Here is a 143,832-nt window from a genome sequence, read left to right as displayed (position 1 = left end):
CAAAGACGAACAAGTGTAAGTATTCATACCTGAATCAAATTTGCAATCTTTACGTACAAAACCAAATTACATCTTTCAACAAAAAAGAATCAGCCTTCAATTATTAGCCTAAATATTGATTTGCAAACACAATGCAGCAAGAGTTGTTCAATAGCTCATTTTGGATTATAGGAAGTCCATTCAAAGAACTGAAAAAGCATAAATGAAAATATTCAAGAACCAACCTTTTTCTGGAAACCATTGGTTCTAGTCTTGTGATCTTTGATTCATTTAGCGAGGACCAAATTAATCTGAAATAAAAAGAAACCTGTTTGTTAAATCAACTCAGAATTCAAAACTAATAGAGATTGACAATGAAAAAAGGTATTCGCACACACATAATGCAATACACACGTGTAATATACAATTGAGTAAGATACTTTGGTGTCATGTGGATCATTAAATGTTCCCTTGGGCCACAATTACTCCTTTAGGGGAGTTGAGTAACTCAGAAGAGTGTAGAAACTACTCCTTTTATCGTCGAATCAGGAAGGAAGAAGTGGTTGTAGCTTTGAAGAAGATGAAGCATAGAAAAGCAGTGGGCCCAGACGATATACCGATTGAAGTGTGGAAAGCCTTGGGAGAGACAGGTATAACATGGCTCACTGACCTTTTCAATAGGATTTTGAAAACGAAGAAGATGCCAAACGAGTGGCGAAAGAGCACCTTGGTGCCTATTTACAAGAATAAGGGCGACGTACAAAATTGCATGAACTATAGGGGTATTAAGCTAATGAGTCATACAATGAAGCTCTGGGAGAGAGTCATTGAGCATAGATTGAGGCAAGAGACACGGGTTTCGGACAACCAATTCGGGTTCATGCCAGGGCGCTCAACCATGGAGGCAATCTATCTCTTACGAAGATTGATGGAAAGATATAGAGATGGGGAAAATGATTTACACATGGTCTTTATAGATTTGGAAAAAGCGTATGATAGGGTCCCAAGAGACATTCTTTGGAGGATTTTAGAGAAGAAAGGAGTACGAGTAGCATATATCCAAGCTATAAAGGATATGTATGAAGGAGCAAAGACTGCCGTAAGAACTCATGAAGGACAAACCGAAAGCTTCCCCATAACTGTAGGATTACATCAAGGCTCATCCTTAAGTCCTTACCTTTTTGCGTTGGTAATGGATGAGTTAACAGGACATATTCAAGATGATATTCCTTGGTGTATGCTTTTCGCAGACGATATAATGTTGATAGATGAAACTAAAGAAGGGGTAAATGCGAAGCTTAACCTTTGGAGAGAAGTGTTGGAATCTAAAGGTCTTCGCCTAAGCCGATCAAAGACAGAATATATGGAGTGCAAGTTCAGTGCAAATGGAGGCCAAAATGAGTTAGGGGTGAGGATCGGAGATCAGGAAATACCAAAGAGTGACCGTTTTTGCTACCTAGGATCTATCTTACAAAAGAACGGAGAATTAGATGGAGATCTCAACCATAGAATACAAGCTGGATGGATGAAGTGGAAGAGTGCATCTGGCGTGTTGTGTGATCGTCGTATGCCACTGAAGCTTAAGGGAAAATTTTATAGGACGGCAATAAGGCCGGCGATGCTGTATGGTACAGAATGTTGGGCGGTGAAGCACCAACACGTACACAAAATGGGTGTAGCGGAGATGAGGATGCTTCGTTGGATGTGTGGGCACACGAGAAAGGATAAGATTAGGAATGAGGATATCCGAGGTAAAGTAGGAGTAGTCGAAATTGAAGGAAAACTGAGAGAAAATCGGTTACAGTGGTTTGGACATGTACAAAGAAAGCCTACTGACGCTCCGGTTAGAAGATGCGACTACGGGACAGAGGTTCAGGGCCGAAGGGGTAGAGGAAGACCTAGGAAAACTTTGGAAGAGACTCTAAGAAAAGATTTAGAGTACTTGGATCTAACGGAGGACATGACACAGGATCGAGCACAATGGCGTTCTAAGATTCATATAGCCGACCCGACTCAGTGACTTGGATTTTTCAAGTCTCCGATCGAGAAGTTTTCCCCACTCGGGAAATTAAGGGAACACTACCTCAACCTACATGCTCCACTCATAAAGCTTCAACATACAAGCTTCAACAAAAGAAAAATTCAAAGAACTTAGTGAAGAAGGCTTTGGTGTATTTAACACAATACGTTGAAATGAAAAAAAGCTTATTTATTGATATCTCTAAGAAGTTACAAATATGTACATATACACGAGTCAAAATAAACAAACAAGAGGGAGCCTTCACAAAGGTTGCTTAGGAGAAGTCTCAGCAGTCGGCAGAGCCCCAGAAAGAGAAGGCACCGGAGGGGGATCATTCGGAGCCTCAGTACTGGACAGCACCCTAGAAGGAGGAGGCATCGGAGGTTGATCATTTGGAGCTTCATTACGCGGTACAGCCCCAGAAGACGAAGGCAATAAATACATTTGGAACAAACCCACAAACCTCTGATGATCATGTAAAATCTGACCATCAGATTCCTTCATCTGGTCAAGCTTCCTCTTCATGTTTGTAGCATAGTCATGAGCGAGCCGGTGCAACTGTTTATTCTCATGCTTGAGCCCTCTAATCTCCTGTTTGAGACTCATCACTTCAGCCGCCAATGATTCAACTTGGTGAGTTTGAGCAAATAGGCGTTGGGCCATATTAGACACAGAACCTGCACACTGAACAATGAGAGCCAGAGAATCCTTAACAGCCAACTCATCAGACCGTTTGGAAAGTAGTCTGTTATCTTTGGGAGTGAGAAGGTTCCTGGCCACCACCGCAGCGGTCATATCATTCTTCATCACGGAATCCCCAACGGTAAGAGGACCAGTAGGGGATAAGAAGGATGGGCGCCATATGTTGTCTGGAGAAGGCATGGCTGCCTCTTTAACAAGGTTCAAGTCAAAACGACGGTCGGAGGGGCCAGACATTTTCAAAGGTGTTGAAGAGAAAAGAGGTCGGACAAATCAAGATCTTAGAAATGCAAGAAGGGAGCTTCTACTGGTGGAGATTCAAGTGTGCTTTGGAACTTAATACTAGCCTCTATAAAAAGCCGCACTCGATGGAGCTTCAGAAATCGAAGAGGCGCCTGCTCAGAAATCGAAAAGGCGTTTGCTTTCTCAAAAGCTTGGCTGCTCAGAGACCACGAAGGCCGATCTCAGGAATCGAATAGGCGTTTGCTTTCTCAAAAGCTGGGCTGCTCAAAGACCACGATGGTCGATCGTAGAAATCGAAGAGGCGCTTGCTTTCTCAAAAGCTGGGCTGCTCAGAGACCACGAGGGCCGATCTTAGAAATCGAAGAGGCACCTACTTTTTCAGCCTTGTCAGCACCTGTCACATGCACACTCAACTTTACGGAAATTACGGGTATTTTGTCGAAGATTTCTAGTGAAGTAGAAAGCACGTGAATGTTACTGTTCAATCATTCACTTTCCATACGCAACATCAGCTCACAGGTACCACATATAACTTTGCCAAAAATCTCTGACAAAGTTTAGACACGTGAAGCTTGCAGCTCCCATTACATCGCTATGACCAAGAAGGGTAAAAGAATAGCAAAGAAACAGCACTAACAAAGTTTAGACACATAAATTTTAAAGGTCTAGCTACCATATTATTACCCACAAGGGTAAAGAAACAGGACCATTGCTGGATAATTGGAAAGTCCATGTGGGTCAACCTCTGTGCTCCGTGGCAAGGTAGACTAGCAAACAGGCCTAACCTTTACTCACATCCGAGAAAATATTCCCAACAAGATTGCTTACTTCAAGATCGAAGAGGCACCGTCATCCGAATCTCGAGAGCCAGACTCCCAACATGATTACTTTCTCAAAAAGCGACGAGACACTGCTATCCGAATCTCGAGAGCCAGACTCCTAGCAGGATTGTTTTCTCAAAATCGAAGAGGCACCGTTCTCCGAATCTCGAGAGACAGATCCCCGACAGAATTGCTTGTTCGAAAACCGAAGAGGCACCGCTTTCTCAACTTCGAGAGCCCCTTAGATAAAGCTTGTCTGTAATCCTCACACCGCTTTCTCAACTTCGAGAGCCAGATCTCCTTGGATAAAGCTTGTCTGTAATCTTCACACGTAACATCAGCTTTCCAAATACCACAGACCACTTTTTCAAAGTGCTCTGACAGAGTTAAAACACGTGAAGCTGGCAGCTCCCACTACCGTGCTATGACCAAGCAGGGTAAAAGAATAGTATTACTCCTTGGTAGGGAGACTTCTATATATGTCGACCTCCATCCTCAACGGACAGGCAGACCTGCAAAAATGCTCAACCCTTCCTCATATCTGAGAGGGCACTCCCAACGAAGCCTTTCGAAATACTCAGCTTTCTTTCCCCCCGAGAATACCTCTGCAAACAAGCTACACTAGAGCAAGAATATCTCATATCATCAGGGTTAAAAGCAAGAGTATCCCATATCATGCTTTTTCCCTGTCTTTTCCTTTGGCCTTGTTCTTATCTGCAAGACAAGGAGAACGAGAGCAATCAGTCAGCACTTGGAATCAAGCTTCCAGTCCGGAACTGACTGCCTGGAACCCCATTGCTCTCGAGTACTCATCTTTAACATCTTATGCTTCCTGAGAAGATACCACATCTGCCTGAGGAACAAATAGGGCAAGTGAGAAGGATACAAGGAAGCATGTGGAGACAAGCGCAACAGAACACGTGCCGATACATTCACTACTTTGTCAACAGCAAAAGTATCCCATATCAGCAGGGTCGAACGTACTCTAGATTTGATGGACTTGTTTTGACCCTCAAATTCTTCAGTCGGCCTTATACTCTGGCGGAAACAAGAAAACCCTCCAGCCCGGTTCAAGAATAAGCTTGTGGAAAGTTACTTCTTCAAAAGCAAAAGTATCTCATATCACCTTTTCTCCTTTTCTTCTCTTTATCCTTCATGCTACCTGCAAGATAAGGAAAAGGATAACAATCAGCCGGAACTCGAAATCAAACTTCTGATCTGGGACTGATTGCTTGGAGCTCTGATTGCTTACCTTGTCTGTCACCTCTTTCAGCAGATCCCCTAACTCGGCGACTTGGGGGACTCCTACTACATGGTTTGTATCGTGCTTGACCAAGCCTGAAACTACAAGTAAGCGTCAAGTGAAATTGATACATTACCTTGTGCATTCCACCAGTTAAAGATACCACCCCTGGAGGGAGGAAGAATACTTCCAAAGAAGATGCCACATCTACCTATGAGACAGATAAGGCAAGTGAAGACGATACCACACTTCAGTACTTAAAAGTTTCGTGATTACGAGATCATTCTTCCACAATATTTCCTAATGTCATTTGTACTAAATCATTCACTTGTACTCACTAAAGGAGAGCTTGAACCTATATACTGTGTAAACCCTTCACAATTAATGAGAACTCCTTTACTCCGTGGACGTAGCCAATCTGGGTGAACCACGTACATCTTGTGTTTGCTTTCTGTCTCTATCCATTTACATACTTATCCACACTAATGACCGGACCAATCTAGCGAAGATCACAAACTTAATATTTAAGATGATATTCTTTGGTGTATGCTTTTCGCAAACGATATAGTGTTGATAGATGAAACGCAGGAAGGGGTAAACGCGAAGCTTAACCTTTGGAGAGAAGTGTTGGAATCTAAAGGTCCTCACCTAAGCCGATCAAAGACAGAATATATGGAGTGCAAGTTCAGTGCAAATGGAGGCCAAAATGAGTTAGGGGTGAGGATCGGAGATCAGGAAATACCAAAGAGCGACTGTTTTCGCTACCTAGGATCTATCTTGCAAAAGAACGGAGAATTTGATGGAGATCTCACCCATAGAATACAACCTGGATGGATGAAGTGGAAAAGTGCATCCGGCGTGTTGTGTGACTGTCGTAGGCCACTGAAGCTCAAGGGAAAATTTTATAGGACGGCAATAAGGCCGACAATGCTGTATGACATAGAATGTTGGGCGGTGAAGCATCAACACGTAGGTGTAGTGGAGATGAGGATGCTTCGTTGGATGAGTGGGCACACGAGAAAGGATAAGATTAGGAATGAGGATATCCGAGGTAAAGTAGGAGTAGCCGAAATTGTAGGAAAGAGGAGAGAAAATCGGTTACGGTGGTTTGGACATGTGCAAAGAAGGCCTACTGATGCTCCGGTTCGAAGATGTGATCACGGGACAGAGGTCCAGGGCCGAAGGGGTAGAGGAAGACCTAGGAAAACTTTGGAAGAGACCCTAAGAAAAGACTTAGAGTACTTGGATCTAACAGATGACATGACACAAAACCGAGCGCAATGGCATTCTAGGATTCATATAGCCGACCCCACTTAGTGGGAAAAGGTTTTGTTGTTGTTGTTGTTGTTGTTGTTGTTGTTGTAATATAAACTGGATAAACACAATCCATCTCTTTATATCCACGTCTCAAATAAAAAAAAATCCTACACAAAAATGTGACACACAAAGTTAGCGATCACATTGCTTCCCTATATCAACACAAATGTATGAAAAATAACGACAAATGAAAAGAAAAAAGGTGGACACATATCATATTTTCATTGTATATGCCATAAGTAAGACAAAGATCAATTCCAATTAAAGTTAAATACTCACTGGTTAAAATTGTCTACACTACACATATGCAAATAAATTCCTGGTAAATTAAGAGAACAAATAAAGGTAAGTGATATATTAATTTATGGTAGGAAGCATTTTGACAATCGGTAAAAGATCATCTCTTACAAAACTGAAAATAGAACGATTTGTACTCGAATATAGAAGAATGAACATAATATTGTCTTATTAGCTAAAATTATAAATTGAGTACACCTCAAAATACCCTATGGACTTGAAACACGTATTGGAATTTCTAGTAGCAGACAGATAAAATGATGCAAAAAATGAATTACTAATAAAGATCCAGATAGCTAAAATATTATTACATTTGGAGAAAACAAGTGTTTGGCCACTAAGTTGTAGCAACACCTTCGAACAAAAAATAATTAATGTTTAAGATGTGTGAGATGGATGGTGAGGATGGCAAAGAGGATACCTTGGTGGCTCTCATGAATTACACAAATTTCTTAAACAACATATGACCATAGAGATTGAGTGGAGAAGAGAATGAGAGAATCCCAAATAAAATTCTAGAGAGAGAGAGAGAGAGAGAGAGAGAGCACTCACCATGAAATTAAAGCTGCTCGACGAATTTTCTTTGAATCTGGACGGCATTCACGTTTTTTATTTCTTGCAAAAAGACCAAACAAAACTCTAAAATCTTGAAATCACTCGCCTTAAATAGATAGGGATCTGAAGGCTGCAAACAAAAGCCCCAAATCCAAAGAACCATGATTTCCTAAAGCCAAAAATAAAACAATTAAACACCATGATGGGAAATCCAAAGCTACAAACAAAATCCCCCAAATCACAATAACAAAATTTAAACAAAAAACCCCATTCATAAATTAAAATTTACACTACTAAATACATCATATTCAGAGCAGAGAATTACCCACCCCCAAATCGGCACTAAGAAACACTACCTTTTACTGCCTTCAAATTTTCTTCTAATTAACACCAAATATATTAACTGTTTTTTCATCGACAGAAGCTCATCATTTCAAATTTTCCAGAAAAAAGATGTGTTTTTAGCAAGAAAGTGAGAGAGAACTCAAGATCGTTACTGCTATGAAAACTCGTTGACTCGCTTATGCGAACCACTGAATTTTTGTGTGTCCTGAATCTCAAATTCCCTATAACTTGGGGTCTCTCTGTTCCTAATCAGGCTTTTATCTAGGCAATACTTGAAATCGAGATAGAGAGAGAAAATTAACAACAACGAAAAGAGAGAAAATGGATATGCTGAGCTTGGACTTCAGTCCTTCGTTCATCCCGAAAACAATCACCACTTTCTCGCCCAGCTCATCGCCATTAAAGATGGCTCTCAAAGGTCTTCAAAGCTCGATGGGTACGTGAAAAGATTGGAAGATGAACTCAGAAAGATTGAAGTTTTCAAGTGTGAGCTTCCTCTCTGCATGCTTTCTCTTGAAAGTGTAGAAAGTGTTAAAAAAGATGTTTTCATTGATTAACTTTAATTGTCATTACACAAGAATATATATAGCCATAAACAAAATTGACCTTGATGAGATTCGCCAAAACTAACTCGTGAATATAATGATAGTCGATCTCCACATGTTTAGTTCGGGCATGGAATACCGGATTAGAAGCAAGGGAGATAGTTGAAATATTGTCACACCAGAGGGTAGGAACCTGAGAGAGAGGGAAACCAATGTCACGGAAGATTTTGCATATCCAAGTCAGTTCAGCGGGTGTGTAAGAGAACGGTATTTTGCTTCCGTTGATGATCGTGCCACAGTAGCTTGTTTCTTGGCACTCCAACTGATAAGGTTGGGTCCTAAAAATACAGTATAACCACTAGTGGAACGCCTATCAAAAGGACAACCAGCCTAGTCTGCATCTGAGAAGGCTGTGAGAGTAGTGGCACCTTTTTTGAACCATAGTCCTTCAGACACAGTACCTTTGAGATAATGAAGAACTCGTTTTGCAGCTTGCATATGTTGGTCTCGAAGAGCATGCATGAATTGACAGATTTGATTCACAGCAAAAGAAATATCAGGACGCGTCCATGTCAAATACTGTAAACCACCTACAATAGATCGATACCAGTGAGATTGGACAAAAGAGGACCATTGTGATCCAATTTATTTGATCCAAGTGGAGTGCAGCAAGACTTTGCACCAGCCATATTGGTTTTACTGAGAAGATCCAGTAAATACTTGGATTGATGAAGGAAAAGACATGTGGATGATCGTTGAACCTCTAATCCTAGAAAATAGTGCAATGGACCCAAGTCATTGATTGGAAAAATAGCACTGAGTTTTTGAATGAATAGATTGCAGAGTGAAGAGTCAGGTCCAGTGACTAATATGTCATCGACATACACAAGTACCAGGACAGGAGTTGTACTGTGAAGAACAAATAAGGAAGCATCTGAGGAAGATTGCTTAAAACCAAGCTGAAGAAGAGCTTGAAACAGTTTGTCAAACCAAGCTCGAGGTGTTTGTTTGAGACCATAAAGAGATTTCTGTAATTTGCAGACATGATGTGGCATATTGAGATCAGTAAAACCTGGGGGCTGCTGCATGTATACATCATCCTTTAAATCACCATGAAGAAAGGCATTACTTATGTCTAATTGATTTAAAAACCAATTGAACTGCACAGCCAGTGATAAAATGACTCGAATTGTGACTGGTTTAGCGACAGGACTGAAGGTTTATTGAAAATCAATTCCTTCTTGCTGATGATACCCCTTTGCAACCAGACGAGCTTTAAATCTCTCGACAGTACCATCAGGTTTCTTCTTTATTCGGAAAACCCACTTGCAGCCAACAACATTGTAGGAGGAAGATGAAGGAATAAGTGTCCAAGTTCCTGTTGATTGTAAGGCATTGAACTCATCTTGCATGGCAGATCTCCAGTGAGCATGTTTAGATGCTTGTAAATATGTATTTGGGACAAAGTCAATATCAGATGGAAGAGGATATTTTGTAGCTGCATATACTTTGGGTTTGAAGATACCAGCTTTAGAGCGAGTGATCATAGGATGATTGTTGGTAGGGGCAGGGAAATAATAGGGGCAGCATGCGGAGATTCGGGATGTGGAGGTGCTGTAGGTGATGCAGTATTTGCAGGAATGAGACATTGAGAAGAACCAAAGTGTGAACTTGAAGAAGAACAATTAGAGTGGGATCTCAAATCTGGAACTGAAGATTCAGAAGAAACACCAATGCTGTTAGGAACAGTGAACTGCAGATCCATATGAGCTGAAACAGAGTTTGAAGAAGTAACTAAACTGGTGGGAGGAGACTGAAAAAGATATGTTGCTTCATCAAACTGTACATGTCGAGAAATGTAGATACGACTAGTGATCAAGGCATCGATAACCCTTGTGTTGTAAACTGTAACCCAGAAAAACACAGCTTTTACTTTTAGCGTCCAACTTGGAATGAGTATAAGGTTTGAGCCACGGGAAACATCTACAGCTAAAAAATTTAAGGCAAGAGTAATCTGGTGGCCTGAAAAATAGTAATTCCCAAGGAGATTTAGAAGGACCAGAGATTGGTAATTTGTTAATAAGGTACACAGCTGTGGAGAAAGCTTCCACCCAATAGAGATGGGGAGTATTAGAGGCAACAAGTAATGTTCTGGCAGTTTCCACAATGTGTCTGTGCTTTCTTTCAGCACATCCATTTTGTTCAGGGGTGTGAGGACATGTTAATTGATGAACAATACCATGAGTATGAAGAAAAGACAGAAACATAGCACTAATGCGAAAATTATCTTAACACACAAATTAAACCATCTTGTTGTCAATTGTAGTAAAGAATGTAAGTAGGGATCGTTCTAGGCCGGGGATTAGGAGGGATTGCTAAAACACTTGAAACTGACTTTAAAAAGTAAAATTAAGTTTAAAACACCAAACTAGACTCAAAAGATGCAATACAAACTAAAAAGACTCAAAACTAGTTTAAAAGACTCAAAACTGCTTAAAACAATGAATTAGACTCTAAACTGACTCTAGGGATGGTTTTGGACGAAATTAGATTCTAACTTGACTCAAGACACTTAAAAACACAAATCAAAACAGATTTTGACTAATAAAACACTTTAAAGTAAAGGGGGAATTGATTTTGACGAATTTGAAAACAAAACAAACAGATTGTAAACTAAAACAGATTTTGGACAAATTTGGGTAAATTATGGATGATGGGCTAGTTAGAGGGTTCTTCTCCACACATGACATACTTGCACATAAACCAATTTTCAGTTGTTCTTTCGATCAATCATGAAACTCAACACCCCAGATTAATTAAGTCCGCTTAAATTAACCTTCAAGTTCTCCTTAAGTTATTGAATTGGATGGGAAAACGCATACAACAATTCAAGCATTCTTCAAAAGTCCTTTACGTGAACAGCACAATAAAGATACAATCAAAGATCATTAAGCATTATGAAAACTATAAGTATTGACGAGGCATTCGTTACTATGATGAGCATGAAACTCCTGCCAAGAATTCATTTAACGCGATCGTTTATAAGCGACCTCCACTACTTGTGAATATAAGTTTGTAACTATTAGGTGAAACTCCCTTATACTCTAGCATCATATTCATGCATGCAAACTAAGTGTGCACTCTTAATAAACATACACGAATAAGTTATCAATCAAGCAGTTAAACAAATTGAATTCACAACTTATGAAATCACAACTGAAGGTAATCAAATCATATTGCAAGCATGAACATGGTTTCGAATTCCCCCTAGCTAAGGGGGGTTTAGTTCCTCATACTCACAAAGCAAAGATAAACAAATTTAGACATTGAAAACAAAAGAATGAAAACACCTAAAAACGCTCCAACAATCCAACTTGAATGGCAAACATGTCCAAAGGTCCTCCTTCTTCTCTTTGTTGCGGCACAAGGTGTGGTTTGATGGATGAGTGGTAAATTATGGTGGTGGATGGATATAGGTGAGTTATGGTGAAGGGTGGATGGGTGGATTGTGTTCTCCTCTAGTTTTCTTCTCCCTTGTTATGGTGAAGGGTGGATGTATTTATAGGCTAGGGAGAAGACCACCATCTAATTAAGGTGGTAGTGATAAGTGATGTGGTAATGAGTGGATGTAATGGGTGTAGTGGATGAATGTTTGGTAATGAGTGGATGTAATGGATGTAATGGGTGTGGTGGATGAATGTTTGGTAATGAGTGGATGTAATGGGTGTAGTGGGTGATTGTTTGATAATAAGTGGATGTAATGGGTGTAGTGGATGGATGTTTGGTAATGAGTGGATGTAATGGGTGTAGTGGATGAGTGTTTGGTAATGAGTGGATGTAATGGGTGTAGTGGATGAGTGTTTGTTAATGAGTGTTTGTTAATGAGTGGATGTAATGGGTGTAGTGGGTGAATGTTGTGGTAATGAGTGGATGTAATGGGTGTAGTAGGTGAGTGTTTGGTAATGAGTGGATGTAATGGGTGTAGTGGATGAATGTTTGGTAATGAGTGGATGTAATGGGTGTAGTGGGTGAGTGTTTGGTAATGAGTGGATGTAATGGGTGTAGTGGATGGATGTTTGGTAGGTGAATGGATGTGTTGGGGGAAATGAGTGGATGTAATGGGTGTAGTGGATGGATGTTTGGTAATTAGTGGATGTAATGGGTGTAGTGGGTGAGTGTTTGGTAATGAGTGGATGTAATGGGTGTAGTAGGTGAGTGTTTGGTAATGAGTGGATGTAATGGGTGTTGTGGATGGATGTTTGGTAATTGTAGGTCAACACACTTGCACACAAACATGTTGATTTCAAGCCTTCAATCTTCAAAAACGTCCATCCTCATGTCTCCATGCTTGCGCTATCCAATTTTGGCCCAAAAATGCTCCAAATAGTACTTTGTTGCTAACTTTGTTATTTGAACCTACAAACACACGAAAATAGCTTCAAGTACTAAAATAACTAGAATTAAACTAAGTAAATGCCAAGAAACAAGCTAACTAAGTTACATAAATATGCTCCTATCAAGCACCAATGAATTCACCACCAGAATCTGAATGCACAACTTTGATTTTATTTCCAAGTAGATTTTCCACATATTGTTTGAATACAACGAAAGTGGAATAACCATCAGATTTAGCCTTTAATGGAAATAACCAACTATATCTACTGTAATCATCTACTAGCAACAAGTAGTACTTAAAACCACTAGGTGAAGTGATGGAGGTAGGACCCCAAAGATCACAGTGTAACAATTGGAGACTTTGAGTAGTTGTAAAACTAGCAGATCCAAAAGGAAGCTTGTGACTTTTAGCTAAAGCACAATCTGAACAGAAAAGATCACCAGTAGTCCTACCTTGCACCACAAGTTTATTGCCTGAAAGAACCTTGCGAAAGATAGAAGAAGATAGATGACCAAATCTTTGATGCCAAATTTGTACATGAGCTTTGACATTGATGAAAGCCGAGGGTGATGAAGAAGTGAGATGACCAGAGCCTTGAAGAGAATAGAAACCATCTTTAACTTGTCCCCGCAAAAGCGTCTTCCCCGAAACACGATCCTTTATAGTGGATCCATCAGGGTCAAGAATCAAGGCACAATTATTATCTTTTAGAAATTGGTAGGCAGATAATAAGTTGTGTTTCATAGCAGGTACATGTAATACATTACTCAACTTAAAGGAAGTATGAGATGTATTTAAAGAAGAGGTACCAATATTGTGAATAGACAGACCTTTACCATATCTTATATAGACTTTGTCTTCACCAATGTAAGGAGAGGCAACTAAGAGATTGGCAATGTCATTTGTAATATGGGATGTGGCACCAGAGTCTAACAGCCAGGACGGGGATGGTTTTAACGAGTAGTGAGCACAAAGAGCTGCAAATTTGGCTGGTGGCACCCATCTAAAGATCTCAGGATTCATCCTGTCAAAACAATCAATAGCTTCATGACTGGTGGAGCCACATATTTGACATGTGTTCTTATGAGTAGATGAAGAGCCTTGATTGGTAGACCGGGAGCCTGAATAAGAGGCACAAGATTGACCTTCACGATAAGAACCAGTGTAATGTCCACGATTAGGACAAAAATTACGATTGCCTCTGGAAACATTACGATTGTTTCTGCCTCGATTAGAATTGTAACGGAAAGAAGATTGAAGAGGCTGACTATATGCAGCAAAGGCCTGTGGAGAAGGCGTTGGCAGCAAAGGTGCCTGAGATTGGACAGAGAACGCCTGAAAGGGCTCAGTAGCAGCAGTGGACAAAGGTTGCTTGCGACGAGCCATGGAAATCTCTTTTGTCAACAACTGACCATGTAATTCATCAAGATAAGTAGAGGACAAACGCAGCATGATAGAGTCAATAAAGGACTCGAATTCATCAGGAAGATTGTGAAGTGTTGCAGCAATTAGATCACGATCAGATATAGTGGCGTCGGCAACATTGAGAGAATCTGAAATTTCCTTGATTTGTTGTAGATATTCCAAGATCGATTGAGATCCTTTTTGAATTGATTAAAGACGAGAGCGAAGCTGGTAGACATGAGCTTCAGAGACTCCACCAAAACGTTGTTCAAGCTTCTGCCAGAGCTCTCGAGACGTGGAAACACATATTGTGAAAGGAATGAGATCTTCAGATAGGGTCGAGTTGAGCCAGATCAAGAGATGTTGATCTTTTTCAAACCACTGCTCAAACTCTGGATTCAAGGATCGATCAGGAAGAAGTGGAGCCGGACATGGCTCAGTACCATCGATGAGACAAAGAAGTTTGTACCGGCGCAAAATCAGAGCAAATAATGCACACCATGGGAGATAATTGGTGCGTTTGAGTTTGATTGGCACCATGCTACCAATATTTTGAATCGTAAGAGACATATACGAGTTCTGAGGTTGAGAATTTGCAGAAAAATTAGGGTTTGGTAATGGTGGTGAGGGAATTGGAGACGAAGAGTGAGAGGGGGAAGCCATGATATACAGAAGCAAGATTCGAGAAAAAAGAGAAATCAATCAAGAAATTGAGCGATAAATAAATCAAAGATAGAGAGCACAAAATCGATCAAGAAATCGAGCAAGAAATCGATCGAGAAATGAGATTGGTGAGAAGAAGAAAATCCAGATATCACCGATGCAAAGACGCCATTACCGATCAAGAACAGTGATCAGAATACCATATCAACGAAGAACTCCGATCAAACTCAACAGAAATCAGAGAAATTGAGTGGAAGAAATGGAGGATCGAGGAATGTCGGGAGGCGGTTGGCGATGAAACCATGTAGAAAGTGTTAAAAAAGATGTTTTCATTGATTAACTTTAATTGTCATTACACAAGAATATATATAGCCATAAAGGCTCATTACATCAGTCCCCTTATCTTCTACACCTAATTACACAAATACCACAATTAACTATTTACTGTTGTAACTAACATGTGATTGGTTTAGCTCTCTGAATAGAAAGATGGTGGGTTTTTGCTCTCTCTCTCTCTAACTTTCTCTCTCTAGGATTTGGTTTTTGTAATATTTGAGTTGGAGTTTTGATTAGGTTTGATGGGCATGTAGCGATTGTTTTTAGTAAGAAAGTGAGAGAGAACTCAAGATCGGAGATCCAGAAAATGCGCGGTTTCAGAGCTAAAAAAGCTAAAGGTGAGGTTTCAAAGCAAGAAAAGCTTTTGTGAAGAAATTGACGGACGCGTGGCTCGTGAACAGTGCTAGAGCAATAAAGGACAAAATAATGAAACCAGAAGTTGGAGCAATAAGGGAAGCATGGGTAATCAGGGCATAAAGGTCATTTTACTGTGGCCAAATATGAAAAAATGGCACACAAAAAGCATTTAAAGGGCATTTTAGTTTGTTCACTGTTAATGAACAATGTGTTTTGTGTTGGGTTTTAGTATATGTATAATTTGAATGGAAATGGAGCAAAAGACAAAGCAACATGAAACCATACTTGCCTAATTATTTTTTGCAGTGCTGGTGTCCGATTTTGCATGAGTCGGGGGTGATTTTTTTTTTTTTTTGAATAACTTGATGGAACCTCATCCAATTCTTTTGGATCAACTTCTGAAATTTCTTCTGGTTCACTGCTTTGAATGATTATACAACATTAATATATTTGTATACAAAAAGAAGAAAATATGATTCCTAGTTATAATTCATAGTATTCTTACGTAGTTTTAAGAAAGTTGAGATGAATACATGTAAATTTTTTAAGACAGGGAGGCAAAATAAAAACATCATATTTGAGAATAGTATCGAATTAGATCTCAAACCTTTGTTCACCAACAATGAAAAGGGCTCTCCTCACAGATTCTCTTTTTTGTTTATAAGATTGACCACTTCTTTCAGGCGTTGAGGTGGAAGAGGATACAGTGGTAGAGGACACTGTCATTTCTTTTGGTAATGTTTGTGGAGTCGTTGGTTCCATACTTGTATCTTCGGATACATTGTAAATCAGCACGTCGTTTAAGTTAAAATTATTCCTCCTATTTCCAAACTGCAAGTGAAAGATTTTCTTTTGACCAATCAACCTTAAAAATTCGTTTGGCAGTTGTTGTTGATCAGCAACCTTTGATTCAAAACCAAATCTTTGCACACCATCCCAAAAAGCTGTTCACCAGATTTGCCGATTATTAAAGTACTGATTTCATTACAAGAACTAAATTGACTTTATACCTGCAGATGAAAGTCAAGTTACTTGAGTTTTTTATGAGCTATAACTCATTGTTAACACATTAAATGAAAAACTTGGACCAAGACAGATTACAAATTTGAAGTAATTTTTTATGATTATATTAATACCATGTAGAACTAATTCTGATGAAAGACTTAAAACAATAAAAATAGATATTTATATCTTAACGTTACCAAGGTGTTGGAATCTGGTTTGAGTGTTTTTGGCAAGTGAGTTGTTCAGTTGTTGGATCCTTGTGCATTTGCTTCACACAATTGGGGCAAGCACTATACCACCAATTGTAATGTGTGTCAAAACGTTTAACATAAGCTTTGCATAAAAATGTATCATCCTATAAAATATTTATTAGACATTTGTGTGAGGAAGAGTAATGATACATTGAATCTTTGTTAAATACGAAGAAATGTAGTTACATGCTTTAAGAAAAGATGAAAACACATAATTCATTTCTATACCTTGTGCAGATCAGGGTCCAGAAAAGCTAGCTCATCGATTGTTACTCTCCTCGCGGTGCGCAGAACCTCAGCCTCATTGAGTTGCCTTGAAGAGGGGGGCAATATTTTTACAGGGTCCTTAGAGTTTGAAAACCTGTAAGTTTGAGAACAGAATACGGGAAAAGACAAAGCTTCCACCAATAAAGAACAAAAAGCTTCTGCAACATTTGTCCACAATGTGAGACATAACTCTTATCTCCTGCGTATAAAACAAATGAGAAATAAATGTTACATTTTTTCATAACCCCTACAAAAGAATTAGTTGAATTATCCAAAACCACTGTGATATCGTTGAACCGCAGTTATATGACGAATGACATCTTACAATTTAAAATGTCAAGACAAAGAGTTAGCCAAAATTTCTTTTAGAAAAAAAGAAAAGAAAAGAAAAAACAATACAAATATTTCCAATCGATGTATAAATGGACACATAAATAGATAGGTATAGATATACATGCGCTAACATTACCCATGAGAATATCAACTCTGTTCAAATGGGGATACTGAGTATTATAATTAGAGATGGGTAACGGTTATGGCGGGCAAGTAATCGCGGTTATTTATCCATAACCGTTTATTTTCATACCAACATAACCGTTTACCCGTTGGGTAATTATCTAAACGGTGTTTATAAACGGTTAACCATACCCATAACTGTGTACCCATTTAATCGTAACTGTTTAGTACCCGTTTACCCATTTATCATTTTTAAACCCGTTTATCCTTTCTTTTTTACTATTTACTCCTTTTTCACCCGTATATGTGTTTTTTTAACAACTTGAAAATTAAAAAAGAAAAATTTGTCATAATTGTTTTTCTAACAATTAAACACCGTTATAAATGTTAGCAATGAAGGTAATATAAAATTTGCTAAGTATTCTTGGGTTACGAAAACTGTTAAAAGACAGTATTCTTGGGTTATTTGACTCGGAATGTAAAATATTAACATAATATATATAATGGACTATGAAATTTAAAGTGGTTAAGGAAAACTATATTACATTAGCTATAGAAATCATGCACTATAGTCAATAGCATTGATCTAAGTTTTGTTCGATAGGGAACATGGTTTGTGTTAATTTTACATATATAAAATAAATGGGTAAATGGTTACCTGTTTATAACCGCGGTTAATACCCATAACCGCCAATTTAAATTTCGTGGGTAAACGGTTATACCCATAACCGTTTATTTATCTAAACGGTTACCCATAACTGTAACCGTGAAATTTAAATGGGCGGGTAACCACGGTTACCCATAACTGATGGGTATTTACCCATACCTAATTATAATCCTGGAGAAAGAAGCGGTGTTGAAGTATGGGTGGAAACACGCTAGACTGTTTTCTAAAGACCGTCGTGGCAATGAGCACGATCTGAGTTTCGTGCAAAACGACCTTGTATTGCCCCCCTGATTCTAACTGTTCTAAAATTCATAATCTCATAGCAACAACTGGCCACAATTTTTGAAGCCACAGCTTCATAGTCAATGTCCAGTGTAGAGACTTCAACCGCATGGTTCTTCGCAGTTGATTAAAGCCAAAAAAAAAGGAAAAAAAAAAAAAAAGGAGTTAAAAAGGCAACGAACAAACAAATGATAAGAAATATTATATTTTGATATAAATAGATTTAATTGTGCCCACAGACATACTGACTGAAAAAAGTTAAAATATCTGAACCAATGTTTAAAAACCATTTGATCCTTGTAAAAAAAAAACAGAACACAAAAAATATAACAATTTAAACACAAATGAAGAAAGTAATAAATGGGAAAAAAAAATGATACACTTAAAAATAATAACACAATAACCACTCACCACCTTGTCAACCAAGATACAATGTACGGTGACATATTTTTTAATAGTTCCGGGAATGCTTGATTTCCATATCCTGCACACATGGACCTTTATTTTGTCTGTTTTCGTATATGGACGCAGTCGGACAATGGAGGTCACTTCTACAGCTTCCATTTAACCTACCAAAAGCGAAGACAAATTTTATAAAGTTATGAATTAACACAATAGAAATTGAAAACCAAATATTAAAGTGAGGACTGGTTTATTTAACGCCTAATTTACCAAATTATTAAATGATGTGAAACCACAGTGTTACAAAATGGAAAACCACAGTGCAAACTGGCAAATTCCAAAAGATGCAGCATTCCGAAAACAAATAAGGCAGTTAAAACCAACTAAAGAACTAAATTTCACAAAAAAGCATGTGCCTATAACTCCAGCAATAGCACCGAAGATGAAATATATAGTCCATGTATTCTTGTGGTTAGCGGAGAACAGCCATCGTGTCATAAAATTGAGATTTTTATTATTGTCCAACCACCAGAAACTTTTGCTATTAAATTGCCACCGCATCCGATCATTCTCTGTTTGCAATTCTGTTTCCAACACTGTGATGTGAGAACAGTCTGCATCACGTTGCTATTGGTACTGGCACATAGACCTGGCATTTTTCATCCGACCCGTTAACCCGACCCGACCCGACCCGTTAAAATTAGTATTCGGGTGGGTGATAAACGGGTTGGGTGGTTAACGGGTCAACCCATTAATCACCCGTTAAATAACGGGTCATTTTGGGTGAACCCGCAAAACCCGTTAACCACCCGTTAAGACCCATTATTGAGGACTTTTATGTAATTTCGTTTTCCTGGGAATTAGGGTTTTCTCTCTGAATCGGCGTTTGTTTCTCGGGAAAATTGTGTGGTTTTGCAGGAGGTAAAATGTCGACGGCCGATTTGATACTGAGACCTGAGTGTGGTGGATGTAAAACGACCAAGGATTTATACGGAAGCAATTGCAAGCACTTGACTCTGTGCGACGACTGTGGCAAACAAATGGCACTGTGCGGCGCCGTCGTCACTCGCTTAATTCAAGTTCTCTCTCTCTCTCTCTCTCTCTCTCTCTCTCTCTATATATATATATATGTATATATATGTAAACATTAATTGATGTATTTGTTCCGAAATAGGAATATAATATATATACATATATGTATATATATGTATTTGATATGTATTTATATGTAAACATTATTTGCCGTTTCGCGAGTATCTTTTGGAGATTGTGTTGCTATAGCTAATAACCACTATAAACTTGTGAGTTGTTTTGTGCCCGATTGTATCAGCATATGCACACAAACCGAATGAAGGAAGGAGGTGGCTAGCACAAGCACTATAATGCTAAGAACGGGTGTAATTGATTGGAATGAAATGTGTATAAAATAAAAATAAAATAAATAAAAAAAAGGTTAACAGGTGAAACGGGTTGAAACGGGTGACCCGTTAGCTTAACGGGTTGGGTTCGGGTGACCCGTTAAGCTTAACGGGTTGGGTTCGGATGACCCATTAGCTTAACGGGTCGGGTTGAACCCGACCCAAACCCAATAAACCCGACCCGTTTACAGGTCTACTGGCACACCGACCGTCTTAGCACAAATGAGAAAACAGAATATAAATGTTGTCTGAACAACAGATAAAAACAACAGAAATAAACCGTACAGTATTGCCTCATCTAAAAAAAAAGTTTCAAAATTTTAAATCATATACAAATCAAGTTTCCATTTGGTCATTCTTAGAAAAAATTCTTCCATTCTTCACTTTACACTATGTAAGACAACAAAGTAACAAATGTTGAACAAATGAGTAGTATACGGAGTTGAAAAGCTGGAAAAATTGTAATACTCAATTGATAACAATACCATCAAATCAAAAAAATAAAAAAAACTCCCTTTATCAATAAAAGGATTTACTACTTATACATAGTTTGTTACAACAGGCACATGGACAAATTCAAACAAAGAAATGCACATACGGTACTCTTCTAATCAAACTACTTGTTTTTGTTTAAGCTCAGCCAAATATAAGAGGACTTCATTTATTCATATGTCAAGGCTGGTTTGGTATTGTTGTGCTAAGAAAAGCGGCTGTACTGTGAGAATAAGCGGCTGTGAAATAAATCAGTAAAGTGTTTGGTAAACTTTTTTGTAAAAGTTCTTTTGGAAAAAAAAGCAGTATGATAGTGGGTCTTTTCATTAAAGGAGCACCATAGCTCCGTGTGCTTTGAAAAAAAAAGCTTCAGCTTTTTCCTTTGATTTTGGCTTATTCTCACAGCAGCTTCCAAAACAAGCCTTTTTTTTTCAGTTTACCAAACACCTAAAACCCTCATAGCTTTTTTTCATGGATGCTTTTTTTTAAGCACCTCACTTCCAAACCACCCCTAAAACGAATTCACTCCCCAATTTTCTTATTTTCTACATGTTCATTTTTGGATAATCAAAATTTGACTTCATTTTCTTGGCTGTCAATTGGTCTTTACATTTTTCAATCACTTAGTTTTTTTTTTGTTACATAACTTGGAAATAACACAAATTTCCTTCAAATTAATTGAAAGAAAACATGAAAATATTAAACACAAACAAAATACAACATAACACACAATTCTTACAACACAGAAAAACCAAAACTCACCTCTCCAAAACCCCCAAAGGGAGAAAAGGAAAACACTCACCTTTAACAGACACGGTTTCCAAACCTGCACACAAAAACACCAAATAACTGAAAATCAGCTTCCGACGAAACCAAAAACAAAATTATAGAAAAAATCCACACACAACCAAAATGAAGGACCATACCCAAAAACCCAAGACAGCAGCAAAACCCCCAAATTTCCAAAACACACCTCTAAACAGGAAACCCATCCACAAAATTGAAAAACACAGAGAACAAAATGAAAGACCTACAATGAGAAAGGCAGACAACTAACCAATAGAATCCAGCCTTTGCAGATTGAAAATCCGTTGAACTTAACCAAAAAACCCAAACAGCACAGACCGGTGGAAAAGTTTTTTCCCAACAAACTAACACCACACTGCTAAACACAAAGAAGAAGCAACGACTTAAAAAAAACCAGCAAGGATTCAAAAACAAAAGAAAGCGACTCGCAAGAGCGGGAGAAATAGAGAAAGACAACGAACAAAAATGAAAACGAAAAGGAGAAAAGAATAAGAAAAGTAGAGAAAACACCTAAGCCTGATGACCAACACGTGTCCAGTATAGGCAAAATGGGCATTTTAACGTGTGAAAAACCAAAGAGAACAAGTGGAGAAAGAGTCGAGGGGCAAAATGGTCAGACCACTGGTCATCAATAGTGCCCCCTCCTCACCCCCCCCCCCCCCCCCCGGCGGGAGAATTGGGTTTTAGTATATAGGATATATATATAGCATAACAAACATGAGTATTTCCTCAAACTTTTGCCATCTCAATTTTTTCACTTTGTGTGTTACGATCAGTATTTTAAAATACTCACCTCGGGGCACACCTAGGCGGTCTTAGAGGCAGGGTAGCTGGCTTTTTGCCTCTGTTTTGCAGGAGTCGGCGTAAGGCGTTGTTGGGGCGCACCTCTGGGCAGTTGGGTTTTTTTTTTTTTTTTTTTTTTTTTTTTTTTTTTTTTTTTTTTTAAAGAAAAAAAAACCCCAAACCAATACAACATCGCTTTGGGTAGGGTTTTAACTCTTTCATAGCGTTTCTTCCTTCCACATTGTGCTTTCTGGTTTCTCATTCTCACTCAGCGTTCCTTTTTGCGAGACACTAGCCTTCAACAACACCGCCGCCAGCTTTCGAGCAGCACCATCGCCACTGTAATAATCTGTCCCTAATTTTACGATTTTATTAATTTTAAAAGAGTGAATTTACGAAATGCCCCTAGTGGCGAGATTGCTGACTTTTATTGATTGTTATTTCGTGATGAGTATGAGTATTATTTACCGTATTCTCGAAGTACTCAATGGTATAAATGTGTAGGCACGAGTGGAATCAAAATCGGATCTACGGTTAAAATTTTACAAAACTACAATTGTGAAGGGCGTTTTAGTAATTTCACATTTAAGGGAGATATTTTGATGTTTTGTCTTTTGTGGCTTTGTTTTGTGAGCCAGTAGGGCCACACCACCCCCTGACTCCTGTGTCTCTCTCTTTTCTGGAGCACTCTCTCTCTCATTTCAATAGTTTCCCAACTTTCTCTTATCTTATCTCTTATCTTATCTTTCTCTCTCTACAATTTTCCCTTTGGGAAAATAAACAAACAACAACACCACCACTACTCACCTTTTCCGGCAAACTACAGACCACCATGGGCTGCCAGACTCTCTTTCCCTCTTTCTTTACCTACATCTCTCGTCTTTCCGTATCTCTACAAGTCCAAAGAAAACACATCATCATCACCGCCATTTTTCATGGCAAAACTCCACCGTGCACAACCAAGGTAAGCCTTGAAATCCCTAAGTTTCACCTTTTAAACATGATCTAGTACTATGTATAACCTCTATATTTGATTTGGAGGAGGTTGATGTAGAAGGGACAAAGGGGGAGACTTCCCCAGATTTTTGGAAAAAATAAACCATGACCATTAGGTCACTTTCAGGCCATTTTTTGGCCACCACCATCCATGACTCCACCTTATTTTGGCATGGATTTGTTCCCCTAGTTACAAGCTTCATTTTGGTTTTTTAAAACGTTGAAAAATGGTTGAGTATTGAGCTTGTTGATGCACAAAATCAGTGGGGACTTTGGTACAATAGAAAGTGTTAAGTTTGTGACTTTCGCTAGATTGCTCCGGTCACTAGTGTGGATAAGTATGTAAATGGATAGAGACAGGGAAGCAAACACAAGATGTACATGGTTCACCCAAATTGGCTACGTCCACGGAGTAGAGGAGTTCTTATTAATTGTGAAGGGTTTACACAAGTACATAGGTTCAAGCTCTCCTTTAGTGAGTACTAGTGAATGATTTAGTACAAATGACATTAGGAAATATTGTGAGAGAATGACTTGTATTAATAGAAGAAAGTTTCTAGTTTCATTCTGACATTGACACGTGTCGTGTTGTGATTGGCTTCTGATGTTAACACGTGTCGCGCTATGATTGGCTTCTGATGTCGACACGTGTTGCGCTGTGATTGGCCTCCTGGTTGGAGGGAAACTCTTCTGGGTCCTTGACGGTATAACATTGACCGGTGCTCAGTAGTTTCGGGATTGGTCAAGTATGGTATAAACAGTGCTACCATAAGTTCCCGAGTGAGGGAAGCTCCTCGGTTGGGGACTTGCAAGATCCAAGCCATTGAGTAATCACGAAACTTCTAAGTACTGAAGTGTGGTATCATTTTCACTTGCCTTATCTGTCTCATATGTAGATGTGGCATTTTTCTGGAAGTACTTTTCCTCCATCCAGGGGTGATATATTTAACCGATGAAGATGCACAAGGTAATGTATCAATTTCACTTGAAACTTACTTGTAGTTTCAGGCTTGGTTAAGTGCGATACAAACCCTATAGTAGGAGTCCCCCAAGTCACCGAGTTAGGAGATTTGCCGAAGCAGGTAACAGACAAGGTTAGCAATCAGACTTCCAAGGAAGCAACCTGGATCGGAGGTTCATCTTCGGCTTCCAGTTGATTGTTCTCATTCTCCTTGTGTCGTAAACAGCAACAAGGATAAAGAGAAGCAAATGGAGAAGAGATGATATGAGATACTTTTGCTTTTAAAGAAGTAACTTTCCACAGGCTTATTCTTGAACTGGGCTGGAGGATTTTCTGGTTTCCTCCAGAGTATAAGGCCGACTCAAGAATTTGAAGGTCAAAACAAGTCCATCAAATCTAGAGTACGTTCGACCCTGATGATATGGGATACTTTTGTTGTTGACAAAAAGTAGTGGATGTATCGGCACGTGTTCTATTACGCTTGTCTCCACATGTTTCCTTGTATCCTCCTTACTTGCCCTATCTGTTCCTTAGACAGATGTGGTATCTTCTCTGGAAGCATAAGATGAGTACTTGAGACCAGTGCCAGGTAAGTAATCAGGCAAGGGGTTCCAGGTAGTCAGTTCCTGACTGGAAGCTTGATTCTAAGTACTGACTGATTGTTCTCTTTTTCCTTGTCTTGCAGGTAAGAACAAGGCCAAAGGAAAACACAGGGAAAAAGCATGATATGGGATACTCATGCTTTTAATCCTGATGATATGAGATACTCTTACTCTGGTGTGGCTTGTTTGCAGAGGCATTATTGGAAAGAAAAGAAGCTGAGTATTTCGAGAGACTTTGTTGAGAGTGCCCTCTCGGATGTGAAGAAAATTTAAGCATTTTTTTTAATTTGCAGGTTTGCCTGGCTGTGGAGGATGGAGGTCGACATATATAAGAGTCTCCCTAATAACAAGTAGTAGTGTTATTCATTTACCCTTCTTAGTCATAGCAATGTAGTGGGAGCTACAAGCTTCACGTGTTTTAACTTTGTCAGAGCACTTTGAAAAAGTGGTTTGTGGTATCTGGAAAGCGGATGTTGCGTGTGAAGATTGCAGACAAGCTTTATCCAAGGAAATCTGGCTCTCGAAGTTCGGAGAGTGGTGCCTTTTCGATTTTCGAACAAGAAATCTTGTCGGGGATCTAGCTCTCGAGATTCAGAGAACGGTGCTTCTTCGATTTTTGAGAAAGCATTCATGTTGGTAGTCTGACTCTTAAGATTCAGAGAGCAGTGTCTCTTCAATTTTTGAGAAAGTAATCCTGTTGAGAGTCTGGCTCTCGAGATTCAGAGGGCAGTGCCTCTTCGATTTTTGAGAAAACAATCATGTTGGGAGTCTGACTCTTAAGATTCGGCGAGTAGTGTCTCCTCGATTTTTTAGAAAGTAATTGTGTTGGGAGTCTGGCTCTTGAGATTCGGAGGGCGGTGCCTCTTCGATTTTTGAGCAAACAATCTTGTTGGGAGTGTTTTCTCGAATGTGAGTAAAGGTTAGGCATTTTTGCTAGTCTGCCTTGCCATGGAGCACAGAGGTTGACACACATTGGGACTTTCTAGTTATCAAGCAGTGGTACTGTTCCTTTACCCTTGTGGGTAACAGTAGGGTAGCTGGACCTTCAAAATTTATGTGTCTAAACTTTATCAGAGATCTTTGGCAAAGTTATATGTGGTACCCGAGGAGCTGATGTTGGGTGTGGAAAGTGGTGCCTCTTCGAAATTCGGAGAGTGGTGCCTTCTCGATTTTTGAACCAACGACCATGTTGCCATTTCTTTTATAAGGGCACCAATTGTGTGCAAGAAGTACATTCAGAGAGTTATTGCTTGTAGGAATTTTCCCCTTACTTCAGAGATTTATTGCACCTCATTTCTCCTTCATCATTTCTGAGAATGTTTGGCCCATCCGACCGTCGTTTTGACTTGAACTTTGGTGAAGAGGCAGCCATGCCTTCTCAAGACAACATATGGCGCCCATCCTTCTTATCCCCTACTGGTCCTCTTACTTTTGGGGATTCTGTGATGAAGAATGATATGACCGCTGCGGTGGTGGCCAGGAACCTTCTCACTCCCAAAGATAATAGACTACTTTCCAAACGGTCTAATGAGTTGGCTGTTAAGGATTATCTGGCTCTTAGTGTTCAGTGTGCAGGTTCTGTGTCTAATATGGCCCAACGTCTATTTGCTCGAACCCACCAAGTTGAATCATTGGCGGCTAAAGTGATAAGTCTCAAACAGGAGATCAAAGGGCTCAAGCATGAGAATAAACAGTTGCACAGGCTCGCACATGACTATGCTACAAACATGAAGAGGAAGCTCGACCAGCTGCAGGAATCTGATTGTCATATTTTACTTGATCATAAGAGGTTTGTGGGTTTGTTCCAAAGGCATTTATTGCCTTCGTCTTCTGGGGTTGTACCTCGTAATGAAGATCCAAATGATCAACCTTCAGTGCCTCCTCCTTCTGGGGTTCTGCATAGTACTGAGGCTCCAAATAATCACCCTCTGGTGCCTTCTCTTTTTGGGGCTCTGCCAACTGCTGAGACTTCTCCTGAGCAACCTTTGTGAAGGCTCCCTCTTGTTTGTTTATTTTGATTCATGTATAAGTACATATTTGTAACTTATCGGAGATATCAATAAACAAGCTTTGCTTCATTTCAACGTATTATGTTAAATACCCCAAGGCCTTCTTTACTAAGTTTTTTGAATTTTTCCTTTTGCTAAAGTTTGTATGTTGAAGCTTTGTGAGTGAAGCATGTAGGTTGAGGTAGTGCTCCCTTAATTTTCCGAGTGAGGAAAACTTCTCATTTGGAGACTTGAAAAATCCAAGTCACTGAGTGGTCGTGAGACTTCTGAGTATCAAGGTACAGTAGCATATGGTAGGAGTCCCCCAAGTCTCCGGTCGAGGGAGTTGACGAATGAGGCATTTCCTTTCTAAGTGGTAGCCCAAAACTCATTCTTCATATATATATTTGTTATGAAAGTTGTTAGGCCCAAAGAAAATGAGGCTTAAGCAATTTTTTTTTTTTGAAATTTTTTTTTGAAATTTTTTTTCTTTTTTTTTTTCGAATTTTTGAATTTTTAAATTTTCGAATTTCTGAAAATATATATATATATATATATACATATTTTAAAGCTTTGTAGGTGAAGCTTTGGTGTTGAAGCTTTGTAGGTGAAGCTTTGAGGTTGAAGCTTTGTTGGGTACTATGAATTGATTTTGCTTCACACTATCTTGATCAAGATAGTGTGAAGCTTTTGTAGGCGAAGCTTTTGTGTTGAAGCTTTGTAGGTGAAGCTTTTGTGGGTGAAGCTTTTGTGGTGGGTGAAGCTTTTGTTGGTGAAGCTTTTATGGGTGAAGCTTTTGTGGTAGGGGAAGCTTTTGTGGTGGGTGAAGCTTTTGTTGGTGAAGCTTTTATGGGTGAAGCTTTTGTTGGTGAAGCTTTTATGGGTGAAGCTTTTGTAGGTGAAGTTTTTGTGGTGGGTGAAGCTTTTGTAGTGGATGAAGCTTTTGTTGGTGAAGCTTTTGTTGGTGAAGCTTTTACGGGTGAAGCTTTTGTGGTGGGTGAAGCTTTTGTAGGTGAAGCTTTTGTTGGTGAAGCTTTTATGGGTGAATCTTTTGTGGGTGAAGCTTTTGTTGGTGAAGCTTTTATGGGTGAAGCTTTTGTAGGTGAAGCTTTTGTTGGTGAAGCTTTTGTAGGTGAAGCTTTTGTGGTGGGTGAAGCTTTTGTGGGTGAAGCTTTTGTTGGTGAAGCTTTTATGGGTGAAGCTTTTGTGGGTGAAGCTTTTGTAGGTGAAGCTTTGGAGTTGAAGCTTTGTAGGTGAAGCTTTGGAGTTGAAGCTTTTGTTGGGTACCATGAATTGATTTTGCTTCACACTATCTTGATCAAGATAGTGTGAAGCTTTTGAGAATTTGTAGTTGTCCTCCATTGATGAAGCTTTTGATGGTGTAGCTTTTGTGGTGAAGCTTTGTTGGGTACCACGAATTGATTTTGCTTCACACTATCTTGATCAAGATAGTGTGAAGCTTTTGAGAATTTGTAGTTGTCCTCCATTGATGAAGTTTTGCTGAATTTCCTTTTTTTTTTTTTTTTGGGAAACTAAAAATTTGAAAATATGGGAGAAACAACATATACAAATTTTGCTTCCACAATGTTGAGCAAGAGATTGTGATGCAAGCCACACCTTGTAGTAGTTGAAGGTTTGGATGAACCATATAAATTGAATTTGCTTCGAACAAGCTTGAATTTGCTTCGAAGGTTTGAGAATTGTAGTTGCCCTCTATTGATGAAGCTTTTGTTGGCACCATAAATTGGTTTTGCTTCACACTGTCTTGATCAAGAGTGTGTGAAGCTTTTGAGAATTATGGTTGAACTCATTTGATGAAGCTCTTGTTGGCACCATAAATTGGTTTTGCTTCACACTGTCTTGATCAAGAGTGTGTGAAACTTTTGAGAATTGTGATTGAACTCCTTTGATGAAGCTTTTGTTGGCACCATAAATTGGTTTTGCTTCACACTGCCTTGATCAAGAGTGTGTGAAGCTTTTGAGAATTGTGGTTACCCTCCATTGATGAAGTTCTTGTTGGCACCATAAATTGGTTTTGCTTCACACTGTCTTGATCAAGAGTGAGTGAAGCTTTCTACGAGTTGTAGTGTTTGCATTGTTACAGAGGGGAAATGTTTGATGCAGATGCAAGAGGGCTAAATAGCTTTATCTTTGTATGCCATGCACTGAAGTTGTTGTTTGCTTGCAATAAGACTTTGTTGGTGACTATAACTCTTGTTGAGCATAAGTGCTCCCCTAGTTAAGTTGTCAAGCTTGATGGTTTTTGATTACTTGTGGTTGCTAGGAGTTCACATGTACAAGTTGTACCACTCGTCTTCTGGTAGGTAGAATGAATGGTGAGTTGCTTTCATCACTTGGTTAGTGGTATGAAGGTGAGTTCCTTCATCACATTTCTTCACATTTCATCACCTGGTTGGTGGCACGAGGATGAGTTCCTTCTTCCCCTGGTTAGTGGCATGAATGGAAAGTTGCCAAATGATATTAGAGTACGGGTTGTACATTTCATCACCTGGTTGGTGGCATGAAGATGAGTTCTTTCTTCACCTGGTTGGTGGCATGAGTGGCAAGTTGCCAAATGATATTAGAGTACGGGTTATACATTTCATCACCTGGTTGGTGGCATGAAGACGAGTTCTTTCTTCACCTGGTTAGTGGCATGAGTGGCAAGTTGTCAAATGATATTAGAGTATGAGTTGTACATCGCCTGGTTGGTGGCATGAATGAGAGTACGGGTTGTACATTTCATCACCTGGTTGGTGTCATGAAGATGAGTTCCTTCTTCACATTTCATCACCTAGTTGGTGAGAATAAGGGCAAGGTGTCTAGGCACATTGTAGCAAGTGTGGAATGACACAAAGTATGTTGAACCCTTTCAAAGCACAATTGGCTTATGTATGAATGTGTTGGAATGTATGATTGAACGAAGAGCATACTCCATCGCCACTTTGTCAAGGGTCGTAAGGACTAATCTTGCCCCACAACCCTGTTGGTTGGATGAGCCATCAACATATAGACTCCATATTGGGGTTGTTAGTTCTATTTTCTGAGCTTCAGAGGGTAATGAAACCACTTCTTTAGGCGTATAAACAATGTCAACAGGATATGTGAAGTCGGCAATGAAATATGCTACTGCTTGGCCTTTCTCAGCTGGCTTTGGTTGGTAGGAGATGTCAAACTCACCCAATGCTATCGCCTATTTGATCATTCGCCCGGAAGTGTCAGGACTTTGGAGTATCTGTCGAAGATGATGATTGGTAAGCACGATGATGGAGTGTGCTTGGAAGTAAGGGCGAAGTTTTCGAGCAGACATGACTAATGCTAGAGCCAATTTCTCAATGTTGGAGTATCGTGTCTCCGCATCTTGTAAGGCTCTGCTAGCGTAGTAGATAGGCCGTTCGACATTACCATCCTTTCGAATGAGAACGGAACTTACTGCTGAAGCCAATACCGACAGATAGATAATGAGAGTGTCACCAACCTCAGGTTTAGAGAGCGGAAGGGCTTTACTCATGTAGTCTTTGAGGTTCTTGAATACCTCAGCACATTCATCAGTCCATGTAATGTACTTCTTACTTCCCTTAAGTGCTTTGAAGAAAGGAGCACATCTGTCTATGGCCTTAGAGATGAACCTAGTTAAGGCTGCCACCTTGCCAGTAAGGCTTTGGATGTCTTTTGAAGTTACCGGTTCCTTCATGTCGAGGATTGCTTTGATCTTCTCGTGATTAACCCCAATGCCTCATTGGCTTATTATGAAGCCTAAAAATTTGCCAGAGCATACGCCGAAAACACATTTGTTGGGGTTCAACCTCATTCGATACCTCTTCAGAATGGTGAAAGTTTCAGATAGGTTGGTGATGTGTTGGTCAGCATGTTTGCTCTTGACTAGCATATCATCAACGTAAACTTCCACGCTCTTCCTAATCTGTTCGGCCAACATTGAATTGACCAGTCTCTGATAAGTTGCTCTTGCATTCTTTGGGCCGAAGGGCATGACTTTATAGCAATATATAGGGGTGGGTTCGGTTCAAATCGGTTCGGTTTTTTTTCGGTTCAGTTTCGGTTTTTTTTTTTCAAAAAATGAAAAACATTGAAATTTAAAATTTTAACATCTCCAACACAATCATAATATAAACATTCTAACTAGAATCAAAGACAATGAAAATAAACATTTAAAGTTGAACTAAAATCATCAATCAAGTCTTCCAAAGTCCAAACTAACAACCTCACAACTCAAAAATCGTACAAATGACTTAGAAAAGTTAAATTGTATGATGTTGTTCAAAGATCAGGGTTGTTTACTTGTAACTGCATGTTGACAACTTGATTAGTAAAAGTAATGCTTGGGAGGATTTATTTAGTGTGTGTTGGATTCTTTTCCATCACAAATTACGCAAGTAATCTACCCGAAATAAATGTTTATGGATTCTGTTACATGTTATATGAGAGTAGATTTGGAAAAGAAAGCTAGGGCAGAAGTAGACAGTGCTATAGAGATGGATGTAGGTACTTCAGGAGGAGGTTTGGTTCTGGAACCTTATATGGGGGAGAAATAATAGGTTAGGGTTTAGAGTTTTTATAGGCATTTTTTTAATATTTTGAGCTTAAAGTTTGGCAACACATTGGGTTTAGCATATTTTAACTTAAAAATTGGGTTTAGAAAATAATACCCAAAACAAATAATTAAATAAAAAATTAATTTAATTAATTCGGTTCGGTTCGGTTCTGTTTGGTTCAGTTTCTAGATCACTAAAACCAAACCGAACCAAAAGAATTCGGTTCGGTTTGGTTTTTTCAATTCGGTTCAGTTTTTTCGTTTGGTTCAGTTTGGTTTTCGTTTTTTTTCGGTTTTCGGTTTTTTGAACCCACCCCTAGCAATATAGTCCCCTATCAGTAGTCAAGGTTGTGTGTTCTTGGTCCGAAAGGTTCATGAGGATTTTGTTGTATCTTGAGTAAGCATCCATGAAGCTCAAAAGTTCACACCCTGCCGTAGAGTCTATAAGTCTGTCTATGAGAGGAAGAGGAAAGCTATCCTTCGGGCATCCTTTGTTTAGGTCGGTGTAATCGACACACATTCTCCACAAGACCTTTTGGAGCAGGAGACTTTCCTTGGTCGGATTCTTCTTAACAAGGACAACATTTGCTACCCACGTTGGATAATTAACTTCGCGGACAAAGCCTATGCCTTTGAGTTTTTCAACTTCTACCTTCATTGCCTCGTACCGTTCAGCGTCATAAGATCTTCACTTCTGTCTCATTGGCTTGGTCTTGGGTCAATACTTAAGTGATCACATATGATATCGGGAGAGATGCCTAGCATGTCCTCGTATGACCAGGCGAAGACCTCAGTGTTCTCTTGCAAAAAAAAAAAAGATCAATGCCAACCGAATGGGTGGTGACAAGGTGGTGCCAATCTTCACTATGCGATCCGGATAATCTTTTGAGATAGAGACCTTCTCCAACTCTTCAGCGGGTTGTGCTTGCTGGGTGAAAGAGTCATCTCGATGATCGTTGGGTTGACTGTTGCCACCGTGAAGATCCAAGTTGGCTTTGTCTGGGCTAGTCTTTATGACATGGTCATGTATATAAAGGGTTTCCTTGGGCACATGCAGGTGCTGTTGCTTGACCGAAGTGTTGTAACATGATCGTGCACTAAGTTGATCTCCTCTGATGTAACCATTGCCATAGGGGGTTGGAAATTTCATCAACAACATATGTGTGGATACCATGGCCTTGAGATCATTGATGCTTGTGCATCCGAATATGACATTGTATGCCGTTGGGCAATCAACCACCAGGAAGTTAGTGGTAATGGTAGCTGAGTAAGGGCCTGTACCAAAGGTGAAAGGTAAGTGTATGCTCCCCAAAGGTTGCACGATATCACCAGAGAAGCTTATCAGAGGGGAAATCGAGCGATCGAGCAAGTGTTCAGCTACATTAAGTGTCCTGAAAGCTTCAACAAACATGATATTGACCGAAGCCCTTGTGTCTACCAGGATTCTTCGTACTTCAAAGTTGGCTATGTGAGCTTTCACAATCAGTGGGTCGTTATGAAGGTAGATGATACCTCTTTCTTCCTCAGGGTAGAAACATATTGGATCCCAGTTCAAAGGTGTGTATGCTTCATACCTCGGGGTAAGGGTTGTACTGACAAGTGCTTGACCCACTGTGTTGACTGCCTGGGGTCAGGGATTATTATGGCGATACCCTTGGTTATCGCGGTAGTGTCCCTTACTCATTTTACTAAAATGAGACTGTGAGGATGGAAATCCCTTTTGCCTTGAGATTGATATGTTTGTTGACTTGGCAAAGTATTAAGTAAGGCAGGGGGAGGCACTGCTGCCGTTTGGAAAGTCGAGGTCTTCTCATTAGGTTGGATCTGGCTTCTACTCCCTACTTGCTGATAAGGGGTGGTTGTGGGGGGGGGTTTCCCTTGATATGCCCTTGCCTCGGCGGAGGCATGGTTGTAAGCATGTGCCATCACCTCAGAGTAAGTCTTCCAAGTGTTGGCATTGATCATGTACTTGAAGAAACAATCACGTAGGCCTGCCGTGAAGGCCTTGAGGGCGGTCTTATCATCTGCCTCAGCACAGCCAGAATACTCATGGCTGAAACGACCGGCATACTCTCGTAGTGACTCGTCCGGCTTCTGGCGAATAGTGTACAAGTTATCTACAGAATGCAATTGATCGGTCTGGAAGATGTGTTGAGAGATAAATAGTTTCCTCAGTTCCTCAAATGAGTCTTCTATCTTAGGTGGAAGACGGCAATATCAGTTTAAAGCTCCGCCAGAGAGGGTGGAGGGGAAGAGAAGACATCGCTCTTTGTTAGTGTGCATCTGATATGCTATAGTGGACTCAAAGAGGTTAAGGTGTTCAATTGGGTCCTCCCTTTTAGTATAGAGTTGTAAACCAAGCTTTTATTTTGTCTTCGCTTGAAGGGGGTGTCGATGATCTTCTTTGTAAGAGGGCCAGGCCTAGGTTAGTTCCAATCAGGTATCTCAACTTGTCATTCGGCCTTCAACTTGTTTACTTCCTTAAGAAGCTGTAGGACAAGAGGGTCTTAAGTGGAGTCATGTACCACAGGAGCTTTCTTTCGTAAATCTCCATATCCTCTGGGAAGTATGAAAGTTTGATCAAGAGCATGTGATTTTTCCCTGGACTCACCGTACTAACTTCCAAGGTATGTCTGTCGGAACATCTCTGAGTCCCCTATACCTTCGTGTTTCTCTAGGACTTGTTGCCCCTTCCCCAAATTGGTAGTCTGCCTGTGACATGGGAGGGGATCGAGTCTTTCAGAGACCCTTGGGTCATTGATCTTCAAGCTTACATGGATGGGATTGTCTCAACGTTGCTTTAAGAAATCTCGACAGTCGCGAAATACGACTTTTGATCCTTCCATTCCTTCTGTAAGGAGGTGTCTTCCTTCACTTCTCCTACTTCGGGTCGAAGCAGCTAGGTTGAGAGAAGTCTCATGTTGATCAATGTTTTTATTATTAGCTCGCTCTTCATCAGGGATACCTATGTCGAAGGAAGGTGACCCTCCGTGTTGGGGAGGGTACCCAGATGATGGTTGATGTTCATAAGGGTAACGAGCTCGCGTGTTTGAGTATGCCTAGTTTCGTGGAACGTCTCAAAGATCTTCTCATACTGCTCCTAGAGGACCTCATTCTTTATTGCTATCTTGTTGTTCTGAGCTTCTAGCTCATCAACTTTAGCTTGAAGAGCAACCCTATTTCCTTCATTCTTTCGTTGTCTCGCACCAAGTACAAGAGGGGTGTCATTCTGTGTGTTGTGGCTTCCTTCGCTCCCCATGTTGGAGATGGATGCCTGGTCAAAAGAAAGTGTACGAATGGTGGAAACCAACTTAACAAAGCTGAAGAGAGTGGGAATAAGTGTCGTTCCCACAGACGGCGCTAAATGTTTATGCACAAAATCAGTGGGGACTTTGGTACAACAGAAAGTGTTAAGTTTGTGACCTTCGCTAGATTGCTCCGGTCACTAGTGTGGATAAGTATGTAAATGGATAAAGACAGGGAAGCAAACACAAGATGTACGTGGTTCACCCAGATTGGCTATGTCCACGGAGTAGAGGAGTTCTCATTAATTGTGAAGGGTTTACACAAGTACATAGGTTCAAGCTCTCCTTTAGTGAGTACTAATGAATGATTTAGTACAAATAACATTAGAAAATATTGTGAGAGAATGCTCTCTATTTATAGAAGAGAGTTTCTAGTTTCATTATGACATTGACACGTGTCGTGTTGTGATTAGCTTCTTATGTTGACACATGTCGCGCTATGATTTGGCTTCTGATGTCAACACGTGTCGCGCTGTGATTGGCCTCCTGGTTAGAGGGAAACTCTTCTGGGTCCTTGATGGTATAACGTTGACCGGTGCTCAGTAGTTTAAGGATTGGTCAAGTGTGGTACAAATAGATCTCGAAATAAGCTCTGCAAGTCGGACCAAAAACCTACCAAACTAAGGCCTTCGTGTGGAAAGCGAGTACACTAATACTCACACGCGCATGAAGGTGCATGTGGGCTTTTTATCCCCAATGCATACAGCACGTGGTTGCCAATGTAGCCACCTTGTGGCAGCGCATGTGGCGGCGTGTAGGGAAAACCGAGGTCCAGCCTTAGGTTTCTTGATGTGTCGAACCCGAATTCGCCGTTTGTTTTTCGAAATTTGATCATTTTAAAATACTTCCTTTATTAGCTGTACTTTGTACGGATACGCAAATTTACATTAGTACGTTGTTTATTTATGTAAATGGTTTCATTCCTAGTGATACATATTGCAAGGATCTTCGATGCCCGTGAATGGCCACATTAGTGGGTCTTCGCTTTTAAATGTTATATATTTATTTAGTTTCCATTTATATCTTTGATAAAGAATTTTCTACGTTACACCTAGATTAGATTAATGTTTATAAGAAGTAGCGTATTGACGGAATTTATGAAATCTTCATAAATTCTACGGGATGCACAATTATGCATATTTCGATGTGATGCCATAAAATTATTTACGGTTATGGATATTATTATTTTTTTGTTGTGTATTAGAAATTTTTGTAATATGATCATATTTATATTACTGCTCATCATGCATGCTACATTGGTGTTTGTACTCGCCCAGGCCAGGGCCAGGCTTCACGTATATGTTCACATCGCACTGTACGCTCACTTTGGATCCATTGTAGGTGCCAGTTCTATCCTAGATTGCTATAGGCAATTAGCACTCGTATGTGATGTGCATAACGCCAGTCTTCACGTGATTGTAGCACTAGAGTGTAAACCATTATTACACCCAATCCTGTTCATGTCAAAATATCTCTGTGTGAACTCATAGGTCAGCATATGTCGATGAGCACCCAATCTTTTATGTCCATTTATGCTAGTTGTCGTGATTACCAGTTGTTACATGTTTTATAGTCAAACATTGTGATTTACCGTATTTATGAAATATTACTAATTATGGTAAGTGTTTTCATACTATATGTAGTATGTATATTTGGAAACTATACTTGTTTTACGGTGAGGGTTATACGTTTTTGAAAAGGTTTTACAAAATTTTATTTTCAGGCCCACTCACCCTTATTTTTTTGCCCCTCCAGGTTTAGTAGCAGAGCTTTCGTGTTGACAAGGACTTTCTAGCTAAACGTTGTTATGGGAATACTCATTTATGTTCTGACATCACGTGTGAAATGGGTTCATTTCCGCTCATTAGCGCACTCTTATATTTACTCACATTTTCCACTTCACTACACTTTCCAAGTGGACATTCCGTGTCGGGGTGTGTCAGCCACCCCCAGCGACACCGCAACACCCATCGACTAGCACCGTCCCCGTCACGCCCACAAAACCCTAATTTTAAGGTTAGACTTTATGTTTTTAAATTTTTTTTATATATAATGTATTGTGCAATATATACGTGTGCGTTTGTTGATAATGGAACCAGATCCCCTCCGGATCCAATAAAACTAAACCTGCTGAGTAGGAGATCCGAACCGTTGAAATTTGATCCAACGGCTACAAATAGGGGGGGTCCTCTAAAGTTATAATAATTGTAGCTATTTGATCAAATTTCAACGGTCCGGATTGCCTGCTCAGTAGGTTCAGTATTATTGGATCCGGAGGGAATCCGGTTCCGTGGATAATGAATATATATGTGTGTGCATGTCAGCGTGTATCACTATACATTTGTGCGTGTGTGAATATAATTATATGAAATTTGATAAATTGTAATGCATGATCGATTATATGTTGTGGTTGATGAAGTATATATATAATTGTAATGCTTGGTCAATTTGATTGATTGTTTAGGCAAACGATATTGAAGTCGAAGAATGACTTCTACTAAAATAGATTTTGCTTGGCAATAGACAAAAAATATTGACCCGATTACCAAACATTTCGATTGAGTATTTTGTAATCACAACTGCACGGGCTCAATTTCTAGATTCAATTATCACTTGGGTGGTGTAAGTTCAGGAGTTATGTTTAGTTGTAAAAAAAGTCTTGCCAATGTGAAGGTACAATGGGTTGCTAGTGTCCAAGAAACTAAAGAAAATAGGAAAGCTAGACATGAGTTGTCTCGTGGTGTTGAAGATGAAAGTGAGAATGGACATGGAAGGAATTAGCACTCAAGAGAGTGATAGTGGGAGTACAAGTGTTACACTTCGACAACAATACGGTTCTTCTCGACCACCTTGCAAAGTCGACTTTTGAAGTAATTTTTTAACGTATCAATTCAATTTGGTCAAGTTCTTTGCATGTTTGATAGCATATTTTATGGGTAATGTGATTTGATTTGATTTGATTAAATGAGAGAATGTGTATATCTACTTTTTTGCATGGATTGATGAAAGTTTGTTTTATTGAAATTTTGACTTTAGCCTCTAGAATTCAATTCACTCCTAAAAAACTCAACATTTTTTTAACAAATGATATTATCTACACTATAGAGGATTGATGTGGTATAAACTAACACACAAATTAAACCCTCTTTTAGATAATTGTAGTACGCGTAAGTAGGGATCGTTCTAGGCCGGGATTAGGAGGGATGCTAATCTACACTAACTTGACTCAAAAACTGAAAACTAGACTCAAATAACACAAAACTAAGCTAGACTGACTCAAATAACACAAAATAAGCACTAAGGGGTGTTTTGGACGAAAATTGAAGTAAATTGACACAAAATACCAATGGGGGTTTGTTTGGACGAATTTTAAACTAAAACAACTAAATTGCAGAAACAAAGTGAATTTGGACGAAAATTGGGTGAATTAAGGGGGGTGAAAGGCTAGCTAGAGGATCCTTCTCCACACATGACACATATGCATACAAATTGATTTCTAGTTCTTCTTCCTATAAACCATGAATGAAAATGCCCCAAGTTAATTGTGAATTGCACAAATTAACCATCAGATTTTCCTAAATTCATTGAATTAGACTCAGCAACGCAACCAAATTATTCTTATCAAGTTTCCTACATGAACTGCATAATAGAGATACATATCAAAGATCATTAAGTTCTATGAAAATCATAAGCATTGACAAAGCATTCGTAACTATGAACTCCATGATACTCCTGCCAAGAATTCACTTAACGCGATCGTGACTAGCAACCTCCACTACTTGTAAATATAAGTTCATAACTATTAGGTGAAATTCCCTTATATTTTAGCATCAAATCCCTGCATACAAACTAAGTATGCATCCTTAATCAACACACAAGAACAAGTTATCAATCAAACAAATAAGTAAATTGCATTCACGATTTATGAAATCATAACTGGATGTAATCAATTCATATCACACATATGTTCATGGCTTTGAATTCACCTCTAGCTAAGACGAAATTAGTTCCACATGTTCGCAATTAAACAAAACCAATCTAATTTAAACATTGAACTAAAACTAAGGATAGAATACACCAAGAAACGCTCAAGCACTCCAATGGCCTTCAATGGTAGGCATGGCTCCAAGCTTTTCTTCTCTTTCCTTCCTTGCAAAGATGCGGCACAAATATGTTTTTTTTCTGATTTTTAGGCTCTTATGTGTGTTCTCCTCTGAATGGTGCGGCAAAGGTGTGTATATATAGGGCTAGGGCCCGGCACCAATGTTGTAGAGGAAAAGGATTAACACGGCAGATTCCTAGGGGAAAAGGATAGGGTAGTTCGACACAAATCTTCTAGAACCAGATAACAAGTGGTTTAATATGAAAAGGAATCCCCCTTGCAGCAGGAAATAAGGTAGGATAAGATTAGGATAGGATAGGATAAGATAAGGTTTGTTTGTATAATGTTGGATAAGATAAGGTTTGGATAATGTTCCTTCATTTTAGCTGATTCCTTATCTTCCAAGTCTTGAATTAATTTCTCCATCTCTTTAGCACATTCCTAGCCTCTTTTGATCTTAAAAAACGTCCATCCATTATGCTCCATACGCATGATATCCATCCCAAGTCCAAAACTGCTCTAAAATGCTCCAAATTGCCTTTTCTTGCCACTTTTACCATTTGGACCTACAAACACACGAAAATAGCTTAAATTACTACAATAAACAGAAACTAACTCACTAAATGCAAAGAAACAAGCTAACAAAGTTGCATAAATATGCTCTTATCAAGGATGGAACCCAACATGTTTTATTACTAAAAAAAAACAATGACTAAGATCCAAATAAGCGAACTCATGAATTACATTCTACTTTGCACATTTTACATTTTTTGAATGCCGAAAATACCCCTATTGCATGTTTGATTTATAAAATTAATTACATGAAAATTGCAAGGGGAGAATTAATAAATTTGAGAAATTAAAAAAAAAATAAAACAAACGACATTAATGTACGAAAATATGGAGATAAATGCACAAAAGAGCAAAATTAATGCACATATAAATATAGCTGAATCAATGAAGCATTTTAAACTAATTACATATTAATATGAAATATGCGAATTAATATCCTGAAAAACTATACGAAGTAGAATTGTTTTATATATGGGTTGGAGTCGTGAGTTGATGCTACGGAGCTTACTCATTGATGCGGAGAAGACGGAGTGGAATGAGTCATCCGTAACATTTTCTTTGAAGAGGAAGTAGCTTAATTTTGAGTATTCCGGTTAAGTTTATTTCACCCACGTGATGCTTTGATTTGGATTGCAGAAAATAATGAAATGCTCACAACCAAGAGTGCCTATCATGTAACGCGATCATGCAACGATGTATGTAGGGATACACCTAGTGGCTCTAACTTGAGTGCTAGCGTCAACTTCCTGTGGAAAGCATTGTGGCGAGCCCAAGTGCCTGGAAAAATCAAGATTGGCATATGGCGTTGTTGTTGGAATACCATTCCAAAACGAGTGAATTTGGTGAAGTGCAAGGCCTTGTCGGAGGCGCCTTATTTATTCTGTAAAGAACAGGAAACGGTGGAGCATGCTTGGCTACAATAGGATGAGCATCGTGAGTTGGGTGGCAACAAAGTGGTGGTAAGGGGACTCGATGGGGGAGTTCGTGGTTGTAAGAGTGCAGCGGTTTTAGGGTACTACTTCACCACTGCTAACTGAGAGTATGGCTACTCGTGGAGCAGCTGAGTTTGTATAGAAATGGGGGGCTGCACAAGTGGAAATGGAAAGGGATGCTTTAATGGTGGTTGCGAGTACCTAAAAGGACGCTAGTGCTAATTTTAGTCAGTTTGGACATATCATTGATGATACCCAAGCGTTTATGGATGATTATTTCTTAGACTATCTCCAAACTTGGGCTAAAAGCCAAATTACACCCCCCCCCCAAACACTCTCCAACCCATGTTAAAATTTTAGGTTAAATGCCAAATGTTATTTCTGGGCCAAATACCCCCAGCTTTCCGCCCGAGCTAAATGCCAAATGTTTATCGGAATTTAAATTTTTTTAGATTAAAATGTTCATAAAATTAATTTACAATAATCTACATATTTTTTTTTTAAATTGATTTAAGAAAAATATTAACCTAAGTTCATTCTTTAATAATTCCGGGCTAAAATTTTAAGGCATAAGAGTTGGAGCAAAAAAGATGTTTCTGGGCTAAAAGCCAAATTTTCCGGGCTAAAAAATTTGGCTTTTAGCCCAACAGTTGGAGATGGTCTTAGGGGAGGTCGGTTTCTACAAACGGGAGGCTAACAAATTGGCTCACCGCCTAGCAAGAGTTAGCCTCTCTTCTGTTCTTAATGCTACATGGTTTGAACAACCTCCAGATATCATTTGAGATATTCTTGTAGAAGATAAAAATTAAACTATGATTATGTTGGTGCGGAATGCTCCTTTTCCTATAGACCGAGTTGAAACCCCCGACAAGGTGTTTATCAAGGCCATGTTATGCACCCTTCTTTCAGCTTTGTACGTTTTCTTTGCTATCAATCAATATCGTACTTCAATTCAAAAGTTAAAAATAAAAAATAAATGATTATAATAAATCTTGAATATTGATGGATATATTTCTCAATTTAAATAGTAAAGATAAAGAATCAGGTATATACACATTATTGAATGCCTTGTCCATGTTTTTAAATTTGCATAAAATTAGGCATTTTATTTCAAATTTTTATCTTCTTACCAAATTTGAAATATGAAAAGGCACTAATTTTGGTTTTTTCGCTTTTAGTGCATTTGTTTCTATAAAAAGTTTATCAGCATTGTCTCACATTGGGTTGTTTCCCCATTGTTTTCATTCATACCTGAGTCCAGTACGTTTTTTCAATGGTTGTGTTATGAAAAAATACACATCAGACAGAAAAAAGAAACAAGGTAATTGTACCATTTTGTTTTTTTATATATGTTCATTTTGTTGTTTCTATGTATTGTTTGTTAATTAACCTACCATGATTCCTTAAACATCTGTTTCCACCAATTTCGCCAACTCATCATAATTCCTTTACGTATTCTTTGTCACTAACTAAAATATATTTCACTATTGGTTTTACTATTAGGTGTCAAATGGAGAGTGCAATCACTGGAAGATGCGTTTTTTAAAACAAATCAGCGACAATTCCAATTTATGCCGACATTTCTTTCATGGAATTGTGCTTTGAAGTGTGTTCGAGGTTCGATGAACTCATAGGGATTTCTAGTTGACATATGTTGTGCCTGACCATCCTCTATGCTTGTTAAAATTTGATTTGGACGTGCGTGTTTTACATTTGTCATTGGTCAATGATAAGCCAAATTTTGTGACTATTAATGTTAACAAATGTCAATCACCATGTGAAGGTGATAGTGGTGGTGTTAATGGGAATAGGTCTTGTGGTAGCGATTGGAATGTTGCTACACCTAGTAACACCTATTTACACGATTGGGATGATGTTAATGGAAAGTATACTGCACCACTGCCACAAACTTATCTATCTTCTCACCCGTGGAAAACCTATATTAATTGGGTTGGTCAAAGGTTTATCGGGGGACGGGGTCTCTGAATTTAGAGACAAACTCCGTAAGTCTTCCATTGAGAAAGGGTTTATCATTGCTTTTCATTTAAATGAAAAGGAAAGAGTGACAGTTGAGTGTTCTAAAAGGATGCAACAAGTAAATAAAAGGACAAACTGGAATGACACACCCCGACCTAGAATGTCCACTTGGATTCCGAATCAAGTTGTGCTGAGATCGTCACCCTTCAGGTGTCAACTAGCACAACTCGATTCGGAATTCAAGTGGACATTCCGGGTAGGGATGTGTCATGGAAAGGCTATAGGATGGTTAGCTATATCATAAGTTAACATTAAGAAAAATAGCTGCCATCTCTATTTTCATTTCCCGTGAAAAGGACAAAAAAAAAAAGGAAACATTGATTGTCCGCCATACATAACCTCCTAATATCTGAAAATACTGGATCCGACCAATGTGTATATTAATTTGCCTATCTTATATGTATTACATATAAGGCAAGTAAATTAGGCAAATAATTTTCTCAAACTTATTGGTAAATTATTCTAAATTTCATTCGCAACAATTTACCAACAAGACATATAACTTTGATTCAAGACTTCCTCAAACACGTTATGAGCGCACAATATAGAATTACACCAAAATACAATGTAAACAAAACAATTGAGTCATTCCAAAAAAATATGGTATACTTACGACGAATTCTGGTCAAATTTGATCTAACAATTTGAATAGATTACTTCCACCAATTTTTTATCATTGTTCAATGGTATATAATGTACCTACAAAGACGACGAGATTAAATACTATAGAATACATACATATTTTCATAAATAAATATGAAAAAAAAAACGTATTGTAATCACCAATTTAAATGCCTAGATTATGATCAGATTCATTAAAGGCGCAATATACGGCATGTTTTTTCAAATGATCTCTGTTGCAATTGAATGATGTGATTCAAAACAAAAGGACAGTTGGATTTTATTTTTTTTACTCACTCCCCAGAAGCATGGATAACTATATCAATGATGGAATCTGGAATCAATATCGTAATGTATGGATTAAAACGTTTGAAAAGATGTCCGAGGCTAGGGATTGTTTTCTGGAAATGGCTGATAATTTTGAATTAAAACGTCTGGGGTTAAGGATGATCTTCTGAAAACGACTAATAAGCATGAGTGGTATAGGCATAATACTATTTATTGTATTAGTAGATCAATTGTTTTCCAATGTGGCTACACATTTTAAATTTGGGCTTTTATTGGATGTTTATAGATACATGAGTTTTTGTCTAAGGATTGTGAATTGTAAGTGCTAAAATCTAATGGTTTTTATGTTTCTAATTTTATTGACATGCTTTATTGCTTTGAAATAATTATGAATAATTGTTTTGTTTTTAGTTTTTGTAGGTTCGTATATGTTCCATCTCCGTATGAAGTTGATTCATTAAGTATTGTTTTGTTTGATTGCTTGTTCAATTAGAACATTGGTAGTAAGAGATTTACCTTGACTGTTGATTATCATACAACCAATGATGCGATGATAGATATGATAAAACACATGTGGTGTGTACACATTTTAAATTTGATAGTGAAAGATGGTTTATATTTCATTAAGAGTAGTATTAAGTTAATTAGATCTAGTGTTTCATATTGCATGCGCACACCAAAAAGAGAGGAAAAGTTTGTGGAGATAAGTCGTTAATTGAAAGTTGATGCACTAAGAATATAATATTAGATTGTGAAACAAGATGGAACTCAACATATACATTGCTCAAAACTGCTTTGATATATAAAGATGTTTTCGCAAGGTTGAAAAACCATGACTACAAGGATATGCCTAGGAAAGAGGATTGGATTATAACAAAGTTGTTAGCTGAAAAATTACAACTTTTATAAGAGGCCACCTAGTTGTTTTTTGGGACCAAGTAACCCTCGTCCAATATTTTCTTTCTTAATATTTATGATATTATCTCGGCCATTCGTGAGTGGTTTGAAACAAATGGCTACTTTAATACTCACACAAACCCTTGGAGTAAGTCTTAAAATTTGACTTTTTTCCCCTTCCCCTACCCAAAACACTTCAACCTTTGGGCCAAAATGAGGTTATGAGTTAAAACTAAAATATGGTGCAAAATCTGGCCAAGGTTTGAGTTTGGGTTAGTGGGCAGTTGTGCAAGTGGATAAGCGGCAGTTGAGTCACAAGCGTGCAAAATTATGATGCGCGCCACTCACCCAATGCGCTGGAGGCTGCAGATTGGTGACAACACCCATGTGGGCGTGTCGGCCACTTATCGGCCAGAAAAAAATAGGCCCAACTGCTCTTTTGTTTGACCAACTATTGACATTTAAATAGGCCATTGGTTATCAAACGATCCACATTTAAATTAGTTAATGTTTATTTTATATTTATAAATTTATTGAATTTAATGGTTGAGATCGAATATGTTCAAATCTAATGGTAAAAAAAAAGATCTAATAGCCCAAATTTAAATCTAACGACTAAAATAATTAAAAAATATATTTAACTCAAAATTCACCCTAAAACTCTATAAATACACATCCACACAAAACTCACTTTTCTCCTACAATTCTTCCAATTTTTCTTTCTACTATCTTCCAAAACCTTTTCTTCCCATTTCCATTTTTTTCAAGATGGCAAAAGATCATATTAGAGGTCATAATTGGTCATATGAGGAAGATGTTGTTTTGTGCTTGGCATAAGTTTGTATTAGTGAAGATGTTGTCATTGGCATGAATAAAAAAAAAAAAGGTTTTGTGGGCTAAAATCATTGATAAGTTCAATGAAAACTCCAACGTCAACCGAAGGGAAGTTGGTAGTGTTTACGATCGGTGGAAGGTTATCAACAAAACGTGCACTTTATGGAAGGGAAGCTTGGAGAAAGCGGTGGTTGACATGGCTAGTGGAATGAGCATCATAGAAGTGGTGAGTGTCATTGTTGATATTTTATTTGTCATGTACATAATTTTATTTGCAACTAATAGTATTTCTGTATTCCTTACATAAGGTGATAAATGAAAATTTACAAGACAAGAACTACGCCAAAAAATCAAGCTTTTAAGTTGCATCATGCTTGGGATGTCCTCAAGGATTGTCCAACGTGGGGAACCAATGTGGACCAACAATGGGGAAAATTATTTGGTAGTGAAGTAACAAGCACAAATGTTAGAATGTGTCGATTCAGTGACCCCAACTTCTTTTGCAAGGCCCTCGAAAGAGATAAACAAAGGGAAGTAAAGAGAAAAGGAAAGATGCAAGATCCGCTTAGTGCAACGATTTCTTCCGGATTTGCAAAATTGACCTAAAGCCATAGCTCTAGGGAGGAAAAAGTGATTTGAATGTGATTGGCCTTTGAGAAGCAAGCAAAAATGGACCAAGAAAGCTTCGATTGTGAAATAATGATGGAGGACCTCAACAAATACACTCCACGTAGGAAGTTCTTCTGTGATAAGCAAACTGAAATTATGCGAAAGAATGCCACAAGAAGTATCTTTCAAGATGATGATTCATCTCAAGCCTATATCCCAAGTACACCACAAAATCCACTTCAAGTCTAGGTGGTCAATATTATTATGATTCACTAAATTGTTGTATTAATTTTTATGTGGTTTAATAATTATCATTTGTATTAATTTTATGTAGTGTATTAGTTATTGTTTGTATTAGTTTTATGTAATTTATTAATGATCGTTTTTATTAATTATGACTTATTAATTATTGTTTCTATTAATTATGGTTTATTCTTTTAAGATCCGATTTGTGCTAATTGATGTTGTATTAATTGTTATTTTATTTAGTATTGTTTCTATTAATTGTGCTAATTGCTAATGATGCATTTTTGTTTGGTTCTTGGCAGAAGACTTGAATCTTTCAAGATCTGACTTGATGCCTTCAATAATAATAATGATGCATTTTTGTATGATTTTTGGCAGAAGACTTGATGCCACATTGTTGTACACATGTACTCACTTAAAATTATTACCAACATACTAGCACACTTAAATTTAATTCAAACATACTAGCACATTTAAAATTATCACTGTTCTCCTTCTTGGTGCCATATATGCTCAACTAAATCCATTTGGAGTGTTATGTCCTTGAAGAGTTTGAATTCTATTAAGACATCTCATGTACTCACCAAGTGTGATAATATCCTGTCGGGTCTAGTATGTGGTCATAGTGAGATATTCAATGCTGCTTGCCATAGCTCTCGCATATGTTGGTAGGTCGTTATTCACTTCTTCATCCGAATCTTTATCAATTTCTACACTCATTCTTCAACAATCATGTTGTGCAAAATTATGCACGTTATCATAATTGAATGGAGGCCCTTGCAAAGTAGTGGTCATAGTGGACAACTACGTTTAAAATGCTTTCAAAAAGCTCTTTCCTCGTTCAATACCGCCTCCAAAAACCATGAAGAGGATATCTTAGACATTCAATGAAATAGTTTTTCATCATCCGGTCATGACTCTTCTCTATCATGCTGCACAAATGAACGGCCTGTGACAGAACCACTATAGCTAGACTCAGTATGGTGTCCATATTGTATAAGTGAGTTTGCAAATTTGACTTCTTTGTTGTTGATTTCTTCTTCCTTAGCTGCAACGTTTGCTAGGTATTGTGTCATTTGCATCGCTAAGATACGCCTTCTTCTATCACCTATTAATGAGATTTTGATGATTTTGAGAAAACAAAAACAATATGAAAGAATGATTTTGAGGGAACAGAAACACTATGAAAGATGGATGATTGGTGAATATGTTGTGTGATGGTTAGATATTCAACTTATGTTTATATAGAAGATGATTGAAGGTTTGTGTTTCATGTGTTCAGTATGTATTTAGTATGTGTTTTGAGTGTTTTTGTTTGGACTCAAATTTACACCATCGGTCCGTGCAATCAAGACTTTTAATTGAGCAAAACTCTCAATCGTTGGATGGAAGAGTGAATATAATTTTGTTATTATTAAAGGATAATATAATGGTTTTTATCATAATAATTATCTTTTAATGGGATTCATCTTGATATTTTCTTACACAACAAGATAAATGGGATGCAAACGATATCTCCAACTTCGAGACTCCTGCGGCAAGGTATTTAATCAGATGGTTTTGAAGTAGCAAGGATGATGAAAAGTGTCGTCCGAAAGGGATATTCGTTAACCTTTCTATCTAGTTAAACAATAATTTTCATCAAAATTAAATGTTTGTCAGATAAGAAGACAAGGGGATATGGATGAGATTGACTAGATGTTTGACTAATGCCGTGCAAGAGTTGGATTATAGTGACATATTGCAATTCACATTGCATGCGTGGTTGCACCTGAACAGATGTCATGGAAAAAGAAAGCTTTATAGTTGCATTGGGAGTCTTAATGGGGATAAAGCAAGGCATTAATATGAGTTTTGATTATGATGTGATAAGCCTAGAAGCCTAGATAGGTTTTTGCTTTGTTTGAAAAGCCACGGATAGCAATCTGAAGGATAGGCATCTGACACGGATCAATTTTTGCTCTACGAGTTTGAGTTGCAGCTGGTCTTTATAGATTTGGAAAAAGGATTTACACATGGTCTTTATAGATTTGGAAAAAGCGTATGATAGGGTCCCAAGAGACATTCTTTGGAGGATTTTAGAGAAGAAAGGAGTACGAGTAGCATATATCCAAGCTATACAGGATATGTATGAAGGAGCAAAGACTGCCGTAAGAACTCATGAAGGACAAACCGAAAGCTTTCCCATAACTGTAGGATTACATCAAGGTTCATCCTTAAGTCCTTACCTTTTTGCGTTGGTAATGGATGAGTTAACAGGACATATTCAAGATGATATTCCTTGGTGTATGCTTTTCGCAGACGATATAGTGTTGATAGATGAAACTCAGGAAGGGGTAAATGCAAAGCTTAACCTTTGGAGAGAAGTGTTGGAATCTAAAGGTCTTCGCCTAAGCCGATCAAAGACAGAATATATGGAGTGCAAGTTCAGTGCAAATGGAGGCCAAAACGAGTTAGGGGTGAGGATCGGAGATCAAGAAATAACAAAGAGTGACCGTTTTCGTTACCTAGGATCTATCTTGCAAAAGAACGGAGAATTAGATGGAGATCTCAACCATAGAATACAAGCTGGATGGATGAAGTGGAAGAGTGCATCAGGCGTGTTGTGTGACCGCCGTATGCCACTAAAGCTCAAGGGAAAATTTTATAGGACGGCAATAAGGCCGGCGATGCTGTATGGCACAGAATGTTGGGCGGTGAAGCATCAACACGTACACAAAATGGGTGTAGCGGAGATGAGGATGCTTCGTTGGATGTGTGGGCACACGAGAAAGGATAAGATTAGGAATGAGGATATCCGGGGTAAAGTAGGAGTAGCCGAAATTGAAGGAAAGATGAGAGAAAATCGGTTACGGTGGTTTGGACATGTGCAAAGAAGGCCTACTGAAGCTCCGATTAGAAGATGCGACTATAGGACAGAGGTTCAGGGCCGAAGGGGTAGAGGAAGACCTAGGAAAACTTTGGAAGAGACCCTAAGAAAAGACTTAGAGTACTTGGATCTAACGGAGGACATGACACAGGACAGAACACAATGGCGTTCTAATATTCATATAGCCGATCCCACTCAGTGACTTGGATTTTCCAAGTCTCCAACCGAGAAGTTTTCCTCACTCGGGAAATTAAGGGAACACTACCTCAACCTACATACTCCACTCACAAAGCTTCAACATACAAGCTTCAACAAAAGAAAATTCAAAGAACTTAGCGAAGAAGGCTTTGGGGTATTTAACACAATACGTTGAAATGAAGGAAAGCTTATTTATTGATATCCTCGATAAGTTACAAATATGTACATATACTTGAGTCAAAATAAACAAACAAGAGGGAGCCTTCACAAAGGTTGCTTAGGAGAAGTCTCAGCAGTCGGTAGAGCCCCAGAAAGAGAAGGCACCGGAGGGGGATCATTCGGAGCCTCAGTACTGGACAGAACCCTAGAAGGAGGAGGCATCAGAGGTTGATCATTTGGAGCTTCATTAAGCGGTACAGCCCCAGAAGACGAAGGCAATAAATGCCTTTGGAACAAACCCACAAATCTCTGATGATCAAGTAAAACCTGACCATCAGATTCCTTCATCTGGTCAAGCTTCCTCTTCATGTTTGTAGCATAGTCATGTGCGAGCCGGTGCAACTGTTTATTCTCATGCTTGAGCCCTCTAATCTCCTGTTTGAGACTCATCACTTCAGCCGCCAATGATTCAACTTGGCGGGTTCGAGCAAATAGGCGTTGGGCCATATTAGACACAGAACCTGCACACTGAACACTGAGAGCCAGAGAATCCTTAACAGCCAACTCATCAGACCGTTTGGAAAGTAGTCTGTTATCTTTGGGAGTGAGAAGGTTCCTGGCCACTACCGCAGCGGTCATATCATTCTTCATCACGGAATCCCCAACGGTAAGAGGACCAGTAGGGGAGACGAAGGATGGGCGCCATATGTTGTCTGGAGAAGGCGAGGCTGCCTCTTCAACAAGGTTCAAGTCAAAACGACGGTCGGAGGGGCCAGACATTTTCAAAGGTGTTGAAGAGAGAAGAGGTCGGACAAATCAAGATCTTAGAAGTGCAAGAATGGAGCTTCTACTGGTGGATATTCAAGTGTGCTTTGGAACTTAATGTCAGCCCCTATAAAAATCTGCACTCGACGAAGCTTCAGAAATCGAAGAGGCGCCTGCTCAGAAATCGAAGAGGCGTTTGCTTTCTCAAAAGCTGGGCTGCTCAGAGACCACGAGGGTCAATCTCAGAAATCAAAGAGGCGTTTGCTTTCTCAAAAGCTGGGCTGCTCAAAGACCACGAAGGCCAATCTCAGAAATCGAAGAGGCTTGCTTTCTCAAAAGCTGGGCTGCTCAGAGACCACGAGGGCCAATCTCAGAAATCGAAGAGGCACCTACTTTTCCAGCCTTGTCAGCACCTGTCACACGCACACTCAGCTTTGCGGAAATTATGGGCATTCTGTCGAAGATTTCTGGCGAAGTAGAAAGCACATGAATCGTACTGTTCAATCACCCACTTCCCACACGCAACAGTAGCTCATGGGTACCACAGATAACTTTGCCAAATTCTCTAACAAAGTTGAGACACGTGAAGCTTGCATCTCCCACTACATCACTCTGACCAAGAAGGGTAAAAGAATAGCAAAGAAACAACACTAACAAAGTTTAGACACATAAATTTTGAAGGTCTAGCTACCATATTATTACCCACAAGGGTAAAGGAACAGTACCACTGCTGGATAATTGGAAAGTCCCGGTGTGTCAACCTCTGTGCTTCGTGGCAAGGTAGACTAGCAAACATGCCCAACCTTTACTCACATTCGAGAAAACACTCCCAACAAGATTGCATGCTCCAAAATCGAAAAGGCACCGCCCTTCGAATCTCGAGAGCCAGACTCCCAACATGATTACTTTCTAAAAAAAAATCGAAGAGAGGGTAAAGGAACAGTACCACTGCTGGATAATTGGAAAGTCCCTGTGTGTCAACCTCTGTGCTTCGTGGCAAGGTAGACTAGCAAACATGCCCAACCTTTACTCACATTCGAGAAAACACTCCCAACAAGATTGCTTGCTCCAAAATCGAAGAGGCACCGCCCTCCGAATCTTGAGAGCCAGACTCCCAACATGATTACTTTCTCAAAAATCGAAGAGAAACCGCTCTCCGAATCTCGAGAGCCAGACCCCCAGCAAGATTGCTTTCTCAAAAATCGAAGAGGCATCGTTCTCCGAATCTCGAGAGCCAGATCCCCGACAGGATTGCTTGTTCAAAAACCGAAGAGGCACCACTTTCCCAACTTTAAGAGCTGGATCTCCTTGGATAAAGCTTGTCTGTAATCTTCACACGCAACATCAGCTTTCCAGATACCACAGACCACTTTTTCAAAGTGCTCTGACAGAGTTAAAACATGTGAAGCTGGCAGCTCCCACTACCGTGCTATGACCAAGCAGGGTAAAGGAATAGCATTATTACTTGATGTTAGGGAGACTCCTATATATGTCGACATCCATCCCCAACGAACAGGCAGACCTGCAAACATGCTCAACCCTTCCTCTTATCTGAGAGGGCACTCCCAACGAAGCCTTTCGAAATATTCAGCTTTCTTTCCCCCCGATAACACCTCTGTAAACAAGCTATACTAGAGCAAGAATATCTCATATCATCAGGGTTAAAAGCAAGAGTATCCCATATCATGCTTTTTCCCTGTCTTTTCCTTTGGCCTTGTTCTTACCTGCAAGACAAGGAGAATGAGAGCAATCAGTCAGCACTTGGAATCAAGCTTCCAGCCAGGAACTGACTGCCTGGAACTCCTTACCGGATTACTTACCTGGCATTGCTCTCGAGTCCTCATCTTCAACATCTTATGCTTCCAGGGAAGATACCGCATCTGCCTGAGGAACAGATAGGGCAAGTGAGAAGGATACAAGGAAGCATGTGGAGACAAGCGTAACAGCACACGTGCCGATACATCCACTACTCTGTCAAAAGCAAAAGTATCCCATATCAGCAGGGTCGAACGTACTCTAGATTTGATGGACTTGTTTTGACCCTCAAATTCTTCAGTCGGCCTTATACTCTGGAGGAAACAGAAAACCCTCCAGCCTAGTTCAAGAATAAGCTTGTGGAAAGTTACTTCTTCAAAAGCAAAAGTATCCCATATCATATCTTCTCATTTTTCTTCTCTTTATCCTTCATGCTGCCTGCAAGATAGGGAGAATGTGAACAATCAGTCGGAGCTCTGATTGCTTACCTTGTCTGTCACCTCTTCCAGCAGATCCCCTAGCTCGGCGACTTGGGGGACTCCTACTACATGGTTTGTATCGCGCTTGACCAAGCCTGAAACTACAAGTAAGCTTCAAGTGAAATTGATACATTACCTTGTGCATCTCCACCAGTTACAGATACCACCCCTGGATGGAGGAAGAGTACTTCTAGAGAAGATGCCACATCTACCTATGAGACAGATAAGGCAAGTCAAGACGATACCACACTCCGGTACTTAGAAGTTTCGTGGTTACGAGATCATTCTCCCATAATATTTCCTAATGTCATTTGTACTAAATCATTCACTTGTACTCACTAAAGGAGAGCTTGAACCTATGTACTTGTGTAAACCCTTCACAATTAATGAGAACTCATCTATTCCGTGGACGTAGCCAATCTGGGTGAACCACGTACATCTTGTGTTTGCTTTCCTATCTCTATCCATTTATATACTTATCCACACTAATGACCGGAGCAATCTAGCGAAGATCACAAAAAGTGACCGTTTTCGCTACCTAGGATCTATCTTGCAAGAGAACGGAGACTTAGATGGAGATCTCAACCATAGAATACAAGCTGGATGGATGAAGTGTAAGAGTGCATCCGGCGTGTTTGTGTGACCGTCGTAGGCCACTGAAGCTTAAGGGAAAATCTTATAGGACGGCATTAAGGCCGCGATGTTGTATGGCACAGAAGGTTGGGCGGTGAAGCATCAACACGTACACAAAATGGGTGTAGCGGAGATGAGGATGCTTCGTGGGAGGTATGGGCACACGAGAAAGGATAAGATTGAGAATGAGGATACCCGAGGTAAAGTAGGAGTAGCCAAAATTGAAGGAAATATGAGAGAAAATCGGTTCCGGTGGTGTGGACATGTGCAAAGAAGGCCTACTGACGCTCCGGTTCGAAAATGTGACTACGGGACAGAGGTTCAGGGCCGAAGGGGTAGAGGAAGACCTAGGAAAACTTTGGAATAGTCCCTAGGAAAAGACTTGAGTACTTGGATCTACCGGAGGACATGACACAAAACCGAGCGCAATGGCGTTCTAGGATTCATATAGCCGACCCCACTTAGTGGGAAAATGCTTTGTTGTTGTTGTTGTTGTTGTTGTTGAGTTTGAGTTGCAGCTGGACTCTACAATATTATCGTACCTTGCCAAGCAGAAAATATGGATACTATAAATACAAGGTGTGCTATAACAGAAAAGCTCTTCCAATTCAACACACAAGACTGCCCTGCGCAAACTCTCGCTCTACACGAAACCTCTTAACAACCTGGAGATTTTTATTTTCCTTTTTCCGCCAACACATCTTCAGTTTGGATAAACATCACTGTGAAGGCAACCGGTGACACCTTCAATTTGGATAAACAACACTGTTGTCGTAGAATTAGCCAATTGTGGAGCATCTTCAGTTTGGATAAACAACACTGCATCTCGGCCGGCTGATTACTTATCCAAGTCTTGATCGACAAAGGTTTTCGAATCTTTGTTGGTAGAGGTCATCTCATGAGCCTTCTCGACGAAGTGGGGTGTTACAGATTATTGGGCTCGGCACATTGAACGCCGAGTTCTTTTATGATTGGATACTCATAAGTGGGATTTAAAGTTCGGCATTCTAACGGCCGAACTACGTTTACAGTTAAGACGTACATTTGCTTTGAGTAGTTGTGCCCATATAGTTTGGTGTCGATTCGGCGTGCTTATACTTTTACGAATATAATCACTGTGACCAAATCAGGCGCCAGCGACTTGTGAACTTCGTAGGACTAGCAACCTTGTCTTTAGGCTCTAGAACCCGAAGGCCAAGATGTGTTCCTTCCTTAGCCGTAGTCACAAGATTAAGAAGTCAGCAGCGCACCCAATGCCACGCAACACATTCTACTCCCCGGCCGAGCTCGGTTGACGAGTTGGCACGCCCTGCACACAACCGAATGACGTAGTTAGCTTATTAATCACTCGGCCTGCGTGCCACGTAGGTTTGGTAGTTTTTAAGGTCAACAATTTCATATGCGTTTCATGTGTTTTATATATGTTTCATGTGTTTCGTGTTTATACATTTCAATCATGTGTTTCATATTCTTCCATAGCGTTTGATGAGTTTCATGGTGTCGGTTTAGTGATTTTTCAATATTTATCGAAATCTAAATATTTTTAGGTTAAAATGTTTATAAAATTAAATTAGGATAGTCTACATAATATTTTTTTTTTTAAGTTACTTTAAAAAAAATTAGCCTAAATTCATTCTTTAATATTTTGGAGCTAAAAATTTAACTCATAAGGGTTAGAGCAGAAAAACTGTTTTTGGGTTAAAAAATTTATGTTGTAACCCAAAGGTTGGATATGGTATAATGTCGATAAAGTTTGACAAATATTGTGACACAATACGAACGTTGTGTAAAATTACTTGACGAATCATGTCTTTACAGTTGCTTCAGAGGCAGCTTTCAGTACCTGCAGAAGAATTGTGGCTCCACAACATTGCCGTTTCCAATCAAATACTATAGAAACTTTGATGTGTGCACGAGATAGCATTTGGAGTATGTTACGAGATATTAAGAGAAATCATTGATTATATTTTCTTATTAGGTTTATTAACTTTTTTTTTTTAATGTTGTCAGATTTGACTTCCAAAAAGAATTCGTCTTGCACATTTGATGACAATGTCGATGTCAATGTTGAGGATAAATTTGGTCACATGTTTGCACTTTAACTTTCTTTCGTTGAATGTTTTTTACGTTGCGAGGAGTCAAGCACTGGATTTCAAACGTGAGTAGCAGACTAAAGATGATGAAGAAACGAATGGAAATGACTTGAAAACTTTAAGTTTTAATCAAAATGATAAAAAAAATGTTGTAAGTGAATAGTACCAGAAGTGACTTTTAAGAGTAAAAATGTCATTTTTGCTAAAAGTGAACAGTACCAGAAGTGTTTCGTTAAAATTCTCATGAAATTATTGTTTATTTTATTTTGGAGAGACAATGAAGAGTTTGATTGCGATTTTTTAGTAATTTAATTTCATGAATTAAGTTTTGAGTTTCAATTTGATGATAAGAATTTAATTGCAACTAAGAAGATAAATTCATCTCAAAATTTTGAGAATGAATTATTCTTCAACAAAAGAAGAAAAAAATGAACTTCAATTAAAGAAACAAAAAGTATCTATGAATTTCAAATTGGCTTTTGACTCAACATTAACAATTGCCTTAACATGGATACCCATGACCCATCAGGCTAAAACCCATATTCATGTCCAATTTGTGAGTATGGATCAAGTTTCTTGACACAAAGTTAGTCCTTCGTAGTAATCAATAGGGGTGGGCACCGAAAACCGAAATTGAAACACATACCAAATTGATTTTTGTTCTACTTACTATAAAATGTTCTTCTCTCCTATTTGAGGACTAAAACAAATTGAAAGAAACAATAAAATAAAATAAAACATTTAGTTGAGAACCCCAAAACCAAATAAGCATGCCAGGTAAGCCAATTTTTTAACGCGTCCGGAACTAAATTAAAACCGTTGAACCAAACCAAAACCGAATTGTTTGGTTTCATTTCAGTGCACACTATCAAACCAAAATAGCTTTCAGTTCGATTTCAATTTTACCCCAAAACCGTACCGCACTGGACCATGCTCACCCCTAGTAAAAGTTTACATTACTAACTAGATGCAGTCAATTTAATACTATGGAAAATGTATTAATAATAGCATGAGCAGGTAAAATAAAAATACAAAAATCACTAGTCTATTGGTCAAGGTCCAACTCCAAGGGCTTGAAGTATTTCCCATCAATGAGGTAAGTGCCAATTGAAAGCCGTACTGCCCACACATCCTTTGGCTTTCTTGACACAATTCTGCACCAAGAAATATCACACACACACACACGTTCACACATTGATAATTTGATATTGCTAAAACAAGTTAAACATTTAATTAATTGCTTAATTACCTTCCGACGTCACCCGGTTTGACTAAGCCGGAGTTAACCCGGAGGCATGGAACGGATGCTGCAGTTTTTATCATTCTGGGAGCTTCAGTTACAATTATTGGAGAGCCTACGGCAAGGTTGGATTTCCTTGCCGGCAACCCAGACTCTGGTGGTGGCTCCGCCATGGCACAGACGGCATTCGAGCTTTGTTTATGGGAGTTCATGGTGTTGAATTGAAGGGCTGGATTGTGATGGAGCTTTGAGCATGTAACTGCAGTTGTGGAAGAGAAGAAGGATAATGCCATAACTGGATTCGGAGTAGTACGTACAACTCTCTCGTCTAAATAGTAAACATATGGGATAATATTTATGCGGCTCTTGGGCGTCGGTATGTTATGTAGCCGTATACTAGTCGACCGTATGTACAACTTGTCAACTTGACTAATACATAACACAAAGTTAGGAAGAAATAAGAGCGACCGATTAAAAATGGTTTGGTTTGGTTCGATTTCAAAATGTTTTGGTTTGGTCAAACCAAACCAAATCAAAGCATTAAATACTAGCTAGTTGGGTAATATTTTAATGTCAAACTAAACAGCGCTCATACCTAGATCTGACCAACAAAAAAGCTTAACTCCAAGAGTGACTTGTTGATGAGCCGGACATCCATAAGACGAGTATTTTACGAAAAATAAAAATAACAATTGTTTGGTTGTTAATAAACACATGAATGTGTGTGGGTAAGAATCACGGTCATTTTTTTTAAAATCCTTGGTAATGAAATTCATTCCACCTAAGGCAATTACAACTCCATCAAACTGAGGGTGGTTTCTATGAACAAAACGTAAATCACTGCCTTTTCTTTCATTTCAGTCCTACATTATATAGATAGAATTCAACTTTCTAACTACATTTTATAGTTTGTCCAAAAAGACAAAAGTACATTATACAGAGATCAAAGTTGCATTGCATCATAGAGGACAACAAAAAATTTATCCCCGCCATTCGTACAAGATTACCAAAGCGAAGCTTCAGAATCCTTTCATGTAAACCTACTCTTTACACTATTTTTCTTCCCAAAACGAGAGTGCCAACGCATGATAAAAAATAAAAAAAAGAATAACTCAGAAGCATACCTAGGCTGCTGAATAACCAAATCTACAGCCTTCACCCGTAGGGAAGTACACCACAGCAACAATGAGTAACAAACCTTTACAAGCTGTACAAAATTCCTTGTGGGTATTGCAGGAAAACAAACAAAATCCTGCGGCGCCCAGCTCTCGGGTCTTCTTAGCTGTAAAGATTTACTTCTTTGAGTATGTGAGAAATGGATCTTGAGCAATCCCTATAACATCTGGCCTCTCTGCTTGATTATATGTTAGACAACGGCGAATAAATTCCTGCAAACAGAAATATGCAAAATGGTATCACCAAGTTGCTCAGAATTCACCTAAACATGTCCATCAATAAATGTGGAGAGTTAAGGGGATGAACCCTACAGTATCTTGTTTATTGGCAACTAAATCATATCAGCCTCAACCCGTTCGAGGTAGGACGCCACTAGGTGGGTGCTGTGCTGACTATGGTTATGGTCTTCTAATATGGCAGTATTTTTGTAATCAAATAACTATAGGAGAAAACAAGTTTGAGGAACTGCTAAAAATGTTGCTATAGATGACCATGTTAAGGTACCAAGCCTTCAAGAAACCAAGTCCTTCAATAATATTTTTCATTCATCAAAATTTCTCTGCTTTAAAATACCCGTAGTCTCATAGATATACAATAGGCTCCTAAAGATAAAAACACCTACCAATACTATAAAACTCTAAAAAAAAAAACCGTCTTTCTAAAGCCCATATACATAAACAAAAACCTCTTGGATTGACTTTGACTTGTATATTATTTTTTTCTCAACTGGTCGACTCTAGATTCCAGGACGATGTTTGGTCCAGTGAGCAGCCCATGCATAATTTATTTCCCAGGTTATATCATTTATCTTGAAGAACAAGATAGATTTTTCTAAAAACCAACTACTTCCATCAAAGAAAAACTAAGCATGATGTACCAACTACGAGCACAACTCACCTTTGCTTCATTTGAGATGGCAGGTCTGGATGGAAATTCAACTTTTCGAGCTTTAATAATTGTGTCCTCCCGTAGTATTCTTTCCTGGGTCTGATCATGCCCAAAAGGGCGTCTTCCAAATAGCATTTGGTATAACAGAATACCTGCTGACCAGACGTCAACCTGCTTTCCAAGAGAGACTGTTAAAAAAACCTTGGGACCCAAGTTGAGGAGAATAAAGGTCAGAGGAGAAACAGTTTGGCTTTCTGATAAGTTCTTTTCCAAATAAGAAGATTCTGGGGACACCAATTCTATCTGTAGTCTAGTACGCAATGAAATTTACATGTCTAAACTAGGCTATAGCAAAATTGATATAAAACAGAAAATTTATCTATGAGATACAAATTTATTAAAGTCATGAACCTTCGATGATATAAGAGGTGTCTTGCTGAGCTCGAAGCATTCAGGAGGTAAATACCTGCAATAAGGAATTATTAAATATTCTGCTACTTAAACCAAATGTACAAAAATGTCAAGGAGAAGAAGACAGAGGAGAGCCACTGGAAGACACAGTAGCAGCCAAAAACTCAACAGGACTACATAAATATATTAAGGTGAAGAATCTAATTTTCAAGTTCAAACGTCGTTACAAATTCCCAAGGGAAGCTGAACTTCTTTTCTTTAAGAAAATGTAATCCTGCATGTGTACATAAGCTGACTTGCGTCACTTACCAATAAGTCCCAGCACCCTGGGATGTTAGTTCCATACCCTGGGATCCGACATCATCCTCCACTATCTTGCTAAGACCAAAGTCAGTCACTTTTGCAACCCCGAGTTCGTCAAATAGAACATTTCCAGGCTTCAAATCATAATGTATAATCTTCTGTGTTCTTTTGTTCAAGTATATAAGACCTTGAAATATCTGAAAGATAATGATCCTAGCTTCCCTCTCGGGTAACACAGGTGTTGCTTTAAGGACAGCATCAAGATCTTTCCCTGAGGGTACACAAGGAAATATCAATAAAACCAAAAAGAAGATGAAGAAAGAATGAGACAAGAATTTTTTAAGATTATTCAAAGGACAGAATGTTGATGGTATAAATACCACTGCAATACTCTAAGACAGTGCAGAATGTATTTTGATCAATCTCAAAAATGTCCCAAAGTCGAACAATGTGATGATGCACCAAAGTCTTGTGTATATTGTACTCCCGGATTGCATGTCGTATGTAACTTTGCTTCTTCTCTTCACTCCACTGAGCATTTAAACCATGAAGTTTACATGCAACATATCTATGCCCTACCAAGTCAAATGCCTGCTGGAAATTTCTCACTTCAAATCACTGCAAAAAGGTATTTCTTTACAATTGCCAACATTGGCAAATGAATTATCTAGACTTTTCTTCCAAAATATAACATTTACTATAACTTAGTGGAAATAATTTTAGATATTAAAATTCACGAAGTTCCGACCTTGTAAACTTCACTGAATCCCCCCTTGCCAAGGAGATTTAAGAGGGCATATCTGTGGTTGAGAATCTGAAAATTGTTAAAACGGGAACCATCCTCATCTCGTATGCGTTTCATTTCACGTATAAGCCTTCCCTTCTCCAGTTCATATCGGTCTCTTTCACGCAGGATAACTTCCTCCTCCTACAGAAGTCCATAGTTGAATGACAAACAAATGAGAAAGCAAGGACTTCCTAATGAAAATAAATAGAGAACGGAAAAATCCAAAACATAAATTAAAGAAACTAGTAAGCTTACTCGTTTGATGCTGGCTAGACGGGATTTATAGATCTCATCCTGGACTAGAAGTTCTTCTTGCATTCCAGTTTCAGCATCAACTCCATCACCCTTATCTTCAGAAATTGAAAATCCGTAAATCCAAAGGATAGATAGATAGTGAGAGAGACAGAGAGAAAGTGAAATGGAGCTTAAATCCAACAGACACCATATAATTAAATTGCATTGACCCCAAAAAATGATCAAATTCCTGGAACATGGTTTAAACCAAAGTAACCAAAATGAGAAAGGTAATAAGAACAGTCATGCATAAGAACTTTACCACTTTGCTTTTTCTTCAATGACTTTCGCTGCCGCTCAACAGCCTCCTTAGTTTCTAATAATTGTCTCTAGAAAATTAACATAACAATGTTAATAAATGCCATATCTAAAAGAAAAGGTACAACGATCAATAATTTATTAAACGACAGCATTTGTAGAGAGAAAAGAAAATGTGATCCTCTCCCTTAAGTAGTCTGGAATCCTAATGTGACCTTGCTGGGGAAACAATAAATACTGTCATTGTTTTTCTCAACTGACCCTTTTCTTTTCTAGCCCTTTCTGGTTCAAGCATTATGAAATGCAATTCTATTTGCAAAAGGGTTCATATTATTTGATAAGTGGACAAAAAGAAGGCCATCAAAGTAGAAAAGTTCCCTGTGGCTAAACATAAACATAAACATAAACATAAACATAGTTGCATGAAAAAGAAAAATGTCAGATAAGAACATACAAGATGAGCATTGAGATCTTTCAAAGCTTGCCCATCTTCCCATGTCTCAGATATGACAGTTCCAGCTCTGGAATGGAAAAAGAAAATTATTTGCGAATATATAAAGAAAAATGGAATCACTAGGCTGAGAGGAGCCCATAAAAATTTTGAAACCAAAAGATAAAGAAATCCCTCAAGCATGAAGAACCCTTTCAAAGTACCAAATATAGAAGCTAAAATAAAATGATGCATTACCTGATGACACCCACATTGCCAAGCCTCAAAGAGTCCTGTCGTACTTTTAACCTTGCTTCCTGCCTTTCTGCTTTCGAAACAGATATCAGCAGATCAGAGATCACTTTTGTTCTCTGCATAAGTGGAAACCAGAACTTGTATCTGTCACAACTATGTTCCAACATACCAATGATAAACATAAAATTCACGCAGAATGAAATCATTCTGACCCACTGCTTGTAGAAAAATGAATCTAACAGCTCATAATCTGTCAAGGCTTCCAGCAATTACAACATTGTATCATGATTCATGTGTAAATGAATCTAAAAGATGAACTATCTTGCACGGAACTAATGCACAAGTATCCTATTAAAATGACATTTGTGTATGCGAGTATGCACACACTAGTCTGTTAATTTAAACTAAAGGCTGTTTGAGAACTGGATGACCACTCCAATGCTGCCCTGTAATAAAGGGAAAGAACTAGAACCAGCCCACAAATTTTAAACTGACATGAATGGTATAATAAAAATTACTTCGAGCAAATGGACATAGTGTATCTTTATTTCTGCAAACATGGTCAACAAACTAGTTTACTGAAATTATTAGTAATGAGATTATAACAGAAAAGCGCAACTTAGTATAAAAGTTTACTATCTGTACTTTGTTTTCCCATGAAAGTTGACAGTGAATGATAAAGAACAAAATGCAACAATGTCGCAGAAAAAATTTAAAAATAACAATAATTCTATATAATGATTAATTGGAAATACTGATGAATATAAATTGTCCAGAGAGCACACCTTTGGCTTCATTTTCTGTTCAAGCTCTTTTACATCATTCAATTCCTACACATCACAGATTCACAGATAACAATGAAAGGCTATGAAAAATAGAAAGCCGAGATGAACAGATTTTCATTCTAGACAAGAGCCTAAGAAGAAAGTGACACTACATTAGCATATACATTGTTTTCATGACAACAGTGGCAGTTACTTAATTACCTTCTCTGATTGACGGCAAAGATTCTGATAATCAGAGGCCTCTTGACGTGATTTTCGCAAGTCCTCCTCTAGAGCAGCAACTGTTGCACGTAAAGATGCAATCTCCTCCTAGTTTGACAAAGAATAGCAAAACTATGAATTATGTGCCTCTAGGGTAACCATTTTGAGTATAATGCTTGAACTGTAAAAAGATCGTCAGGGAAGAGACAATAGGCAGTTCTCTTACTCCACCCCCACCCCCACCCAATAAGTATCTTCTAAAGAGTAACAAATAATTGCAAAACGACTTAAGAAATCCGCAAATCATACATCTAATGAAGAGCGGTTGTCATTCCGAAACTGCTCTTTAGGCCTGCTATCCCTATCCTGCAAGTATGAATGTGTAAGACAGCAGTGTGTGCTCATGAATATTTCTGTTCTACATACAGCAACAAGAATAAACCCCAACGAGAAACGAAGTACTAGTCAGGACAGACAAGTTTTCCATCAATCATAAATGATGTACAGACCAGAAAATTTGAAGAAAAACTTGCAATCAGCTCATTACTCCCAACTAAATTAAGCTGATTTGAATTATCCCAGTGTTTTTGTGACACCCCTATAGATGCTAAAAATCATAGTCTCTCCCATAGATACTCTAAATCTGACTGTAGTCTACTTGAAAGAGGGACCAGATTAAACATGCATGGAATAGGATGCGGGTATGGTTCAAAATGGCAAATCATAAATTTTATCAAAAGATTTTATGTGGTTTTTAAAGTTTCAGCTGAGCATTTTTTTCACGCCAATGGAAACATGATTTGCCATCACACCATAATAATCACCATATATTGCCTTTCGATATGATTTGCAGATCCTTTCAGTCACTTCTTTACTAGACTACTAGTACAATTTTAATCACCTAGTTTAGTAAAATGGAAGACATGTAAGGTGTACATGACACAATGGGCAAATTCACAAACATTCTCTACCTCCCAGGTTTGTGAAATATATAAAAGACTTCATTTTTTTAACGTCATAAAATATTTAGAACAAATTAGCTAAAACTTCAATCAAAAGCATACACAGGGCCATGTGTGTAAACCAAGCAATAAGCAGTTCCAGTCAATGTCACCTCATTACCAGGTGACATTTATACGTTGGCACTTCCTAGTCAATAATTCAATCAGAAAAATAAACAGATGGCAAGAAGAAGATGCAGGTCCTGATAAAACTCCATTCGCGGCTAACAGACCCTCAATCAATTATCTAACAAATATGATCTTAAAAAAAATAAATTAAACAATGGCAAAGAAAAGAAATAGTGAGAATTTTTTTACAGAGAACAATAGATATCGGTGCCCCAGTCCATTAAAAGGAAAAAACATGTTCTGGTAACAGAATACAGTAGATAACTTTTAGAAATAACAAATAACATATGAGCATAAGCGATAACAGCCTGATGATGGCATTGATGCAGAATAATGATGCACAGAAGATAACTGCTATCTTAAAAGAATAAGGATTAAACTGAAACAGCTCAAGTGTATGAGCATACCTTATTGTATGGGTTCTCAGACTGACCATTGAGAGGTGAAACTGTCGAAGGAGTTACTAATAATCTTGTCTGATCACTGACTCTTGAACCACGAACCCTACCTGAAATTGAATTCCCCCTACCACGACCATGCTTTTTTTGATTTACATCAGAAGTTGCTTTGGTATCAACAGTTTCTACAACCATCTGCCTCCCATCAACCACTGCCTGCTTGTGATTTTTATTTCAGATTTTTTATTTTATTTATATAAATTCATTTTATATGGGGAAGAAACAACAACTACAAAGCCTTTTCCCATTAAGTGGGGTTATATGGGGAAGAAAGTTAGAAAGAAAACGATTTTTCAATGTAAAAATAAATAAAATAAAAAAAGTAATTGAACACCATGATCCCAACTTTTCGTCTAAATCGTATTTTGATGAGTTTTCTAAAACCGTGCTGCCTCAAACATATTAGAACAGATTAGATATATCATTTGAAGCCAAGATACTATAGTTTGTATTATCAACTAAAATCAGTGGCTACAATATTATCCTAAAGTTTCTAACCTACAATATTATCCTAAAGTTTCTAACCAAATTTAACTTGAACAAGAGCCTACCTCAACATGTTCAAGAACAGTTGAATTACCATCTTCTTGAAGTTTCTGGCGCTTCTGAGTGTTGGCTTGTATCAGAAACTCCCCTCCATTCTGTCATAAGAATATGAACTAGAACATAAATCATAGAAAATCGAAAAGATCCAAGACCTGACAGTCAGTCAGTTTAATGGGAATTATGTACTTAAAACCGTTAAAAATATTTAAATTCTAAATTAAAATATAATGCTACGTAACGGATTGTTTTCAAAGGATAAGATAGCTTCCTTTGGTATTTTCTTGTTTTGTACATGGACTTTTCGTTCACTGGTGAATAATACTATTATCTCAACTTTATTAACAACTTCGTTTCTTATAAACCAAAAATTCTTAGGAAAAAAATTCCAAAACTGGTGACAGGGGGATGCAATCCCAACCCGGTTAGGAAACCATAATAGTGAATGCAAATTTCACAAACGTAATGGTTATATAAATGGTATGAAGAAAATAAAATTTCCCATACTAGTTGCATAATTTAGTCCATCAGTTCAGTATTTACTAGTCCAAATATTGTTTTGATTCGTCCGACATATCCAGTCTCATTGTTTTGGCATTTAATCATCAAGCATGTAAAGACCTGAGCAATTTCGATCACCTAGAAGGCTGTATCGTTTGATTTTAGTGAATCACTAAAGTAAGATAGATAAAGACCGTTTTAATAAGCAATAATACATTCTTAGAACAACAGTTCAACCTAATAACAAAGAATCCCTTTCTGATTAATGAGACAATTTGAATCCTAAGATCGCAGGCATCAAAGTGCATTCCACTCCACTTATAATTAGCTTATACCGGCAACAACGAAACTTCATTGATTGAAATAGTATTGAGTAGACATAAGAAATGTAAATAAACTTATCCCCATTTGATCAATTCGCTAAACTGCTTACGAATTGCCATTAGAATCAATCCCAACTGGTAAATTAAAATTGAAAGCACAAACTCACTGAATTACACGCATTGGGTACAGAATTGAGAGAGAAAGGGCTTACATCATCGTCGGAATCACTCGAAGTTGAAGGCTCGGCCAAGTCAGCCGTGGTGAATCTCGGCTGCTGCTGCTGTTGCTGCTGGAGAGCAGGAAGGGCGGAGGAGGCCTTGCCGACCATTCGGGCTTCGAGCTTGGCAATCTTGGTGGGCAGAGAGTGGTCCGACTGGTTGGAGGAGTTGGAGGAGAAATGGATGAGCATGTCATCCGACATTGCTACTATTAAGCCAATCACGAGAGTCAACAATGTTGGGTAAAAAATAAAAAATAAAAAAAATTCAGATCATTTGACGAAAAGGGGTTTTGACTTTAAGCCATGGGAGAGGAGAGGACAGGAGAGAGTGTTGCGCCTTCTGCTTTTCTTTACTATTTTCTTCTACTTTGGCTCTCAATGTTGGGGAGAGGGAGAGGGAGAGAGAGAGAGAGAGAGAATTAGGGTTTTGAATTTGGGAGAATGGGAGGAGGGTAGGGGGAAATTGAGGAGGGAGAGATTGATGGTGTCTTGGTTCAAAACTATTTGGGCAGAAGAAGGAAAGGGAAGGGAAGGGACTCACTTGGACTCTGGATTGTAGAAGAAGCTTTTGTCTGGTGGGCAAAGCAAAAGTAGCAAATTGGTGGAAAAAGAACGAATGACCGACTGAATGACTCGATTGGGACTTTTTCGCATTCGGTTTTGGGGTGGGGGACGTGAAATTTTGGGTTATTTCTAGCTATGCCTGGAACTTAATTTTGAGGTTTAATTTTAGGGAGTTTTAACGAAAAGTCCACGGTACTGTTCACTTTAACGAAAAATCACATTTTTACACTAAAAAGTCAAACATGGTACTATTCACTTTACCCTTTATTTTGTCCTTATTATTAAAACTCAAAGTTTTCAAGCCCTTTTCATTAGTTTTCCTTTAATTTTAGTTACGATCCTAAAGTTTTTGGTTTTCAATATTTGATACATAAAGTTTTTTTATTTCAGAGCTGTACCTGAAGTTATAATTTAGGACACTTTTATACATCTGTTAGTGTTGTTAAATCAACCGTTAACTGGTGATGTGATGTCGACATAGACAATGATTGGACGTCACGTTTGGCCCACGTGAATATTAAAAAATTAAACATTAAAAAAATAAAAAAAACTATAAAAAGTTTTTTTCTTTTTTTGTCTTCCACCTCCCCGACCCTCCGTCCCTCCCTCCCTCCCTCCCTCCCTTTAGGGGTGGAAAAAATTCCTAAAAATCCCAAACCAAACCAAAAAAATACCGATCCCAAACCGATTTTCCTAAAATTTTCGGTATGCTATCCCGAAAAAATACCGAAATTTCAGTATGGAAATCGGGATTGTCTTTCCAATAGTTTGGTATTCCCATACCGAACCAAAATATATATTTTTAATTATTATATATATATATATAGACACACACACACAGATAATAATATATATAAATCATGTTGGCACAATAATGAAAAAATCATGTTACTTTATTTTTCATCCCTGCAACATAAAGATATGAAGGTTTATGATATGTGTTATGTGTCATTCTATTTCATTGATAGGAGTCACCTTTACTAGAAGTAACACAAACACCAGTGTCAAAGTTGATGAAGAAAGTAAAGAACATAAACATCGGAAGTGTAATGAGTATTCCACATAATCACAAAAAGGTATATTATCTATTCTAAAATTGAGGAATGAATTGACTGTAGCTTAGCTACAGTCAATTGGTTGCCACTCGATTTCACTCTATTTACCACAATACCAACCAAATGGCGCTGGTTGGGAGGGTAATTATCAAAAGTTGGGAGGGTAATTTTGACTCTAAACAGATTTGCATTATTTACGTTTCTACCATTGTGTGTGGCTGTGCTTCAGACAGAACTCACGGATTTGTGGAGGGATTTCAGGGAGAGGCGTGGGATGGCAGGGAGGGGAAGGGGGAGAGGAGTGAGGCTGCCAAAAAGTGGGGTTAGTGTTGATTTTTTCTCCTCAAATCAAGGGTGTCGCTGATTGAGAGATTGAGAGGGATGGGGGAAAGAGACAGAAACACAGCCATTTGGCCTTCATTTTCCCCTTTCTCAAACCCTAGCAGCCAGAACCCCAAAACTGAGCTCACTTCTACAATAACATCGGCTCTTGCTTCCCAAAACCACACAAACCTTCCCTTCATTTCTGTTACAGGTAGCTGAAAGATATTCTTAGGGATGGAGAAGACGATGGTGGCACGACGGTTGGGTCGTTTGTGCATGTCACTGTTTTGGAGATTTACCATGAGGAGATTTATGATTTGTTGTCGAGCAATGGCGGCTGAGGATTCGGGTTTGGATGGCCAAAGAGCAATGGCTCCAATTCTAAGGTGATAATATTATCTGGGTCTCTCTTTTCTTTATTGAATTCTTGCCGATCTATGGTTTTTCTAAGTGCTGGACAAATTTATAGCATGTTTTTAAAAGCAGAAAGGTTGTGTCTCACCCACCTTTTCATCTCAATTTCTGATTATCCTAATTAGGGGTTTCTTAATTAATTATGCTTAAATATTGATCAGTGCTCAATTCCTATATTTCCAACCCCACCTCTCTTTCATCAACAAAGCTTTGAAAATTTGTTTTATTTTATTTTTTCTGGAAAAAATTCTGATTTTGATTTTATTCAATTTTTTGTTTGTTTTGTTTTTGTTAATTGCAGCTGCCAGTAGCAATTTTCCCAGTACACATGCCCTCGATGTAGCTTACGCTATTGTTCCCTGCACCGCTACAAGGTATGCATGCTGATTTGTACATATTCTTATTTATTTTATTTTGTAATATTTAGCAAAATCAAACATTTGATCACCTTCTTTTGATTTTGGGTTTGGTGGGTTTGATGCGTACTGATATAAATTTATTTGGTTTTGGTTGATCTGATATTGGTGATTGCATAACACGTTGGAATGTGAATTTTCATGCGTTTTGTAATTCTGAGTCTGTGTTTGGATGCTTTAATATGTTGGATTACCTTAGATACTGGCCTTCCGTGACTCTCTTGATTTATGCATGATGGAACTAATTTACTTTAGCATAGATGATTTTTCTGGTCTTCTTACTTTTGTTGGAATGTTGTTAATGTAATCTGTTAATTTTGGATATTTGTTTGTCATGGGTTTTGTAGAAATAGACCGCAGTTGTGTCCTTTCTGTTTTTCTGATTTTTTTTCTCAATTAGGATGATTTCTTACCAATTTCCTTTGAGATTTGTGCATGTGTGTTTGTTAATGCTCTGTTTCTTCGTTTTTACAGGAAGAATTGTTTAAAAAGCTCATCATCTATATGATCGGGCAAAAGTGCACTTGGTGGTAAGGTGATGGCAGCTTTGGGCGTTGATGAAGTATCGATCCAAGGTTCACTTTGTTTGAAACATTCTAAAAGCTGAAATAATTCCAAGAATTAATGATGAACAAAATTATTTCCATTCCATGCATAAACTGGTTAAGTAGTTCTAGATGGTCTGTGCATGTTGAAGTTTCAAAATAATGACGAAGTAATCATGCTTTAGGTAAATGCCAACTTGAGGGTTTCTTGAGACCCAATATAGATTACCATCAAAATCTCCACCACCCATTTCATCAGCCACTAAACGCGAACCTTTGCGAGAGAGATTATCTTAAAATCTATTTTGTGGATGAATCTAATTTGTTAAATTTGTCGGGTTTAAGTTATGTAAGAAATTGAGTCGCAAAGTTGAATCTTTTTTCTGAGTTATGTTAATAATTCTACCTAAATTTTTTGTAAATTCGTGGTTGGGTTCAAGTTATATTAGAAAACATGGATCATTCAAGTCTTAGTACAACTGGATGTTGTTTGCTTGCACAAAATCTTTGTGCATAGAAGTTGAGTCTTTTTTCTGAGTTATGTTAATAATTCTACCTAAAATTTTTGTAGGTTTTTTTTTGGCTTTTTTTTTCCCTGATTTTGGGGTTCTTTTTTTCAGGCTCGAACGCCGTCGTCTTCCGAAGTCCTCAGTAATAAAGGTACGCAATTTGAAATTTTGGGGTTATTGAAATCATAGCTTCAATTTTGCAGTTTTGTTTAGATTTGTTATATTGAAGTTGAATTTGGTATTATGGTATGTTCTCTTTGGATGCTCGGAAAGATAGGTGAGAATTTGAATTGTGTGTAAAATTGACAATTTAAAGTTGTTTTTTCTGTTGCTAATGTGTTTTAGTTCAATTGAGTTACAAGGATTGGGGTCTTCACAATTAGGAAGGGTTGGTGCTTTTGTAATGGCACTTTGCATTTGTTTTGAGCGTCCAAAAATTGCTATATCTTGCGCAATGCAGGAAACAAAATAGGTGTCCAAGCAGTGAGAAATGAAGTTGATCATATAAATTGTAAGCCTTCATTTTAAAAATTATCCCTTTAGTCTAAAAGGAGTGAGAAATGAAGTTGATCATATAGTATGTGTCGTAGTGTCATAAAAATATGTCGCAATAGTGATACTGAGTATATTATATTTATGAAAATATGCTGGATTTGTTGGATTTCTTTTCTTTTTTGTTTACTGTGGATTCTCTTAGTCTTTTCTCATGTAATTATTGGTGCTTTCACAAACCATGTGTGAACTGCATGCCGCTGATGTTTCTTATGCAAACAAACAATATTTGTTTAGATTACAACTTTTGTGAATAGAAATTTTTAAGTTCATCCATTTGATTGTACAGTGGCTCTTGATGTCAGCTGAATTGAATGTAAGTGAAAATCAAACTGCTTTGCTTGGTTCACCCATCTCTTGGTTGTTTAAATTCTTTAGTGATGCCTATATTGATTTGAGTTTGTTAGATTTACTCTGGTGAAATGTGTGTTATCTACATTGGTGCATTTTAGGTGGTGATTCCGTTTGTACCGCATTTGTAGTGCATCTTTTTGTGCAAATTATTTACCATTCTGCTAATGGCTCTCTCTGCCCCTGCTGCACGTTATTTACAAAATTGCCACCTCCTCTTAATTCTTCGTTCGGTGAGGGTTTCGGGGATGGGAGGTCATGCCGCATCTGAGATAAAGATAGAGATAGATAGAGAGAGAGAGAGAGAGAGAGAGGGAGGGAAAAGGAGAGGGAGGAGTAGGGATCGCTCAGTGAGGGTTTCAGGGATGGCAGGTCATGCCGATAGAGATAGAGATAGAGTTAAAGGGAGAGGGAGACAGAGACAGAGTGATAGAGAGGGAGGGAGAGGGAGGAGTGGGGATCTCATTGCCATTGCTGCAGATCCTCGATTTCATGAGTGTGAGAGGGGGGACAGTCAGAGAAAAGCATGGGGGCTGTCGGAATTTGAGGGAGAGGGGTAGGGATTGTGGCTGGGGGTTTGTGTTTGTCCTTTTGATTATTCTCTGGGGTTGGTTTTGTTCATGAATAAAGTATTGTGTTTTCTCTATATTTTGGTTTTGAGAAGTTGATGGTTTTGGGTTATGTTCTTTTTCCCTTTTTTTCTCAATTCTCAGTGAGTGGCACTTTTTCTCAATGGAAGATGATAGTTCAAATGTGTCAATGGTTCTGGAAATGTGATTACAAGTTTCCGTATATTCAATCTACCAACAGCATTTCTATGCACACAACTCAGACACATGGATATGTTCCAATCTCTGCGACAAGCACTACTGTGAGGCCACTACCATATGCGAATATCTTCATACATGTCAGTTCCCTTTCTCACCCTCTTCATGTTTTATCCAATATTATGTTTTTTATCTGATTTCATGTGTTTTCTTGACGCTTTTGGTTGTCCAAGATTTCTAAGTTTTTGTATAAGAATATAAGAACAAAACTGCACATCGAGGAGTTTATGATGAACTTTTTGGAGTGTCGGTAACACTTCTCTTTGGGAATATGTAAATCTACTAATCATTGTTTGATAATTCCTTACATGTATGTGTAACTTTACCATAAATTAATTTAATTTCTATTTCAGGAAATCTGGTCATTTTCTGTGTAAGTTTCCCCTCATGGTTCAGTTCTGCCATTCCCCTCAAAACATCCTTCGTGTCATTTCCTCTTTTTCTGTGTTCAGGTTACATACCTTACATATATATTAGAGACTACAACGATAAAAGATGTCAGTTGAATGTATATAAAAGCAAAACTGCTTATCTTATAGTCCTCATTCACTCATGTATCCCTTTGTTCATAATTGTGTTGAATTTATTCAACTTAAATGTGTTTTATTCATCCAATTACATCTGAAACAACTGGTTCTCGCGGCAACGCTTGGGCATATTTTCTAGTAACTTCTATAATAGGTTTTCCTTCTAGTGTATTCTTAAATGGTAAAACAACTATGTTCTATAGGTTATAAACTTATAAATGCATCTCAGTACTAAAAAAGAAGATATCATATAAAACTTATCCACGGTTGCACTGGTGGTTATTTAAGAGTTTAATGTTGCCTACTGATATCGTTTGATCAATTCATGCATTATTCCTTCTACCTCCTCAGCTTGATGCCAGGTAACTCATCGGAAGTATGAAGTTGAAACTAGTAATAGAAGAACAATCACAAAACGAAGGAAAACAAGAAGCACAGTAATGTTTGAAGTATGTACCTGATTATTTCAGTGAAAATATAACAGCTATGGGAATTGGAAATACAAAATCACTAAAAGCCCAAAAATATTTCGAGATTCTTGATTGTCCCGAAATACCGAAACTATTTCAGGATTCTTGAAAATTGGGATTCTCGAAATTTTGGTTTATGATCGGTCTTGAAATTGGGAATACCGAAAATTTCGGTTTGGGAATTGGGACTAAAGTTTTGGTTCGGTATCCCATACCTAACCACCCCTATCTCCCTTACCCCTCCTTTAGGGTTTTACCAAGGTTTTTTTGAGAAATATTCTCAAGATATTAAATATGAAATAATATTTTGATATCCCTAATTGATTTAAATAGGGATTACTTACTTGAATGGAGTCGATCTTCAATTATGGATGAATTAAATATAGGAGTTGGGTAATTAATCATCATTTTTAATGCTTTGACTTTTCTTTGCCAAGGTCAGGTGAGCTGTGGACAGTTGTATTCAACTGCAGGGACCTTCAGAGGTGTGAGCTGCACGTGAGAGTATTTGAGGAGTCTGCCCCTTTAATGAGGGCAATCTTGTCTTTCTTGAACAAAAGTTTACGTGTCACTTCTAGAATTTTTGGGATTATTCTAGGCTCCACACCCTTCGCCGCTGATCTTCTTGATCCTCGAAGCTTTTTCGATTGCGACTGGTTCTGATGTGGCCTCTAATTCAGACCATGACGCCAATGCTTCATCAACGATCTCTTCGACTGCCACAACTCAGAGCAACAGCCCAAGACAGACTGCATCATCGACTGGATCTGGTAGGAAGGTTTGGTGGGTTCGTGCATTGGAGATAACGGAGGGAGAATGGAGGGATGGAAATACAGAGGAGGTAGAAGAAGACCAAAAAAATGATTTTTTTTTTTAATTTTTGAAATTTTATTTGTTAATATCCACATGGGCCCATTTTGACACGTGGCACCTAGTCATTGTGCACTTGGCGGCCATGTCACCAGTTAATGGCTGATTGAACAACAACCTTAACGGAAGTATGAAAGTATCTCAAATCTATGACTTCAGTTACCACTCTGAGATGAACAAAAACTTCAAGTACCAAATGTTGAAAATCAAGAAAATTTAGGATAGTAAATTGAAAATAATCCTAGTTTTAATCTCACTTTGCTCCCTATAACTCAAACATCACCACTTTACTCTCTAAAAATCAAAGTCCGCTCTACTTTGCCCCATGGAACTCAATTTTAGATCCTAGTTTATACCCCATAAAACTTAAAAGTCTTATCTGTAAAACTCAAATTTCGTTCCATATTGCCTTAGATATGTTAATTTCTTATGTGGATTAAATTTGGGTACGACAAACTAATCAATTTCCTTTTTTATCTTTTTCATCTCTTCAATTTCTTTTAAACTTAATATTATATGATTGTTGAATATTAACGCATAATGGAGGTTTAGAATCAAATTTGTTGTACATGTGGCATGGTCTTATTGGATGTTGAGCCTCTATGTTCAAGAGACGACATATAAGTTTCAGGGAGAAGAGAAAGTTCACAAGTCAAGTGGTACGAATTTTGAGTTTCAGAAAGTAAAGTGGTGATTTTGGAGTTAGAGATGGTAAAGTGAGATCAAAATGGAGTTCCAGGGAGCATAAATAAAAATAAGCCTGAATTTTTTTTGTGGGAGTCATGTATGTATGTCGGTGCCCTTATTTAAATGTCTTCTTTTATTGTCCAACTTTTTGGAAATTGGAATCCAATGTTTTAACTTTAGGATATTCACAACAACATCCCATCAAACGCAAGGCTTCACTTAACTCCTCAAAATTCAAGTTTTGTCACTTAATCTTCTGAAACTCAAATTGCGTCTCACTTTGCTTCATACCAACAAAAGCTATTAACAAATCCCTTCAAATTGTATATGGCACTGAATATGACCCCTTGTAGCTCTAACACGAGTTGAGTTTCAAAGAGTTAAGTGATAAAATTTTAATTTCAAAGATTAGTAAGACTCAAGTTAAGTTTCATAAGGTGTATATAATAAAGTCTTCAACTGTAAACACCAAGTGCAAGTGGTGAATTACTAATACTATAGTAATTATGTCCTAATTTTTCGACTTGCTAGGTCATGAGTTCATATCTCCCCTTCCATTAGTCTAATTTAGAGTAGTTATATAGCTGGTAATAAATTAAACACCAAGAAATTTATTGTGGTTATAAGTAGAGAAATTGCATTTGGAATCCAAAATTTGTAAGAGAAAAAAAGTTGAATTTTCGGATATATAATTGAAATTAATTTAATATTAGCACAATGGAAAAATAAATAATAAATATGATATGTAAACTCAATTACACGTCCAGTTGTTTGTAAATCAGTTATGCAACAAAGAACGAAGGTTAAGTGAATTACTTACAAGATTCCTTAGCCACATACCCACCATGACACACTCTGACCCCAATGTTTAGTGAACACCAAAACCGATGCGTGCAGGTCATCACCTAGATGGGTGACGAAGCCTTGATATGCATGAAATCATAACTAAAATTATCAACTAATAAAATCTACTGAAAGTTCGGCATAACTTCCTCTAAAATATGGATAAACCCAAATCAAAATACCTACAGGTAATCAAATTTATTTCAACACATCCTCAAAGGGCCACACTTAATGGGTTTATGACCCTCTAGTACATGGATGATAACAGGTTCAGAGAATAGATGTCTAAATACATTACAAATACATTACGAATAAAGCCGATTAGGTAACCTACTCGATAAGGATATGTTGGAGCCTGAGAAAATGCCTCGACGTCGAATATGCTCACATCAACTGCTACCGATTTCTGAGGGGGTGCAAAACATAAAAATGTGAGTGGACGCAAAATAAGGTTTCGTAAAACATTATTATTTTTTTTTAACATACTAACCCTCTGTTTTGAAAACAATATAATACTACATATAATTTTTGAAAACATAAGCATGCCCTTAAAACTAAAATTTGATATATACATGTGCACTTTGAGAACTTTACACCTTTGGAACCATGGGTAGAAGAAATCCAATCACTTTCCTCAAGCAGGGTTGTGAAAAGGGCATTGTTGTTGAACCAGAACCTGAAAAAAAACTCAAAGGTTAATTTTTCTTTTATATTACTTGACTTTAACAATATATTAACTGGTTCTGTGTACATTTGTAACCTTTATTGCTGACCTTTAACTTGGATATCAATTTACAGCAAAACTTGAGAAAGAGCACCAACCGCAAATCACAAGTTTAGCCAAAGTGTCTGGGGAATTCTCTAAGATAATTCTTCCTAAGACAGAGCCTTCAAACAAACTTCCTATCGGTGCACTAAGAAACAGGTCGCAAACAAAAAATAAAAAATAAAAAAAATCAAAGAAAGGTTACAAAGCATTGTTTAGCTCGTTACCTAAATAGTATATGTGTCTCCACCCGTTATTGAGATATGCTCTCCTATTTCCATTTCAGTGCCAGAGATGTTCATTCTCAGAAGAAGTGAGCACTTAAGGATTTAATGATGACTTCGTGCAGGTAACAAGATAAGTGTATATTTTTTGGGCATCCCACTTCCAAACTTAAGTGTTGTAGATAGTCTAAAAAAGCTTTTTTTAAATCTTTTTGCAATCGTTACAGCAATATCATAGCTTGCAGGACATGTATTTCGTTATGTTGTATGCACATACAAAATATTTGTAAACTGCATGCTACTTGCTTTCATTATGTAAACCTATATCTTTTATGGTTGCATCTTTTGTTGCCTCAAACTTCAACCATTTTGATTTTGCATGGGGTTTTGATGTAAAGTAAATTCAATTTAAATGCAAGTTAAAATACTTATTCTGCCATATCGGTTAACCTTGGTCTTCGACTTTCAAATTATGTTAAATTATCTGTGTTTGCCTCTGTGTGTGTGTGTGTGTTTTTTTTTTTTTTAAATTGGTTGAACTAAGATGTATATTTTCTAAATTAATCTAATTGAAAATGCATAACAGAATAAGAACTTGTAGAAGTGCGCGGGCCAATTTTCTAATGTTAACAATACCGAATCAAATTTAGATTCAAATAAAATATGATCTATTCAGAGACTGATTTATAAATGGAATAGTATTTACTATTTGCTAACAATTGAAAAACTAATTCCGAGCTCAATATTGTTTTAAAACAAAATTAATTATATACAGATAGATTTCTTTTGTATTGGTGCAAAGATATATTTGTATTAAGACTTGATGGAATATAATTTGCTATCGAACTACTTATTCACGAGATTTAAACTTAAGATATATCACTTACAAATTGAGAACAAATATAATTAAACCATAATTTAATTTAAAAAAAAACCACCTATTCTCCTTTAAATTTGAAAGACTATGAATTGAAAAGAAACACTCTAACTACTAACTAATGAGCAAAGATATGCAAAATAAATATTTTTTTAGCATTTTTTTAAAAAGAAAATGGGGACAATGGGTGCAAGCCATGACTATTCATCCATTTTGGAGGCCGAAAAGATTCACATAGGCATTTTAGCCTCCCCTGGTCACAGTTAAATGGACTCACGAACTTGGAGTCTCGAACTCGGGACCTCCCAGTTTTTTGTATTTTGAAAGCCGAAATCCGTGCCCTTCCTGTAAAAACCCGTCCCAATAATTATGGAACAAAAAAAGGTATTTTTATATTTTCTTAAGTTTGGGGATATTTTTCCTTTTAAAAATGGTTTTTGGGTTTTAAATGGTGAGCCCAAAGGGCCCACCCCCTGATTTGTTTCCCTGGTCCCCTTTCATCGGCTGCCACGTGGCAATCTGCCTGAGCTATCTCTCTTTCCTTCTCTCTTTTCCCCGAGTTCTCTCATTCATCTCTCTTTCGAACAACATACACACGCACGCATACCACCCACCTTTCGCAGCCTCCATGAATCCATCACCCTCGAGACTCCCTCGTCAGGATCTCCAACCCGTCGAAGTCTCTCTATTCTCTCTAAATTTTCTCTTTCTCTCATTTAACTCTCTCCCATATTTTCTCCCTCTCGAGCTCATCTATCTATCTCAGACCTCTTTCACGATTGACACCTACACACACACCTAGTCACCCCCACACCTAAGGAGACTCCGATAACGACATCACCACACCACCGTGCCACATAATCTCTCTCCCTTCGTCTTTGTGGAGCACAAGAACTCCGGCGAGATTCTTCATATTTTCGACGAGTGGTAAGCCTCAGAACCTTTGAAATCCCTTCGTCTTTGTCCTTGTGGTCAAATTCTAACATAGGTTATGTTGTTGGGACGACGAATCTGCACGGAGACACCATGGGTGTGCTAAACCTAAGCTCCGGCGATCCTATGGGTGTCGAGAGGAAATCCGGCCACCTTCGGGCCTTTTCACGACCTTGGGAAGGTAACCATTCTCTCTCTCTCTCTCTTTCTCTCTCTCTCTCTCTCTCTTTCTCTCTTGTACCATCTTTTTCGTAGGTAGATCGGAGAGTAGGTAGTGGTCCTTGCCATCGACCGGAGCTGGGGAAAGCTCCGGTGACCTCCATGCCAAGAAACCAGGCTTTTTCTCAAAACCACGGACCTTAGGCCCTTTAAGCACCAACCCAACCCTTTTTTGTTTAGTTTTTAATTTATTTCTTTCTTTCTTTTTCAAACAAAAGGCCCTTTGGGCCATTCTTTTTAAAAACCCAGACTCGTGTGCCCTAAAGACCCAAGCCTTTAAAGGCTTAAGGCATTCGGGCCGTCTTTCTCTCTTTAGGCCCTTGGCCTTGAGGCCGGGCCTTAAGCCCACTTCCCAAAACCCACTAACCCAGCCCACCTAATTACCTAAACCTTAAACCCTAACTCATTATAGGGAATATTCTATTGACTTTTACGAAATTTAACTATGATCCTTCTTTAGGATAATTCGAGGTCCCGAACCCGTTTTCGACGTCCGTTTCCCCAAATTTAATTGTTATAATATAGTTGTATTAATTCGACCATTTATGTGCTTAAGGGCAATTATTGATGACATTTCCGTGTTCGCTAGTTTGCGTGGCTCTTTGGCGGCTAAGTCCCACTTTAAAAATGCATGTTTTAATAGTAGAAATGCATACATGGAAAAGCATGATTTAACAATTATGTTCTATGAAACGCTTTGAGATAACATGCTAATTGAGGCTATTTTGAATTATTACTATTTTTCTTATAACCCGTGTTCTTATAGAATATCTAATGGATGACGATATGATATTTAGAACATATTTAGAACACCTCTTTATAGTATAGATGATGGATGACTTTATACTATGAAGTTGTTTTTTAATATACGTATGTTCAGTGGTTTTGTACTTACTTAGTGGTCCCTATTCCGCTACGAGACAAAGGGATAGATTCCAGTCCTTCCTGGGCGACGGTTATGGTGCTTGCATAGGGCCTGAAGTGTTTTTCCTCTGGCTATTAGCCCAGGGATGGGGAGCCAGCATGGGGCCCAAGGGTAATTTCCTCTGATTGTTTGCTTAGAGATTGGGAGCCGGCATGGGGCCTGGAGAATTATCGGACATTTACTAGTGATTATCATATATACAAGTTATGATTTGAGACATTGCATGGCATGCTAGGTTTCGGAAAACCTATGTTTATCATGATATATATGTGTTTTCATAAAACCTGGGGGTTGGTATGTTGATAACTGTTTTATTATATATATATATATATATCAACTTGGTCCACTGATGTTTGTTTTGCGCCCCCTTCAAGACGTAGAATCAAGGCATACAATCTTGGCGTCCAGACACTTCCGTATCGGCATCTTCCAGTCCTCTTGGTGTAGGATCCATCTTTTGTTTCATTGAATTTTGTATGATTTCTTTTAGTGTTCTAGTTAGTTGTCCTTAAATGCATATTCATTATTCTTTTATATTTATAAGTCCAGGGCGGGCCCAGGCCCAGTGCAGGCAGGGCGACCGTCCAGGGCCCAACAAAATTAGGGGCACCAAAATTATTAGGGTGGTATATTTATATATGTTTTTATAAGAGTATAAATTTATAAAATTTGGTTCAAAGACACATAAATTTAACTAGAAGTGGTGGTTTATCATTTGAAAATAATGAAGAGGTCTTGGGTTCAAAATACCATGTGTGCTTATTTACTTTCCATTTTTTACTAATTTCTTTTCATAAGAGTATAAATTTATAAAATTTGGTTAAAAGATCAAGAAGTTTAATTATAAATAATGAATTTTGTTGTTTAAAATTAACAAGAGGTCCTAAGTTCGAAATGCTATGTGCATGTTTATTCTTTTCAATTTTTACAAATTTTTGTTTGGTTGTTAACTTATTTTTAGTTACTATCTAGTAACTATGCGGGTTGTTATTTTTAAATATTTGTTTTAATTCAAGTCTAATTTTCAACAAAGACCAAATTTGCAAATTATATAACGTGTCATCAAAATGTTTAATTTAGTGCCCACTCATTAATAATACATATCAATTAAAGACTCGAAAACATCATTATTTTTTAATCTCATATTGACAAGGTTAGTAAATAAGAAAAAAAACACCTCACGATTTATTCAAAAACACATTCAAAGTTCAGATGAAAAGCAAAACTCATCATCTATCTACTTGTAAGCCCGAAGTTTTTTTGTTTCCCTCTCTCAATACAAAATAAAGTAGTCTTTCTGTGTTTCTAAATTATTGAGTTTGAAGTGTTTTTCTAAGTATAATTTTATCGATGTCTTACGTGTGAAAATAAATAATTTTCTTACATGAAGTTAGGGCTTTTTTTTTACGCCACCCCGAGCCTAAAAAATCTCTGGACCGGCCTTGTATAAGTCTTATTTATCTTTTGTTTTCAGTATTTGCTCAATAAATGACTTTCGTCACCCTCGAGTGTCGGCCAGCATGTGCATATCCTGGTATTCGGGGAATATCGGGATCGCGACATGTCAGATTGGTATCAGAGCATGGTTTGTTCAGAGCATACTTAGGATCTTCACTTACTGTAGTAGTGTGTCTGTCATGATGTCATTTGGATGTCACGACTTCTGGATTTAGTGCCATTCGGCGCAGTTGTGCAAACATTTCCCCATTTTAATTATCACCTTCTGGTTGAAATACAAAAATTTGTGTCCAGATTGTGCCTCAGTAGTGATGAAGTGGATTGTTGGACAACTTTCAAATTAGATCGATTCTCCACAACATGCGTTCCCTAGGAATTGCTAGCGGAGTTGGATCTACATAAGAGCATTGGGAAACGGAAAAACCTAAATGGTTTGAATTTGGAAGATTTGAAGCAGTGTTGTACTTTGCGACATGCGTTCCCTAGGAATGGCGAGCAGAGTCATATCTTAGTGTCAACTACTTGAAACATTCGAAGTGCGTGTTAGAGAAAGCGAGTAAGCGCTAGTTGTTACGACGTTTAGTAAATGGTAATTGGTGGGATCGAACCAATGTTCTCGGACTCATTACCACTGAAGAAATTCATGTAGATCGTTAAAACAATTCTCGGCGAGTGTTTTATCGATAACCCTCTTGCTTACCCTAAAAATAAAGTCAAGTTCTTTAACCTTTGATCGTCAGCTTCACACTAAATCCTTCGAGCGTTGACTTCGTTTACATTAAATACTTTTCTTGGGAAACTCCTCGAAAGCAGACGATATTCTCATCAATTTTCCAATGAGAGTTACGATTCTTATTGTTGTTGTAGTTAGACTTAGATGATGAAGATCCAATCTTGTTTGGATAAACGACCTTCTTGAATTTCACCTAAGTCTGGTACTCAGTGGTAAACCTTAGCTCATTGTTCACGTACGTTTCGATAGAAGTGAACTTAGCCTCTTGCTTGTAGCTTAACTAACCTCTTGCTTGTAGCTCAACTAACCAGTGCTTTTGTCCACTAATTATTCAGCCTTGTAATTTTTAGTGTAATGGCTTGAGACTCCACCATATTCATCATTGTACAAAGATCAAACTTTACTCTAAACTTCTCTGAACTCATTGAGCTTTGGTTTGCTCAAGAGCATCACTTTAAGGTAGCCAATCGTGTCACTGCATACATACATAGGCTATTTTATATCTTTCTTCTTTGTCATTATGTTGTTTCAAATGTTCTATGTTTAATTTTTGAACTTTGAATCAGCTTTCACAAAGTATTGGGAATTACGAAATGTCTATAGCCTCATCAAATATTATTAGCAATTTTTTAACTATTCTTTGAGCTTAGACCTGTTTCCCTTTTGCCTAAGAAACCCGTCAACCTTATTGTGATGATTAGCCAAATAATCATAAACAGTGACTTCTATTTTTGCGTCTTTACCTTCCTTCGCTTGTTTGTTTCTCAATGTAAACTGGATCTTGCCGGAACATTACACGTAGGGTGTATAAAAATAAAAATAAAAGTAAAAAAAAGTTTGTTCTCAGCATGGTTTCTGATTCAAATCTCGATATCTTGTACTCTAGATTTTAATGGACTTGTTTTAACCCTCACATTCTTAAGTGTTCTTTCAGCCTTCTCAACATGGTTTCTCGCTTAATCAATGAGAAATTCACAATCGATCGATTCGGCGAAAGTGTGCACCCAATTCTTATCGATTTGAACATGAACGTTAGGAGCATAACCTTTTCACAAGCTTACCAGACTTACCAGAAAGAGTTCCATATAGGTGTGAAGTTAAGCTGTCTTTTGGTAAGAGATTGGTGAAGATTGTAGTGTAAGTGATCAGCTGATTGCATCACTATCTTCACGCTGAATTGAATAATCACCACTCTTTATCTTGCTACAATTTATAACCATCATATCGTACTCTGGTAGACCTTTTCGATGATGTGATGTGTTCGCCTCAACGCAGCTTTCCACTACCTCGCACCAAGATCCTTCGGTTCGTGAAACACATAAGCGTGAGGTTTGAGCGATCTTTTAGTAAGAGTTGGTTGAAGGTTTTAGTACTGAAGGTTAGCGGATTGTATCACCATCTTGCTATAATTCATAGGCATCACATCGTTTCTCTTCCAACGATATATGTTTGTCTCAACGGATATTTTCACTGCTTCATTCAAAGACTCTTTTGTTTGTGAGTATGTGGTTGTCGAAACACTTCTAGTTGTTTGGTGCACTCTGGAATGGCACCACAGAGCGGTCGAGGAGAGAATCAAAAGATCTTTACACTTATCTCGAAATGTGTGTGCTCTCTTTGGTTTTTAAGTTGATTATTTGCGAATCCTTCTTCTTTCCACCAACTTTGACCTTGTTTGACTAGAAATCTGCAACTAAGCAAAAATGGAGAGGTGGATTAAGCACTACAACAATTCCGAAGAGATATTGCTTGTTGGCAAATGTGACTTCTCATTTTCTGCTTGCTTGGCTTGAGCTTTTGGGTCTACTGCTAACATGGTAGCCACTTCTCTTGAATCCCAAGGTATAGTTTTCAAATGGGTTCTTTATTGGTGAAACTCTAGAGTAGTTGGTCATATTTGGAAGAACTTAGGAGGATTGGATGCTTGGTGCCGGATAGAGTTTTACGACGACAATTTCTGTTTTGTTCGGTTTGAGTATGGCACTTTTTACGCCATGGTTCGAGAGTTTTCTATAGGCAACACTGGTTGGTAGAGGAGTATTGTGAACTGGTATTCGGAGGATCGAATTTACAATGTGTGAAATTGTGCACCCTCAAGAAATTACTGTTTGCTTATCGAGACAACAAATGTGTGATCGATATCGCGCGCGGCCAACTGTTGTATTGATAACTTATTTGTTGGGTTTGTTAAGCAAGTGGGCAAGAAAACTCATCTACAACAGCTGTTACAGATTTACAATTGTTAGGGCTTGACCTAAAGACACATTTGTTCTCGGAGTATGTAACGTTCGTATGCTTGGGCGAGACCCACTCTCATTTTTCAGTTTTGGTTTTCAGTATAAGTATTTTAACTTCCTTTATTTTAGTTATTTGTTTTTGATGTTACAAATGTATTGGGGAAAGTATTTTTGTTTTCAGTTTTAAGTTCAGTACAAGTTTTCGACCTATATGTTATTACTTATCTATTTTGACGTTATCGTATTTTACGTACTTACTTTTGACCCTAAGCTATTTTATGTTTTCGACATTATATTTTTTCTTTAAAGTATATTTTCTAATATTTCATTGATGGGGAAAGAAGGTATGAGCCTGGAGGCACAAAAGATGGAATCATTGCAACCCGATCGCGACGGTGTGGCATTTTCTCTTTTGTGCAACCGCTCTGACCTGATGTCTTCATTACATGTGTGTGTGTGTGTATATATATATATATATTTCTTCTTCTCCCTATTTTTGAGATTTTCAATGTAGTATGTTATTTTAAATTTCGAGACGAAATTATTTTAAAAGGGGTAGATTGTAACAACCCGTCCTGGGAATTATGGAACAAAAAACAGATATTTTTATATTTTCACTAGGTTTGGGGATATTTTTCATTTTAAAAATGGTTTTTGGGTCTTAAATGGTGAGCCCAAGGGGTTCACCCCCTGATTTGTTGTCCTCGGTCCCCTCTTATCGGCTGCCACGTGGCAGTCTCCTTGAGCTCTCTCTCATTCCCTCTCTTTTTCCCCCGAGTTCTTTCTTTCATCTCTCACCCTCGTTCTTTCATCTCTCTTTCGAACAACATACACACGCACGCAGACCACCCACCTTTCGCAGCCTCCATGAATCCAAAACCATCGAGACTCCCTCGTCAGGATCTCCAACCCGTCGAAGTCTCTTTCTTTTCTCTCAGTTTTCTCTTTCTCTAATTCAACTTTCTCCCATCTTCTCTCCACCTCGAGCTCATCTCTCTATCTCATACTCTTTCTCGATTGACACCCACACACACCAGTCACCCCCACACCCAAGGAGACTCTAATGATGACACCACCACGCCACCATGCCACACACTCTCTCTCCCTTCGTTTTTGTGGAGCATAGGAACTCCGGCGAGATTCCTCGTCTTTTCGACGAGTGGTAAGCCTCGGAACCTTTCAAATCCCTTCATCTTTGTCCTTATGGTCAAATTCTAACCTAGGTTGTGTTGTTGGGACGACGAATCTTCATGGAGACACCACGGGTGTGCTAAACCCAAGCTTTGGCGATCCCGTGGGTGTCGAGAGGAAATTCGGCCACTTTCGCCTTTCACGACCTTGGGAAGGCAACCACTATCTCTCTCTCTTATACCTTCTTTTTCGTAGGTAGATTGGAGAGTAGGTGGTGGTCCTTGCCGTAGACCAGAGCTGGGGACAGCTCCGACGACCTTCACACCAAGAAACCAGGCCTTCGGGCCTTTTCTCAAACCATAGACCTTAGGCCCTTTAAGCACCAACCCAACCCTTTTTAGTTTAGTTTTTAATTTATTTATTTCTTTCTTTTTCAAACAAAAGGCCATTTGGGCCATTCCTTTTAAAACCCCAAACCCGTGTGCCCTAAAGACCCAAGCCTTTAAAGGCTTAAGGCCTTCGGGTCGTCTTTATCTCCTTAGGCCCTTGGCCTTGGGGTCGGGCCTTAAGCCCACTTCCCAAAACCCATTTTTTAAACCCTCTAACCTAGCCCACCTAATTACCTTTATGGAGAATATTTCGTCAAGGAATATTCTCTGGAATATTCTATTGACTTTTACGAAATTTAACCGAGACCTTTCTTAAAGTAATTCGACATCCTGAACCCGTTTTCGACGTCCGTTTCCCCAAATTCAATTGTTATAATATAGTTGTATTAATTGGACCCTTTATGTGCTTAGGGGCAATTATTGATAACGTTTCCGTGTTCGCTAGTTTGCGTGGCTCTTCGGTGGCTAAGTCCCCTTTCAAAAATGCATGTTTTAATAGTAGAAATGCATACATGGAAAAGCATGATTTAACAATTATGTTCTATGAAACGCTTTAAGATAACATGCTTATTAAGGCTATTTTGAATTATTACTATTTAACTTATAACCCGTGTTCTTATAGAATATCTGATGGATGGCGACATGATATTTAGAACATGTTTATAACACCTCTTTATAGTATAGATGATGGATGACTTTATATTATGAAGTTGTTTTTCAATATATATATGTTCAATAGTTTTGTACTTACCTAGTGGTCCCTATTCCGCTACGGGATGAATGGATAGATTCTGGTTCATCTCGGGCGATAGTTATGGTGTTGGCATAGGGCCTGAAGTGTTTTTCCTCTAGCTATTAGCGCAGGGATGGGGAGCCGGCATGGGGCCTGGATGTAGTTTTCCTCTGACTGTTTGCTCAGAGACGGGAAGCCGGCATAGGGCCTAGAGAGTTATCGGACATTCACTAGTGATTATTATATATACAAGTTATAATTTGAGACATTGCACGGCATGCTAGGTTTCGGAAAACCTATGTTTGTCATGATATATATGTGTTTTCATAAAACCTCGGGGTTAGTAGTATGTTGATAACTGTTTTATTATATATATATATATATACCAACTTTGTCCACTCATGTTTGTTTTGCGCCCCCTTCAGGACTTAAAATCGAGACATACAATCATGGCGTCCAGACATTTCCACATCGGCATCTTCGAGTCCTCTCGGTGTAGGAGCCATCTTTTGTTTTATTCAATTTTATATTATTTCTTTTAGTATTCTAGTTAGTTGTATGCTTTGAACACGTTCCTTAAATGCATACTCATTATTCTTTTATATTTATAAGTCTTATATATCTCTTGTTTTTAGTTTTTGCACTTAATAAATGGTTTTCGTCACCCTCGGATGTCGGCCAGCACGTGCCTATCCTGGTATTCGGGGAATATCAGGATTGGGGCGTGTCACTTCCCATTGGGCCACTGGTTGTGGTTCATTTTTTTAGCATATTAATGAACGGAAAATTCTGCCACTTAGTACTACGGTTAAGTGGTATTCCTCTTCACTTATAAGTGAGAGGTCTTAGGTTCGAATCTCGCCAAAGGCGAATTTGAACTATATTATTGCTAGATTGTTGTAAGACCCTATTCCACTGTTGATAATATTGTTTGTTCAAAAAAAAAAAAACAGGAAATTTCCATTTGAACTATATTATGGCTTCTATAAACTTTTTATTAACAAAAAATCATCCATTAACTTTATTTAATAAATGGAGCTTAAATTTTAATAGAAATGACTTAAGTTTTAAATAAAAAAGGACAAAAGTTTAACATAATAATTCAAAAAACAAAAAATCAAAAACAAAATTTGACGCGCGCGTCACATCACTCAGTCACGCATACTTTCCTCACTCTCTCTTTCTCCCTCCACCGTTATTAGCTCATCTCTCTCTCTCTCCTCTTTCACATATTCCCATCAAATTTCTCTCTCGTCTAACCTCACCCATTCACATCTACTTTTTTTATTTTCTCTCATCTCTCATGTCACTCTACTATCACTCCATAAATATTACAATTTTTACTTTTTATTTTATTGTATGTTTATTTGACTATTGTTTCATAATTTTTTTTGGAACAAACTAAGTAATAATATTACAAGACAAAATATAAAGAAAATTTTTCATTTTTCAGTTGATAAACAATGCTTATTTTAATTTCAAAATAGTGATTTTATCTTTAGTTTGGACAATTTTTTAAGTTTGTGTCATTTCATGTTAACACTAGTTATTTGTACAACTGAATATTGATTATTTCTATAAAACTATTTCTCAAACCAAATAATGACTAACTCTTAAACCGAACACTAGTACTATCACTATTTCTTAAACTAAACACTGATTATTTCATAAACTGAATACTGACTATTTCTTAAACTGAACACTAATACTATCACTATTTTATAAACTAAACATTAACTATTTCTTAAACTGAACACTAATACTATCACTATTTTATAAACTAAACATTAACTATTTCTTAAACCGAACACTATTACTATCACTAATTCGTAAACAAGTACTATCACCATTTCGTAAATTAAACACTAACTATTTCTTAAACAGAACACTAATACTATCGCTATTTCGTAAACAAAACACTAACTATTTCTTAAATCAAACACTAGTATTATCACTATTTCCTAAACTGAAAACTGACTATTTCTTAAACTGAACACTAATATTATCACTATTTCGTAAACTGAACATTGACTATTTTTTAAACTAAACACTAATATTATCACTATTTTATAAACTAAACACTAACTATTTCTTAAATTGAACACTAGTACTATCACTATTTCATCAACCATGGCAGAGAAAACAATGGACAATAGACAAAGCTCAACTGGAAAATGCACACTAGCATCTATGGTTTTGGGGGCCAAGAAAATAGTGGCCAATGGTTTGAAAAATAAACTTGGAAAATGTTTGTCATCAACATTAACTAGATACAAATGATTAGTTGTGTTTTTTGATTAGTTGTTATTCTGATTAATGGATGAGATGTGAACATTCTAACAATGAATACCCAAATAATTATTCTATACACGAGAATGTCGTCAAAAGTATTATAACGGTCGAATCTCTTCAGGAAGTGTCATCCAAAACAATTAGTCATTTAAGTTTGAAGAGAGCAAGTCTTTCTTTAATTTTAGGAAAGATGAGAGCCTATTCCATTCTCACAAGAAGTTCAAATAGGAAATCATCAGTTAAGATTATTATGGGGGATAGTTTATTACATTTTTGCTGAAAATGGTGAGAGCGGGAACATGAGGGGAGCATTGAAAGTACTAACTATCATCATTAAAGCTCCTAAACATGAAATAAAGAAAGAGGAAAGAGGCACGTGGGGCTATGAGGCTAGGGTTTGAAGCTATTAAATAAAATAATAATAAAAGGTGTGGATTGCTGCAATATATATGGTAAGTTTACAGAATTTGCAATGCACGCGCTCTTATGAGGTTATTTTTTGTATTTTATTATTTTCTTTTTTTTGTTTTTATCATTAAATAAAATTATAGGGTGATTTTTGGTTAAAATGCAAACTTTTAAAGCCCTATGATCATCTTCAACCCTTGGGCTAAAAGTCAAATTTTTTAGCTTGGAAAATTTAGCTTTTAGCTCAGAAACAGCTTTTCTGTTCTAACCATTCTGACCTAAAATTTTAGCCCAAGATTATTAAAGAATGAACTTAGGCTTTTTTTTTTCTTAAACGAACTTCAAAAAAAAATAATTATGTAGACTATTGTAAATTAATTTTATGAACATTTTAATTTAAAAATATTTAAATTCCGAAAAATATTGAAAAATCACTAAATCTTTTCACATAGCAAGCCTTCAACTTTCACCAAACTTTCAACTTTCCTCTTTTATATAAACACAGGTCCAATATCAGTTGATCACACAATCTTTCAACCTTTAATCATCCTCTATATTCACCAATCTTTCAACTTTCAAAGTGTTTTTGTTTCCTAAAAATCCTCAATATCTCATCAATGGATAATAGAAGAAGGCGTAACAGGGTAATGCAGATGGCACAATACTAAGCAAGGCTTGACATTGAGGATGCTGAAATCTAGCCATCGTGGTTATGTCACGAGACGTTCATTTGTGCAACATGATAGAGAAGAGTGTCATGATCGAATGATGAAGGATTATTTCATCAAGCGTCCGAGATTTCCTGCTCATGATTTTCAAAGGTGGTTTCGGGTGAGGAGAGAGCTTTTTGAAAGCATATTGAACGCAGTTGCAATCATGACCACTACTTTGCGAGGAAGATAGATGTCGTAGGCCAACAAAGTTTATCACCTCATCAGAAGCTCACATCTGCATTTTGAATGCTAGCTAATGGGTGCTCTGCAAACTCAACTGACGAGTATTGCCGACTTGCAGAGACTACTGCTATTGAGAACCTGAAGTGTTTATGTCAGGCAATTCAAGCCATATATGGAGCCACATACCTCTGCAAGCCAAATTGTGAAGACTTGAAAAGGCTTCTACGCAAGGTAGACAAAAAAGGCTTCCCTGGCATGATAGGAAGTCTCGATTGTATGCATTGGGAGTGGAAGAATTGTCGTACTGCTTGGGCTAGCCAATTTAAGGGTCGTCATAAAAAGCTAACCATCATGCTCAAGGCTGTGGCATCTTACGACACATGGATTTGGCATGCATTCTTCGACGCTTCTAGATCAAACAATGATATCAACATTCTTTGGTCTTCTCCTCTATTCGATGATGCTGTCAATAGATAGGCATCAGAATTTTGGTACAAGGTAAATGGTAATAGGTATGAGCTAGGTTACTACATAACTGATGGTATTTATCCTAGTTGGTCTACCTTTGTCAAAAGTTTTTCTCATCCCGATAGTGCAAAGAAGTAATTATTTTCACAGAGGCAAGAATCTTACAAGAAGGATGTGGAAAGAGCGTTTGGGATCCTACAAGCTCGATGAGCCATTGCAAGAGTCTTCAAATAAAGATGTGGATGATGAATAGAGGTCTTAAGTATGCCAAAGTTGTGCAGACTCTCTAACAATGGCCCATCGAGCTTATATGATCCCAAACGCTCTTTCCACATCCTTCTTATAAGACTCTTGTTTCTGCGAAAATAATTTCTTCTTTGCACTAACGGGATGAGAAAAACTTTTAACAAAGGTAGACCAACTAGGATAAATACCATCAGTTAGGTAGTGACCTAGCTTATACCTATTACCATTTACCTTGTACAGAAATTCTGGTGCCCATCCATTGACAACATCATCGAACAGAGAAGAAAACCAAAGAACATTGATATCATTGTTTGATCCAAGAGAGCTAAAGAATGCATGCCAAATCCATGTGTCGTAAGATGCGCACAGCCTTGAGCACGATAGTTGGCTTGTTATGACGGCCGTTGAATTGGTCAGCCTAAGCAGTAGGTTAATTCTTCCACTCCCAATGCATACAATCGAGACTTCCTATCATGCCAGGGAAGCCTCTTTTGTCTGCCTTGCGTAGAAGCCTCTTCTCTTCACAATTTGGCTTGTGAAGGTATGTGGCTCCATATATGCTTGAATTGTCTGACAGAAGCGCTTCAGGTTCTCAATAACAGTAGTCTCTGCAAGTCGGCAATACTCATCAGTTGAGTCTACAGAGCACCCATTAGCTAGCATCCGAAATGCAGATGTGAGTTTCTGATGAGATGATAGACTTTGTCGACCTATGACATCTATCTTCCTCGCAAAGTAGTGGTCATGATTGACAACTGCATTCAATATGCTTTCAAAAAGCTCTCTCCTCATCCGAAATCGCCTCCGAAAATCATGAGCAGGAAATCTCGAACGCTTAATGAAATAATCTTTCATCATTCGGTCATGACACTCTTCTCTATCACGTTGCACAAATAAACATCTTGTGACAGAACCACAATGGCTAGATTCGGCATGCTACTCATATTGCATAAGCAAGTTTGCAAGTTCAACTTCGGCTTTGATCATTTCAGCATCCTCAATGTCAAGCCTTGCTTGGTATTGTGCCATCTGTATTGCCCTGCTACGCATTCTTCTATCACCCATTAATGAGATATTGAAGATTTTTAGGAAACAAAAACACTTTTAAAGTTGAAAGATTGGTGAATATAGAGGATGAAGGTTGAAGATTGTGTGATCAACCGATATTGAACTTGTGTTTATATAGAGGATGAAAATTTTGGTGAAAGTTGAAAGTTTGGTGAAAGTTGAACAGTTGGTGAAAGTTGAAAATTTGATGAAAGTTGAAGGCTTGCTTTGTGGAAAGATTTAGTGATTTTTCAATATTTATCAGAATTTAAATATTTTTAGATTAAAATGTTCATAAAATTAATTTACGATAATCTACATAATTTTTTTTTAAAAAAAGTTAATTCAAGAAAAAAATTAGCCTAAGTTCATTCTTTAATAATCCATGACTAAAATTTTAGGCCATAAAGGTTGAAGCAAAAAAATTATTTCTAAGTTAAAAACTAAATTTTCCAGACTAAAAAATTTAGGCCCTGTTTGGCACACCGTATAAAACACCGGATAGTACTAATAATACGGTGTACGGTGTTTGGTGCCGTTTGGATTAAATAAGCACCGGATTAAATAATTCGGGCCCACCTTTTTTACCCGGTGTATACCTGCTTCCTAATCCCATCCAATTTCTCCGTATAACTTAGTCGGCCTCCTGCTCGTTCTCGCTCTCGCTCTATGCTCGCTCTCCGCTCGTTCTCACTCTCGCTCTCTGCTCCTTCTCACTCTCGCTCTCCGCTCTTTCTGCCATCGCTTGCAACTGGCAGGTGAGGAGCCTGGGAACTTTGGATCAGGAGATTGTGAAGGTAGCAAGAAATTTGGACTTAGAATTGCAGGGCTTTACCCCGAAGGGAACCCTTCCAGAAATTCTCAGAGGCCAAGGCTGAGCCCAGGCCAGTGAGGGGGTTTGGGATTCTTTTGCAGTCGGGGAAGGAGAAGAAGAAGAGAGAGAGGGAAGGAGTTTGGGGGTGCGGCGGAGAGATCTGGGTTTCATTATTTGGGATTCTTTTGTTATGTAGTCGGGGAAGAAGAAGGGAGAGAGGGAGGGAGTTTGGGGGTGCGGCGGAGAGGTATGGGTTTCATTTTTTTTTTTTTTTAAGTTTAATTTTATTTTAAGTTTTCTTCCTATCCGATATAATACCAAACATTGTATAAATAATACGGTTATTAATCCGATACCGCACCAAACGCCCGACTAATTTAGTTAGTACTGTCCGGTGAGTATTTATCTTATCCGACAGATATAATCAGTACAGTCCGAGCTGTCAAATGAGACCTTAGTTTTTAGCCAAGGATAGAGATGGTCTACATAAAGGAAAGCGCCTCCTCTTTAGAAGTCGCGTCATCATCGGAGCGTCCAAGTCCAATCACAACCGTCCATTAGAAACTTCAGAATCTCCACCGAGAGCCGCAATCCAGTGGGAAACCCTAGCTTCCCAGTTGAATCAAAATTAAAAAACACGCCCACCTCTTTAGCTTTGACAGTCGCGAGTCCTCAGAAATTAGGGTTAGGGCTTCAGATTTGGGAAGAAGAACATGGGCAAGAGGGAGAGGCAAAAGGCCAAGCTTGATCGGGACGAAGTGAGCGAAGAAGAACGAGAATTAACTAATCAAAACCCTTCGAAATCTGCTGCCGAACAGAGCAGCAGCGACGACGATGAGGCCAACGAAGATATCAGCCTCAAAATCGTCGAGAAAGCTTTGTTAATGCGCGCGGCGAAGTTGGCATCCGATAACAACGCCGCCGTGTCGGGCGAGCCGAGTGGCGGTTTGGTTGAACTCCCATCTTCGTCTTCTTCGCAGGAAGCTGAAGTTGCGGCTGCAGGTTTGGAGACTAAGAAGGTAAGGAGGAAGCAGAGGAAGAAGAATATTAAGAAGATGAAGATTGAAGATCAAGCTGTGAGTGATTTTCGTCTTTTACTCTGTTTGTTTCTAGGAAAACTTGATTGTTTGAGGTATTCCATAATATTCTTCATCGGCATTAATCTTAATTATTTTCACTATACAATTTTGTTAATTGTGATTAAAGAAATAATGGGATTGAATTGGAGGGTTTGATTTTAAACCTGAGAAGGTGCTTAGACTTTATTGCTTAATTTTGTTTTCGGTTTCCTCTCATTTTCTGGCGTAAACGGATTAATCTTTGCTTGACAAGAGGGTGAAAGAGCTGTTTACGTATGACTGTTTTGCATCCCGTTATTTGTTTAGGTTGTTGCAAAAGAGGAAGAGAAGATAGAGGAAGCTAATGCTGTAGATTTGGCTGAGGCAAAGCAACTGGAAAATGTTGAGTTTACCGACAATGTTGTGCTGCGGAAACTTCTTGTGAGTTCAAATGTTTGCTTTGAAATGCCCCTTCGAAAATGAAAATCTATATGAAGAACTTAGAATGGTGCCTATCTTATTTCTATTATATCAGCGGGGACCAAGGTATTTTGATCCTCCAGATTGTAGCTGGGGAGCATGCTTTAACTGTGGCGAAGAAGGTCATGCGGCAGTGAATTGTACCGTAGCTAAGCGAAAGAAGCCGTGCTTTGTTTGTGGCAGTTTTGAGCACAATGCAAAACACTGCAGAAAGGTTAGTTGGAAGAGAAACACAATTTTAAGTTGACTCTTTTACTTTCTGAAAATAATCGTCAAAATAATCTGGAGAATTAGTTGAATTGACCCCATTCTCTAAGTCTTAATTACTACATGTTTATTAGTCCGGAGGGTGGTGGGGCTTCAGCCACTTGTATTATGTTGACATGCAAGATTTAAATTGATTCCTTCTCTTACTTGTTTTTCGCTTTTCTGGAAGGATTGAGAACTTTCTTTTGGCAATGAATAGTTATTCTTCCCTTGATTTCTGAGAAGGATTAAGTGCTTGTTATTTTAGAAGTAGGTTGTTGGTACACATACTCTCTGCTGTTTCCAGATCATGTTTGATTAGAAAGATCCATAAATAATAAAATAGGGTTTTCCTGTTTTCTTAATGCTAGATAATGTTGAGATAGTGCCAGTCCAAATCTCATGAGTTGTTCACCAGTTTCTGCATGCCAAGTTCTTTTGTGTCATTTTATAAAGATTGTTCAATATTTCACCTGTTTTTCTTCTTAGTTTGCCCTGTTCTCATTGAGTGCTCTATCAGAGGGTTCTTATGCATCCTTTATTTTTGTGGGGCCTCTTATGGTACCTGATTTAAATCTCAATAGGGACAAGATTGCTTTATCTGCAAAAAAGGTGGACACCATGCTAAAGACTGTCCAGAAAAGCAGAATGGTGGCTTATTGAAATCCCAAATATGTCTAAAATGTGGAGATTCTGGACATGATATGTTCTCATGCAGGAATGATTATTCAACTGATGATCTTAAGGTATCGTGAGATTTCTAAGAGTATGTTCATATGATTTATGATATGATATTGATAATAATTATATTGTTAAGCATTATGTTCAAGAGTGGTTTCTATATTTCTTTTCATGAATCAGGAAATCCAATGCTATGTCTGCAAGAGATTTGGCCATTTATGTTGTGTCAAGTATGTTGACACTAGTCCATGGGAAGTTTCCTGTTACAAATGTGGTTCAATGGGACATACTGGTATGGTAAGTCTTGTTAAATGTTTCAAATGTTCTTTAAACTGTTTTTGCGTTTTATCTTAGTGGTTGGATGGAAAGGTGCATTAGAGGCTGCATAGATGCAAACAAGGCCCATTGTCTTGGAAGCTGCATATATATGCAAGCAAGGTCTATCGTTTTGCAATAGGGATATATTGTCCAACTCATAAACTTAGTGCTAAATTGGTCCTTTGACTCATCTAATGAATGAGAAGCACATGCTCATGTAAGGACCTTTTTCAAAGAAAAGTTTTAGATGAATGCACATGATTTGTGCTGTGAAGTGGTTTCACTGGTTTTCTTAAATATGAAAAACATCATATCATAATTTTTATTTGTTTAGGGAGTGATGTGATTTCAACAGTATGGTTTAGAAGACGATGCTTGTTGTTTTAAAAGCCTTTTGTTTATAGATGAATTCTAGAAGAAACTAAGTTTTGTTCCTGGTCTTTAAATTTTTTTGTTTTTCATCTACTTTTTTCTATCCATTTTTACTTCTTTGATTTGTCTTTCTGTTGTTAAAACTGGATATGCAATGCCTATGCATCAAATATGCTCTTTAGTTTCATACATATATCTCAGTCTGATGTTTAGTTTTTTTATTACTCATGCTTGAAATGTTGGTGAATCTAAATTTTATCAACAATAAAAATTATAATGTATTGTTATGGTTATTTTATTTCTTGCTACTTGCTTCAAGAATAGATTACATCAGATCATGTATTAGTTTGTGTTTTTTCATTTGACAATTCTTTACATGCACCAATCTCATTGAACATATTTATCAATTATATCTTGTAATTTATTGGGAGATGTTATGTTACACAATCATATTCTGTTATTAAAAATTGTAGTTTCCTGCCTGTGTCCAGAAGAGGGTTCGCATTCTATTTTTCTGCTTCCATTTCACCGAAACGCCCTTCCTTTTTTTACTTTTGTCTAAGAAAGGGGATTCTGTACATGCAGGCATGTGTAAGCTTACGTGGTGGGGAAACCACTGGTTTTGGAACGCCTCGGTTATGCTACAAGTGTGGTGAAGGTGGTCATATTGCTCGTGAATGCGCAAGTTTGGTCAATGTAACTCTCAGTGTACACCTCCCAGAATTAGTTTTTAGTGAAATTTTCTTCACTGTCGATTCATAGTGTTAGTTTACTCGTGAAAAAACTAACTGGTGTGTTTTGTGAAACTTGTAGGTTCACAAAAAAATTGGGGAATTACCTAATTTTTCTACTCCAGTTTTGAAACGTCATAAGGAAAGGAGAGACTACATGGGATTCAAGTCTGCTCCTCATGACCTAAATAAGGCCCATGAAAGGAAACAGACCCAATTTGAAGAAAGAGTTTTTACAACACCACAAAAGGCAAAACATAGAAGTGGTTGGATAATGGATGATCCAGGGGACTTCTCCCCTAGAAAAGGCAAAAAGAACAATTGGAAGTCTCCGGCAACACCATCTAGTTGGGGTCGTAGGGTTCCTAGTTTGACTGCAGGTGGTCATGCTTCAAGTTCTGGATCCTCTAAAAAGATTTGGAATGACTCCGGAAGCCCAATCTCACAAGGGTCGTCAAAGTCTTTTCAGCACAGATATTCTGCATCGAGGTTTAACAACTCTAATGGTGGTGGATTTAGAAGAAATTATGATTGGTCAGGCAATGAATATAATGGGCTTTACTAAACCCAATGGAAGGAAGCGGCCACAAAAGGGTTCGAAGTTCCATTTGTGAGTCCATAAGCCCTTTCCTGTTGTTGTAAGTATTTTCTTTTTCCTTTCCAGTGATAATGATTATTCTTCATTTCCCTAGATGTTGAGAAGTATTGTATGCTTTGGTCAAATTAAATTTTTTTTTTTTAATGCTCTTTAAAAATTTTCAAGTTTTTTTTAATGCTATTTAAAATGTAGTGACCACATACCTCTTTATACAAGTTTCTTTATTTTTCATAGTTTATTTTATCAAGAAACCTTTTGTATTCTTTTAGTCCTTAATTTTTTTCTGATATGTTAATTATGCTACCCTGTTACCAGTTTATTCCTGAAATTGTCACACTAGGTTTATGGTTAGGGAGAGTGTGTGGGCAAGGATGTGAGAATGTGTTGTGTTAACATAGATAGACGGAAAATGTCAAAATATAAACAGAAGGATGTGCTATAGCAGTCTATGATGTGATGTTTTATATAGATGGACTAATGCAAGTTTATTTCGTTTTACTGGATGCTTGCACAGAACCACAATGGTAGATGAAAAGTAAAACTGGATGATCACATAATGTGACAAGAATCCGTGGAACTGGAAAATTCTTTTGCTAAACATTAGTTTCTGTCAAAAGTAAGTTCTGTTGGTTTTGAATGAAATGCATTAGACCCTTTCTGTGAGATTTTGGGAGACCAAGTTTTGAATGAATTAAGTTTAAGCAGATGTTTGACAGCATGGTGTATTAGAACTGTAGTTTACGGATTTGCAAATACTTGTCACATTAATGCTCATGAAGGGCACTTCTAATCCCGTTTATCTAACGTGTTGTGGTCCATTGGTTACTAATTGGCCTCAATCCCTTGGGACTTGGAAATCCCTCACCCAAACATACATCTAATGACAATTTTATATGCATGATTAGTCGGTAAACTGAATAAAGTTGTCTCACTTTGTTTTTGTTTTTGTTCCTCTTCAAGTGTGTTTGTACGATGCTTGTGAGCTTAACCCCACCTTAAGTTCTTCAATTTTCATTAGAATGTTCAACCAAATGATATATCTGTCTTTGCTGCCCTCAAAAGTTTGAAATTTAATTTGGTAAGAGTCTGAAATAGTACGTTTTTATTATGCTGTAATTTTCCAAATGTTGTCATTAATCTAATTAGATGAGGACCAGCATTGCTGCCTTCCCCTACCTACTGGTTGATTCAGCCTTCTTTAAATGGTAGGATGAAAAAAAATCACCGGAGGTGCTGGCGGGCAAGGGCAGCACTGCAAGCATTACGTCCCTTGTCAGGGGGCTTCTCAGTTAAGACTCGTAGATGTTTCATTGTAACAATCGTTTCTTGAAAAGGCAATATGTCCTCGAGGCTGAGAGTAGCAAATTTTTTGTTTGTTATATGAACATTATAGCTTTGATCCAATTGCTTTCACTAGAGCAGAGCTCTATGGATTTGGATCCCATCCGGATCCTTACATTCTATCTGTTCATCATATATCGTGCGGCCGGAAATCATTTTTTATTTAAAGTTAAACACAAACACTACCTAAGGAAAGTTGGTTGCACGATGTACGATGAATGAATAGTATGTAAGGATCATAGGATCTAGATCCGAGCTCTATATATCTTCTTCCCCTAGATTTGCAAGCTTCCACCGGATAGAATGAATTTGAACACCAATAAATTTTAAGGAAAACTAATGAAAATAGCTTGAAAACTTTGTGTTTTAACGATAAAGACAAAATAAAGGGTAAAATGTATAGTACCAGAATTGATTTTTTAGTGTAAAAAGTGAACAGTACTGAAAGTTTTTCGTTAAAGTTCCTTAAATTTTAACTCAGTAAAGTGAATTTTAACTTCATGTTTTGCTTAAGAATGAATTTGAACACACCAACTTCTTCGTTCAATCAATTTAAAAGATGGAGAAGTAGGGTGCATCAATGCATGTCATACATTTACTTTGTTATACTTTCACCTTTTATGTATCACTAGCATTTGCACAACAGCACCAAAATAGCCTCCAAACTTACTTGCACGCATGTTATATAACTTCTCACTTTACATCACACGAAAATATTTTGTTTTAATAAGATTGATCAAGTTCAGGCAATGCTTGAACTTATTGGCTGACACTATCTTGGTAAGGAAGCCTGCGACATTATCGTCTGTGTGAAACTTTTTCACCAAAATCTTCTTGGAGTCCACCCAATTCTGGATTCTCTAATATCTCACTTCAATGTGTTTTGATCTTCCACCCAATTCTGGATACTCTGCTTCTATGGTCAACAAAGTTGTAATTGGTAATAGTAGTGCTCTCCAGCTAAGTGGTCCTCTTGCGCATGTAAAGACATAACCCCCTACATGGTTGGCGTCAACATATCCCAACACCCTTGCATTTTTCCTTATGCTTTCCAAACATAATCCCTTGCTGCCTTAGCAACCTTCAAGTAATGCAGAACCCGCTTGACTGCATCCTAATGTTGTTTTCCTTGATTTGCCATGTACTTGGAAAGATGTTGATTGCCTGAGCTAGGTCGGGTCGTGTGCACACAATTTCATACATCATGCACCCCACAACATTAGCATAGGGCACCTTCTGTTGGAGCAATATTAGAAAATATGAAAACAACATTATAAATACCAATGGTAATAATTATAAAGAAACTCACAACATCAATTATGTACAAAATTAATATAAACAATTAGAGAGAGAGAGAGTAAGAAATATTGATAAAGTTGAAGATTGAGGCTTGCATAAATGCAATGTCCTCAAGACAGATTTTCGTTCGTATTTTTGTGCTTGTAGTTATGTAGGTGTTCGTCTCCCAAGATTCAACAATCTATAATATGAAGTTGAAGCACTTTAATCTTCGAACTCTAGCAAGCTTCATAAATTCCGTACTCTCAAGACACGGTCCAGAATTTAACAAATAAAGAATGAGATAAATAGGGTGGAGAAATCCTATAACTCGAGTAATTAATTATCCTATTTTCTACTTTCTGAAGACTAAAAAAAAAAAAACTTGTCCTACGAATGAAGTGCTTGAGTTTATATACAACTCATGGCACCCTTTGGTAAATTATATGTGTCCATTGGTTTTAAACCATCTGACACCCCTTAGTTAGGGAATGCACCGACCCCTTTTTATTTGAAGAGGTATACTATATACACACTCTGAAAGCCAATTGATGGCACCAATTAAATTCAAACGACATAACCTTTCTAAAAAATACGGTTAACATATTTTCAATTATTAAAATTATATATATTATAATGTTTTATATTATAATATATAATTTCCAACAATCTCTCACATGAATGAAAAATTAGAAGAAATTGAGAGTGCAGGCAAACAAGAGATGCATTGAAAGATGTGCCTTTTGGACTTGAACCTACCTTAGTGAATACTTATAAGATTTACTTGGTGACGAAGTGGATGTGGAAGATCTTGAATTGTTCATTGCAGCAGCAAATCGAAACAATAAGCAATACACATCACTAATCGTTATATATTATTGTTCATACAGTTGTGTACATTTTGGTCATAAACAAATCCTTGATTCATGATAGTTTTAGAGAATTTAGCCATCTCATTCTTATAGAAGTGACCCACTTCTACTCTCACATAGGTGATCACTGTTTAAGAGTAGTCTTCTATTTTCCTCTTATTTTTAAGATATCACTGTCATTAAGTATAAATATACACTTGTAACTTTTGCAGAACAACACACTTCTTCCACCATAGGAATAAGGTGTACAGTGTATTTGAATCATGCCCAACCAGTTTGCCTATTGAACTTAGAGCATGGATCTCCACTCAACTAAGTTAAGTTTCCGCCCGGCTGATTCATTAGTTATATTGGCTTTAGCCTCATTCCCCTCTATGATCAACTTACTCTCCAGTCAAACCTTTATTAATCGGTACTAATAGGTTAACAACTTATACTACATGGCTATCACAAAACTCATCCATGTTCGTTTGAGAGTAGTAGTTGTTTTCCATGAGACTATGTTCATTCTCCCAACAACTCTATTTTGTTGTGGATTATTCTTTGAATGTGAAGTGTCTTGTGATGCTTTCCTGCTTACAGTAATCGGCAAACTCCTTAATTGTGTACTAACATATATTGTCACTTCTCAGGTACTTGATCTTTCTTCCAGTTTGATTTTCGATTTTTGTCTTCCATTCGTCGTAGCAATCTAGGGCGAGATCTCAGAAACGCTTAACAAAAGTCACAAGATCTTCCCCGTGCTTTTGACGTGTGTTTGTTGAGCTAAGTTGTCTTGACTTTTTCCTCATGTTGGAAATACTTTTTACAGAAATTGTCTACCAATTCTTCCTAGGTTAGGATAGAACCTGGCGCGAGGGTAATGTACTAAATGTTGGTACAGTCGGTTAAACTCTTCAAGAACTCCATGAGGCAAAGGTTGTAGTCACTAGCATGAGGACCCAAAGCGTCAATGAAACGACTTATATGTTCCTTAGGGCTACCTTTCTTCCCGTCAAATAGGACAAGGTTGAGAGTCTCGTATCCCTTAGGGTATAGCATGTGGAGAAGGCTAATTGGATATGGTGGCTTAGGAACATACTTCCAGTCATCTGAACTCATGTGCAACTCATTTTCTAGCATGGCAATGACGTCTTCCTGAGTGACAAATGATGGTTGTTGGAACCAAATCTGCGCACCTACGTAAGCGGTAGTTGAACACAAATCCATGTAGTTTGGAATAACTTGCAAAACAGTAAACAACCGTAAGCAAACCCTTGGCCCGGGGGGGGGGGGGAGGAAAGGGTGCGCCAGCCAAAAGCTTTTCGACTGTTAAGTTAATGAATGATTTGAGACTCAAGTAATAGGCAAGAGAATTCAAGTGTATAGATTGTGTTACCATAGATGAACCTTAGATATGTGTATTTATACACGTGGAAGAGAGACATTTTTAGGATAGAATCCTTATTCTAAGCCAGGAGAATTGTCACGCCCTGACCCACGAATAAAGACTATTCACAAGTTAGGGTATGAGCCATATCTTAACTATAGAAATAAATTCTACAACCAAGATATGGTGGAAAAATTAAAATTAAATTATTTGGAGCTGATTACACAATACATCTTATAACACTAGTTAACAACTTTACATACTAAACACTTGAGTTTACTACATAAAATTTATTGAATATGCAGCGGAAATAACTATAGTGTACAAATTAATTCACAACAAAAATTACAATAATTAAATTGTAACAATTCTTTCAAATGCATATATGCAAGTGAGATGGATGAATGTACTAACATCCTCCTAATCATGTCAACACATACCTAAGGCACCCAAGCATGCACATCCTATACCATACTTATACCACTTGGCTCCGAATACCTTAGAATATGAGTTAACTCCCATTCATCACTTAAACCCAATTTTTGTAATTAAATTCTCAATTTCCACTTTATTATCTAGGCAATTCCCCCGACGCCCAATTGTATATTCAAGCCATTCCCCCGACGCCTGATATATACAAGATTTCATTATTTTATAACCAACCAGTTGTATACCTCAAGCCCTTCCCCTGATGCTGGACGTATACAAGGTTCATTATTTTATATTCAAGGAAAACTTCAGCCCTTGACTATTCTCACAACTCAAACACTTTACACAAGTGAGCACTTGATACATCACAACTATTTTTCTTACTTTACAAGCATGTTTATGTATATGCCATGTAACGAGGATATCAATAGTCACATGCTCTATGACATCTACAACACTAATTAAATTGTTAGTAGCCAAAATTGTATTATATTACCGATAAGATAGTATTGATAACACACAACAATCTAATTGAGAAATATTACTTTACCATTTTACTCCATCTCTTTCTAGGTGATATTGATGCATGACTCCATTTGAGTTCCATAGAGCAATTACGTTGGGTAAGCTCTCATGCATTTTCTAGGATTTGTCTCTCTTATTTTACAAGATTCTCAAGGGAAGTAAATGGAGATTTTCGATGGTTTAGTGGAGTGCTTCTCATGGCAATGATGTCAAAATGTAAATGTATAAACAACACAAGATTTAAGTGGTTCGCCAAATCGACTACATCCACTGGGGTTTGCTTTCATTGTATTTCACTTTATATGCGAAACTTACAAATACAATGAAAGATGGCTTAAAGCCTTAACAATATGTAAAAGAAAGATAAAGAGGTAATATGAAAGGGAGGATGGCTTTTTGTTAGAGTTGTTCTTTTTCTTGTTCTTCTTCTTCCTCTCTCTTTTTTCCATGTCCCTTCCGTTGGTTTTTGCTCCTTCCTTTATAAGGATTGAATAACCTCTTCCTTCCCATCTAGTTTGAGTAGAAAGCTTCCAAGTGTGCCAATCGAAAGAAACCAAGTATTGTGCTAATCATTACCATGAGATGTGTTCCAATAACAAAGCAACATGTGTTGTCCTAATCATTAAGAATGAAATGTGTTCCAATGGAAAAACAACAAGTGTTAAGTTAATCATGAACTAATGAATATCATGCAAGATGTTCCTTGCATCAAAGGCCACGTGAAATGTTCTAACCACAATAAGTTGTCATCTTCCTCTATTTAGGGTGGTGAATATCATCCTAATGATTAAGATTCCTATAGATTGATGAGTAAGCACTTCTAATACCTCAAAGTGTTGCCACCTACATGCACATAGACTAACATACACATGCTATAGACTCCACCTCTTCACCCTAATTGTTAGCTTCTATTAATTACCAATTTCCACCTCATTCTTTGGAGAAAAATCAAGCTAACTCTACTAGAAAATTCCCACCTCTTAGAGCTTAACTCTCCAATTACTAACTTAAAAAAAATGGTTATATAAATGTGTGTGTAAGTACTTATATCTATATCAAATGTAATGATTTTTTTTTTAATTTCCTTTTATATATTACATTTGATATAGATATAAGTACTTACACACACATTTATATAACCATTTTTTTTAAATACGGGGTATTACAAGAATTCGAGAGGATATCTAGTAATTAGATATTGCATCTTCTTAGGAGTGTGATTACTTGCGACGCACAACTATCCCTAGGTTGTAGGGACTCCAAGATATAGGATTTGATTGAGTCCATATCCGGAACAAATTGCGTGTCTTGCGGAACATGCATGGTCATCTAGTGGAGTCTAGTGCCTCGGAGCAGAATGATGGTGGCATCCAACTCTGTCTGATACAGCTCTACCCGGATTAGCCTTACTCTAGCCCTGGAAATCATGGTCCCACAATAGCAATTTTTCAAAACCTTTGCATGTAGCAGCAACTGACTCTTCTTGGAAAAATTTTTCCCTGGGCATGCAGTCTTTGTCACTAGCCTTGTCGCTTGGCATTGAGAGCAATTTTTTTTTGGGCTTAACCCAAAGCATGAATGGCTGTGATGATGTCCGATATGGCTTATTCGTCCAAGTTTTCCTAGCTTTCTTGGTGTTGATATTCGCGTTGAGACATGTAGAGTCGGGAAGCAACATCGCCTGCCTCTGAGACATTGCCACTCCTGGTAGTATTTTTCTTAGATCTTGGAGTTATTTAATCAAGATCGCGACCTGTCTCTAATAAAGTTGCCAATTTATGTTGGGGGAATTTTCAAAGTGGACTTGGGCTTTGAGAACGTCATATTGTCTCCCTTGGTTCGACTTCGTACCAAGTCCCGAAATATCTCAAAAGAATTAGCATGTCTAAAGAAATATCTCGGTTAGATCAATGGCTCGAAGATAGCATGATTAGGCAAATAATGACTTGATTAAGATAAGCGTGGTGTGGAAGCTAGAAGTTTATCAATTTATCATGAGAGAGAGTTTGTATGGTCATATGGTGTATTGGGTTGGATATATGGGTTTCCTAGGGTGGTAATAAGACTTATGATGACTAAAAAACTCGAAGGGAGGTTAGTAAGAGTGATGCTTTCTTGGATTTTAGGCTCTGTGTGTTATGATGGATCCCCCACTCTAAGGCTTATGACCTATAATTGTAGTTTAATGATTCCTTCCCAAGGAATCGCTACAATGAGTCTTGTTTTGGCACTGGCTTCCCAATTCAGGTGCATACTTAAGCAATTAGACGTTATTTATGCTTTTCTACATGGTGTTGCTTGAAGAAGTTTATATGCGGCAACCACATGTGTTGGAGCCAAATTTGCGCAACGCCGTGAGTTGGTTAAGCACAAACTCAAGCAACCTGTAAAAAAAATGAAACAACTGTAAGCAAGCCCAGAGGGGTGCCGGCCAAAGGCTTTCTGATGGTCAAGTTAGTGCATGATTTTAGACTCAAGTAATGGGTAAGAAAATTGAAGTGTTTAGATTGCATTACCCTAGATGAACCAAGATGGGTGTATCTATACTGTTGGGAGAGAGACATTTTTAGGATAGAATTTTCGTTCTAATCTGGAAGAATCCTACAGATAAGAGTAGATATTGCATCATCTTAGGAGTTATGATTACTTGCGGCACATACCAATTCCTAGCTTGTAGGAACTCAAAGACTTATAGGATTTGATTGTGTCCTTATTCAGATCAGATAGTGTGTCTTGTGGAACAAACATGGTCGCGACTCCGGCTAGTGCCCCAGAGTAGAGTGACGGTGGCATTGCTACTCTGTCTAATGCAACTCCGCCTAGAGCTGGTGAGTCCATGACCGAACTTTGAGGTAACTATATTCAAATTAGTCTTACTTCGTCCCTAGAAAATTATAGTCCCACAACCTGGATTTTGAGACCACATTATGTATGGAAGTTACTGATAGGATTTTTACCACCTGGAAAAGTAACGATAAAAAGGCTTAAAAATACTTGCAAGAGTACAAGGTTATCGTAGTATAGCAGCTCAAGTAAGGTCGTTTTCCACAGGGATTAAATGAATAATTTGTATTTAAATTAATTCTTAGCTAATTATTTAAAACAAAGTTTCGAAAAGGTTGATTTTGGAATTTAAAATAATAAAAATGAATTTAAATAAAAATAATTAAATAATTGACAAAGCAAAGAAAGTAAAAGAAAAGGGTTTTTGAAAACAATTTAGACACTAAGGTTCTACCGTCACCATTAACAATCCTATGCAAATTTACCAATTACTTATGAATTTCCACATACATGCTTTGAAGGTTAGGTTTTCCTAATGCATATTTTCCTCGTGATGTTCAAGCAAAAACTTACATCTAACATGCAATTCATCTGGGATGTTCAGATCAAATCTAAACATGCAAGACTTATTAAGCTTTGTGAAAACCTTTTGAAAAACCATGCAACCCTTAAGAACGTGATGTTCGCCTTAAGTGAACTTACAATTACTAATCACTAGAAGCCCTCTTCAATTTTAGGGTGATGTTCCAACAAAAATTGCATCAAATTACTTGTCTAAAAACCCTAATGGTCGCGAATCATTAAGACAATTAGATAGTTTAATCACTGTGATTAATAATTCAAAGCAAGCATGCATCAATTCATAAGCAAATTAATAAAATCACATATTCATGCTAAGGCTCATGGCTTTGCCCTAGTGATAGGAGCATATTTATACAACTGAGTTAGCTTGTTCTCATGCATTTATATTGTTATTCCTTAGTTGTTTTAGTGTTTAAAGTCATTTTCGTGCAATTTCAGGTTCTAAGGACAAAGTATGCAATAAGGTGCATTTTGGTGCATTTTTGAGCAGTTTTGGGCTTGGAATGGATAGCACATGCATGGAGCAAAGTGGTTGGACGAAATTAAAGATCTAAAGAAGCTAGGAATGTGCCAAGGAGAGGAAGAAAATAAATAGAGGACCAAGGAAGACAAAGAAACCATCAAGAAAGAGGAAAGACTAGTCAAACTTGTCTTATCTTGTCTTTACCTTTTCTAATCTAAATTACCAAAGATTCAGTCACACGAAGGGTTTCCAAATACTTTAGGACATTTCATTACATATTCTACAAGTCCTAACCTGCCTTAAAAGTCCAAGCCATATCATCATTCACCATTTCTCTTCCTTATCGTGCAAGGGAGCCATCCCTTTCCTATTTTCTGCCATAAATCACTCCAATTTCCACCCATGTCGTGCATCATCACCCTTGTCCCCTCCATTATTTCAGATTTCATGCATCATTACATTGAATCATTGCACTCAATTGCTACACCATTCCTTGTTCCCTCCATCATTTCAGATTTCATGCATTATTGCACTCAATTGCTACACCACTCCATGTTCCCCTCCATTTTCCATGCACTTCCTCTATAAAAGAAAGTGTGTGTAACATAAATTTAGCTTAGTTTTAGTTAGATCATTCACTCTCATTTCAACACAACCTTCATCCAAACACATCCATTCATCTTCACATCCATTCCTCCGTACAAACAAATCTTCAAACACTCACCAACACCTTGTGCGGTAGCAAAGGAAGGGAAGGAAAGTGCTTGGACGTGCTTGCTGTCCAACTTGGATCGTTGGAGCGTTTAGGTGTTTTCTTTCTTTTGTTTCTAATGTTTAAATTCATTTCCTTTCGTTTTGTTATAAATATGAGTGGCTAAACCCCTCTTGGCTAGGGGTGATTTCAAAGCCATGATTATGTGTGCAATATAATTTGATAAATTCCAGTTATGAACTCTTGAATCGTGAATGCAATTGACTTAACTGTTTGATTGATAACTTATTTATATTTGTTAATTAAGGGTTGACACTTAATTGGCATGCATAAATCTGTTGCTAGAATATAAGGAAGTTTCACATAATCGTTACAAACTTATATTCATATGTAGTGAAGGTCGCTTATAAACGATCGCGTTAAGTTCAATTCCTAGCATAAGCGACATGATGTCATAGTTGCAAGTGCTTTGTCAATGCTTATGATTTTCATTAAATGTATTGATCTTTGATTGTATCTCTATTATGATGTCATGTAGGGAACTTTTGAAGAATGTTTTGGGTTGTCGAATGATGTCATCCAATCCAATAAAACAAGGAAAATTTGAGAGTTAACTAGTGATGTCACGGTTAATTTGGAGCATTGTCGTTCATAATTTAATGAAGTAGTAACTGGAAATCGAGTTATTTGCATACATGTTGTTTGTACCATACTTGACCAATCCCGAAACTACCGAGCACCGGCCAACGCTATACTGTCAAGGACCCAGAAGAGTTCCCCTCCGACCAGGAGGCCAATCACTACTCGACACGTGTCAAGATTAGAAGCCAATCAGAGCGCAGCACGTGTCGACATCAAGAACCAATCATAACATGACACATGTCAATGTGACAAAGCTACAAGTTTTTCTATAAATAGGGGTCATTCCCCCACAATATTGCCTAATGCCATTTTGTGTTAAATCATTCACAAGAACTCACTAAATTGAGAGCTTGATCCTTTGTACTTGTGTAAGCCCTTCACTACTAATAAGAACTCCTCTACTCCGTGGACGTAGCCAATCTGGGTGAACCACGTACATCCTGTGTTTGCTTCTCTGTCTCTATTCATTTACGTACTTATCCTCACTAGTGACTGAAGCAACCAAGCAACCAAGCGAAGGTCACAAAACCTGACACTTTCTGTTGTACCAAAGTCTTCGCTGATTTTGTGCATCAACATTTGGCGCCGTCTGTGGGAAACGACACTTATTCCTACTCTCTTCACCTGTGTCAAGCTGGTTTCTATCATTCGTACACTTTCTTTTGATCAGGCATCCCTCTCCAGCATGGGAAGCGAAGGAAGCCACAGCACACAGAATGACACCCCCTTGCACATAGTGCGAAACAACGAAAGAAGGAAGGAAAACGAGTTCTTCTTCAAGCTAAAGTCGATGAGTTGGAAGCTCAGAACAACAAGATAGCAATGAGGAATGAGGTCCTCCAGGAGCAATATAAGAAGCTCTTCGAGACACTCCACGAAGCTAGGCAAGCTCAGACACGCGAGCTTGTTGCCCCCGTGGAAGTCAACCATCAACTGGGTGCCCTCCAACATGGAGGGTCACATGCATTCGACATAGATATCCCTGATAGGGAACAGATTACCCCTCGACTTGATAATCAACATGAGGCTTCTCTTAACCCAGTTGCTTCGACCCGAACCATGATAAGTGGAGGGAGACACCTCTTTGCTGAAGGGGCAGAAGGATCGAAAGCCGTCTTTCGCGATTGTCGGGATTTCCTGAAGCAACGTCGAGAGAATTCCATCCATATAAGCTCAAAGATTAATGACCCAAGGATTTCTGAGAGACTCGGTCCCCTGCCACGGCCCAAGCCGGCCACCAATTTGGGGAAGGGGCAACAAGTCCTAGAGAGACATGAGGGTACAGGGGACTCAGAGGTGTTCCGACAGACATACCCTGGAAGCCAGTACAGCGAGTCCAGGGAAAAATCACATGCCCTTGATCAAACCTTCCTAATTCCAATAGGAGATGGAGATTTACGAAAGAAAGCTCCAGTGACACATAACTCCGCTCAGGACCCCCTTGTCCTACAACTTCTTGAGGAAGTAAACAAGTTGAAGGCTGAACGTCAGGCTGAAATACCTGACTGGAACCAACCCAGGCCTGGCCCTCTTACAAGGAGGATCCTCAACACCCCCCTTCAAGCAAAGACAAAGCAAAAGCTTGGCTTGCAACTTTATACTGGAAAAGAGGACCCGATTGAGCACCTTAACCTCTTTGAATCCACCATGGCATACCGGATGCACACCGACGAAGAGCGATGTCTTCTCTTCCCCTCCACCCTCTCTAGTGGAGCTCTAAATTGGTATTGTCGTCTTACACCTGAGACGGTAGACTCATTTGAGGAATTGAGGAAACTATTTGTTTCCCAACACATTTTCCAAACCGATCGCTTGCACTCTGCAGATGACTTGTACACTATCCGCCAGAAGGCAGACGAGTCATTACGTATGTATGCTGGCCGCTTCAGCCATGAATACTCCCGGTGTGCCGAGGCAGACGACAAGACTGCCCTCAAAGCCTTCACGGCAGGCCTACGTGATTGTTTCTTTAAATACATGATCAATGCCAATACTTGGAAGACTTACTCTGAGGTGATGGCGCAGGCTTATAACCATGCCTCCGCCGAGGCAAAGACATATCAGGAGAAACCCCCTACAACCATCCTTTATCAACAAGTGGGAGGTGGAAGCCAGACTCACCTAAATGAGAAGACCTCGACTTTCCAAACAGCAGTGGCACCTCCCCATGCCTTGCATAATGCTTCACCGAATCAACAAACATATCAATTTCAAGGCAAGAGGAAGGATTTCCATCCTCACCACTCTCCTTTCAGTAAAAAGAGTAAGGGACACTATCCCGATAACCAAGGGTATCGCCACAATAGCGCTCGCCCCCAGGCAGTCAATGCAGTGGGTCAAACCCGCGTCAAGGGTATCGCCACAATAGCGAGGTTTTAGCCTGCCATACTTAAGGTGTCTTACGCCTGCCGAGGCGGAAATCGTCCTTCGGGAAATACATGAGGGAGTCTGTGGAGATCATGCTGGATCTCGGTCCCTAGCACACAAGACTTTTCGCCAAGGATATTACTGGCCAACACTCCACCAGGATGCCATCAAAGTATCCCGCTCATGTGACAAATGTCAACGATATGCGACTATTCCTCATTCCCCTCCAGAGCCTCTTACTCCTATGATCAGCCCTTGGCCCTTCGCCCAGTGGGGACTTGATTTGATCGGCCCAATGCCGGCAGGGAAGGGCAAAGTTTGTTACGCAGTCGTTGCAGTGGACTACTTCACAAAGTGGGCCGAAGTAGAACCCTTGGCAACCATTACTGAGGCAAAGATAGAAGACTTCGTGTGGAAGAACATCCTTTGTAGATTCGGCATTCCCAATGCGATAGTCACTGACAATGGGCGACAGTTTGACAACAAGAAGTTTAGGTTGTTCTGCTCTAAGTTCAACATCAACTTATGCTTTGCCTCTCCAGCTCATCCCCAGTCTAATGGACAAGTTGAGGCCATCAACAAAATAATCAAGCGCACTTTGAAAACCAGCTTGGACAAAGCTAAAGGCTGTTGGCCAGAATTTGTACCCCAAGTTCTTTGGTCATATCGCACTTCATATCGGACTTCAACAGGAGAAACTCCATTCTCACTTGCCTTTGGCACAGAGACGGTTGTCCCTGTTGAGCTCGAGCAAGCAACATTCCGAGTCCAGAACTACATTCAAAGTGAAAATGACAAACAACTCACCCTCAACTTGGATTTAGTCGAGGAACACAGAAACCAAGCTCACTTGAGGAATGTCGCCTACAAGCAGCGCATCTCCAACTATTATGACTCTAGGGTCAAGCCTCGTTCTTTCAAAATAGGAGACTGGGTCTTAAAGAAAAGATTACTCTGCGACAGAGTCCCGAGTGAAGGCACACTTAGTCCAAACTGGGATGGACCGTATGAAGTCATTGGCATCAGTCGCCCTGGCTCTTACACACTTAGAAGCTCTGATGGCAAGACCCTTGGCCATCCATGGAACGCTGATCACTTGAAGTACTACTACAAATAGACTCACGATGTACAAGTGTTGAGCTATAGCCGTTCGACATCCTATGTAATGAAGGCCATTTGGCAATGAATTCAATAAAGAGGTAATTTAGCCAACTCAGCCCTCACTCTTTTACATTCATAGCAAGCGATGCCAGAACCCTTCTCAATCAGAAAGCAATCCGTCTTCCACAGTCACTACAAAACAAGCAAATGAAGACCGTGTCAAGCGCCAAAAAAAAAAAAACAGCTTCATCCAAAAAGCTTCACCCGAAAAGCTTCACCTCCAAAGCTTCACCCACAAAGCTTCACCTAAAAAGCTTCACCCAAAAAGCTTCACCCGAAAAGCTTCACCTCCAAAGCTTCACCCACAAAGCTTCACCTAAAAAGCTTCACCCACAAAGCTTTACCTAAAAAGCTTCACCCAACAAGCTTCACCCGAAAAGCTTCACCTCCAAAGCTTCACCCACAAAGCTTCACCTAAAAAGCTTCACCCACAAAGCTTCACCCAAAAAAAAAAACTTCACCCGAAAAGCTTCACTTAAAAAAGCTTCACCTACAAAGCTTCACCTAAAAAATCTTCACCTAGAAAGCTCCCTCTACATACTTTCACCATCAAAGCTTCACCATCAAAGCTTCACCTAGAAAGCTTCATCTACAAAGCTTCACCATCAAAGCTTCACCTAGAAAGCTTCATCTACAAAGCTTCATCTACAAAGCTTCACCATCAAAGCTTCACCTAGAAAGCTTCAACACCAAAGCTTCACCTACAAAGCTTCATCACAAAACCTTGCTCCAAATAAACAAATTTTGTTCACAAAACCCAAGATGCCCTTGAACTTGTACAAAAACACTTGGGTAAACATAAACATTTTTTGTTTTACACCCACAAGGGCCCAAAATTTTCATTCTTATTTATTCACTTATATATGTTCCCAAACATATTATAATAGATCCAACAACAAGCCAAAGTCCCAAGTTTCATAATGGACAAAAGTACAAGCAATTCATCAATATTGAAGGTGCTACAAAAATTGGAATCTGCCCCAAAATAGAAATCCAACCCAAGAGACTTTTTCTCTCTCTCCCTCTTCCGCCTCCTTTCATCTATCAAATTTCTGCAACCTCTGCTCTTCTCCAATGGAGCTGAATTTTGGACACCCTATAGTTCTTGAGCATATGAACAACTTTCAAGAAGGAACCATTTCTGTTTGAGCGACGGAAATTAAAGTGTTGAAGCTCCAAACATGATAGTCGGCTTCTTGCAGATTTCGAAGCTGTTGTGATGTTTCGAAGATCTGGAAATATTTAACCGTTAGTTCATCCTGAATTTTTGATATGTTATGAAAGAGTCGATGAGGAACAACTTCAATGAAGAAAGCATACCGATCTGAACAAGAGAAAATGGAGTTTCGAAGCTCACAACAAATCTGACGGGTTGACAGAAAAATAATAACCAGTCATTCATCATACCTGGATTTCTGGAGTCATACTGCTTCGAGGGATCTCAAATTTGGATATGTTGTAGTTCACAAGCTGAGGAACAACTTCAATGAAGAAAGCATGCTGATCTGAGCAAGAGAAAATAGAGTTTCAAAGCTCACAACAAATCTGACGGGTTGACAGACAAATGATAAACAGTCACTCATCATACCTGGATTTCTGGAGTTATACTGCTCCGAGGGACCTCAAATTTGGATATGTTGTAGTTCACAAGCTGAGGAACAACTTCAATGAAGAAAGTATGTTGATCTGAACAAGAGACAATGGAGTTTCGAAGCTCACAACAAGTCTGACGGATTAACAGAACATTGATGAACAGTTACTCATCATACTTGAATTTCTGAAGTTGTACTACTCCGATGGATCTCAAATTTGGATATGTTGTAGTTCACAAGATAAGAAAAAACTTTCATGAAGACGACTTTGCAATCTGAGCTATAGAGAAAGGTGTTATCTTGCATCCACTCAGGCTGATTAGTGGAAACGAAAAGCAATTCCACCAAAGAAAAGATGAAAAAGAGAGAAAAGCTACTAATTGCACTTGATCTTGTCTAGTCAATAGCATGCAGCATCAAACACACAAAAGTTGGAAATATTTTTAGATAAAGCATATACGAATGTGTGACATCGAAACAAGAATTCGTTACTTTGACAAATTAGTAACACGCGAGACACCTCATTCGGCAACTCTCTTCGCCTGAAGACTTGGGGGACTCCCACCATATGCTACTGCACCTTGATACTCGGCAGTCTCACAACCACTCAGTGACTTGGATTTTTCAAGTCTCCAACCGAGAAGTTTTCCTCACTCGGGAAATTAAGGGAACACTACCTCAAACTACATGCTTCACTCACAAAGCTTCAACAATACAGGTTTCAACAAAAGCAAAAATTCAAAGAACTTTATGAAGAAGGCTTTGGTGTATTTAACACAATATGTTGAAATGAAGCAAAGCTTATTTATTAATATTTTCGATAAGCCACAAATATGTACATATACATGAGTCAAAATAAACAAACAAAAAGGAGCCTTCACAAAGGTTGCTTAGGGGAAGTCTCAGCAGTCGGTAGAGCCCCAGAAAGAGAAAGCACCGGAGGGTGGTTATCCGGAGCCTCAGTACTTGACAAAACCCCAGAAGGAGGAGGCATTGGAGGTTCATCATTTGAAGCTTCATTACCAGGTACAACCCTAGAGGACGAAGGCAATAAATGCCTTTGGAACAAACCCACAAACCGCTGATGATCAAGTAAAACCTTACCATCAGATTCCTTCATCTGGTCAAGCTTCCTCTTCATGTTTGTAGCATAGTCATGGGCGAGCCGGTGCAACTGCTTATTCTCATGCTTGAGCCCTCTAATCTCCTGTTTGAGACTCATCACTTCAGCAGCCAATGATTCAACTTGGCGGGTTCTAGCAAATAGGCGTTGGGCCATATTAGACACAGAACCTGCACACTGAACACTAAGAGCCAGAGAGTCCTTAACAGCCAACTCATCAGACCGTTTGGAAAGTAGTCTATTATCTTTGGGAGTGAGAAGGTTCCTGGCCACCACTGCAGCGGTCATATCATTCTTCATCACAGAATCCCCAACGGTAAGATGACCAGTAGGGGATATGAAGGATGGGCGCCATATGTTGTCTGGAGAAGGCGTGGCTGTCTCTTCTCCAAGGTTCAAGTCAAAACGACGGTCGGAGGGTCCAGACATTTTCAAATGTGTTGAAGAAGGAAGAGGTCAGACAAATCAAGATCTTAGAAGTGCAAGAAATGAGCTTCTACTGGTAGAGATTCAAGTGTGCTGTGGAACTTAATGCCAGCCTCTATAAAAATCTGCACTCGACGGAGCTTCAGAAATCGAAGAGGCGTTTGCTTTCTCAAAAGCTGGGCTGCTCAGAGACCACGAGGGCCGATCTCAGAAATCGAAGAGGCGTTTGCTTTCTCAAAAGCTGGGCTGCTCAGAGACCACGAGGGCCGATCTCAGAAATCGAAGAGGCGTTTGCTTTCTCAAAAGCTGGGCTGCTCAGAGACCACGAGAGCCGATCTTAGAAATCGAAGAAGCACCTGCTTTTTCAGCCTCGTCAGCACCTGTCACATGCACACTCAGCTTTGCGGAAATTACGGGCAATCTGTCGAAGATTTCTGGTGAAGTAGAAAGCACGTGAATCTTACTGTTCAATCACCGCTCTCCATATGCACCATCAACTCCTCGGGTACCACATATAACTTTATCAAAGATCTCTGACAAAGTTTAGGCACGAGAATTTCGAAGTTCCAGCTACCCTACTATTACCCATAAGGGTAAAGGAACAGCACCACTGCTTGACAACTGGAAAGTCCCTATGTGTGTCGACCTCCGTGTTTTGCGGCAAGACAGATTGGCAAGAACGTCTAACCTTTACTCACATTCGAGAAAAGACTCCCAACATAATTACTTTCTCAAAAACCGGAGTAGCACCGCTTTCCGAATCTCGAGAGTCAGATCCTCGACGGGATTGCTTGTTCGAAAACCGAAGAGGCACAACTCTCAGAACTTCGAGAGCCAGATTTCCTTAGATAAAGCTTGTCTGTAATCTTCACACGTAACATCAGCTTTCCAGATACCACATACCACTTTTTCAAAGTGCTCTGACAAAATTAAAACACGTGAAGCTGGCAGCTCCCACTACATTGCTGTGACCAAGAAGGGTAAAGGAATAGCATTACTACTTGTTATTGGGAAATCCCTATATACATTGACCTCCCTCCTCAACGGACAGGCAAACCTGCAAAAATGCTCAACCCTTTCTCGCATTCGAAAAGGCACCCTCAACATAACCTCTCGAAATACTCAGCTTTATTTCCCCCCGATAATACCTCAGCAAATAAGCCACACCAAGAACAAGAGTATCTCATATCATCAGGGTCGAAAGCAAGAGTATCCCATATCATGCTTTCTCCCTATCTTTGTCTTTGTCCTTGTCCACACCTGCAGGACAAGGAGAAAGAGAGCAGTCAGTCGGAACCTGAAATCAAACCTCCAATTTGGAACTGACTGCCTGGAGCCTTTGCCTGGTTGCTTACTTAGCATTGCTCTCGAGTACTCATCCTCAACTGCTGTCAAGGTCACGAATTCCACCGGCAAATACCTCATGACAGTTGATCAGATATTGGCTCTTTACACTGAAGCTGCCAAGCGTGGATGAGTCACTATGAAGGAATGTTCTGAAGGACCATTTAAATGCAAAGGTTGCACACCACTTCTACCATGCAAAAGATTGAAGCAGAAGGTTCAACGGTGAGCTGAAACAGATCACTACAGCACGACACCTTTCCATACCACATTCATTATTCCGTCAACAGCAAAAGTATCCCATATCATCAAGGTCGAACGTACTCTAGATTTGATGGACTTGTTTTGACCCTCAAATTTTTGAGTCGGCCTTATACTCTGAAGGGCACCAGAAAACCCTCCAGCACAGTTCAAGAATAAGCCTGTGGAAAGTTACTTCTTCAAAAGCAAAAGTATCTCATATCATCTCTTATCCATTTGCTTCTCCTTATCCTGGCAGTTGAATGAGAGACAAGGAGAATGAGAACAATCAACCAGAAGCCGAAGTCAAACCTCTGATCCTGGGTTGCTTACTTGGAAGTTTGACTGCTTACCTTGTCTGTCACCTCTTTCGGCAGATCTCCTAGCTCGGCGACTTGGGGGACTCCTACTATAGGGTTTGTATCACACTTGACTAAGCCCGAAACTACAACTAAGCTTCAAGTGAAATTGATACATTACCTTGTGCGTCAACATCAGCTAAATACACCATTCCCGGATGGAGGAAAGGTACTTCCAGAGAAGGGCAGATGAAGATCAGACCACACTTCGGTACTTAGAAGTTTCGTGATTACTCAAGGGATTGGATCTTGCAAGTCCCCAACCGAGGAGTTTCCCTCACTCGGGAACTTAGGGGAGCACTGTTTGTACCATACTTGACCAATCCCGAAACTACCGAGCACCGGCCAACGCTATACTGTCAAGGACCCAGAAGAGTTCCCCTCCGACCAGGAGGCCAATCACTACTCGACACGTGTCAAGATTAGAAGCCAATCAGAGCGCAGCACGTGTCGACATCAAGAACCAATCATAACATGACACATGTCAATGTGACAAAGCTACAAGTTTTTCTATAAATAGGGGTCATTCCCCCACAATATTGCCTAATGCCATTTTGTGTTAAATCATTCACAAGAACTCACTAAATTGAGAGCTTGATCCTTTGTACTTGTGTAAGCCCTTCACTACTAATAAGAACTCCTCTACTCCGTGGACGTAGCCAATCTGGGTGAACCACGTACATCCTGTGTTTGCTTCTCTGTCTCTATTCATTTACGTACTTATCCTCACTAGTGACTGAAGCAACCAAGCAACCAAGCGAAGGTCACAAAACCTGACACTTTCTGTTGTACCAAAGTCTTCGCTGATTTTGTGCATCAACACATGTCATGTGTGGAGAAAAAGTCTCTAGCTATCCTATCCATCATCTTATTTCTCACATTCGTTTTACAATCTGTCTAGTTTTTCATACTTGTTTGTTTGTTTCAACTTCATCCAAATCAAAACTCCCCTTTTAGTTTCTTGTTTCAACGTGTTTCAAATCTGTTTTATTTTGTGTTTTTAAGTGTTTTGATTCAAGTAAAAGTCAATTTTCGTCTAAAGTCATTCCTAGTGTCTAGTTTAAGTTTATTTGGTTGTTTTAAGCTGTTTTGAGTATTTTAAGTTTGCTTTGAGTCTTGTGAGTCTTGTTAAGTGTTTTTAAGTTTAGTTTTATGTTTTTGAGTCAGTTCAGAGGTTATTAGCAAGCCCTCTTAATCCCCGGTCCAGAACGATCCCTACTTATACTTGTACTACAATTGTCAAAAGAGGGTTAAGTTTGTGTGTTAAGATAATTTTCGCATCACCTAGCAAAAGAACTTAGTTATGAACAACTATAAAACAAAAGGAATTTTATTGAAATAGAAAAAAAGATAGAAAACACCTTGAAATACAAATTGTCAAAGCCTAGCTAAGTTCTCCAAATTGATGCCTCTCCCTTTCTCTAATGGCTAAATAGCCTTATTTATACTACTACAAAATAAAATCTTACCTAGAAAAGGTCTTTTAAAAACTAAGAAACATAATAGAATAAGATAACTAGGAAATAATAGGTTTCCTATTTGAACTAAAATTTGGACTTATCAGAAAAGAAGACTTTTGACCAACCAAATCAACTCCGATTTGGTCCCAAAATGTCTCTTTTTAAAGCTTGTGACGTCCCTAACAAATACTCGGAAGGAATCTTTCTCAAAATATGCCATCTTGACTTTCAAAATATCCAAAATGTCCATAAACGTAAATCTGGAAAAGCTGCACGCTGGGTCTTTATTTCATTGCCACGGTCAAACAGCTTAATGGAAAAATCTGAAACTTTGATACAATCATCTTGAAAGACTCATGAACATCTTCCAATTGGAATCACTCCAAAATTCATCCGTTTGGTTATATTTTGCTCCAAAGGAAGTCGAATGTCCTACATTGAAAATATATAACAAATATCAAAATTCTACCAAAATAATCAATAAACTATAACTAAGAATAGGATAAAATATATAGTATAATATGGACTCATCAGTTACACATGTCTTTATATGCATGGCTCTAAAAGGAGTTAGTCGGGCGGTGGACCCACCTAGCGCTTAGGCACCTAGGTGGGAGCCTAGGCGGATTTGAGTACATTTATTATATATCATATAAATAAGTGTCTATTTATATTTTAAGAACATATATTTATATTAGGAATTTGGGTTTATTATTTAATATCTAACATACAAAATTTCAGAATTTTTGCTTTAGTATTTTAGAAATTTTGATGGTGTGAGATGAAATTCAAGTGATTTTGAGTCTGTACTACTCTAAGAAGTATTTTTTTTAGAGATTTTTTTGAATTTATAGTCAATTTAAAAAGAATAATGGTGTAAACACGTGGATAAAAAGCTCCTAATATTATTTTATTTTTTCAACATATACAACCTCTTTATTAATTGGTGCGCTAGGTGGCACAGCCTTATTGGATACCAATTACAAAAAAAGATAAAAGGTCCTACATCTGGAGTCAGTACACCTCCTAATATTATTTTATTTTTGTCGACATCTATACCACCTCCTATTTCATTAATTAGTGTGCCAGGTCGCGTAGTCTCATTGGACATTAGTTACAAATGAAGACCAAAAGTTGCTTTGTCACGTGGGAAATAGGAAAGTGAGCTCTGCATTGTCTTCTTCGTTGGAACAAGGAACTCCTCCTCCTTCTTCTGTAGATTAAAAACAGAAACAAAATTTGAAAATATAATCCTACTTCTCCAACTTTTAACTCTGCCCTTATCGCCTAGGCTTTTCACTGCCCACCTAGACTCCTTAAGCGCCAGATTAATCTATTTTTTTTATTTACCTTCTGATTTGAGCTTAATCCCAACGACTAACCACTGCGTAGCACCTAGACACCAGCTAAGCCAATTTTTAAAACACTGTTTATATAGCTTGAAACAGGCTTCACGTGCATGGATGAGAGGTTACTTCTCATCTTCTTACTCTTGGCTTTAAATGATTAGAGGTATATACATCTCTCTTTCTTCGAGCACATGATCACTTTAGTCTCACTCTCTTATTATATATATGCAATATTATTCTTACTGGTAATTATTCATCTCATTGCTACCTTGGTTCAAAATTTGAGCATAGAGTTTGATATGAAGGATCTTGGCAAGCTCAATTCCTTTATTAGCCTTCATATCTTTCAAACACTCTATCATGCATTCATATGCGTCAACAAAAATATGTTACAAATTTGTTAAATAAGGTTTGAAATAGGCTTCTTTAACGTTATGGGATGATTTGAAGTGCACAAGTGGCCTAAAATGGCCCAATATCTATTCCGAACGGGAATAATAGAGAAAATGGTGATATAAGTAACTTGTCTTTATATAGTGTTTTGTAGAGAAAACTTGAAAAAGAGATAACTTCCACAAGAAGGTCAAGTCTCTTTTAAAACACCTACAAGCCTCAAATGCAAGTAAAACCAAGAACACCTTCATCACCACCAAAAATGTTTCCTCCCCTTTGTGCTAGAGTGTTTTTGCTCAACACTCTAGCACACCATCCATCCACACCTTGGTTCTTGGTAGAACTACGACAATTTGGTCTTTATTGGAGATGAAAATATGTTGGCAACTTACTCACAAGATGGTTAGGTGTAACCGAAATCGACAATTTGGTTCTGCTTCTTTAATCTCTTGCATGTATGCCTAAGACGTTTGTGAAAAATCTTGTTTGTCTCCTTACAAACTCCAATAGCTCTTCCATTGGAAAGGGTCTTATACCTACACAACCTCTCCGAACATTTCTGCAATTTTTTGGTGTTTCTCTCTTTAAACTGAAGGAGAGATTCCATCTATTTGCATCCCAACTTCAATTCTGGGGAGGGGGTTGAGGTTGCATCCAAACTTTAATTTTTTTTTTTGGGGGGGGGGGGGTCGTTCAAATCTTGTTAAGAGAGTATTTTCCATTGCACTTTGCGTTAAATTTCACTATGTAGCAAAGGTTTCGAATTCTCCAAGTACTTAGAATTTATAATATCAAGGAACAATGCTAATTCTTCCTTTCTGATTTGCAAGCTTGAGTTTGTTGAAAACAAGTATTGATTCATGGCTCCAAAGGTAAGGATTGCACTCTAGTATTTGTAGTAATGCACTATTTGTGTATGCCATATTTTGAATGAGTTTTGATGCATTAGTGTCTGATTATCACTTTCCGACACCTTTGTGTCTACGTAGAGAGTCATGTGACTGGTTTTGGTAGTATGCATTGGACGCCTTTTTTGGGTTCTCATCTTGGTGCTTAATCAGAGAATAAATAGGCATTATGCCTTTTCCCTTTTTTGTGTTATGTTTTTACTGTAACTGATGCCCATTTATAGACATCTTAGAAGGGCTCTAGAGTTTAACGTGGGGTAAGATGGAAGCCATGAACTTCGAAAGGATCCTTGCCGGATCCTTTTCATGGAGATCCTAGGGATCTCGTGATTGTGACTGTTCATCGTATATCGTGCGGTTAGTTTTTGTTTGGTACTATTTATATTTAATTTTAAATTTTAAATTTTGAAATGATTTTTGACCTCATGATGTATGATGCACAATGCACAGTCACGATCACATGATCTCTAGGATTCCCAGTAAAAGAATCTGGCGATGATCATTTTCCATGAACTCCAATACTTTCCCTTAACTTCTCCCACATCTTTCATTTTCATTATTTTATTATAGGGTAAATCACCAAAATGGTCCCTGAGATTTGCATAACTCATCACTTTGGTCCCTGAGATTCCAAATCGATAAAAGTGGTCCCTGAGATTGTCCACCATCCATCATTTTAGTCATTCCGTTAAAAACTCCGTTAAGTGTCCCGGAGCTCTTGGCCAGAAGTTTGGGCAATTTTCAAAGCTTCGTAACTCAATCGTTTCTTAACTAAATTCAACCCATAATATATCAAAATGAAGATAGGAAAGTGTAGAATAAGATTATACCTATTTCAAAGCCTAATGGTAGCCAGAGATGGTCGGAAAATAGCTTCAAAATTGACTAGTCCAAGTGAAAACTTGAAAACTCGCCGAAAACTGGGTAAACTTTAAACGTTCATAACTTCTTCATTACTCAATGAAATCAAGTGAATCAAAAATAAAAGTCATACTTCTCGATAAGACGAAGAGAATGGTACCTTTTTCGATGGCTAAATCACTGTGGTTTGTCGGAAAACGACTCAAAAATGGCTAACCCGAGACCAAGACAACCACTTTCAAGTCGTTTTCTGGCCAAATCACGGCGAGTTAACCATTGAAAAAGGTACCATTATCTTTGTCTTGTCGAGAAGTATGATTTTAATTTTTGAATCACGTGATTTCGTTAAGTATTGAAGAAGTTATGAACGTTTAAAGTTTACCAGTTTTCGGCAAGTTTTCAAGTTTTCACTCGGACCAGTCAACTTTGAGGCTATTTTCCGGCCATCTCCAGCTACCATTAGGCTTTGAAATAGGTATAATCTTATTCTACACTTTCCTATCTTCATTTTGATATCTTATGGGTCGAATTTGGTTAAGAAACGATTGAGTTACGAAGCTTTGAAAATTGCCCAAACTTCCGGCCAAGAGCTCCGAGACACCTAACAGAGTTTTTAACGGAATGACCCAAATGATGGATGGTGGACAATCTCAAGGACCACTTTTATCGATTTGGAATCTTAGGGACCAAAGTGATGAGTTATGTAAATCTCAGGGACCATTTTGGCGATTTACCCTTTTATTATATATATTTTTTATCTAATACAGTCCACGTCCTCTTTTGTTGCAGAATGATGAGAAGTTTAGGTTTTACGCACCACTTCCCCTCTTGTAGGAAGAAATGCATATTTTCTTTTTTATTTATGGATGTTGATCTGTATTGAAAGCCCGTCTTCACCTTTTGGGCTAAATTATATTTTTCATTTTGTCTTCTAGCTTGATCCAATTTGTATGGACTCTATTTCTTATTTATTATATTTTTTTGGTTGTTCAACAGTGATGATGTAGAGGTTGACTGTTTTCGTTGAGATTCTCACCTCACCGAAGTTTTCCCAAGATTCATTCAGGACTCCTTTAACAACTCCTTGCTTATGGCTCTATCATCGAACAACATTGCTGCAGGCCAAGTTCTTTACCTTACATCGATGAGAGACAATGAATCCTCTAGTTGGATGACCGAGCACTCTTGTTTTCATCCCTTGAGGATTCAATGAGTGGATAGTCACACTCAAAACTCTGTCCCAGATAACTGAAGAAAATAAGGCGTCGAAGTTCGAACCCGACGCCTTCTGGTAATTCTAATTTGGGTTTTTGAAACATTTCTCAGGCCTTTGATTCCAATTTAGTTGTGTCCACATTCCACCATCATTTTTTTATTTTATTTTGTGTTGGTTTGTCTGTAAACGTAGATTCGTTGATGTAATTGTGTTCCTAATTTGGGTTTATTTCAAATTTTTACGGGGGATTCAATACATGTTAAAATAATTTCTCCCATTCGAGAATTTAGTTTAAAATATATTTGTGTTGAATTTGGTTTCTCGACATAAGATCATCTCTAACTGTGAAAGGAACATGCTTATGAAAGGAACTACAACTACAACAAATTAAATGTAATATAATTAAATATTTAAAATAAATTGTGAAAGGAACATGCTTATGAAAGGAACTACAACTACAACTACAACTGCACCCTATAATTGTCCCACATTGGTCGTGGGAGATGAATGAGCAAGGAAACATACTTATAAAATGAACACCCCAACTTTGACCAAATCACCTTTCTCGCCCCAAAAAATCTAAACCCATAATTAAATATTGTTTTTTAGAAAAGTTTGGCCTAAGAAAAAAAAAAAACTGACGTCAACTAGCCGTTGGTTTTGAATATGTGGCCTAGCTCGGGTCTGGCTGGTTCCCTTGGGTCAGCCGGTTGGCCATTTGGCTCTTTTTTGTCCAGCGGGGCCCACGAGCCCTTTTGGCCTGACCCTCGGTTGTAGATGGCTTAAGTTTACGAAATCTAGCTTCATTTTTACATTCCATGTTATGCTTTTGTGCTGCTCTGTACTGCAGCCTGCAGCTAAGAAAATGTTACTATTAATAATAATCTGTTTTTGGGGAAAAAATAAAAGTGATTGGACCTATGTACTCGATCCTAACCGGTCAATTTCAAGTTCGGTTCCAATGATCAAAATTGCTATACCTGGCCCGACCTATCCCATTTCATTTTAAAACAAATTTGGTCATGTCCCTTCAAGTTGGACTCGGTCTAGCACATGCCCACCTTACATACATACATATTAGAACATACATACAAACAAAAACAAAAATAACTTTTTGTCTTATCTCAATTATAGAATTTTGGCCATAATAGAACATAGGAAAATGATTACGTGATGGTAAAGGTTTTAATGATTGAGTGTGATTTTATTGATAAATTTTAGTTTTATTGTTGATTTCATCGTGTATTGATGGTAACTATGTCATACAGGGAAAAAGACAAATTATATTCAAAGTTTGATGTAGCGTGAGGTTATACGTGTTAACTAAAAATTTTCATTTTGAAAGGAAGGTCAAAATTCTTTTTTAGCCTTGCATTTATCAAAAATTTCCGACAAGATGTAACTAATTTAAAAATATTTTTAAAATAACTGAAAACGTGTTTTGGTAAAATATTTTTAAATCAATTCATAATAAAAATTTAAGGGTAAAAGACTGTTTACTACCCTCATGTTTCATGGTTTTCAACATTTAGTACATTAATTTTTTTTCGTCTCAGAGTCATACCTAAAGTGTAAATTTTGGGACAGTTTCATACATCTGTTAGTCAAACTATTAATTCTCCCGTAAAATGATGACGTGGCGCCCATGTGGACAATGACTGGGCGCCACGTGTCATTAAAAATATTAAAATATTATTATTAAAAAAAAAAAAAACCCTATCGTCTTCCCCACCCCGACCCCCTTCCCTTCCCTCTCCATTCTCTTCTCTGCACCTACCCAACCCCCAACCTTTGCACCTTCCCCCACCCCCTATATTCCCCCACTGCACATCCAAATCAAGTAAATTAACCTGTCTTCCACCTCCCTTCCTTCTTCCTTCTGCAACATTCTCTTCGGCTCCCCCTTTTCTCTCCCCTATTTTTATCCCCCCTTCTCCACAACCACCACCTCCTCCACCATTCCTCTCCTAACCCTACCCCCTCTTCCTCCTCATTATCCTGCACCCCAACCCAACCCCACCCCCCGTCCCTCTTCCCCGATCCCCATCATTCCTCCCTCTTCACCTCTCTCTCCCAAGCACAGTCGATTGGAGGGTCCATCATCGAGTTTGGATCCGAGCTTCTCCATGTCCAGCAGGTGCCGAAGATTTTGTCCTCAGAGCCGCCCAGCTCCTCGAAGCTGCAGGACGGGCTTCGAACGGGTCATAGAGCAGATCCAGGTCATCGGGATCAGAAAATGGATCTCGGATTGGGTTCGACGGTGGTAGGAGCCCCGGAACGGGGCGCTCGAAATTGCGTCTGGCAATGGCTGCGCCATGCGTCTTGAGAGTTGGAGCTCGGATCTGGTTTCGGGTTGGCTGGATCTTGCATTTTGTTAAGTCCAGTTTCGGGGTGAGGGAAGGTGCAAAGGTTGGGGTTGGGTAGGTGCAAAGAAGAGAAGGGTATTTTGTCGAGTCCAGTTTCTGGGTGGGGGAAGGTGCAGAGGTTGGGGGTTGGAGAGAGAAGGGAGGGGGGGTCGGGGTGGGGAAGACGATAGGTTTTTTTTATTTTTTTTATTTTATATATATATATATTTTATAATAATAATAATAATAATATTTTAATATTTTTAATGACATGTGGCGCCCAATCATTGTCCACATGGGCGCCACGTCATCACTTAACGGGAGAATTAACAGTTTGACTAACGGATGTATGAAACTGTCCCAAAATGTACACTTTAGGTATGACTCTGGGACGAAAAAAAATTGATATACTAAATGTTAAAAATTATGAAATATGAAGGTAGTAAACAATCTTTTACCCAAAATTTAAAATACACTTAAAATACTTTTGGAACATAAAATAAAATTTCGCTAAAAACATTTTCAGTTATTTTAAAATAACTACCACCCAAAGTCCAGCGGGTACAGGAACAGGCATGGCCCATGTTCCCCGTCGGTTGGTTTACTAAAAACACCGTCTCTCTCTTCCCCCTTCTCTCTCTCCCCTCGACCAGCTTCTGGTGATCGCCACTTTGCACTTCTATTCTCTTACTGCAACCCTTTACTCTCTCTCTCTCTCTCTCTCTCTTACCTCTCTCTGTGCTATTCCCATATCTCATTCCACAGCTTCATTCAACCATGACAGTCATGACGCCTGCCCCTATTGATGTATGCGCCTCTCTCTCCTCTCTCTCAACTTTCTCTAAGTATGCATTCATCTATGTGTTTGGTGTTTGCATATGCGTGTGTAGGTGTATATGCCGATAGCAGAGGTGGTCTTTGGTTCAAATTTGTATTTAGTTCATAAAATTATTGTAATTTGGGGTTTTTTTCCAGAACTCAAATTGAAATTTGGGGCTGTTTAGGGCTTTGGTTTCCAATTTTCCATAGTATGTCTACGATTCTATCCATTTCTGTTTGAAATTTAGGGTTCTGTTGGAAACAATAATAAGGGTTTGCTTTTGGCAAATGCTGAAAATTCTTTGTCACACTTGTGTGCTTATTTCAGCAACCAGAGGACGAGGAGATGCTTGTCCCACATTCGGATTTGCCCGAAAACAATCACCAGCCCATGGAAGGTATTGTGATCTGTACAGCTTGTCCATTCCCAGTAATTTTGGTGTTTCGATTATCTGACAAGTGGTTGTGTTGACTAAGATTATTTTCATGCTTTTGAAAGCAAAACTGTAAGGAAGTGCTCATAAAGTATCCATCAAAGAAGATTAATGTATACATGTTCTGCACTGTTGGATACTGAAATATATCTTTTGAGTTTAGTTTTTTCGATTTCTTGCAGTACTGTTATTTCAACAACTAACAGCATGAAAAATTTGTAACGTATTTATGTATTTATTTTTGTTCCTTTGCAAATTAGTAGTTGTTGCACAACCTGAAACTGCTAATAATGTGGAGAACCAGCCAGTGGAGGATCCTCCATCATCAAGATTCACATGGAGAATTGACAACTTTACTAGGATGAATACAAAGAAGCATTATTCAGATGTATTTGTTGTTGGCGGCTACAAATGGTACTGGTCATTTCTCTCTCTTTGTTTTACATCGTCACTTGCTCTGATATGTTCCTCTTTGCTTTTATTTGGCAGGCGCGTGCTTATTTTTCCAAAGGGAAATAATGTGGATCATTTGTCCATGTATTTGGATGTTGCGGATTCTTCAAGTTTGCCATATGGGTGGAGTAGATATGCACAATTTAGCTTGGGGGTTATCAATCAAATTCATAACAAGTATTCAGTACGAAAAGGTAACACCTTGGAGATTCTTCTACTCTTCCACTGCTTATTAAATTTCAGATTGGATCATTTGACATAATAAGAATCTCCGGCCTTAATCTACAACGCTAGTGTGATTCTCTATCTATTAGAATGGGTGTGCATTTAAATGTGGAAATCAAGATTGTAGCAAAAAATGGTTTCTTATGTTGATGAAAATAAGTGGATTTGGTAGGAGGGAAATCGTTCATGGTTCATTACAAGTATCGGAGCCCAATGAAAGTTTTGGTCCAGTGGATTACTTCGTTGTGAGGAGTGCATTATGTCATTGGGAAATTCAGAATGTCTAACTTATCTATGTTTGGCCTTTTGGTTTGTGTCTGGTACTTGGTGATTTCAGCTCATGTGATATAGAAATTCAATAGTCTTTTACCACTTCTTTAAGCTGGTTCTGACATTTTGTATACTCACTGACAAGAACCTGCAAAATTAAACAATAATGTGTTTATAGATTTTTAACTCAATGTATTTGCGTGATACAGACACACAACATCAGTTCAATGCGCGGGAAAGTGATTGGGGTTTTACATCCTTTATGCCTCTCAGTGAACTTTACGATCCCAGTAGAGGGTATCTTGTGAATGATACGATTATAGTTGAAGCCGAGGTTCTCGTTCGTAGGGTTGTAGATTACTGGACATATGACTCAAAAAAGGAGACAGGTTATGTGGGGCTTAAAAACCAAGGAGCAACGTGCTACATGAACTCCCTCCTCCAGACTTTGTATCATATTCCTTATTTCAGAAAGGTTAGCAGCTGCCGACATTTTTGTCTTCTCCCTCATGCTAACTTATTTGTTTAGAGATCCGTGAGGAAAACAATTTCTTGGATTTATTTTTCAGGCTGTTTACCATATGCCCACAACTGAGAATGATTTGCCGTCGCAAAGCATACCATTGGCTCTTCAGAGTCTATTTTACAAGCTCCAGTACAGTGACAACAGTGTCGCAACCAAAGAGCTGACAAAGTCTTTTGGATGGGACACATATGATTCATTTATGCAGCATGATGTACAAGAACTCAATAGAGTTTTGTGTGAAAAACTTGAGGATAAAATGAAGGTACGATTCTAACTTAACTTAGTTTGATGAATTTTCAAAATACTTAATGAAAAGTTTTACTGTTTTTCCTGTTACCAGGGAACTGTTGTAGAGGGAACTATACAGAAGTTATTTGAAGGACACCATATGAACTACATTGAATGTATCAACGTGGACTACAAATCTACAAGAAAGGAATCATTTTATGGTACTACATTGTTTCTGTTTTGAGTTCTCCCATGTTTATACTTCTTTGCATAATGCTAACATTTTTTAATATGTGCCTGGCAGACCTTCAGCTTGACGTTAAAGGCTGTCGTGATGTTTATGCTTCTTTTGATAAGTATGTTGAAGTGGAACGTCTTGAGGGTGATAACAAGTATCATGCTGAACATTATGGATTACAGGTTGGTAACTCTAGTCATTTTTCAGGGTGCAGATAATTGGTGCAATTTTGCATGAGTTGTCCTAAGTCTATTAGGAATTATAGCCTTAGAGGATTAAATTGTTTACCCAATTGGAATTATTTTCCCAATTGGAGTTGGTTTCTCAATTGGAGAAGGATTCATAACTAGATGTCAATTAGGATTAGCAATCCTTATTGAAGACGACCTTTATTATGTCTATATAAAGGAGCTATTGCACTAGTTTTGAGTTGGAGCAAAACAATAAGGTGTATACCACTCAAGGAGTTAGAGTGAGAGAATATTGTATGGGCAATGTGTAACTTATACCACTCAAGGAGTTAGAGTGAGAGAATATTGTGAGGGCAAAGTGTGTGCGAGAGAAAAGAAAAGAGAGATGGGTGTATTTCTTGTTCCTTGTTCTTGTTCTTTTAAGTTATTTGTCATGTTTAATCCTAGAGGCTTGACAAGATTATTCGTTGTACTCACTATGGATATAGTGAAAGATTGTTGTTGCTGCCCTGTGGACATAGGCACATATAGCTGAACCACGGTAATTCTTGGTGTGATTTGTCTTGGTTGTTTTGTTTTGTTTTTTGATTTACGAGTTATGTTCGTTAAAATAAAACGCGATATTCGCAACAACTGGTATCTGGTATCAGAGCCTCGTTTGGTTGATACCATATAGAATGGAGGGTGCGCTTAGCACCATGATGAAACTCACCCGTTCCAACGTTAGGAATTGGCTCATCAATTGTTAGTGAACTAATTTTTTTTTAGGATTATATGAGGGAAACTAACGGTGCACAGATTCTTGTCCTAAAAGGATTAGGAAAGAAGTAAGTTTCCTTGTACAATTTAGATGAGGAATCCTAGAAGCCTAATTGGAAAAGGAAGAAAGTGTACTTTCCTATTCCATATAGAATATGAAAGAAATTGTACTTTCCTTTTCCATATAGAATAGGGAAGAAGGTTTACTGTCCAATTCCATATAGAATAGGAAACTTAATCAGAAAATAGGCATGTAAGATGTAACCATCAGTCTATGTACTATAAAAAGGCTTGTTTGGGGTTGAATATTCACACGAACAGCAGAACGAAACACTTTGAGAGAGTGAAGGGTGACCGGGTGAGAGATATTAAAACCTAGGGTTTGTGACAGCAAAGGGGTTTTTTATTGTAAAACAAAGAGGGGTTTGTGACAGCAAAGGGGGTTTTTATTGTAAAACAAAGAGGCTTGCATGCTAGTGAAATATCTCGGTAATCATCGGAGTGGACGTAGGCAAGTTTTGGCCGAAGAACTATAATTCTTTGTGTTCATGGTGTGCATTTTCTTTTGTGTGTGGTGTTTTTGGTTGTTTGTTTATTCTTTGTGATGGAGAAAGCATGTGTGTACTTCTTCCAACTGGGTTATGTGGAAATCAAATGGAGGATATGCTTTATTGTAAAGATCTCCATGAGCCAGTTGAAGGTGTTAACTTGAGGCAGACAAAGAAAAGATGATTGCAAATGGATGGTGACTTGGTGATTTTTTTTCAGCTTATCGAACTTTTGCAAATGGATGGTGAATAGGTGATTTTTTTTTTTTTCAATCTAAAGAAGAGACGAAAATTATGAAAAGCAAAAGTCGCAAGGGTTGGGCATTCATAGGCCCTTCAAATTGATGAATAAGATTGAGGCGTGGTAAATAGGTGTTAAAATGGAGGGAGAGGAAGAAATAGGTTGGCAGCTGTTAAACTTATTTTCCTGATTGCTGGAATGGCTGTACTCTACACAATCCAAGTTCATAAACCTTCAGGGTTTTGGAAATTTAAAGAGTTATTATACTATGGGCATAATGAACTAAATTACTGGATTGTTCTTGGCAGCTGCAAGGGTATAAAACAAATTCAGAAATATGGTTTATCTGATTTGATGGGATCTTATGTTTGTGGCAAGAGATAAAAGTTGCTGCCCATGGACATATATTTCTAAAGGGCACAGTTTAAAGTGAGGTTCTGGTAAGACGGATGGGTTGGGGATACAGGTTTTGTTCGTTTTATATCCATCTCTGCAAGTAATCACAATATTTCTAATTGTTTTATTCCAATAATTATTTTGAGTTGTTGCTGTTGCAACTCTAGAATCAGTTTCCCTCGTCCCTCATAAAGCGAACAGGAGAGTTTGGAAATTGGAACATTCTGTGACATTGTATTCTAAGTCACTCCCAATACACCTTTCGGATATCCCGGCTCCATCTCTTGTAATTTGGAAAGCCAAAGTTCTTCCAAGGGTGCAGGTCTTAGCTTGGAACTATTCATGGTAAGTTAAACACCTATGATTAATTGGAAAGAAGGCAACCCTCTGTTTCTTTTTCTTTCCATTGGTGTATTGTGTAGAAAGGCTCCGAAAATTTTGCAACTTTGGATCATTTGTTGTTGCCCTGCTTAGTAGCTTTTTCTTTGTGGGGTTGGTTAATTGAGGAGGCAGGATTATGTTGGTCCATTGCAGTGTCATCTAATAAGTTATTATGTTATGGAAAGAAAAGGGAGGTGTGCTGTGATGGCAATTTTTTTGGGTGGATAGGAAAAGCCGAAATTTGGAGAATGTTGTGGTGAGGAGGTGGAATGCTTATGGGAAAGGGCATCCTGTTGGACTTCTTTGTGGCGCTCTAGCTTTGGAATTCAGAGAGATCTCATTTTCTGTTATTTGGTCAAATGGAAAGCCTCCGTCCTGTAATTATTTGTTTTATGTTGTTTCTCAAAAAGGTGCTCCTTTTTGACCGAAAAGTCATGGGTATGAGTCGTGGAAACAACTTCTTTGTAAATCAAGGGTAAGGTTGTGTAATATATGTTGAGAATATCGTGTTTAAGAATGGGAAAAATAGAACAAACTTCGGAAATCGAATACAAATAACCAAAATAAATAACACCAAGAATTTACGTGGATTGGCAATATGTGCCTACGTCCACGGGACAGCAACAACAATCTTCCACTATATCAATAATAACTACAACCAATAATCTTGCCAAATCTCTAGAACTAGGACTTGACAAAAAACCTGAAAGAACAAGAAGAAGAAATTGAGCGGTATACAATTTATTGTTTTGCTCCCTTCCAATTCAAAACTAGTACAATAGCCCCTTTATATAGACATAATAAAGGTCTTCTTCAATAAGGATTATTGATCCTAATTGGAATCTAGTTATGAATCCTACTCCAATTGCCAATTGGGAAAGCAATTTAATCCTCTAAGACTATAATTCCTTATAGACTTAGGACAAGTTATCATGGGCTGGAAAAACCTAACAATCTCCCCCTCCAGACCATGAGGAAGGTATACCAAAAAATAGGATTGTTCCTCTTGACCAAACTCCCATTGATCGAACTTTTCATGACCAGACACCCCCTGATCAAATTACCCATAACCAAGCTCCCCCTGATCAAACTACCATCGTCCTTGGCAAAGGCAGTTATAGACTTCTTTGCCAAAAAACATCGCTTATCTTCATCTTGGTCCAATAAAGCATGTCCTCCTCTTGATTTCCACGTAATCCAATTAAAGCGGGTTGCACCCTCCATTCTAAACGATATCAACCAAACCTAGCTATGATACCACTTGTTGAGAATATTGCGTTTAAGAATGGGAAAAATAGAACAAACTTCGGAAATCGAAAACAAATAACCAAGATAAATAACACCAAGAATTTACGTGGTTCGGCAATATGTGTCTACATCCATGGGACAGCAACAACAATCTTTCACCATATCAATAATGAGTACAACCAATAATCTTGCCAAATCTCTAGAACTAGGACTTGATGAAAAACCTGAAAGAACAAGAAGAAGAAATACACTATCTCTTTTCTTTTCTCTCGCACACACTTTACAATATTCTCTCACTCTAATCCCTTGAGCGGTATACAATTTATTGTTTTGCTCCCTTCCAATTCAAAACGAGTACAATAGCCCCTTTATATAGACATAATAAAGGTCTTCTTCAATAAGTACTATTAGTCCTAATTGGAATCTAGTTATGAATCCTACTCCAATTGAGAAACTAACTCCAATTGGGAAAACAATTTAATCCTCTAAGACTATAATTCCTCATAGACTTAGGACAACTTATCATGGGCTGGAAAAACCTAACCCCCCCCCCCCCCAAACACACCGACCCTCAGCGGGGAGCCTTGTTGGCTTGGGGTCACTCTTTAATGTTGCTTCTCAGAACTTGAAAGCCTCTGTCTTGTAATTTAGAGAGATCTTGTTTACTGTTGTATTGTTTTAATCTGTAATAAAAGTTTGTTTTGCATAAAAAAAGTTCGAATAAAGAGACAGAAATAGGTATTCATTTTGCCTAGCTGTACATGATATTAGGGGTGTTCAAAAGAAACTGATGGTCTTTTCAAACCATTGGTTTCCCTTAGATATATCAAAATTGCTCTGTAAAATCGAATAGAACTTGTAAAAGTGGATCTCATCTTGGAAAGTTGTAAAAACTGATTTGGTGGGCCGTTATGTTCTATTTTTTTCTTTTCCTTGGTTCCCTCCTGTTGTCTACCTCTTTCCTATTTATTGTTCCTCTCTCTCTTTGCCATGCTAAATCTACCTTTGTCTTTTGTTTTGTGGAGGGACTGTAAAGTAACATTTCTAATAGTTGGCTTGCTTTGGCCACAAGTGTGATTATTTCTTCAGTTTGTTGCGTTTTGTTTTTGGCTGTTTATAAGAAAAAAATTGTTATATTGGCATACTTGTTGGATGATCGTTTCGGACTTTGTGGAATCATTTCAGGATGCCAAGAAGGGTGTTCTGTTCATTGACTTCCCCCCTGTGCTTCAACTTCAACTGAAACGATTTGAGTACGACTTCATGCGGGACACAATGGTGAAGGTGGAACTCAATAAGCTTCTTATAACATCTTCTTTTAACAACAACAACCAAGCCTTATTCCACATAACATCTTTTAAAAGAAAACTTTATATGACATGCCATTGTGACTGTTATTTGTGCATGATTACCATGAATGTCATTATAGTTTATCCATTACAATTGTGTCCAAATAATTGTTTGAAAATGAAGATGGGAAATTGTTGTTTGTATTTAATGGCTCAATATATCCATTTATCCACAATCAGTGCATATTTTACTTGATAAGGTGTGTTCGGTATGAATGCTAATGAAAGAATACAAATGAGTAAATTAGATTTAGCTGAAAGTTTCAGTTTCAGTCAATTAAACCAATATGGATCAAAGTTTAGATAAAAAAAGGGTAAGGACCTGTGTTGTGTTTGCATTAAAGATATCCTTACATTTGCGTGTCCTGTGATCTGGCCATTACTGGTTCATATGATCAGATATTTGACTTGCATGACCCTTTTTATTATTTTTACCAGTTGAACTGATAATATAATTAGACTGGTCTGTCATATATGGGTTCCTCACCGGCAAATAGAGCTTGAGTTCCTTTATTTCTCCCATCTAGTTTCCCATAGTGATTGGTTTATTAATTATTTGCAAAACTTTTAAGTGTATTGCACCATTATATATTGGTCTATTAATAGTTTATTGCGGATGACATTGGAATGATGCGATTTGCATTTGAGCACATCAGACTGAGAGATTGCATTTCTTTTCTCGACATAAAAGATTAGAGTTCTTTATGCTCTCTTTATGTAGATTAATGATCGTTATGAGTTCCCGTTGCAACTTGACCTTGATCGAGAGAATGGAAAATATTTATCACCTGAAGCTGATAGGAGCGTTCGCAACCTTTACACACTTCACAGGTATGTTTCAGCATCATTCTTATTTGTCATGTATCGGAGACCACTTTCTTTAGTTAAATGTCCTAGGGAAGCTTTCTGGTGATCCCTCTATGTGATAGTTATGAGGTTCACTTATTGGTGCTTGATATAGTTGGGGAAGGATTCTATGCAGCTCTTGTTATTGAAAGAATTCTAAATTCCTCATGCATGCTTTGTGGGAAATCCCTTTGCTCTTTTAGCTGCATCTCCTTTTTCTGGACAGAAAAATTTTCGTCCTTTAATAAATGTTGGTAGGGTGCCACAATTTTTGCTGTGAGGATTTTTTGGTCAATGCTTATTATCTGATAGGGGTGCTGAATTTCACTTTTGTTGCATATTGTTTGTGGGGGAATAAATTGGCATTGAACTCTCCATCCATGAGATTCATAATACTAAGAGCATCTCCAATGGAGAGATGCAAATTTAAGTTGTAACTGCCACTTTTACATCTCATTTTACATTTTCGGGAGGTGTAAATGGTTCATTTTATATATGTGGTGGACTTTCCTATTCTATTTTTTCTTCTTCTTGTTCCTTTTTTTCCCGTCTTATACTGCTCGTTAACGTATAATGTATAGCTGATAATTTTCTGTTTATAATATTTTGTTTCTTACAAAAATTGCTATTCTGGAATAAACAAACACTTTGAGGCATTTTTATGTCTTCCTTAGACTCAGGATAACTATTTTTTATCTCCCCATAAAAGAATTAGTTTCGATTCGTAGTTGATTTTTCTATTGTATTTATCCATCTATGGTTTTTACAGTGTTTTGGTGCATAGTGGTGGGGTGCACGGTGGACACTATTATGCCTTTATCAGGCCAACACTTACTGATCTGTGGTATGTATCAGCTCTGTATCTATCTGAGGTGTGCACGCATGTTTTGCTTGTGTGGAAAACTTATGATTGGTTCTCATTACGTTGCTGCATCAACCCCCTAGTTTTGTTTTCGTATTGTTTGTTTGAAGCTCTGGAAGCACACATTTATACTTGTACATTTTAAATTTCATCTACTTCTTTCCAAGCATCAGGAGGACCCTTTTCTACATTTGTCTTTCGAGGAGAGACAATTTCATTGCTCATAAACCTTAGAAATCCAAATTTCAAAATTGGGCAAGTGGACCACTTCAGAAAAGCGGGAAAAAAACAAGAAGCTTATCTAATACAAAAGAGATCTTATCTGTGAATTCTTTGAATCTGAAGGCAATTAATGACTCACTATAGTTGTATTGTCAACCTCATCTTTTTGTCTGATCAAGTCAGTGTGTTTATGCATCTGGTTTCCTTTCTGGGTGAACTGTAGTTTGATTTTTAGCAGTGTCTATCTATATGAAGATGGATGTAGTTGTACCATTTATATATCAATCTATCTATAACTAAGCACATCACCTTCATATCAATTTCCTCGATAAGTAGATACACTCACATTTACCAGTGTACCACAAATAAGGTAATTCTAACATAGTAAATGACTATGCCATACAGATATTTTGAGGCCTTGGGTCATAATAGCATCTCAGTTGGTGTGTTACTGTGCCGATTATGTATCCCAATTCGTATACTTAAGCTAATTCTAGAATTTGATTGAATTTTGAGAAATGCGTATAGGATACCGGGAATGCGAGTAACTGAGGTTGCTACTTATCTTCAATCAAGCATCTTTTATTTTCACATGTCATTAAGCATGTTGTTCACAGGTATAAATTTGACGATGAGAGGGTAACTAAAGAAGATATAAAGAGGGCACTAGAGGAGCAGTATGGTGGTGAGGAAGAGGTATGCTTTTCCAATTTCTGCCTGCAATATTGAATCGATGTTTTACTTTTTACTTTTTTTCCTCTTTCATAATTTGCTTATTGTTTTAACAGTTACCGCAGACAAACCCTGGATTTAATAATACTCCTTTCAAATTCACGAAATATTCAAATGCATACATGCTGGTGTACATACGGGAAAGTGACAGAGATAAAATAATCTGCAATGTGGATGAAAAGGACATTGCTGAACATCTGAGGGTGAGATCCTGTTATTAAGGCCAAGTTTTAGGGTATTTTCATTTTAAGAAATTGGAAGCGTGACTTTCTCCATTTGATGATGTATTTGAATGAACCTCTGAACAATGCTGATCTCAATTATCCTGTTGTTTGAGATCAAATTCCTCTAATGATCCAAGTTCTGTTGAACTTGGAATCAGAAATAAATGAGATACAAATAAAGTCATGCTTTGCTTGTTTGGTTCATACATTTTGGCATATCAACTGCTTTCTAGACATACTTGGTTAATTTATGAGTTACTTTTATACAAAGGAAAACAAATATACTTTTACCTTATGGGAGATAAGTTCTAAATAAATTCATTGAATTGTGTCAGGAGAGGTTAAAGAAAGAACAAGAAGAAAAGGAGCACAAGAAGAAAGAAAAGGCAGAAGCACACCTGTATACTATTATAAAGGTCGGGTTTAGCTGCTAATGTCTCCCTTATTAACAAGTGACTCTAAGGTCAATTTTTACAAGTTTCTAGTTTGAATATGCTTATGAGATATATGATTCATCTAGGTTGCTCGGGATGAGAACCTCATGGAGCAAATTGGGAAGGATATTTATTTTGATCTTGTGGATCATGACAAAGTTAGAAGTTTTCGTATTCAGAAGCAGACTCCTTTTAACATTTTTAAGGTACAACTCAGAAGGTGCTTCTTGCACCTGATTTTAAATTTTTTTCTTCAGTCTAAGAAAAAAACTCTCTCCTTCCGCTGGTATCCAACTATCCATATTGTCTGCTAAATACGTTATGGCTTTAATGGTCGCTTATGTCCTCTTTTGGTTCTGCAAGATATTAGTTTGTGTATTAAAACTCGAAAGGCTAGAGTAATTACTTGTGGATTGTTCTCCTTTTTTCTTAAAGAAAGCAGGCTCTGTTTCCCACCTTTGTAGGTTGAATGTAAGGTAGAAGCAGAGGATAGAGCTCTTGATGCTTTCAAGTCTTCTTACATTGTCTCATAACATTTAACTGACCTGTTTGTGTCAAATTTTATTTTCATTTCCATAGTTACGGTTAAGTAACTGTAAGCATTCTACAGAAGCGGAAGCATACACAGAGGAATATGGAGGCAGCTTCTTACCTATTTAAGAAAATTCTCCCACTTTATATATATAAACCTAAAATATTGAAGGGGTGTGTGAGTATTATTGAGAGTCTGCGCTATAGGGAATTAGAACAGTAGTAAACATGACAATATTATGGCAACTGGAAATTGAAGTGATATATAGAGAACAAATGTATGATTAAATTTGGCGTTCATTCAACATTGATAATCATGTCATGGTTTTGAGCACTGGATACCTGTGCAACAAAATATTTATAGGTATACCAAAGTATGTTCTATTTGTTTCTACCATGGATTCAGGATGGCAGGTCCTTGTTTATTTTTTTCTTTTTTCTTTTTTTTTTTATATATGAATTCGATTAAGTTTCATGGTGAGATGTGGGTATTTATATTTTTTTCTCCGAGTGGCTTCAATTTGATGCCATTGAGTAATTGTTGAACGTATGATGCAGGGCTTAAATTTGTAGGAACACTCCCAGTGGCTTTGCATGTAGGGTTAGGTTTAGGTTGCAACACACAATCCTGGTAGAAGCAAACCAAGCAACCGGTCACTAAGTGTAACAAGGATTTTGACCGTTAGATTTAATCCACGGCTTAATTTTGTTGACCAGTCTTAAAATCCAACGGTCCAAACACTGTTGCACTTAGTGACCAGTAGCACTGAAGAAATATTGGAAGGAAAACTGATGTAACTTTATTCAATCATCCATATCCTCTCAAAGGGATTACAATTGGACATTTATAGAACCTAAACCTAAGAAAACCCAAGTATAACAAAAGTACGAAAATAGGCCTAACTAAATAAAATGAGAAAACAAGAGTCGAGTAGAAAACATAAGAGAAAGTGTAGGTAGCTAAAGTACCTCTAACTTAGTCCCAGTCAACACTCGTAATAGCCTGGCATCATCTGGGATGTGCCAAATGAGGCTTGAACGGTATGTATACATGTTCTTCTGGATTTTCCTGGCATACTCTTCTTTCTTTTGGGAGTAAGGTGCTCAGCTGTTTTTAAATTTCTTCAACTATGATTTCTCAATTTGTATCCCGATTTTTTTAAATTTCTGCTTCCCTGTTGAGATTTAAAAATCAAAGGTAAAAGATTTTGAGAATGCCAGCTAGAGCTCCTATGCAGTTTTATAGGTAGCTTTTTTGTTACATGGATCGTAGGTTAAAAAATTTGTTGGTGAACTGGCTGGTAGCTCAGTGAAAATTTCTGCTAATGTGAATCAAATTTCAGTGAATCATTCTAAGGGATTTATGCCTTTTGCCTAGTATTGTAAGTGGACTTCAAGGTATCTAGCATATGGTGATTATATCCATTCTGAAATTTATTTAAATTATTATATATTCTTGTGTTTTCTTTTTGGTGGTGACGTGCTTCAAGTAACATTGATTGTGTTTCCTTCCTGTGCTTCTTAATTTTTCTCCATAATGATTCATTCAGGAGGAGGTTGCAAAAGAGTTTGGCATACCAGTGCAATTTCAGCGTTTTTGGCTGTGGGCAAAACGTCAAAACCATACATATCGTCCTAACCGTCCATTGACGCCTATGGAGGAAACACAATCTGTACTTATCTTGTGCTGTTACTATGTCTATGTTTTAAGTTTAGTTTTTCCTCCTTTTTCTACAGTGCTCCTGATGACGTTCGCATGTACAAGCTAATGCTTTTCAGATAGTGCGATTTATAAAATGAAAAAGAAAAGTCATACTATCTGTCTTTGATTTGTGGGTTATTGAAGCAGTTCTCTCATGTTGCATTGTATCTGATGCCCTATTATTTTGGTTTCTGTATAGAAGTCTTATATCCATCTTTGTGCACTATATATGCTTGATTATTACACTTGGTTGATTGGTGGTGAAGCCTAGCCGAAATTATATGGTTTTTTAGGCCACATTGTTTCAATGAGAATTGCACCACATTGTTTCAATAAAAATAGTTCAACAATTTGTATTTCTTAGTTGGGAAAAGTTTCCACGGAAAGTTACAGTTTTGAATAAAATTATTTTTCTGGAAAGACTCAAAATATTCTTTCTATAAAAATGTTTTCCTCTGATTGCGCATAGTTGAATGCATCAACATCAAGTAAAGAGTTTTTAGCTTTTAATGAAATATATTCTGAAATTAGCTAATGTGTAAAGTACGGTAATAAAGACCACATAGATGACTTAACTTTTCTTTTTATTTCATCAAACATATTCGAGAAAAGTGCATTGGTTTCATTTTTGCTATCTATGCAAACCTCTGTATACAAATATGTGCGCGGCTCAGTCATTCTTTCAATCATTGTAGGTTGGACAGTTGAGGGAGGTATCGAACAAGGTTCATAATGCAGAACTAAAGTTATTCTTAGAAGTAGAGCTTGGGCCGGTAATTGTATTTACAACTAAATTGTGTCATTCTTGTATGGAATGTTCTTTGCAGCATTTTCTCTGATTTTCTGCGTTTTTATTCAGGATTTACACCATATTGCTCCACCTGACAAAACAAAGGATGATATCCTGCTTTTCTTTAAGCTTTATGATCCAGAAAAAGAAGAACTGCGGTACATTTTTTTTTTAAATTTATTTTGACTTTTTAATCTTAATCAGTTATGGAAGAATATGAAGGTTTATGTTTTTTGCGTATTTTCTCCATAATGTCAGATATGTTGGAAGACTTTTTGTGAAGAGCACTGGTAAGGCAGCTGAAATCTTGTCAAAATTAAATGAAATGGCTGGCTATGCTCCCGAGGAAGAGATTGACCTATATGAGGTTTGTATGCAATTACAACTTATGGCAGTTCCTTGTGTCATTCTGTCGGTAACTTCTAGGACTACATTGTATATGTCCTTATGTCTATGAAACTTGCAATTTAGCTGGCAAGGATGGCACATTAGTCAGTTCATGACAGTAACCATGTCTAGCTGAAGAAATTTCTGGTTGTCTCATAACAAATATAATTTGTTCGTTTCATCTATAAACAAGTACCCAAAACCTTTTGCCTTTACCAATTGAATCCAAGGTTCATGAGCCATGAGTTGAATTTGTCTGGTGTAGAACTGCCTGATTAGTGGTCTCTTTTATTTCTATTTATGTGGCGGTTGATTTATTTTGATTCTTTCATTAGTTGTCAACCATGGTTTCTTACTGGTGCTCTGATTCTCAGGAAATCAAGTTTGAGCCCACTGTCATGTGTGAACCCATTGATAAGAAATTCACATTTCGAGCCTGCCAGGTATTTTCTAAATGTTATCAGTGTTCATGAGTACTTTTGCTTGTCAGTATTTGAACTTCTTCTTGTTGTATGCAGCTTGAGGATGGAGACATTGTCTGCTTTCAGAAGCCAACTTCAGTTGAAATTGAACATCTCCGCTATCCTGATGTCCCATCTTTTCTGGAATATGTGCACAACCGTCAAGTAAGACTTCCCGAAACTTATACTTACGTATTGGAAACTACTATTCCGTTGGTGCTTTATTTGAATTGGTAGTCATATGAGAACAGACTTTTGACATAGCTGTGAGACTGTTACTGAAGCTTGATCTCGTGCCTGGTCATGTTGCTAGAAAAAGGATTTAAAATACATGCTTGTTTTCTGGATGATTGGGTTGTTTCACCCACCCATATAAGAAGTTAACTGTGGTGCACTTCAGGTGTTGCCCTTTTGTCATGTATAATAAGATGGAATAGTCATGTTTCCTAATTTCTGGGAGGACTTTTATTTATTATCTTAGATTACCAGACCATGCTCTCTCATGACTGTTGTGTCCGATGTCTAGTTACTTCATCATAAATATTCTTGAGGAGCATCATTTAAGATAATGTATCCTATATCTTTATTATGTATTCTTGTGCTGATGAAATATTCTTATTGCCACAATTTTCTTAATTTAGGAGGTGAGTATTGTGTACTTTTAATAAAATATTGTTTCTCATAAAAAGGTACCCTGATTTCACCAAGTCTTTATCATCTGATCTATCACAGGTTGTTCACTTCCGATCCCTTGAGAAACCCAAGGAAGATGATTTCTCCCTAGAACTGTAAGTTATATTATAATACTATTATTGGTCAATGTTCATGTACATTATTTACAATATGCATTTGTGTTCATTAAATATCCTGTATATGATCTAAAAATTATTTTTCATTACAATCTCATGTATTTTCATATTGGTTTTAAGGTCAAAACTTCATACCTATGATGATGTTGTGGAACGAGTAGCTCAACAACTTGGTTTGGACGATCCATCCAAACTTAGGCTTACACCGCACAACTGTTACTCACAACAACCCAAACCCCAGCCAATTAAGTATCGTGGGGTTGACCACTTGACTGATATGCTGGTCCACTACAATCAGGTAATAACTCCACAGCCCCAGGTGATATTTATTTTAATACCTAGAAGATCAAAACTCTTACAACAATCTAATGGCAGACTTCAGATATACTGTACTATGAAGTGTTGGACATCCCTCTGCCTGAATTACAAGGTTTGAAAACTCTGAAAGTTGCATTCCATCTTGCTACTAAGGAAGAAGTGAGTACACGTAGGAGATCTTACAAGGTTATGGTTTGTTAGTTTTAATTATTTTCTGACATATCTCTGTCATTTACCAGGTGGTTATTCACACCATAAGACTGCCAAAACAGAGCACTGTGGGGGATGTAATTAATGATCTTAAAACTAAGGTGACATTTTTGGCTTGTTAGTGTTGCTATCATCCTATCCAACCAATTGAAACTTCCTATTTACTAGTAGTGTGTAGAACTCTTTATTTTTTTCCCACTTTTATTGTTGATCTTATTGATGGTTTACCTTAATAGTTTAATAGCTTAGTTTACTACTCTGATTTTATGGTTCTAACTGGTGTATCCCATCTTGGAGCAGGTTGAATTGTCTCATCCGGATGCAGAACTTAGGCTGCTTGAAGTTTTCTATCACAAGATTTACAAGGTCTGAGCTTCATCTTCCAATGAAAACTACTGGTGTGACTAGCATACCTCTGAAGTAGATATATGAAAGACAAAGATTGATATATATTGGTCTGCAACAGATTCTTTCTGAAGTAAATTATACGATAGCATTAAATAATACGGTTTTATTTGTATACAATTTTTCAGAACACTCTTTGAAAGCGCTGTTTTCTTTTTCCCTGTTTTGTGAGCTGAGTGTTAATTGGCTATTTTATATTTGTGCATATCAAATGTACAACATCATGAATTCTGCGATAGTCATAGCTTTTCATCAAAATTTATATTCATCAAGCACTACAGGTATGGTGAGGACATGAAATCCAACAGTGAGTAAACTAAAGCACGAGTCCATAAAAACCTAGCACATTTGTGCTTGGCATGACACTATTCTGTTAATTACTTTTTGGGCTTGCCATGGTTCTTTGAGATCTACCTTTCCTTTTGTCCTAGTTCTTTCCTCAACCAAATGGTGATATAACTAGTTGGAAGAATGGGATTATTTAGATTTGGGGCTTACTGTTTATCCACATTTCCGTTCTATATGGCTGTTAGAATACTTATAAATACTAAGTTGAATTTTATTGTTATTGCTAATTGATCTTGATGTACAATATCTGCAGGTTTTTCCTCACAGTGAAAAGATTGAGAACATAAACGATCAATACTGGACATTGCGAGCTGAAGAGGTCTCTCTCTTTCTCTCACATGCTTATGCTCGAAGGGGTCTTAATTCTAGTTATTGGTTGTGTTTTTTAGGTTATGAGTGTCTAATTGATGTTTTTTCGTTTCCTTTCAACTCACATAGGTTCCTGAGGAAGAGAAAAATCTTGGTCCTAATGATCGTGTAATTCATGTGTACCATTTCACTAAAGACACAGCTCAGAACCAAATGGTAATTGCAACGATTTAGTTTCACAGTTCTGCTATTTTTCCCCGCCAGATATATGCTTGCCTTTCAAAACCGAATATCATATGATGACGTGTATCTCATATGCTCAAATTTGTCCTTTCTTTCACAGCAAATTCAAAACTTTGGGGAACCTTTTTTCTTGGTCATACATGAAGGCGAAACTTTGGCTGAAGTTAAAGCTCGAGTGCAAAAGAAATTACAGGTTGCAGATGAGGAGTTTGCTAAGGTTCAACCTAAGTTCTCATTACCATCATGCACTTTCATAATTTCATTAGAAATATAGACATTCTCATTCGTTTTAAATGAATGGGATTGTTGTATTTTACTGATAAAACATCAAATTAATTTTGTTTCCTTTGCCAGTGGAAGTTTGCGTTTCTTTCCTTAGGTCGCCCAGAATATCTTCAGGACTCGGATATTGTGTCTAGTCGGTTTCAGGTGTGAATTAGAAATGGAAAATCAGTAAACATCTTACTATAGATATGGAAATTTTTAGAAATAGAAGTTGATTACTTTCATAGTTGTTTCTAATTTAAGATTTTATTTTCATTGATTGTTTTTCATTTGCCATCCTTTATAGAGAAGAGATGTCTATGGTGCTTGGGAGCAATATCTTGGGCTGGAGCACTCTGACAGTGCTCCTAAAAGATCTTATGCAGCTAATCAGGTAAGATGCGTAGTTTCGTTTTGTCCGTCTTCCATGTAACCATTTTTCTTTAAAAACAAAAAGGATGTCATTGAAACCAGTAGATTATATATTTGCTCAAATATGTTTGTGCGTAGGCTTGCTTGTAGATATGACTGCCATTTTCACAATTTGTTCTTTTGCAGAATCGTCATATGTTTGAAAAGCCAGTAAAAATTTACAACTAGGAAATAGTTGGATGAATGAACTTTTCATCACTCCAGAGATGCGTTGGTAAATTCTTCGCATCATGTGGCGGTGAAAGTGGGAATTGGTGAAGGGTGATGGTGCAGCCATCCAGTGATATTAGCTTTTGAAAAGGTGTCAGGCAAGACTTTGTAGGCAGATTTGTTAGCTATTTAATTCTTTTCCCAGAGTTGTTGGGGACGACTCTTCGTAAATCAGTCTGCAAGCATTGATCTTAACTGCAGTTTTAGACACAGGCAGTTCGTCTTTTGGTGTCGTGGCAATGGACTGCACCATCGGTTGAATGTGAAAGTTTGACAGTAAATAAACAAGATTTTTGAACTAGTGAATGTATACGGGTACAGTTTGAGAGCTTTTTGCGTGTTTCTCTTCGCGTTTCTGTTCAGTTTAGGTAGCGAGGTGGACGGGGGTGGTGTCGTGCGTGATTAGTCAGTTCCAAACATGTTTCTGGACTTTTGTAAAACAGATTTTCCTTCCAGGCGCTGCCGGTGAATTGAGGGCAGTAAATCTCTACCCTGTGTTTTTTGTTATGGAAGCCCTGTTCTGATGTTCTGCAACAGCTGTTTTGCTTGTAGCAACCTCTTCCGAATCCTGGAACCAGCATCGTTATCGTTTGTTGATTTATCCGCTAACCTCGCATTTGAACGAGGGATTTAAACTTTAAATTTAGACCAAGGACAAAAATTGAAATCAAAATATACCAGTTCTCATGTATGGGTTCATAAGAATTTGACAAATTTGAACTTTATTTCTTACAAATCTTCCTATTTCCAAAATACATTTCTACCTGCTATTAGATCTGCCTCTCTATGTCCGTCACCATCACCAGCTCCAACCACCACCATCTCTTGCACCATGATGTTGCCGCCACCGCTGCCCAACCACCACAACCACCAGCTTATCAGGCAATTCATATCGGGAACATTAGTTTCATTTCCGATCCAATAGATTTCTCAACTTAACTTTCCCATTTCCTAATATCCGGAGTAATGAAAACGAAAAATAGTTGCCCAAGATTTTTTCTTCATGTTCTATTATATCTACCATACATACTGAAAAATGAAAAAGTAATAGAAAAACGAATTTAAAGTGACTTGTATTATGACACTTAGTACACAAGGTTATATTCCCGGCACACTAAAAAATTTCTCTTGGATTGGGGTCGTATAATCTGCATGTATGCATGCTTGTTGCTTGCTCGGAGTTGGAAATTACGGAGTATGCAATGAATCTGTGTTCCCATAATCCTCTCCGTCTTTAACCGCTGCACCGAGAAGGAATAAGATGATTACAATATGCGTCCATGGAATGCAAGTCTACAATATGTATGCATGTATGTACGTACATATGTATGTGTATGTATGTAAGTACGTTCATATGTGCGTATGTGTGTATGTACGAACGAATCTGATAATTTATTCCAATTCTAACACTGCGTACATGGAATGCAAGTCTACATTCTTTATGTTTGTCTGTATGTACGCACGGGCACGCGCGCACACATACATATATGTGTAAATGTGTATGAACGTAAACATTATAAGTACATGTGTATGTATGTATGCATCTAATAATTAATTCAAATTTTATTTGCATTAATGTTTTGTTTTTCCATCCAGCATCCTACGTAGAGGATATGTATGTCATGATTGTTCATTGTTCGTTCCAGTTAAACCCAGTCACATTT

The 143,832-nt window shown here is 38.0% G+C and overlaps 5 protein-coding genes, 2 long non-coding RNA genes and 1 pseudogene across 14 annotated transcripts; 4 read left to right on the top strand and 4 right to left on the bottom strand.

Moving 5' to 3' along the window:
* Nucleotides 1–16,144: 16,144 nt before the first annotated feature.
* On the bottom strand, nt 16,145–18,712 carry LOC126617046 (uncharacterized; annotated as a pseudogene).
* A 36,702-nt stretch (nt 18,713–55,414) lies between these two features.
* On the bottom strand, nt 55,415–56,135 carry LOC126614887 (protein CHLORORESPIRATORY REDUCTION 42, chloroplastic). Its single transcript, XM_050282571.1, has 2 exons — nt 55,794–56,135; nt 55,415–55,698 (listed from the first exon to the last, which is right to left on the bottom strand). Exons 1-2 carry the CDS (start codon nt 56,075–56,077, stop codon nt 55,590–55,592), a joined length of 393 nt encoding a protein of 130 aa, XP_050138528.1. The 5' UTR covers nt 56,078–56,135; the 3' UTR covers nt 55,415–55,589.
* Nucleotides 56,136–56,716: 581 nt separating this feature from the next.
* Nucleotides 56,717–65,409, bottom strand: LOC126614885 (serine/threonine-protein kinase TOUSLED-like). Of its 2 annotated transcripts, XM_050282567.1 has the most exons (16): nt 64,740–65,409; nt 63,712–63,801; nt 63,110–63,316; nt 61,882–61,938; nt 61,573–61,680; nt 61,372–61,416; nt 60,590–60,702; nt 60,356–60,422; nt 59,906–59,972; nt 59,605–59,699; nt 59,311–59,490; nt 58,943–59,153; nt 58,569–58,833; nt 58,260–58,314; nt 57,858–58,019; nt 56,717–57,172 (listed from the first exon to the last, which is right to left on the bottom strand). In XM_050282567.1, exons 1-16 carry the CDS (start codon nt 64,947–64,949, stop codon nt 57,077–57,079), a joined length of 2,028 nt encoding a protein of 675 aa, XP_050138524.1. In that variant the 5' UTR covers nt 64,950–65,409; the 3' UTR covers nt 56,717–57,076. The 2 variants fall into 2 exon arrangements, with proteins under 2 accessions (XP_050138524.1, XP_050138525.1); XM_050282568.1 differs by lacking the exon at nt 61,882–61,938.
* A 993-nt stretch (nt 65,410–66,402) lies between these two features.
* LOC126614888 (uncharacterized) lies at nt 66,403–72,595 on the top strand. Of its 4 annotated transcripts, XR_007620555.1 has the most exons (7): nt 66,403–67,077; nt 67,407–67,479; nt 67,996–68,096; nt 68,687–68,726; nt 70,192–70,385; nt 71,184–71,281; nt 71,740–72,595. XR_007620555.1 is itself a non-coding variant. In XM_050282572.1 (5 exons), the coding sequence occupies exons 2-5, from the start codon at nt 68,079–68,081 to the stop codon at nt 70,557–70,559; spliced, it is 333 nt and encodes a 110-aa protein (XP_050138529.1). In that variant the 5' UTR covers nt 67,333–67,479; nt 67,996–68,078; the 3' UTR covers nt 70,560–70,652. The 4 variants fall into 4 exon arrangements, 1 of the variants encoding a protein (XP_050138529.1); XR_007620556.1 differs by lacking the exon at nt 71,184–71,281 and having other exon boundaries at nt 71,745–72,593; XR_007620554.1 differs by lacking the exons at nt 71,184–71,281; nt 71,740–72,595 and having other exon boundaries at nt 70,192–70,472.
* Nucleotides 72,596–91,024: 18,429 nt separating this feature from the next.
* On the top strand, nt 91,025–95,233 carry LOC126614886 (uncharacterized). Of its 2 annotated transcripts, none has more exons than XM_050282569.1 (7): nt 91,025–91,574; nt 91,884–91,997; nt 92,092–92,250; nt 92,867–93,028; nt 93,144–93,260; nt 94,239–94,361; nt 94,467–95,233. In XM_050282569.1, exons 1-7 carry the CDS (start codon nt 91,212–91,214, stop codon nt 94,947–94,949), a joined length of 1,521 nt encoding a protein of 506 aa, XP_050138526.1. In that variant the 5' UTR covers nt 91,025–91,211; the 3' UTR covers nt 94,950–95,233. The 2 variants fall into 2 exon arrangements, with proteins under 2 accessions (XP_050138526.1, XP_050138527.1); XM_050282570.1 differs by having other exon boundaries at nt 91,026–91,574; nt 94,239–94,349.
* Nucleotides 95,234–103,048: 7,815 nt separating this feature from the next.
* LOC126614889 (uncharacterized) lies at nt 103,049–105,592 on the top strand. The gene is made up of 2 exons (XR_007620557.1): nt 103,049–103,648; nt 104,601–105,592. It is a non-coding gene; the product is annotated as an uncharacterized LOC126614889 (long non-coding RNA).
* Nucleotides 105,593–123,695: 18,103 nt separating this feature from the next.
* LOC126615287 (ubiquitin C-terminal hydrolase 12-like) lies at nt 123,696–142,496 on the top strand. Of its 3 annotated transcripts, none has more exons than XM_050283099.1 (32): nt 123,698–123,930; nt 124,271–124,340; nt 124,640–124,790; nt 124,866–125,023; nt 125,534–125,799; nt 125,894–126,112; nt 126,191–126,299; nt 126,383–126,498; nt 131,266–131,364; nt 132,151–132,260; nt 133,045–133,119; nt 133,977–134,055; nt 134,148–134,294; nt 134,651–134,731; nt 134,836–134,955; nt 136,831–136,953; nt 137,678–137,755; nt 137,842–137,930; nt 138,031–138,139; nt 138,534–138,602; nt 138,678–138,785; nt 139,353–139,408; nt 139,550–139,727; nt 139,805–139,906; nt 139,987–140,058; nt 140,258–140,323; nt 140,964–141,029; nt 141,149–141,235; nt 141,363–141,479; nt 141,617–141,691; nt 141,834–141,920; nt 142,085–142,496. In XM_050283099.1, exons 1-32 carry the CDS (start codon nt 123,901–123,903, stop codon nt 142,124–142,126), a joined length of 3,354 nt encoding a protein of 1,117 aa, XP_050139056.1. In that variant the 5' UTR covers nt 123,698–123,900; the 3' UTR covers nt 142,127–142,496. The 3 variants fall into 3 exon arrangements, 2 of the variants coding, with proteins under 2 accessions (XP_050139056.1, XP_050139055.1); XM_050283098.1 differs by having other exon boundaries at nt 124,637–124,790; XR_007620726.1 differs by lacking the exons at nt 141,149–141,235; nt 141,363–141,479; nt 141,617–141,691; nt 141,834–141,920; nt 142,085–142,496 and having other exon boundaries at nt 123,696–123,930; nt 124,637–124,790; nt 139,805–139,859.
* A 333-nt stretch (nt 142,497–142,829) lies between these two features.
* On the bottom strand, nt 142,830–143,381 carry LOC126615288 (uncharacterized). Its single transcript, XR_007620727.1, has 2 exons — nt 143,252–143,381; nt 142,830–142,990 (listed from the first exon to the last, which is right to left on the bottom strand). It is a non-coding gene; the product is annotated as an uncharacterized LOC126615288 (long non-coding RNA).
* Between the last annotated feature and the right edge of the window lie 451 nt (nt 143,382–143,832).

Source organism: Malus sylvestris, chromosome 3 (genome assembly GCF_916048215.2).
Source record: "Malus sylvestris chromosome 3, drMalSylv7.2, whole genome shotgun sequence".
Taxonomy (NCBI): Eukaryota; Viridiplantae; Streptophyta; class Magnoliopsida; order Rosales; family Rosaceae; genus Malus; species Malus sylvestris.
This window is presented reverse-complemented; position numbering and strand designations above follow the sequence as displayed.

Bases quoted from the DNA above. Each gene is read 5' to 3' on its own strand.
- LOC126614887 (XM_050282571.1), bottom strand. From the start codon at position 56,077: ATGGCATTATCCTTCTTCTCTTCCACAACTGCAGTTACATGCTCAAAG. The intron at 55,699-55,793 runs GTAATTAAGCAA...TTCTTGGTGCAG, and splicing joins AAACCGGGTGACGTCGGAAG to AATTGTGTCAAGAAAGCCAA.
- LOC126614885 (XM_050282567.1), bottom strand. From the start codon at position 64,949: ATGTCGGATGACATGCTCATCCATTTCTCCTCCAACTCCTCCAACCAG. The intron at 61,939-63,109 runs GTATGCTCATAC...TCATACTTGCAG, and splicing joins CTGAGAACCCATACAATAAG to GATAGGGATAGCAGGCCTAA. The intron at 61,681-61,881 runs GTATGATTTGCG...TTGTCAAACTAG, and splicing joins ACAACCGCTCTTCATTAGAT to GAGGAGATTGCATCTTTACG.
- LOC126614888 (XM_050282572.1), top strand. The intron at 68,727-70,191 runs GTACGCAATTTG...CTCAATTCTCAG, and splicing joins CGAAGTCCTCAGTAATAAAG to TGAGTGGCACTTTTTCTCAA. The intron at 70,386-70,478 runs GTCAGTTCCCTT...TGGTTGTCCAAG, and splicing joins ATGCGAATATCTTCATACAT to ATTTCTAAGTTTTTGTATAA.
- LOC126614886 (XM_050282569.1), top strand. From the start codon at position 91,212: ATGGGCAAGAGGGAGAGGCAAAAGGCCAAGCTTGATCGGGACGAAGTG. The intron at 92,251-92,866 runs GTTAGTTGGAAG...AAATCTCAATAG, and splicing joins ATGCAAAACACTGCAGAAAG to GGACAAGATTGCTTTATCTG. The intron at 94,362-94,466 runs GTACACCTCCCA...TGAAACTTGTAG, and splicing joins TGGTCAATGTAACTCTCAGT to GTTCACAAAAAAATTGGGGA.
- LOC126615287 (XM_050283098.1), top strand. From the start codon at position 123,901: ATGACAGTCATGACGCCTGCCCCTATTGAT. The intron at 125,800-125,893 runs GTTAGCAGCTGC...TTTATTTTTCAG, and splicing joins ATATTCCTTATTTCAGAAAG to GCTGTTTACCATATGCCCAC. The intron at 136,954-137,677 runs GTACTTATCTTG...CAATCATTGTAG, and splicing joins CTATGGAGGAAACACAATCT to GTTGGACAGTTGAGGGAGGT.